The sequence below is a fragment of the Sphaeramia orbicularis genome, chromosome 6, assembly GCF_902148855.1.
Source record: "Sphaeramia orbicularis chromosome 6, fSphaOr1.1, whole genome shotgun sequence".
Taxonomy (NCBI): domain Eukaryota; kingdom Metazoa; phylum Chordata; class Actinopteri; order Kurtiformes; family Apogonidae; genus Sphaeramia; species Sphaeramia orbicularis.
This window is the reverse complement of record NC_043962.1, coordinates 8,497,341-8,625,597: the sequence shown is the minus strand read 5'-3', so window position 1 is coordinate 8,625,597 and position 128,257 is coordinate 8,497,341. Positions and strand designations below refer to the sequence as shown.

The 128,257-nt window shown below is 37.9% G+C and overlaps 9 protein-coding genes and 1 long non-coding RNA gene across 23 annotated transcripts in view; 3 read left to right on the top strand and 7 right to left on the bottom strand.

Annotated features, from left to right (window-relative positions):
• Positions 1 to 14,525: 14,525 nt before the first annotated feature.
• LOC115420940 (uncharacterized) lies at positions 14,526 to 27,428 on the bottom strand. Of its 6 annotated transcripts, none has more exons than XM_030136569.1 (8): positions 27,288 to 27,428; positions 27,027 to 27,186; positions 20,686 to 20,909; positions 19,972 to 20,073; positions 19,690 to 19,791; positions 17,994 to 18,107; positions 17,013 to 17,121; positions 14,526 to 16,880 (listed from the first exon to the last, which is right to left on the bottom strand). In XM_030136569.1, exons 3-8 carry the CDS (start codon positions 20,773 to 20,775, stop codon positions 15,064 to 15,066), a joined length of 2,334 nt encoding a protein of 777 aa, XP_029992429.1. In that variant the 5' UTR covers positions 20,776 to 20,909; positions 27,027 to 27,186; positions 27,288 to 27,428; the 3' UTR covers positions 14,526 to 15,063. The 6 variants fall into 6 exon arrangements, with proteins under 6 accessions (XP_029992429.1, XP_029992431.1, XP_029992433.1 ...); XM_030136571.1 differs by lacking the exons at positions 27,027 to 27,186; positions 27,288 to 27,428 and adding an exon at positions 22,469 to 22,866 and having other exon boundaries at positions 14,526 to 15,764; positions 16,176 to 16,880; XM_030136573.1 differs by lacking the exons at positions 27,027 to 27,186; positions 27,288 to 27,428 and adding an exon at positions 22,469 to 22,866 and having other exon boundaries at positions 14,526 to 16,104; positions 16,516 to 16,880.
• Positions 23,253 to 27,487, top strand: pdf (peptide deformylase, mitochondrial). The gene is made up of 4 exons (XM_030136578.1): positions 23,253 to 23,650; positions 24,666 to 25,320; positions 25,452 to 25,616; positions 27,348 to 27,487. The coding sequence occupies exons 2-3, from the start codon at positions 24,708 to 24,710 to the stop codon at positions 25,607 to 25,609; spliced, it is 771 nt and encodes a 256-aa protein (XP_029992438.1). The 5' UTR covers positions 23,253 to 23,650; positions 24,666 to 24,707; the 3' UTR covers positions 25,610 to 25,616; positions 27,348 to 27,487.
• Positions 27,488 to 27,742: 255 nt separating this feature from the next.
• Positions 27,743 to 33,776, bottom strand: spata2l (spermatogenesis associated 2-like). Of its 2 annotated transcripts, none has more exons than XM_030136575.1 (4): positions 33,670 to 33,776; positions 31,193 to 31,577; positions 30,246 to 30,533; positions 27,743 to 29,215 (listed from the first exon to the last, which is right to left on the bottom strand). In XM_030136575.1, the coding sequence occupies exons 2-4, from the start codon at positions 31,571 to 31,573 to the stop codon at positions 28,364 to 28,366; spliced, it is 1,521 nt and encodes a 506-aa protein (XP_029992435.1). In that variant the 5' UTR covers positions 31,574 to 31,577; positions 33,670 to 33,776; the 3' UTR covers positions 27,743 to 28,363. The 2 variants fall into 2 exon arrangements, with proteins under 2 accessions (XP_029992435.1, XP_029992436.1); XM_030136576.1 differs by lacking the exon at positions 33,670 to 33,776 and adding an exon at positions 31,966 to 32,049.
• Positions 33,777 to 34,973: 1,197 nt separating this feature from the next.
• On the top strand, positions 34,974 to 43,802 carry LOC115420750 (uncharacterized). The gene is made up of 7 exons (XM_030136251.1): positions 34,974 to 35,147; positions 37,642 to 37,749; positions 39,189 to 39,328; positions 40,816 to 40,912; positions 42,004 to 42,128; positions 43,538 to 43,734; positions 43,766 to 43,802. The coding sequence occupies exons 1-6, from the start codon at positions 35,063 to 35,065 to the stop codon at positions 43,712 to 43,714; spliced, it is 732 nt and encodes a 243-aa protein (XP_029992111.1). The 5' UTR covers positions 34,974 to 35,062; the 3' UTR covers positions 43,715 to 43,734; positions 43,766 to 43,802.
• A 2,385-nt stretch (positions 43,803 to 46,187) lies between these two features.
• LOC115420762 (uncharacterized) lies at positions 46,188 to 64,255 on the top strand. The gene is made up of 3 exons (XR_003935593.1): positions 46,188 to 46,433; positions 62,452 to 62,458; positions 64,245 to 64,255. It is a non-coding gene; the product is annotated as an uncharacterized LOC115420762 (long non-coding RNA).
• Positions 52,297 to 80,207, bottom strand: vps9d1 (VPS9 domain containing 1). 2 transcript variants are annotated; one of them, XM_030136219.1, is made up of 17 exons: positions 79,922 to 80,207; positions 78,605 to 78,677; positions 76,821 to 77,048; positions 76,496 to 76,661; positions 75,653 to 75,764; positions 71,892 to 71,954; positions 71,489 to 71,541; positions 69,977 to 70,064; positions 69,721 to 69,806; positions 68,882 to 69,030; positions 67,993 to 68,358; positions 67,385 to 67,514; positions 65,293 to 65,498; positions 64,974 to 65,058; positions 58,244 to 58,348; positions 55,899 to 56,018; positions 52,297 to 53,871 (listed from the first exon to the last, which is right to left on the bottom strand). In XM_030136219.1, the coding sequence occupies exons 1-16, from the start codon at positions 80,012 to 80,014 to the stop codon at positions 55,907 to 55,909; spliced, it is 2,115 nt and encodes a 704-aa protein (XP_029992079.1). In that variant the 5' UTR covers positions 80,015 to 80,207; the 3' UTR covers positions 52,297 to 53,871; positions 55,899 to 55,906. The 2 variants fall into 2 exon arrangements, with proteins under 2 accessions (XP_029992079.1, XP_029992078.1); XM_030136218.1 differs by having other exon boundaries at positions 52,297 to 53,868; positions 55,896 to 56,018; positions 79,922 to 80,206.
• Positions 80,208 to 80,644: 437 nt separating this feature from the next.
• LOC115420745 (putative protein TPRXL) lies at positions 80,645 to 105,987 on the bottom strand. 3 transcript variants are annotated; one of them, XM_030136241.1, is made up of 10 exons: positions 105,882 to 105,986; positions 97,513 to 97,698; positions 96,652 to 96,775; positions 95,710 to 95,788; positions 95,446 to 95,502; positions 88,628 to 89,294; positions 83,882 to 83,941; positions 82,570 to 82,743; positions 81,964 to 82,087; positions 80,645 to 81,088 (listed from the first exon to the last, which is right to left on the bottom strand). In XM_030136241.1, the coding sequence occupies exons 2-9, from the start codon at positions 97,571 to 97,573 to the stop codon at positions 81,996 to 81,998; spliced, it is 1,314 nt and encodes a 437-aa protein (XP_029992101.1). In that variant the 5' UTR covers positions 97,574 to 97,698; positions 105,882 to 105,986; the 3' UTR covers positions 80,645 to 81,088; positions 81,964 to 81,995. The 3 variants fall into 3 exon arrangements, with proteins under 3 accessions (XP_029992101.1, XP_029992100.1, XP_029992103.1); XM_030136240.1 differs by having other exon boundaries at positions 95,446 to 95,505; positions 105,882 to 105,979; XM_030136243.1 differs by lacking the exons at positions 95,446 to 95,502; positions 95,710 to 95,788; positions 96,652 to 96,775; positions 97,513 to 97,698 and having other exon boundaries at positions 80,646 to 81,088; positions 105,882 to 105,987.
• A 684-nt stretch (positions 105,988 to 106,671) lies between these two features.
• LOC115420754 (C-C motif chemokine 4-like) lies at positions 106,672 to 110,987 on the bottom strand. Its single transcript, XM_030136256.1, has 3 exons — positions 110,907 to 110,987; positions 107,948 to 108,071; positions 106,672 to 107,076 (listed from the first exon to the last, which is right to left on the bottom strand). The coding sequence occupies exons 1-3, from the start codon at positions 110,965 to 110,967 to the stop codon at positions 106,935 to 106,937; spliced, it is 327 nt and encodes a 108-aa protein (XP_029992116.1). The 5' UTR covers positions 110,968 to 110,987; the 3' UTR covers positions 106,672 to 106,934.
• A 3,497-nt stretch (positions 110,988 to 114,484) lies between these two features.
• Positions 114,485 to 118,406, bottom strand: tmem170a (transmembrane protein 170A). The gene is made up of 3 exons (XM_030136255.1): positions 118,144 to 118,406; positions 117,226 to 117,396; positions 114,485 to 116,321 (listed from the first exon to the last, which is right to left on the bottom strand). Exons 1-3 carry the CDS (start codon positions 118,253 to 118,255, stop codon positions 116,191 to 116,193), a joined length of 414 nt encoding a protein of 137 aa, XP_029992115.1. The 5' UTR covers positions 118,256 to 118,406; the 3' UTR covers positions 114,485 to 116,190.
• A 7,088-nt stretch (positions 118,407 to 125,494) lies between these two features.
• ppp6r3 (protein phosphatase 6, regulatory subunit 3) overlaps positions 125,495 to 128,257 on the bottom strand; it is a 35,828-nt gene continuing 33,065 nt past the window's right edge. For 3 of the 5 annotated variants that reach the window (XM_030136209.1, XM_030136211.1, XM_030136213.1), the window contains 3 exons: positions 127,869 to 127,976; positions 127,514 to 127,588; positions 125,495 to 125,887 (listed from right to left, as the gene is read on the bottom strand). In XM_030136209.1, the coding sequence (XP_029992069.1) occupies positions 125,836 to 125,887; positions 127,514 to 127,588; positions 127,869 to 127,976 (235 nt within the window). In that variant the 3' untranslated portion in view covers positions 125,495 to 125,835. The remainder of the gene's footprint in view (positions 125,888 to 127,513; positions 127,589 to 127,868; positions 127,977 to 128,257) is intronic. The other 2 variants (XM_030136210.1, XM_030136212.1) reach the window with 1 other exon arrangement.

Below are 128,257 nucleotides of genomic sequence, written 5' to 3'. Positions count from 1 at the left end.
TAGCATATTATTTTATGGTCGTTATCTCGTAATAACAAACTAATTAAGTCATTATCTCAAGATAACAAAGTTCTTTACCTCAAGACAACAAATTAATTAACTCATTATCTCAAGATAACAGTTTGTTATCTTGTGATAACAAATTAATTTATTTCATTATTTCATAATAGAAGATCTACCATTCTTGAATATCACCATTTACATTTGGACTGTATTTTTGAACTATTTTTATCTATCTAGTAAATTTTTGAAATTGTTTCAATCTTTTATCTATTTAGACTTGTTTTCCATATATATGGCATTCTCTCATTGTACAGGGAACATGTTTCCTCACTGTGTATATGACAATTTTAAAAAAAAAAAATAGAATAATAAAGTTCTATTCTATTGTATTCTATTGTATTCTACGATTAGGCTAATGTTAATTTAGCAGGATGTGTTGTGTAACCTTTAATCAAAAGTTCATTTTATTCCCCTAATAGTGCTTTGTGTCCTACGTGTTGTATTTACAGTATGCTTAGTGGTGCAGAATAGTACAGAACCTTTTGTATTTACAGTAAATGAAGGGTCAGCAGTCAAAAGGTGAACAACTTTTTTGTAGCTGCTAACGAGTATGAAAACATTAACTTTTTTTTTTTTCATAATTTTACAGATCACCATGGACCAGTTTGTGTCAGCCTTGAGGAAAAGGGGCGTTCCTTCATTAACTGTAAATACAAAAGGGTTGTCATAGTTCCAATTTATTTAATAGCCACAACTGCTTTTGAGTTGACGATTGTAACACACTATACTGCACCACTAAGCATACCGTAATAGGACACCAGCAGAATCCTCCAGAAGTAAACACTTGTTGACAGCTATGATATAATAATGGCATATAATAAACATTATCACAACTATATGGATCAATGAATAATGATGACAGAGGCAGGAGAGAAGCAGGACTACAGCAGCAGGTCCATTACAATAGTCTGGATGTAAGAAATGCATGGATTCGTTTTTCTACATCATTCTGTTAAAGTATAATATTTCGCTGATGAAAAAAGGCAGTTCTACAAATCAGTTTAATGTGTGGCTTCAATGATAAATCCTGATTGAAAATAATGATTCCTCATGGTGGTTTTGGTCCCCATGGTAACACCATCCATGGTGACCACTTCACTAGACACTGCATGCCTTACATTTTTTGGGCCAAGCAAAACGACTTCAGTTTAGTCTGAGTTTAACAGCAGAAAATTGTTAGTCATCCAATATTTAATGTCTTTAATGCATTCCTGTAGTTTAGTTAGCTGATTGGCTTCATTAGGTTTAAGAGATAAATGTAATTGGGTATCATCGGCGTAACAGTGAAAGTTGATGAAGTGTTTTCTTATTAAGTTACCTAAAGGAAGCATATGTTTATGTTTATGTTTATGTTTACGCATTTGGCAGACGCTTTTTTCCAAAGCGACTTACAGGGGAAAACCAATTAAATCACTCAATCAATCAAATTTTATTTATATAGCGCCAGATCACAAAAAAGTTATCTCTTGACATTTTATATATAGAGTTGGTCAAAACCAGACTCTAAGTCAATTCTACAGAAACCCAACAGAATCCTCCTGGAGCAAACACTTGTGACTGGTGACAGTGGCGAGGAAAAACTTCCCTTTAACAGCAGAAACCTCGAGCAGACCCAGACTCCTGGAGGATGGCCGTCTGCCTTGACCAGTTGGGGTTAAAGAGAGAGAGTAGAGAAGGGGAAAAAGAGAGAGCGATAGAGATAGGGACTGGGGGAGAGGGGGAGAAGGGGAGAAGGGGGGAGTAGGGGGAGACACATGGAGGCGGTTGAGGATAAGTGAGTGGTGATGATGAGGGCAGGGAAGAGGCCGGACCACCGCAGCAGGTCCAGAGATAATCGTGAAAGAATCTGTGGTTGTCCTGGGAAAAACCTTATTAGAATATTTAAAATGGAATGTTTGAAAGTGCTAGGACAGGAGGTGCTCTCAGAAGAGCTGGGTCTTCAGGAGCTTCTTGAAGATAGGCAGGGATGACTCTGTTCTTGTAGCACTTGGTAGAGCGTTCCACCAACGTGGAACGACCCATGAAAAGAGCCTGGATTGTCTTGTACAAGGTCTGGGGACCACCAGACTACGTTCCCCAGACGAGCGGAGTGGTCGTGGGGCGACATAAGCTTTTATTAGTGCACCTAAGTAGACAGGAGCAGACCCACTGAGAATTCTGTAGGCTAGGATTAAAGATTTGAATTTGATGCGGGCAGCTATGGGTAGCCAGTGTAACTCAATGAGTAAGGGGGTGACATGTGCCCTTTTAGGCTGATTGAAGACCAGATGCGCTGCTGCATTCTGGACCATCTGTAGTGGTTTGACAACACAAGCTGGGAGGCCCGTTAGAAGAGCATTGCAGTAGTCAAGACGGGAGATAACCATAGTCTGCACCAGGAGCTGGGTGGCCTGTTCGGTTAGGTATGGCCTGATCTTTCTTAGGTTGAACAGAGTGAAACGGCATGATCGGGTGACAGAGGCAACGTGATCCGTGAAGGTCAACTGATTATCAATCATGACTCCCAAGTTACGTACTACACTGGTAGGAGCCAGAGGTATGGAGTCAATAGTGATGGAGATGTCCAGCTGTATGGTTGGCTTAGCTGGGAAGACCAGCAGTTCAGTTTTGGACAGGTTCAGCTGAAGGTGATGGGCTTTCATCCATACAGATATGTCAGAGAGACAATCTGAGATCCGCACTGAGACTGTGGAGTCATCAGGTGGGAATGACAGATAGAGCTGGGTATCATCAGCATAGCAATGATATGAGAAGCCGTGTGAGTGGATGATCTGACCGAGTGAGGTGGTGTATATGGCAAAAAGGAGGGGGCCCAACACAGAGCCTTGGGGGACCCCCGTGGTGAGGCGGTGAACTGCTGATGTGTGCCCTAGCCAGGACACACTGAAGGACCGACCAGTAAGGTAAGATTGAAACCAGGAGTGTGCGTGGCCTGTGATGCCCATGTTCCAGAGTATGGATAACAGGATATCATGATTGACAGTGTCAAATGCTGCTGATAAGTCCAGTAGAATGAGTACTGAAGACTTGGCTGCTGCTCTAGCCTCTTTCAAGGCTTCTGTCACAGACAACAGAGCCGTTTCAGTGGAGTGGCCGATTTTGAGGCCAGATTGGTTGATGTCAAGGAGGTTATTTTGGGAGAGAAATTCTGTGACCTGTTTGAAAACAGCCCTTTCGATGATCTTAGAAAGGTATGGGAGGAGTGAGACTGGTCGATAATTCTCCACTTGAGTGGGGGTGAGGGAAGGTTTTTTGAGTAGTGGTGTTACCTGCGCTTGTTTAAATACTGTAGGAAATGTTCCTGAAGTCAGTGAAGTCATATATCAGATAAACAGTATTGGTCCAAGAACCAAGCCTTGAGGAACTCCATGGCTAGCTGTGGTGCACTGAGAAGATTCATTATTAACATTAAACTAAAAACAGCCTGTTAAATAGGATTTAAACCACATTAACGCAGATCCTTCAATACCAACTGATTGTTCCAATTGTTGCAAGAGGATGTGATGGTCATCAGTGTTGAAAGTTGGACTAAGGTCAAATAAGACCAGTATAGAAACAAAACCCTTATCTGAAGCAGTGAGAAGGTCATTGGTAACTTTGACCAGTGCCGTTTCTGTGCTGTGATGTTCCCTAAAACCTGACTGGAAATTCTCAAATTGACTGTTGGCCTTAAGGAAGTCACAGAACTGATTGGCTACTATTTTCTCCAGAATCTTAGATATGAATGGAAGATATGATATGGGTCTATAGTTTAAAACTGCAGGGTTAATGCAGGGCTTTTTAAGAGGTTTAATTAGAGCTACTTTAAAGGGCCGTGGTACATACTCTGTGGATAATGACAAGTTAATCGTATCAAGGAGATGGTATTGTTCTTACCATTGCTGGTGTGTGCTGCCCTTTGCCATCAGTGCTGTTGTAGTTTTTTTATTTTATTTCTTACCATTGTTGGTATGTAATTATTGCTGTTCTTTACCACTTGTGGTATTGCAGTTTTTTGTTTTTACCATTGTTGGTATGTAATTATTATCATGTAAGTTGACGGTTAACTGTCACCTGTGGTAACACCACCAGGAATGTACTTTGTTTCTATTTTTTTTTTACACATATTTTGGTTATGCAATGTAAATGCTGTCATTGAGTTCATTCTGATTTGGTATAGGCCTATTTTGTTCATTGTTCTGGCTTGAAGTCAAAGGACAGGAGTGAGTATTTAAAATGTTATTATGTTAAGTTATTTGATAATGAGAATGGGGGTGGGATTAAATAAGTTTTTTCTTCTTCCCACTCCTTTTCGAGTACAGATGAATGATTTTCTTTAGAATTTTGAATTTACATGTATTCTGTAAATGGTCGAAATAAACAAACAAATGAATGAATGACATGAATAAGTAAAGGTAAAGTATCTTTAATGAGCTTTGTTGGAACTGGGTCTAATAGACGGGTAGACAATTTAGATGAAGAGGCTATCCAAATTAACAGATTGACCTCTATGGGACAAAAACAGCCCAAACAACAAAGTGTCCTCCTGTATTTATTTAGGCTGTACTGCCAGTCTGAATGGTGTTCTGTTAGTTTAGTAGAACGCCACTTCCTCTCATGTTTTTGGGTATGCTGCTTTAATTGGCGAGTATGAGAATTAAAACAGGGAGCCCGATTTCTCATAATAAGTCGATACAGAACATTTTCAGATCTCATGTTAGAGCCGTTTCACTGATGACATAACCTGTGTGTTTTTGTGTGTGTTGCACCAATGACTCATAGACTATGGTGTTTTTTCTCTATTTTCGCACATTTTATTCCTTAAAAGTGATCTGATTCAAAGTCCAGTTTGGCCCAAACTCTTTCCCAGTTCACTTGAAAACACGACACCGTACACATCACATGACGAGTGTGTTTCATCAGATTTTATTGGGCGTCCACATGGAGCCAACGTTTGTCTGATGTTACATAATGACTCCTCCCACCACATCGCGACAGTGAACGGTTCCAGGTGCCTTCCAGTCAGTTCCACACTTCCACTGAATACAGGCACAAATTTGACAATAGGACATTTGATCCGACTTTGGCTGGTTAATGACACATGAGGTGGAACTAGTTTAATCTGCAGTAACTTCTGCATAATGACCCACTGGTGTTATGTAATATGTGATGCTGTCGTTGAACGGCTGTTTAGAAAAATCCCTGATGTGTTTGACCAACAAAGAAACAAGATCTACAGTTTATGTGTAGATTTTTATAACTATTTTATATTTTTATATTCTTCTTATTTTATTACTTTAATGTCATCCTGCATTTTAACAGCTGCTGAGACACTGTGGGATCAAGAAGCCTTCTCTTCTCTTCTCTTCTCTTCTCTTCTCTTCTCTTCTCTTCTCTTCTCTTCTCTTCTCTTCTCTTCTCTTAATCTTATTTTCTCTTCTCTTCTTTTCTTTTCTCTTCTCTTTTCTCTTCTCTCTTCATTTTATGTTATCTTAACCTTAATCTTCTCTTCTCTTCTCTTCTCTTCTCTTCTCTTCTCTTCTCTTCTCTTCTCTTCTCTTCTCTTCTCTTCTCTTCATCTGTCGTCTGTATCAACTTTCATTTTGTCCTTGAGAGGGTTGCGGTGCAAACTCCACACAGATAGACCCCGCCCCCCTGGCACCAGGATCAAACTGATATTTTTTTTTAATAGTTTTCTTGATCATTATTAAAACTGAGTTTAAAATACTGTTCCTGCAGAACGTTTTCACACCCCATTAATTTTTCTACCGTTTGCAGAGTCATTCATATGTTTACTTCCATCTTTTTTCCATAAATCAATAAACAATTGTGATTCACATTTTCGTTTTGGCTAAAGTTTTATGTCAGATGTCCTTCCTGACACAATTGTCTGCATTAATCTGGCCCAGGTTAGGGTTAGGGTCACGGCTAGGGTCAGGGTTAGGACCAGGGTTAGGACTGTGCCAGGACCAGGTCATTGATGACACTAGCTTGTGCAGTTAGGGTTAAGGTTAGGATTAGGGTTAAGGTTAGGGTTAGCATTAGAGTTAGGGTTAGGACAGGGCTGGGACCGGGTTAGGGGTTAGGGTTAGTACACTGATGACACTGACACTGGCTTGTGCACTTCGGGTAAGGGTTAAGGTTGGGGTTAGCGTTAGTGTTAGGACCAGGCTGGGACCAGCTCATTGATGACACTAGCTTGTACGGTTAGGGTTAGGGTTAGGGATGGGGTTGGGGTTAGGGTTAGGGCGAGGACCAGCTCATTGATGACACTGGCTTGTGTAGTTAGGGTTAGGTTTAGGGATGGGGATGGGGTTAGGGTTAGGGTTAGGGATGGGGTTGGGATTAGGGTTAGGGCTAGGACCAGCTCATTGATGACACCGGCTTGTGTAGTTAGGGTTAGGGTTGGGGTTGGGGTTGGGGTTGGGGTTAGCGTTAGCGTTAGGGTAAGGGTTAGGACCGGGCTGGGACTGGGTTAGGGATTAGGGGTTAGGGTTAGGGTTAGGACCATCTTATTGATGACACTGGCTTGTGCAGTTTGGGTTTGGGTTAAGGTTGGGGTTAGGGTTAGGGTTAGCGTTAGCGTTAGGACCAGGCTGGGACCAGCTCATTGATGACACTGGCTTGTGCGGTTAGGGTTAGAGTTAGGGTTAGGGATGGTGTTAGGGTTAGGGTTAGGACCAGCTCATTGATGACACTGGCTTGTTTCCCCATAGAGGCTGTTTTTCTGTTTTACTATTGGCTGCAGGTACAAACATACATTAGTCTGTGATGATATTCAGTGGGAAAAACATAAACCAAACCTGTGTAACTGCGTCACTGATAGTGCAACGACCGGTCACCTGACCAAGTCAACGATTCATGACGTACAGTATGTTTGACACATGATGGAGAGTCAACAGAACCTGTTATTGTTTCATGTGTGTGAGCATTTGCGTTGGATCAATGCATGTGCACATGTTGTAGTTCATGTGTGTCAGTTTCCTGTAGATGAGCAGTATTTAGGTCAACAAACACATCCAGATGTATTTAGATGAATACAGTTTACCGGACGGGGCCTCTGTGAGGAGACAAAAAAGCAGGTCAAAAACAGACTTGTGTAAAAGTACCTGTTACGTAAGAGTCAGTCCTTCAAAACAGGAATCATGGGGTGGGGGTTGAATTTACAGTTCCTCTGAGCATCATCATGTCGGTGGGGGTTCTGGAATTCCACTGTGACAGAGAGAAAAAGGTAATAAAATGTTGAAGGTGAAGTGAACAACAGGCGTTAAACCATTCACTTATGATGAAACTGAGTGATTTTACAGTATTTACAGTATGACTGGTTTTCTCATATTCCACTAATAATCAGATCAGCCCTCTGATATCCCACCCACAGACGTCTGTTAATCACCTAAAGCGCATAATCTGCCCAGTGTTGTAGTAATGTCAAAATGTTTTTCTTACAGTTTGTTTTTAACTTTTTTTTGTATTTCATCAACTTGATCCATGAACAAAAATACCAAATACTCAACAGCTGCCATACTTTTAATCCTTTAAATGCTATGTTTGTAATGTGAACAAACCACATCTTTTGGTGCAAAAACACACCTTTTTTTTCTCAAACTGCTGAGGCTCTGATCAACAGGAACATATTATTGTTATCTAATTAACCTATTATATTATTATTATTAACATATTATGCATGAGAGTACTTGTTCGATGGTTTCTCTAACATTAGATGTGCAGTGTTCAGCATCTCAACAGCATCAGGTTAAAGTGTTTTGAAGACCTGGACCATCAGTCCCTCATATGTGGTTCAGTCTTACCTTGGCCTCGGTTCAGGTTCTGGTCTAGTTTCTCTTGGTGGAGATTCAGAGGAATGACCAAACATCAGCTAAAGAAGAAAAAGAAGAGGAAAGTAAGCAGTGCTCACATAACCCACTAGGAATTCCTGAAGATTCAATCCTCACTACAGCCAAGGTCAAAGTCATCATATTAATAGTTAACTCTATCGTATTTCATATTCTAATATTTCATATTTTACCGACCACCACCATTAAAACAGGATGAAGAGATTTATTAATGTTGTTCTTTTAAATCAGTCAATCAAATTTTATTTATATAGCGACTAATCATAACAAAAGTTATTTCATGACACTTTACATATAGAGCTGGTCAAAACCAGCCAATTTACAGAAACCCAACAGAATCCTCCAGGAGTAAACACTTGGTGACAGTGGAAGAAAAACCTACCTTTAAGAGGTAGAAACCTGGAGTAGACCCCGACTCCGGAGGATGGACCACTGACATGAGCAGTTAAAGAGTTAAAGAGAGAGAGAGATAAAGGAAGAGAGAGAGAGAGAGAGAGAGATTGGGGGGGGGGGGACTCATGGATGCACAGCAAACTGAACTAGAACTGTTAAAAACTAGAACAGCTGTTACTAGTATAACTACCAATAACTAGAACAAATGTCCATAACTGTTAATATACTACTACTACAAATACTAGTACTACCAGTGGATATACTACTACAAATACAAGTACTACCGGTGGACATACTACTACAAATACTAGTACTACCAGTGGAAATACTACTACAAATACTAGTACTACCAGTGGATATACTACTACAAATACTAGTACTAACAGTGGATATACTACTACAAATACTAGTACTAACAGTGGATATACTACTACTGCAGCTGTTAGTACCAATAGAAACATCTACCTTCTCTGTAATTATAAAATAAACACTATCATAACTATATGGATAAATGAATAAGGATGATGGAAGCAGAGAAGCAGGACCACAGCAGCAGGTCCAGATATGATCCAATGAAAACCTGTGAGGACCTACAGCACAGAGACTCTGGGGAAGAAGAAGAGCCTTTTGCACCTTTTTTCAGGAAGAACTTAACTTTCAAAACCTGGCCATTAATTATCATTATTATATATAATAAATGCTTAGAACAGTGTGTTGTAGCAAAAATAAATAAATAAATAGATGTGCATTTTTTCACAGTCTGTTTTAGGTCAGAATTCACAAGTTGTTCATTTTTGTATGATTTTTTTAAAATTCCAACCCATCCACTAAAATCATCACATTGTAAACAATGTTAAATTCCTACACTAACACCTTTCTACCGAGTGAATACAAAATGCACTTTGACATATTTTAGTATTTAATATTTGACCTAGAACAAAAAATAATAATGCGTATTAACAAAAGAAGACTTGATTTTTAAAAAAATTATATTTAGTATTATTAAACAACTGTAAATGTGCAGAATGAAACTTTATGAGATAATAGAAATAATAAATTATAAAACAAAAAATATGTAAAAAAAAAAAAAATAAAAAAAATAAATTGAAAATTGAAAATTGAAAATTTTTAGTACAAAATAAAAAAAAATCCACATAAAAGTTATGGAAAAATTCTGGTAAAAAATTTTTTAAAAAGAAATTAATTGGAAAAAAGCAGCAAAGAACTTAAATGATAAATTAGTGAAGTAACTATAGGCCTTTGATGTGTATGTATCATATATGATACAAGGGTCATTGAAGGGTTAACATACACAGATTAGCATACAGTTAATCTTTATATGGGGGGGGGGGGCAATGCTCAGGGGGGCACCTATGCATGGGGGGGCCCCTCAGGCCCATGTGTTAAGACGGCCCTGGTTGAGTTGCCTGTTCTCATCTATTAATAGATTCTTCAGCCTCATTTACGATGTGACCATTAAATCAGCTACAATGACATCATCAGATCCAAAAAATAACAAGACTCTAGTAACTGAAAGAGCCAAGAATTCACCCGTTGTGTGGTTTTTATGTATTTGACTGGTAAACCAGTACAAACAGGTCTGAGATCCAACTGGTATTTTGTAAAGACTGGACCTGAAAAAAAGACACATTGTGCTTTAACAGTCATAGGGGTGTGTGTTCGACTCCATCATGTAAAGTGCAAAGTCATGGTGTGGTTTTCCATCATGAAGGAGGCGCTGAGGGTCTATAAATCAGTCAAGGGTTCAACGATTCACAAAGGAATCTGGAAAACAGAAGCAGACATGGGGGGTTCAACCTCTGAATCTCTTTTACATCATCACAATATTTACCTTTCACTACACAGGTGAGCATATTATGCACACATTACACTTTATGTTATCAAAGATCATATTATTTTATGCAATTTGTTTTAGATCAGAATTCAAAAGTTGTTCATTTTTGTATGACTTTTTTAAATTCTGACCCATCCACTAAAATCATCACATTGCAAACAATGTTAAATTCCTACACTAACACCCTTCTACCAAGTGAGTATGCATGCTGACACATTTTAGCATTTAACATTCGACTTAGAACAAAAAATAGTAAGGCATATTAACCAGTGTCGGTGCCAATCATTGACATATGACAGGATGAAGAAATAAAAAAAAAAAAAACTAATACAATTTTTATGTAAAATACTGGGGAAAAAAGTTTTGGTGTTTTTTTGCATCAAAAAATATGGTTTGTTTACATTACAAAAATAGCATTTAAAGGGTTAAAAATATGACATTATTGAGTATTTGGTATTTTTGTTTATGACTTGTGTTGATGAAACATAAAAAAAAAAGTTAAAAACAAATTGTATGAAAAACATTTTGATACTAGGTCAGCTCTGCACAGATTATACGCTTTTGGTGATTAGCAGGGGGTGGGGCCTCTATGGGTGGATCCCAGAAGGCACTGAAATTGTCAAAAAAAAAAAAAAAAAAAAGTCGGGGAGCCTAAAACAACATGAAGGCAACAGGTGTGTTGTGACACAGTTGTAAAAGGGCAATGTTTTCTTAAATTCATGGTCTATAATAGTACATTTGATCCAGTTCTGCGTCTGTGGAGACCAGGTCCAAAAAAAACCCATTTATGGTCTGATTCCACAGAGGCATCATGGTTTATGAACCATCCACCTCCTCTAGTAGGAGCTGTTTATCCTGTTCATGCATCACTTTGTAAAGTCATCTGTTGATGTTACATAAAGTTTGGTCTTTGTCGTTGTTTTTATGACAGATTTATCTCTGTTATAAAGACAGATTTTGGAGTCATGTGACTTTCTTTTTCAATAAGGGCTTATATAATGAAAAACCCACTAAACCCAGACCTTTGTACTCTGATCAGTACTGTCATCATGACTCTGGTATCTATGAACAAACAAATGTTAATTCAACATACAGCGCATCCGTAGAGTCAGAGCGAGTATAAAATAAAACATGGACAAACGTAAAGGTTCGGTTCAGTTTGGGCAGAAACACATGAGTTCAGTCTTACAGTTGTTTGCCCTTGTTCTTTCTACTGACGACAGAAAAGATTCTTGGTAAAATAAAAAAAAAACCAAGGGTCTGGCATTCATTACCCCACTTCTAACTGTACACCCCCTGACCCACCCCCTCCCACCACCACCACACAACTGAAACCCAAACCCTGCCAACCCAGAGGAAGCAGCACTGAACCAGTTTAAGAGTCGGACTGGTTTGTCCAACATCCATGGACCATGTGGACACAGGACACATTGTAATACAAAAAGACATTAAACACCTGGATCTCAGATTATGTCAATAAAACAAAGGACAGGTCCCAGACTCAGCTGTGGGGGGTGGGGGGGTGAATAAATGTGTGATTAGACGGTGGAATAAGGTCCAAATACAGGTTCGGGATGTTCTGTGACGCAGAGACACTGATGAACAGTTTATTATCTTAATTCACAATGTTTTCAAAAGTATGTGGACATGTTGAATTCAGGTGTTTCTTTTCTAACAGGGGTCTAGGATACAAAACAATAATGACTAATGTCAGAATATAGTTTTATATTGGGATAAATATCATATTGAATATTAATATTGATGTTTCTATGTTAAATGATCATGAACGGGACATCTTACAGCTGTAGACATGATGTGTCCCAATATTTATGTCCATATAGTTTATAAACATCAATATTTCCTTAAAGTTTAACGGGACATTTTTCTTCCTCAGAGAGATGTGAAGAAAGTAGATGGTTAGATGAGGTAGAAAATTATTATTTATAGTCAGTGCATGAAAATATTTTAGAAATTTAGAGGTAGAACATTTAAAATCATAGTCATAGATTTAAAAAAAAAAATCAGTGTTGAGAGAAATTAAGTCAAAACCATTTCTGAGGCATTTTGGAAACAAATATAACAATTTAAACCAAACTAACCAATGCAATGATACTTATCCCAATATAAAACTATATTCTGACATTAGTCATTATTGTTTTGTATCCCAGACCCCTGTTAGAAAAGAAACCCCTGAATTCAACGTGTCCACATACTTTTGTCCATATAATGAACAACTTTTCAATAACAACCAACAACCCACACACATTATCCATTTGTTCAATGTTCAGGTCAAGATCCAGGATCATTTTAAAGGAACATGTTCTGATCAACGTTCAGGCCAAAATCAATGAACGGTGTCCTGACTTTACCTTTGAAAAGAGGTTGGACTCTAAAACACACAACCAATCACACTGAGCACACACATTCAGGGCCTGGGGGCGGGGCCTGGACCCTGTTGACGCCGCTGATGACCCCTGGGATTTTCTGTTGACATATAAACTGGGTATCAGTCCGTTCATGAGGACGCCTCATGTAATGTCACACCATTGGATATCAGACACAACTCAACCCATCTCATTGGTTCATTTAACAGCCGCACAAAAACTGATCAAACATGAGAGGATGCTCCTCCCACTGGGCAGCCAGGGGCATTCAGGGACATCTATGTCCAACATCATCAGGTCATAACCAGGTGGACGATTCAGAGGTTTCACATTAGTCCAATATGATCTGAACCAGACCAGACCAAATATTAACAGAATCACCTGTAAATAATAATATATAACAATATATAAATAATAATAACTAATGTTTTCTTTGTTTTAGTGTAAAAAAAAAAGTTAAATTACATTCAAATTATTACATTTACAATCTGTCCTTCCACAAAAAATGTGAATAAACTGAATGACGATAAATAACCTGAAATTTATAATGAAAAATAAATGAGTTTTACCAATATTCTGCCTCAGTTTATCATTTACACATGTACATTAGAACGCACAGATCACAGTGGATCTACAAATACATTAAACATTTAATAACAGCCACATGGAATTTGAACATGTATTTATATAAATACACCCCGTGGGCTGGACTGGACCCTTTAATGGGTTGGTCTTGGCCTGTGGGCTGTATGTTCGACACTCCTTTTTTCCTCGAATAATTCTGCAAAGTGCAAGAACTAATCTGAAAAAGGTTGGCTTTTTGGATCCCTGTGTAATAAACATGTTGGCGTGATATAACCGAGTTCTACACATGGACCAACATGTGACTTGTCCTTATTTGTTTAGTGAAGGTTCTGTCGTGCCTGGGTTTGCAGATGGATGGTGACATAAGATGATTCAAAATAAACTGAATTAACTGTTGCACCAGAGCAGACGGATTACTCACACACCTGAACACATTCCAATCAATAAACAGTGACTATGATGTAGGAGTTATCAAACAATAAAACACACCCATTTATTCACGAGTGCATCATTAAAAAAATAAAATAAAAAAATAAATAAAAATAATAATACGCTCAGTTAAAGGTTCAGTGTGTGATATTTAGTGACAGTGAAATAGCAGAAAAAAACATCGTTCATGAAAGTCAAATTGTTTCACAATCATGGTATGTGATTGTTTTTTTGTATTAATTTTTTTCCTGCTACTTTTTGTTATTCTTGAACGGAGCAACTGTACCAAAGTATTAGATTAATAAAGTATTCTGATTAACACTGAATGTCATTCTATGTCATATCAATTGAACAGAACTGTTTCAGCTACGCTCAATAGAATCAATCTCCCGTTGAATTTGTGAAGTTGTCAGGTTCTGTCTCTATGGTCTGGATGCAGATCAATCTCCCAATAGAAGTGGGTGGCACTTTCACTGGAGGAGAACTCAACTAATCCAATCAAAGTCCATATATGACTTCTATCAGTGATCAGTAGGAACTATATTGATATCTGTAACCATTTGCATGTTATAAACCATCAAAATATGGACCATTAGAAGGGAAGGAACATTTAGAATATTTTAACAATTAATCAGAAATTAAAAAATCTAAATTTCTCAAAACTGTGAATAAACTTTTTTAAACATTGTCCCAAAGAAAATACGGATAAAATTAGAAATGAATCCGACCGGTTGTTTAGTCAGAGGATGTTTTAAAAAATTAAAAAAGAAGACGAAAACGATGATAATGACAATGACAACGAAGATGACAAAGATGATTAAGACAACAAAGACAATGAAGACGACAAAGACAGCAACAACAAAGACCATGACGACAAAGAAAACGATGACAAAGACAACAAAGACGAAGACAAAGATGATGACAAAGACAACGACATCTTGATTTCCACTGTTCCTTCATTTCTCACCGGGGGCTGCAAAGTTAACAATAACTGGTTCCTAAATTCAATATAAATGATCAGGTTGGAACGGGTGGAACTGAGTCCACTAACAACACTGTCTTTGCAGTTTGGACAAATTCAAACATGTCACAGCCAACAAGTTTGTGGCAGCAGAACTGAAGACCTACCAGATCAAACTTAATACCTTTGAAAGACTTTTTTAAGGTATTAAAAGCAGATGTGTAAATTTAAGATTTTTTAAAACCCTGTGGGAACCCTGACAATACATGTTGTTGAACAATATAAACTCGTCTTCTTCCTACGTCCTTTTGGGACATGAAGTGTTATTGAAGAGACACAATGAAATAGTTGGACACAGGGTGACTTTATTCCATTTCTGGTTTAACTTATTCCCTTCAATATTCTGGAGTGTTCCATGTAAGTCTGTAATGTCTCTTTGCCTTTTGTTCACCTTTACATTTTACTACGACTTATGTTCAAAATAAAGTTTAGCATCATCATCATAATTTAACATTTATTCTGATCCTTCAGTGATCCAACAGTCCAGCCGTGCTCCTCCCTCTACCAGGTGTCGATGTGGAACACGCATTTTGACCTTTTAATGTTAGGTTTGTAGTTGGGATCTGAATCCTCTGAGTCTTCACTGTCGCTTCCTGAAGAATCACTGGAGTAAAGGATGTTGACGTCAAACAGATGAGACGACAACGTGTCACCATCATCACCATCATCACCATCATCATGATCATCACCTTCCACAGTCTCCTCAGGTCTGGTCCAGGTTCTCCCCCCAGTCCTTTGTAGACACTGGTCTACGCTCAGTCTGGTAAGAATCACCTGTGGTTGTAGGAGTTTGGAGTGGACCAGATAGTTCTGACTCTTCAGCGATAACCTGGTCTGAACTCTGCAGACGCCACTGGGTCCAGACCTGAAGACCAGACCAGACCTGGACATGGGGAGGACGGTTAGTAAAGACATTGAATGAGGTTCCACAGAGGTAGGAGACTCCATAAAGAGACCATCCAAAGGTTCAGAAGTCGTCAAAGCACTTGTGTGAACGTTTCCTAAGGTCTCAGCTGAAGGTCTTGGTCTTTGGGACTGGTTTGTGTTGGACATCAGTCTGGACCTTCTGGACAGGTTAGTAGAAGGACATCTGGAAGAAGACGCCGGATTCTGACGTTCAGGGCCTGTCTGGGTTGAGATTATGGGATTTGATTGGCGGCGTGGGGAGGTTATCGCCTTCAGACCGGCAGGAGAAGCTTCATCTGGACTTGCTGGATTAGGGTTTAAAAAGGGGTGGAGCCTTCTGATGGTGGTGATGTCAATCAGTCGGACTACTGGTGACCACAGAGGAGGAAGAAGAAGGTGTCCAGATGAAGAGGACAGAGCCGGTCCACAGTCTGGTTTATCTTGGGCGTTTGTCGGAGGATTATTGGATGTCTGCGGAGATCGCTGCTGTTGATGGGGTGAGAATAGGAGGTCGGACGGTGTCAGATCCTCAGAAGATGACATGGAGTTTGACGACTGGAACAGAAGAGGAGATGTGGACACGACGGACTGGACCAAGAGGTCCTCTGAACATTCATCAGGACACTGTCGCAGGATGTTCCTCGCCCATCGCTTTGATTGGCGGCGTGGGGAGGTTATCGCCTTCAGACCGGCAGGAGAAGTTCCATCTGGACTTGCTGGATTGGGGTTTAAAAGGGGGTGGAGCCTTCTGACGGAGGTGATGTCAATCAGTCGGACGACCGGTGACCACAGAGGAGGAAGAGGAAGGTGTCCAGATGAAGAGGACTGAGCCGGTTCACAGTCCGGTTTATCTTGGGCGTTTGTCGGAGGGTTATTGGATGTCTGCGGAGATCGATGCTGTTGATGGGATGAGAACGGGAGGTCAGACGGCGTCAGATCCTCAGAAGATGACGTGGAGTTTGATGACTGGAACAGAGGAGGAGACGTGGACACGACGGATTGGACCAAGAGCTCCTCTGAACATTCATCAGGACACTGTCGCAGGATGTTCTTCACCCATCGCTGGTGTTTGGAACAGAACTGAGGAGAGTCCACCGGTCCAGGGCTGGTTCCTCCCAGGTCTTCACCTCTGTCTGACTCATGTCCTTCTTCTTCATCATGTTCATTGCCCAGTGTTGGTGGACGTCCTCCATCCTTCTCCGTCTCCAGAACCTCCTGCGTTTGTACGTTTCTCCTGGACTCTGAAATCAGATGCGTCTCTTTGGGTAAAAGCTGAGCTTGTTCTTCTCTAATGACCTGAGGCTGTGATCCAAGGTGGAGTTTATTTTCCACCGGTTGAAGAGAATCTGTGAGTTTAGAAAGGTCTGATTCTGCCTCGTTCGCTGGTTTGTGGGAACAACATGAAGCAGCATCTGAAAAAAAAAACACAGAATGATGAGAGGAAAATATTTACAAAGAAAGAATTAAACAGAAAACACATATTGTACAATCCCGGTTCGATTTAATGCGTTCAAGGCAGTTATTGGTCAGAGGTGGGTTCTTACCACAGTGCAGGAGTCTCTTCAACGTGGTTCCAATGGTGGTGGAGTCGGATCCAATCACATCTAAAAGCAGCTTCTCCTCTTCATTAACAGGATGGTCTTTCTTCAGTATCTTATTAACACATGTAAAAATAATGAGTCAATGAAAACTTCCTATGATGACAGTTAAAAGTCTATAGATTCTCTTTATTGTAATTATGAGTTAAATGCATGACAGTAACACTAAATCACTTTAATACAATCTGTATATGTGGGTGGAAATGGACAGGAGGAGCATTCAGATGATGGAGGAGAAGAGGTGATCTGTACCAGGATATTAAAACAAGTGTTGGTGAAGTGGACTGAGGTTAAACCATCCAGATTAATGATGATGGAAGGAGGAAAACTGTCCTTTCTGATGAAGCTTATGGTTACAACTCAGACTGATCTGAGTTCAGCTGATGTAGGCTTGGACTGGGAGACTCATCGTGATTGTGATTTGGGGTGATTTTTAGGTGTTTTTTGGAGCTGGAACAGATTAATTACACTTAAATTAATCATTGAGAGGCTCATACTGGAGCACATTCCACATGACTTTTTGACACGGTTGGCACATTCTAAGATCGACATATTCAACCACATTTGGAAACCCTTCTTGGACTATACTGAGGGAAATGTATCCTCAGTTCTGTCTCTGGCTTTCATCTGTTCTTAAACGGACTCTGATTATATTATACAGATACAGTATGAATGTGACGGGAATCTGTCTCTATGCTGACTGTAAATCTGTATTTTTGTTTTGACTGTGGTGCTGAGCTGTTTTATTTTTGTTTTGTTTTAAAAAATGAAAATGTAATAAATATATTCTTTAAAACAAATCATCATGGAGTGAATTGAACTGGTTCTGCAATGGGTTCCACTGTCTATAATATCAGTGACTATATAACTGGAAAAAAAGGAAACTGCTGAAAACAGAAGACAAATTTAATTCAACACCGTACACACCTTATCGATGTATGTATCTGTGGGTAAGGCCTTGTCCAGCTCATGCAGATATTCCACCAGCCTGTCCTCCACCTTCTGAGCGTAAGGTTCACCGTACTCTTCCTCCATCTGACTCTGAATCAAAACATTTACACACATTCACTGGAAACCATTACATTACACTCAACTCTTCTATAAAACACCCACACATTCACATGCTTCCACATAGATTAGATCCGAACCAACAGTATAAATGGACTTAAAGGCATGTCTGCAGCGCTCCCTGCTGGACACAAAACACTTCACACCCAAACGACCATGGAGAGTCTATAGGGCTGAAGAATCTAATTATTCTGAATGAATGAAACCTTTATTCAAACATGGACAACACAACAAACAAATACGTACATTCATATCATTTCCATAGCATGTTTAAATGGAGTCATTACAACACAAACTATATCAATCTCTATTAATACTACCTGTATATATGTTTATATCAATCTACCGGTATATCCTCCTGAGACCCAGGAAAGTACATCTTCTGTCTTTTTGACATTATATAATAAAATAATAGTCTTGACTGGAAACAGCATGATGCAACAGTTTTACAGATACATTTTTTATTTTATATGTATAAAATATTTACATCAAAATGACAATTCAATGAAATGGCACAGAGGGCATCATGAACAAAAAAAACAAACACTGTATATACAAAGATAAAATAAATAGGCATAGAAAACTACGCATCAAGCAATAGTTTCAAGTAAATTTTATATATATGATAACTGAACCAAGTTGGTTTTCCACACCTTATTGTGATAACGAACACACGATCAGTATCACTATGCAGTGCCTTTCAGACTCAAAATTTAAAAAAAAAACAGCCTTGAGATTTTTCACTTAACTTCCTGTTCAGTGTGTTCAGTCGACTGTAGGCTGCTAGAAATGAATGTTGGTCAAGATCTCACAATTTTAATACGTTTAATACAAGCAGACGACAACATATGAAACAAATATGTCCACCCTGTTACTGACAAACATGTAAATGTCAGTGACAGGATGGACAGTTTGGGCTAAAGTCAACATTTAATGACCCCATGTTAGACCTTGAGTTGGTACAGTAGGTCATATTTGAACAAGACTGTGGAATGCTCAACAAATATATTTAGAATTTACAAAAAGTTTTATATTAAACCATATTTTGTGGTAACAGGGTGGACATGCTAAGACCACATCGAAGTACAAACACAAAATGATGAAAATGTTAAAATGTAAATGTAAATATTAAATGCTCTCAGAGACTATGTTTCTGCCTCCAATGAAGATAACCAAAATGATGATGTCATCAGTGATGTCATCAACTAGATTATTAAAGGGGTGGTTCCACCAAAGTAACGGGGTGGAAAGCAATTTAAAGAACATGTGTAAAATGTTAAATATAATTATGAAAATAAAATATAAATGATTATAAATGAATTGTTTTATGGAAAAAAAACTTGAGTAAAATGACATTTTAAAAGTATTTTCATTAATTTTTCATTTAAGTGTTTGTCTGTTTATAATAAAACCCAGAGTTTCATTACTTTTCCAGTGTTTTCATGGTAACAGTTTGATTCTGTTGGACCCTTAAAGGACCCTTAGACTCATATTAACCCTTATGTTCATCTCATATTATCTGTTATAAAGACACTGTGGCTTAAATTTGACCAACCTTCATATACTCTTGAAGCTTTTGTTTGTCGATGGTGAGTGTTTGAGCCAAAGCCTTGAAGTCCAGCTGGTTCTTCCTCATAAGAAACATTTCACGTTTGCTCTGTGAGAGAAAAAAAAAAAAACAAAGAAAGTGATTTTGAAAATCATTCTCATATGTATCTGAGCTGTTTGAAATACAACAGAAATGCACATGTGACAAACTTGCATGTATAAAATGAATCTGATAAACTCATGTAGTCTGTTTGTGTTTCATCAGCTGGAGTTTTAAACCTTTACTCACACAATGACCCTCATACTGGGGAAGTTTATTTGGAAAGAACTGAAGGATTTTATGAATGACATCTGTTAACCCTCTGCCTTCTCTGAGCATCCACATGACGACCTGGAAGAGAAAAAAAAGAATATTTAACACAAATGCACAACACAGTAACAAGATGACAACAGATACTGAAACTGACTGAACACTTGATGGATTTTAACAGAACTGAAGAGGTTTAAAGAATATGAATATATGATGATTTTATATCAGAGGATGTAAAAGGAGTCAGTAGTGTTTAATAAACCTGTAAAAGTAACTGATATTAGATTAAATACAGGAAAACAAGAAACAATCTGGAGAAAGTCGTGAAAGTCGTTTTGTTTGGGTAGTTTAGAAATGTAAATACTTTCCTTATTTAATGCTATTTTTTTTACACTAAAACAAAGAGAAAAATTTGTATTTGTCATTATTTACAGGTTATTCTGTTTGTGTCACCACCAGTGTGTGAATGTGAGAGTAAATGAATAATGGATCCATTGTAATATACATATATAGATACAAAATAAATCTAATCTATTATTACTATTATTATTAATTATTACTTTTATTATCAAAATTTTTCCTGCTACTTTAATTTTACTTGAATGGAGCAACTGTAACACACACTAATTTCTCCTGGGATGAATAAAGTATTGTGGTTCTGAGTCTATGTGGGACTAGGTTTTGGTTCCGTACCAGAGTCTTGAGTCCAAACATGATCTTCATGTGTTTGATGGGCGTGACCAGTCGAGGCAGGAGTCTGTGTGTCTCGTCCATGAAAACCATCACGTCCTCGTACCGCCGTGTCGCCCTGTTCTTCAGGATCCAAAACGCTCGTGCAGATGCCACGCGAACCCTCCAGGGGGCGTTGAGGTCCAGGGGCTGAGAGTCCACATCAGGCCAACTGGACGGGTCCACCACTGGGACAGAGACCGCAACACATAAGAGGGTATTACACTAGAACAGAGGGGAACGACCCATGGCTCCGAGGCCAAATATGGCCCTTTAGCCTCCGTCTATGGGTCACTGTGGTTTTGTCAAAAGTCATATCTCTGGTGTTTGTTTCTGTTCAGTCACTGACAATAATGTGCAATAATCCTGTATAATGTGAATCATGTGCAATAAATTTGTGCATAAACCTCTGTTCTTGCAATAACAATGCAATATTTATTCAATACTCATTCAAACATAAATGGAGTGTTTATATATAGAATTGTTTTATTGATAAACATACTGATAATATACACTGTTAATACTGTTAATATTGTGTCTAATCATTTTTTATGTCTATTTTTTATCCTATTCTACTTTTAGTTCTATTCCTATTTTACTCTGTCAAATTTTATATTCTATTATTTTACTTTTAAGTTTTCGTTATTTCTATTTGCTCAGTTCTTATTTTCTCACATATTTTTTTTCATTAATATCGTTTCACTGACTGGAGTACCATTCCTAATTTCACTGAACACACAAGGGTAATAAAGGCTGTTTCTATTCTGAATACTGAATGAACCATTACTTTTTAACATTGTTGTCATCATAAATCTATTCCATCATTGTCCATCTGCAAAAATGTACAGGTTACACAAAGTATGATCATTTTTTCACAGTACATCCATCAACCAAAATGTGTCACAGTGGATTTTTTTTTTTTTTTTTTTTTGCCATTTTCAATACATGATACTCTATTTGTATTTGTAGTTTGTTTAACAGTAAACCTACATACATGAAAGTGAAGCTTTTTCCTCAATTACACAATGTAATTTTGTTTTGGAAGGAGCCCACTCAATTAAAAATCTTACATTTTTTCCTTTATCGTAGTTGCATATTATCATCAAGTAATAAGTTATTACTATTTTATACGGTTTGTCTTTTGTTCTATCTTTACATTGCACATTTTTTCTTGCACTTTATTCTGTTTCTGCCTTGACCAGTGAATTTCCCCTTGGGGATCAATAAAGTCTCATATAATCTAATCATCTAATGTAATCTAATCTAGCATAATCTAATTTAGTCTACTCTAATCTAACAATCTAATCTAACAATCTAATCTAATCTAAGGATAAAAATATATTAGTGGAATAGATGAGAATTAAAATAGTGGTTTGTTGCAGTTGTAAACGTTTAAAAATCAAGACTGAATTGGATGCTGCCTTTACGTGCTACGGGAATTATGGGTAATACCAATTACAAACTCGAAAATTGCACTTGAATGCCCCCTCAAGTCGAATTTTCGTTCTGCTGCTAGCTGATCATTTTTGCACATTTATAGCATACACAATTTGCAAACAACAATCAATTCAGATGAATTAAAACCTCAAAAACGGTTTTACCCAACAAGTAGCAGGTCACAATATATCGTCAGCCATTTTTCATTTCAATTTGTTGAACAAACGCACTTGTAATTTCGAATTCATAAATGGAAAAGTTCATCTTCCCGATAGTACGTGAAAGCATCAAACTAACTGTCAAACCCCACCTTGTTGAACGTCCATCATCCTGTGCGCCCACACGTACTCTATGATCCACAGCGGCAGCCGGGGGAAGCTCCGCAGGTCTCCGAGCTCCATCAGACGAACACACACCAAACACCGGCCCCGCACCAGCCCCGATGCCCCTTACGTACCCCCGCAGATTTTAACGGGCAGGGGACGCGACATGGACCCGCCTGGACATGTACCGACACGTCCTGGCCCGGGTGGATGTCCAGCCTCCCCGGTACACACAACCTTCAGCGGATACAACTGAGGCAACGTGCTTAAGCAACCAAATACAGCATAGGGAGACTCTGTTGATTAACTTTACGCATTTATAAACTTTAAATAACTTTTTTAGAACTCAAGAAAACCACGAACGGGTCCGAAAACACTTCCTGATTCAGCGTCACGTGGTCTTTCCGCCGCCCCGCCCCGTAAGGAAATAACCGTTCGAAGGATGCTAAAAAAAAAAAAAAAAAAAAAAGAGGAAAAATGAAGCAAAAGATAATTATGATAAAAACTATTTTAGGTACTCACTAAAACGTGACATTGGTGTAATATTATTTTATTTAGACAATTTCAATCTACTTTAATCACTTTCTTAATCTTCACCTCGCGCACTTTGGAGACAGAGTTTGTCGTTTTATATAATTGAGAATAGTTCATTTTTACTATCTTTGTAAATGGAAGAGCTTTGGTTCATTGGTCAATGTCAAAAATAAGATTTGATAAGGACCATTATCGTAAATTAACCATACGACCAACACATGTGGGCTTTTATTGTGGAACCAGTGTGACCTTCTCACCCGGAAGTAGTTTTCTTGTCAGAAGACACCTTTCTGTCATCTGTCTTTACCTTTTAGATTTAATTAAGCTCTTTTCACTCATCATGGCAGAATAAAGCTTTGTGTAATGTATCGGAGATAAGTAAGGCGTCTAAATACCTAAACTGAACTACATTTAACGGTGCTTCTTCTATATTGTAATATAAATGTTCCAAGATGCTAACGTTTTAGCTTTGTAGCTTGTGGTCACTGGATGCGGGGAGCGCGTCATTTGTTGAACGTGCGTAGGCCGTTGGCGGGGTTTACTGCAAAGTGTACACATATTTGGCAGATTTTTTGCGTGTTAGCCGCAGCCGACGTTAAAGAAAAGACATTTCTGTGTCAGTGAAATAAACAGAGGTGTGTATGTTTTTCCCTTTTCTCACGTTTGTTTGACAAGCTTGTTAGTGCTGGTTTGTTACAGCTCGGGCGCCTCTTAGTGGTGACACCAGAAACAGCCGCATTAACTCCAAAAGTTTGTTACCTCCGCCAAGGAGGTTATGTTTTTGCCAGGGTTTGTTTGTCTTTGTTTGTTTGTCTGTCCATTAGTGTGCAACATAACTCAAAAAGTTATGGACAGATTTGGATGAAATTTTCAGGGTTTGTTGGAAATGGGATAAGGAAGAAATGATTAAATTTTGGTGGTGATCAGGGGGGGGGGGGGCACTGATCAGCCTTGGCGGAGGTCAGCGCTCTCCGAGTGCTTCTAGTTTTACTCTGAACCCAGTCCAGTTTAACCTAACAGTTCTGTTGTAATTCCACCTTGTTTAGTTATGTAAATTGGTATGTGTTTATCTATTTACAGTGGTTATTATAAAATCAGATACAACTGAGTAGTGAAAAGTACAATTTACTTCCCAGATGAGACAGCACTAGGAAAATGATAATTGTATTTATTTAAATGTAAATGTATATTTTTAAAAAACTTAACAGGTGTAAGTCTTGTATATACATACGTCCATTGAAGTGTTGTTTCACTGCTAAAGTACAATTGTATTTGGAAAATTCTGTAGAATAATTAAAACGGACTAAACTCGTTAAATATTTACTTGTCAAAAATATTTTAACAAAATGGCATTTCATCATTTTTCCATTAGAACATTTTTCTATGTCTTTTTGTGAAATGTTCAGCTGTTTAATTTAACATCAGTTCTGATTCTTACATTGAGTTTGAACACAAACATTCTCTTCATCTTGTCATTTTCATCTTAACTGTAATTATACTCATTTTCTTTAAATAACTGAGTTGACTTTGACAGTCGTAGAACAAGTGATGAAAGTCTGTCGTGTTTGGTCCTTTAGTTCAGTTTGATTCTGCATAAGGTGCTTGGTTTCTATCAAGAGACTTACAGTGTTGTGTTTGTTGTCCTTACAGCTCTGAGCCCCCCCCCCAACCCCATCCTGATACAGCATCATCATGAACAGGGCATCGTGTGTGTCCATGCGTCACCTCAGACTGGCTGTCAGACTCTGTCCCCGTCCTTCCGGTTTTGGGGCATTTGCTTTGACCTCTGGCCCCTCCACCCTCCGTGACCCCACCCCCCCTCCCCCTGGACCCTGTGAGCGCTTTTACTGCAGCAGCGTCAAGATGCGCTCTTATCTTCAGTACGTGAAACGCAAGATCATAGCTCCGCCCACCCCTCCATACTGTCACGTGTGCCAGGTTGGCGACCCGGTGCTGCGTTCACATGCCGCCGCCGTCGACCCCGCGGCCATTAAGGGTCCTGAGGTCCAGAAAGTCATCGACACCATGGTCAAAGTTATGCGGAAGCTGGAATGTGTAGGACTGAGCGCGCCTCAGGTCGGCGTCCCGCTGAGGATCCTGGTCCTGGAGTATCCGGAGAAGATGCTGCAGGAGAGTCCCCCGGCGTGGAGGGAGGCCCGCGGTCTATCCGTCCAGCCCCTCAGGGTCTTCATCAATCCCCAGCTGAGGGTGTTGGATGGACGGACGCTGCTGTTTCAGGAGGCCTGTGAAAGCATCTCTGGCTTCTCTGCTGCTGTGCCCAGATACCTGTCAGTGGAGGTTTCAGGTACAGATCCCAGATGCACCGGGGTTTGATGCTAAATGCACCGGGGTTTGGTCCTTTGATGCTAAATGCACCAGGGTTTGATCCTAAATGCACCAGGGTTTGATCCTCATCCATCTTTGTTTGTCCTCCAGGTCTGAACCAGAACGGCGAGGCGGTTTCGTGGAAGGCCAGTGGTTGGCCGGCTCGGATCGTCCAGCATGAGATGGACCACTTGGACGGGGTTCTTTACATCGACCGAATGGACTCAAAGACCTTCATCAACATCAACTGGCAGAAACAGAATGAGTAAAAACCAAAAAGCCAAGCAGATCCTCAGCACAGACAGAACCTGTCGACCCATGGATCAGTAGAACATCAGTGGATCCAAGACTACGTTTACACAGAAGGTGTAAAACTGACCCAAGTTCCAGCTTTTACAGATATTTGACTCATATGTGATTTATTTTTGATGGTCTGAACAGAACCAGGACTCTATCACATCTGGTCCTGAATCTGGTCCATATTTGACATTTTTAATACTTCAGTCTGATTCGCATTTCATCAGACTTAAATGTGACAGACGTCATAATTCTATTCTGGAGGAGGCGGAACCAGATCCATATTTTGCTTGCTTTTCTTTAAATTTATGATAAATGAGCCAAAAAACGAAAAACAAAATTTTCTTAAAATGTATGAGAATTCTGTTCATTTTTAGCAAAATTTTCTTACTTTTTGATAATTTTGTTCATTTTTGTGAATGTAATTTTATCATTTCATGCGCCTTTTACATCATTGAAATGCAATAGATGTCATAATTGTACAGTGGAGGCAGAACCAGATCCATATTTCCTTCATAAACACTGTGTGATGGATGAGACGTCAACTTCACGATTTCCTTCATTTGGAACATGTGGTGGGTGTTTTGTTGATGAGACTGAAGGTCTAAAAGTATGACAGATGTGTTTGATTGACAGCTTTAGGAGCTTCTGTTTATTGAATAAAACTTCATTTTGTTGTAACGAGGCTTTGGTTTGATATGAACGAGAACCAGAGCTGTTTGGTAAATATTCACCAAAGCAGCATCTGTGGTTTTATACATGTCTGAAAGAAACCATCCAACCATTTCAGGCAATGGAGTCCAACATACAGCCTGTGAGCCAAAACCAGCCGCCAAAGGGTCTGATCCAGTCCATGTGATGAATTGTTAGTTTTAAATAGGTTTATAGAACTATCCTGTCACAAAACAATGTGAATAATCTGAACAAATATGAACCTGAAATGTCTTAATATAAATCAGTGTATTTGTACCAATATTCTGTCTGTTATTAAATGTTCAGTGTATTTGTACATCCACTCTGATCTGTTAGTTATAATGTACATGTGGAAATGATAAACTGAGGCCTATTGGTAAAATTACACTTATTTTTATTAAGAATTTCAGGCTCATGTTTTACCTTTTTTTAAAGGATAGATTATAGATGGAAACATTTTCATGATGTAATTTTACTTTTTTCACTGTAAAACAGAAAACTTTTTATTTGTCATTATTTATTGTTGTGTTTTTTTTTTGTTGTTGTTTTTTTATACTTTAGATCATATCGGTCTGAATGTTGAACCTGAACTGGTTTAAGGTTTCGTTTAAACTGACATTTATTTGTCCTTCAATCACATTTCTCCGTGTTTTAATGGATGAAAAAGTGTGAACCTGTATCGGTGATGGTTCAGACCTGAGGATGCCAAGGATGGCAGCGATGCTTAGGACGGCGCTGAGGACAGGAATGATGCCTAGGATGACGCTGAAGATGGGGATGATGCCTAGGATGACGCCGAGGACGGGAACGACACAGAGGACGATGCCAGGGATGGGGATGCCGCCGAGGATGAGACCTAGAAAACGGAATAGACTGAATACAAAAGGTTCCGTTTACATTCTATTATGTATTTTTAAGATACAAAAGTGAAACGGTTCCATTTTTTGAGATTGTTACCTTGACTTTAAGAACACTTTTTTCACCATTTTCTGACATTTTCATCAAATTCTCCTTAACTGAAGCGACTGTTTCCATTTGAATGATGTGGAGTTCATTTTCTAAACCTTGAACAGCTGGTCTTTGTTCCGTGGTTTGGAGACACTACCGAACTAAAACCAGGAAAATACAGAAATAAATGAACATTTTAGTAGAACTGATGATAAATGAGCCAAAACTGAACCTAATTATGAATCCAGTAAAGTCTGGTCTTAGGTTTAAGTCCACGGTTCTGTCTCCATTTGACTGATTAATGAGTCAATGAGTGGATGCTTCATCTGGAAAACACACATATTTAAAACAAAGCTGTGGATTAGAGTAAATCTGTAAAAATAGGCTGAGGTATGATTATGTCGGTTTAACTGTGAATGTATGGATTCTCCTCATTTTATGAATCAAACACATTCAACTCCATCCACTTTGACCCATTTTTACTTCAGTGTTCACAGACACAACAAATAGTTTGAACTGAATTCATTGTGCTTTTGCACCAAATTTCATTCAAGACACAAACAGTAACAATATCAACAGCTTTAAAAAACAAAACAAAACTGTGGCTATGAAGTGAATAATGAGTAACTGAGTTAAAAAAAAACATGTAATACTGAATTAAAGGCTCTAATGGGGGGGGGGCAGTAGATGACGGTCAGAGTCAGTTCTATCACACTATTTACAGCTGTTTTTAGAATATCTGTTATTTTATGCAAACTACCATTTAACTGGATTGGCCACACCTCCACTGTCTGGTTTATGTGTGTTTGTTTTCATTTTTGTGTTTGTCCATCAGACAAGTGTGTAAATGTACATTTAGATCAAACAGCTCTAGGTGTTAAAACCTTCAGTGATGGTGTTTGATTAAAGCATCTCTGACCGTCATCTAAAACTCCCACAATCCCTTTAACCTTTAACCCTCCACCCTCCTCTGTGGAGGCGGAGTCACAGGTTCTGATTGACTTTGGCTTGTTCTGCGCAGATTTAAGGCATTTTAAGGCGACTTTGTTAAATGATCCTCATTAGTGCAGCACTGGTTGTCAAGATTACACGGAGGACGACTGGTCGAAGGTTCGCCCACAGGTGCAGTTGATGGGGTTCCGGAACCAACAGTCTTTACAGTATTCTTTTCCACAGTATCTGCACAGAACACAAGGTTTTCCCCAACATCGCGTCCCAAAGGAGCAGGTTCCCAGGGTTGTGATGCGGTGGCATTGGCTTTGGCACAGTTTGGCGTCGGTGCAGGACTCAGAGTGGAAGACACGGCAGGAGAAGCACAGATGACCTGGGTCAGGGTGAGCGGGATCGCAGCAGTCGTGGTAGGCCATGGGGATGGACGCTGCACTGCCGCCGACTGTTAATTCTTTCATCTTCTCCGCTGTTTTGTCGACATACACCGCATGGTGGCCGTTGGCACGACAGGGTTCTAACAAGGCACAGGTGAAGTTGTGGAAGGTGTTGCAGTCAGTGCAGTGGTAGAGAATCTCACAAGACTGGAGACAGCTGCAGGCGTGATCCACCTCGGCCCCATCCTTCAAGAACCATGAACCGCTGGTGTATGAACAGCTCGACTCCGCGTCCGCCCTGTTGGACGCCACCTCTCCCAGAGGCCGGCGGCTGAACGTCGTACCAGAGGCGGAGTCAAGCAGTGAGGTCTTTAGCGCAGATCTGTAGATGTGTTCTATGGACGCTGATGGCGAGGACGGCGTCCTGTTGCTGTTAGCTTTGATGGCGGGGGTGTGGCTCTCAGGAGTCCACGTTAAAGAGCGGGGATCCTGGTCTTCAGGAACGCCTGCCTCCTCGTGACCCCCGTTGACCTGGTCGTCGGTGTACAGATCCATGTCACTTTCACCATCAAATGGCACCATCAGAGTCTTCTTAGCATTGTCAAGGGCAACCTGCAGAGACATCGACACAATGAAGTCTGTCATTGTAAAGGTGAACGCAGAGACAAGACTCACAGTATGTGTCCATTAATTATAATTATATGGAATAAATGATTAAAACGTCTTATAATAAAATTAAAAATCACATTTTTATCAATTTATTGTAAAAAAAAAAAAACATCTGTAAATGTTCTTAATGAAACTATATGAGATTATAGAAATAAACTTTCAACTATTTTCCATGTGTTCAAATATTTGACTTTGTCTAGATCATTCTGTGTCCATGTTCGTCTTATTTTTAGTTCTTTCTAGTCATTTTGATCCTGTGTGATAGTCTGTGTTCACTTTCTGTCCAGTTGTAGACAGAGCTGCTCATTTCACTGACAAAAACATCCATCATCCGATTCAAATACAGACACTGCATCTCTTTATGCCCTGGATAGATCTGCATATAGATTTACATATATATAGAAATATACATACACTTATATATTTACAGATAAAATACAACTATCAATGAACCATACAAACCACAAAAATACAGAGAGAAAAAAAGCAAAACCCAACAAAAACACACCAAAACACACTAGTGGAACACTCCAAAACAGCACCATCACTATTATATGCACATATTTACATGAATTTTCCGCTAAAACACTGCTTAAACCCTGCTAAAATTAATGTGTCTCTTTTACCACCTGTTGTCATCTATCCAGCTCCGTCTGCTACTTTCTCCTCCTCCCATTTCCACCCCTCCCCTACAGGAAACACAGGCCTCCAAAGTACAGAGTTATATAGCAGCTCAGAAGCTCAAAACTTCAGCTTTCCGATTTTGTGAATAGTGCAACAGTTCAGGAGTTACGGTCATTTGAATGCTGTAAAGTGCAAAATGTAGCGTCAGAGACATGACCGTTGTAAAAGGGTTACAGCGTCCAAACTGGTTCTGCTTCGGGTTGGAGATCATTAATGTGGGTTTGGACACATGGACAGTCATGATGTCATGTTCGTCATTGTCACGTCCGTCGTCTCACTGTGTTTGTACCTGGACGCTGTGTCCTCTCCGTCTCTCTCTCACCAAACTCAGCTCCCACTGGGCTTCACCACCGTGACTCCCCAGAGCCGCCAGCAGGAGGCGACACTCACAGCGGGCCAGGAAGAAGGCACAGGACCAGCGGAGGAAGTGGTCGGAGGAGGAAGTGGAGGCAGGCTGGAGGCGGAGCTGCTGTGGGTGCGCTGTGCAGGGCTGGTATCCCAGCAGGCTGAACAGGTGGTGGATCTGCTGCACCGAGAACACGGGTCTGATGAGGTGGGTGAACATCCCAGAATACATCTGGAGGACGGAGCAGAGGGAACAGGATTGAATCCAACCGAAGGGGAACAGCAGAGTGTGTTTAAGTCCACTCCACCCACTCAGTCACAGCAGGGTTAATACGCACAATTACAGACACATTAGTTTGACATCTGAGCTCCGTTAATACAACAACATTAGACAAAAGCTGCAGTATAAAGCCTTTAGGTTCATGTATTAGAAATCACTCATTGAATCCATCCTCACCTATAACATCTCAACCTGGTTCAACTTTTTCACCATGAAATACAAAACAAAATTCTACCGAATAATAAATCAGGCCAGTAAGACACCCTCATCACTGAGGACCCCTCCCATCCCCTCCACCCCTCCTTCATGCTGCTGCCATGATGCAGAGGTTACAGAACCCCACTGGCCAGAAAAGACATCAACCAAAAATCTTTCATCCCCTCTGCAACAGCTGCTCTTAACAATACAAAACAGACTGTTGTAGTAATTGTATGTGTTTTATTTGTTTTTATCTGTTATACTGTGTTTTTGATGTTTGGGGTGTTTTTAACGCCCGAGTGTGGTTTTTAAACTTTGTCTTACAGCCGTGACAAGAGGAATTTCTGTTTTTACTCAGAACAGACAATAAAGCTATCTATCTATCTATCTATCTATCTATACCCTCCACTGACCTTCACCACCTTGTACTCCTCCCTCCAGGGGCCCAGGTACAGGTTCAGAGCTGCCAACTCCAGAACCTCGAAGGCTTTGGCCAGTCCCTGCAGACCAGCTCTGGGTTTAACTCGCCGTCCACCACTACCTGCTGCTGTCTCCGCCCCTTTAAGCGACTCCTCCATCACGGCAAGTGGATCCAGACCCAGGCAGTGGGTGTCCTGAGCGTCTCCATCCTCCAGCAGCTCCTCGGCCTGTTTCCACAGCTCCTCATCCCCACAGGGCAGACTGGAGCCTCCAACCAGGATCTGCTGCTCCAGACTGAGGTCGTAGGCACTCAGCAGGTCTCTGGATCTGGACCCGGATCCGGATCTGGACCCAGAGACACTCATCACTTCCATTCAACTGAAAAGGACAGGAATGAAATGGACTGTATTCATGTTCCATATTTCAGCAAATATTCATAAAAGATGAGACCAGCTTGATGTGAGGTTTGCTGCTGCTGATGCCAAGAGGAGGAAATGGAGGAATCATTTACTCTGGAAAACGTATCATATGTTACATCTTCTTGTTTCTTTTAAGTTGTTTTTCCTGCACTGATGGATTCACCTACAGATTGTCTTTTCTGTGTCTTATTGTTCCATCCATTTAGGTTCAAATCAGTCCTTTATAATATGGAAACAACTTTTACAGCCTTTTGCTGCCTCCATCCCAGCTTTATGGAGATGTAATGTTACCACCGAATTCACAACAGCTTTTTTTTTTTTTTAAAGACAAAAATCCAGGCACTCACTTGGGTGGAAAGTGTAGAAAATTTGCCTTCTTCAACACCCTGAAGAAGGCTCATGCTGACACGCGTTGGTGTGGGGTTTTTTTTTTCCTCCAGCCCCTATGAATTGATCTACATACAAAAATGAAAGAAAGGCTTTTTAAATTTTGTATATTTCCCAACCAAGTGAGTGCCTGGATTTTCGACTTTTTCCAATTGTTCATGCGCTCTCCATGAGCACCTCTGGTTTGCTGAATACCAGTAGCTCCCTGTTTAATTGTCTTTTTGGTACCCCCCCCCCTTTTCTCACAGTGGTTCATCATCTCAGTTTAGACATTTGTTTGGATGTTCTATTGGATGTGTGGCTTTTCAAATCAGTGCATTCTGTTTTTTGGGGTTTTTTTTGTATTGTTTTGTTTTACATTACACCAACCATGTGTCCAACCGTTTTTGGAATAGGGTTGTAAAAACACAAATATGTCAAACTGCACTTTGACATATTACTTAAAGAAATGTCACCTACTGCATTTAATCCATTTACAGTAAAATTCCACCGTAGTCTGACCACTGTTTAACTTTTACAGACCTAGAATTATGTTTTATAGTGTCTTTAAAATGAAATCATCAACACTTGTAACCTTTCCGAGGTGAGTTATCATTCGTTATAATATTGTCCACTGAATTTTGCATTTTTAAGGGAAAATTTTCTTATATTTAATTCACATCATGTATATTTTCATAAGAGCTTGGAGTAAATTCAAAGGTTATTATAGACAAAAAGACAAAAACTGATATTTTCAGCAAACTTCTCAATATCATAAACCCAGTGTGTCCATCCACTGTCACTGATCCAACTCCATGAGTTTTACTGGTGAATCAATGTTGTAGAGGATGACAGTGTTTACACGTTCACTACAGAGCTTCTGAACGTCCAAATGGGTCATATCTGATGACCATGAAAAGATGACAAACAAATGACACCAATCACTTACATGTAGTGATAGGATTAATGGATCAACAGGTATTTATTTAACATTTACATCAGTAGGTGGTTTAGGGTTCAGCTGTTCAAAAACCAAACAAGTAGTTTACCGTCTTTCAGATTGATTCCGAAAGTGAAACCTTGAGTAAAGAGAAAAACATGACGTTATCTAATAAAATTATTGTTAGCATTAGCTTCATCTCACTCACAAGCTAGTTTCACTAACTCTTTACCGTCAAATCCGAGTCTTTTTAACTAAATTTCTTATGTGCTCTGATTTAATCTTATTTCATAAACTCAATAGCATGACTTTATAACAAAACACAACTAAATAAACGTTGATAAATGTGGTGGTTGTCTTCCACTGAGAGTGAACAGTGTTTTTAGCGACATACCAACTTGTAGAATGGGGTCGGTCTGTTCAATCTGCCATGTTAAAACTAACATCCAGGAAGTGACAGCACAGCATTTTAACACAAAAGTAGACTATATACTGGAAAATAGTCGCCCTTCTGGTTCAGGAGTTTCCTCTGATGACTGATGAAATGTTTGACTAGAAATGTTAGAAAATAAGTCGAAGACAACTCAACGCTAAAGTGATTTGAGTTCAGACTCTGTTCACAGGAAGACGAGCTAAGCTAACCAATGCTAAGCTAAGCTAACAGACGCAGCCATGGCGGACACAGACTCAGTTTCAGTAAAATTAAGTTTTCTCTAATTCTCTACATTGACACATATTTACTCACTTTCACCCGACACCGACTCAGATCTGGAGTAAAACCGGGTGACACATTTCCGGGCCACACAGTGTCGCCGTGCGGCTGTCGGTCAGCTCACGGTAAAGTAAACATAGTCATGTGGCACTGATGCGTTTGGGTAAAGTACCGAGACACTCCGGGCGGGAGGAGACAAGAGGGGAAATACTGTAGGGTTCTTTAATAATAATAATAATAATAATAATAATAATAATAATAATAATAATAATAATAATAAATTGACAAAATACAACTTCTCGAAATATTCTGACTTATATTCTCATAAAGTGTTTTCTTCACAATATTAAAATTTTATTCTAACAATACTTCACCTTCTTGTCTCAAAAAAGCGTGAGTTTATTCTTGTAACGACTTGTAAAACATTACAACTTTTTTTTTATCTCGAAATATTATATTTAAAAAAATATATATATATATATATATATATATATATATATATATATATATATATATATATATATATATATATATATATAGATTGTGGCTTTGATCCGACTTTCCATTATGTGAATTTCTGTGTATTTTTATTCACTAATTTTGTACAAATATTCAGATGTTATTCAGGTTCCTTAAGAACTTGAACAAATATAATTTATTCTAATGTAATCCTTAAGTATTATCAACACAAAGTCAATTTATGCATGTAATCATATTTTGATGAATTTTGGAATAAATTAAATAAATTGGGACGATAAAGCTTAAAAGTCCTAAAAAAAAAAAATTTAAAAAAAAAATCAAGGAAAATATTGCGGATTTAATGTACATTCTGTTTTTTTTTGTTTTTTTTTTAAATCATTATGTGGAATTAATTGTTTTGTTTCTATTTAGTGCTGTTTAGATCATTTTCGTTTATTTATTTCTTGTTTTGTTCATTTTTATTTAACATTTGTGAAACCCAGGGTCCTTAACGGGGTATCTGAGCTCTAATTATACTTTTTCAATCTGTAGTTTGTTCATTTGATCATTTAGAACAGAAGTCAGTGACTGACCACACAGGTCGAGTATAAATAAATGCACGCACCCCTGACACTAGGTGGCGGTATTTCACCCTCTATGCGTCCACTTTGACAGCATCACCTCCACGTGAAGCCAAAGTTGACCCACCATCACCCCCGCCCCCTTTGGACCCCTCTGACATGATCCAAGCTGAAGTGGTACTGGTCCAGTCCAGGGACATGCGCACACGGTCGTCAACCTGTGGGCGTGGCTTCCAGTGACACCGGTAGAAGGGCGGGTCTGTGGCCCCTGAGTCCGGTTTAAAGGGTTCAGGGTCGCGCGGGATGCTGTGCAGAAGCAGCTCGTGCTCCATCCTCCTCATCCTCCTCCTCTTCCTCCTCCTCCTGCCGGTGCAGCTGAAGCCAACATGTCCAACTCAGAGCGGGTGGTCCTGGTTCTGGGGGGCGCGGGGACCGTGGGCTCCGGAGTGGTCAAAGCTCTGCTGGAAAAAGGTGAGATGCTCCACCTGCTGGGTTAATGTTGGGGAGAGGACACTGAAATATGTGTTACGCACGGAAAATATTATTATTATTATTATTATTATTATTATTATTATTATTATTATTATTACAGTCCTAAAACTTCAATAACTACTGTGTTTATTAGTGTTCATTGTTCTACTTTATATATCTGTTCTACTATTTATGACACTGTATGAACTTGCATCAACCCTCGCACATTTACGCACCCACGCGCATAATTCTGAGCTAAAATCAGTCACTTGTTGTTATTTCCTGGTTTGTTCCAGGTTCCACAGTCCTGTCAAACACATCTCATGTATCCGTCCATGCGTCTGCGTAACGGGCCAAACAAAAGGCGGCACGTAAAGTTACATATCACTATCAAAACACAATGTCTGCAAAAATATGGAGAGATCATATTTATTTGCATTTTAACAGATCATCGTATATTATATATTATCATCATGTGTTTAACTCTTATTGATCTATAGATGTATTTTTATGGCAACTTCCAAGTTAATTTTTCTCCACATTTAACCTTTTCTAATAGATTTATCTCCGTTTATTTTAATATTATCCTCTTTATTTTGTATTTTTCCAGTGTAAATCCTGTATTTTTTATATTTAAGTCACTCATCATGTAGATGTTCATTCAAACTAAATTAAATTGAAAGGTTATTATATGGGGAAAAAAAAAAACTGAAGGAAAAATAACTTTTTCAGTCAAATCTATCATTAACTGTACATAAACCAAATATCTACAACCTTATTTTGTTCACAGAACTTATTGTTTTGCACATTATCATTAGTTTCATCTATTCATTATTCATTCATTTTGTCGCCCATATTATTATTTTTTGTTCATTTTGTTTAGTTTGTGGATTATTTTGTTCATGTTACCTATGATTTATTATTCATATTTGTTCATTTTATTCATCAATTTTGCTTTTTTTTTTCATTTTGTTGCTTATTCTATTCTTTTTTCCCCCATTTCATTTCAGTGCATTTATGCTTATGTTTTCATGTTATTTGTTTTTATTCATTTTATTTATTATTGAACATAAACCCAGTGTGTCAATCCACTGTCATTGATCCAACTCCATGGGTTTTACTGGTGAATCAATATTGTAGAAGATGACAGTGTTTCCACAGTAACTACAGAGCCTCTGAACGTCCAAATGGGTCATATCTGATGACCATGAAAAGATGAATAACTGTATTTTACACTAATTATTTACATGTATTGATAAGATTTGTGGATCAACAGGGATTAAACAGTTTGTTGACGGTGGTTGTTTGGGTCTTTAAGGGTTAACTAACTCAAACTAACTGTAACTAACTCACATATGACAGAAAGTATCTATTCATAAAAACTGAGTCATGATCAGGAACTGTTCATTTTGTCTCAACACAAAAAATAAAAATAAGTAAGAAGTATATTTTTAATAGAAGCAAATGTTCATATAAATATTATGTACGTAAAATGTGTCTGTATTTTCAACAGTGTAATAACAAACTGTGTTTATTAAAGATATTAAATCCCTTCAAAATGACATTTCTTTAAAGATAATGTGTGAAAATAACAGAATAAATTAATAAATGAAGGTCACGATGATTTATACTTTAACCAACTAAAGGTATATGTGAATTATGGATTAAATTAATCCAAATTGCTATAATCTCGTCCCAGTTTCATGCATTTTAAATATTATGACAGAAGGTAGTTGAGCATTATTATGGTTCACAATAAACCAGGGGTGTCAAACATACGGCCCATGGGCCAAAACCAGCCGCCAAAGGTAACAATCCGGTCCATGAGATGAATTAGTGAAATACAAAAATTAACAGTAAATGATATTAAATTCATTTTAGTTCTCTTTCGACATTCAGACCAATATGATCTAAAGTGGATCAGAACCAGTAAATATCATAATAACCTATAAATAATGACAAATACAAATTTACATTATGAGAATGTTTACTTTAACAAACTCTCCTTTAACAATGTATTTTTGGTCCATGGTGATCTGCAAGGTGTGTTATTAATGAGATGTAATACTGAAGAAATTGCTCTAATTTTAGTTCCAAACTCCAGAATTGTATCACCACTGTTCTTATTTTACTGGTTCTGATCCACTTTAGATCACATTGGTCTGAATGTGGAACCTGAACTAATATGATCCCTGCATTGAACCCAGACTCTGTGGGGATGTTCTGATAAAACTCATGATCATCAGTGTCCTCTGGGTTCAGACTGGGTTGGATGTTATTTCAGTGTAGATTGAACTGGTTGAACTGGACTGAATGTTCCCATCAGCTGATCCTTGTCATGACCCTGATAAACAGATTAGGACGACATCGGCCGGGTGGTGAATGTTTGTGTTCATGTGAGAGGGATCAGGGTGGATCTGTGTGGATCTGTGTTTAAGGTGGTGGTTTGTTTGTTTGCCTGTGTCGTAGATTAACGTTCTGTGTTTTTGTGTAGGTTTTAAAGTGGCTGTGATCTCTAGAGACGGAAACCGATTGGACAAACTCAAATCATTTGTGTCTCCAAACACCAGAGATAATCTGACAACTCTAGTAGGAAACGTAGGTGAGTAGACCAGTAGACCAGCCCAGTAGATCTGTTGCATAGGACCTCATGTTTATATCCCTTCTTGCATACTTGAGACACCACCGAGACTGTGGGATGATCCAGTGAGTGAGAGCATCCTCTGTACAGTTGGGCGCCCTTCTCCTTCAGTGTTTCACTGACAGGCCCACTACACCTCCAGAGGGTTCAGCAGTGATTCCAGCATCCCAGGTTCACCCCATAGATGCCATTTACTCACTTGAAGCCCAGCTGGAGTCCTATCTCTTCATCCACAGCCACTGACTCCCCTTCTCAGCAGCTCTGGAGAGGTCCTTGATTTCCTGCCGGTGGGCCTTCCCACACACTCCCATCTCCCAGAGTACCCTGGATGTTTAGGTGGCTGCAAATCGTCTGCAGATTACTTCAGCTGGTCTGACTCAACTTCCAACCTCGCTGTTGTGCATCAGTGGCAAGCTCCATATACCTCATCTTCTTGTGCTCATAGGCCTCCTGTACTGGGCTCTTCCTAGGGCACTGTAATGTAATGATGTAGACGTGCCTGAGTGAAGCTGACCATAGAACCAGGTCTGGTCGCAGGTTGGTGGACGTGATCTCCATTGGAAAGCAGAGCTTTTGGTCCAAGTCTACCAGCAGCTTCCAATCACATGCCTTGCTCAACTGCCCAGCATCTGGTCTTGAGGTGGTGAGCCAGGCTCGCCAACCAGGCGATGTGGGTGGAGGGGCATTGACGCTCATCTGCTACGTTTCCAGCACTGCTGCCAGACACTTTAGCCCCTGGTTGTGCCTCCAGGTGCACCGGCCTCAGGTGAGGCTGGTCTTGCTGCCCACCAGGATGTGTTTGAGTGTAGCTGGAGTTGGATAGAGTGAGCATGTGGGGTCTTCTCCATACCATTGGCTAATATTCTTTGGAGATGTTAGGACATCTTAGGTGACCTTGATGATGAAGCTCGCTCTGAATGCCTTTGTATCCCACAGCTCTTGCCAGGAGATCTTCCTCTTTTCTACTCCTTCCTCCCCACATCATCCACTGCCCCTGTTTTTACCTGTGCAGTGGCTTTTGTGCACCTGTCTGCTTCCTCTTGCCAGCGTACTTCCTGCACCACAAGCTTGTGTCTTTGGGACAGAGTGGCCTTGTTCCACGCTGGTGTGCTGTTCCCAAGACCAAGACCTGATTTATGTGCAGGTATCCTGCCAGCCTGTGAGTGACCATTCTGAAGAAGATTTCTCCTTCAACGTCGAGAAGGCTGATCTAACGGAACTGGCCGATCTCTGATGAACCCTTTTCCATGGGAATAAGGATCCCTCTGGCTCTCTGCCAGGATGTTGGTATCTCTTCTTTTCCCACACAATTCTCAGACCAGTAGACCAATAGACCAGTAAACCAGACCAGTACACCAGTACACCAGACCAGTAGAGTTCTATTTCTATTCTTGTTCCAGGGTCAGAGGAGGGGGCGGAACAGGTGAAGGAGGCCCTGCTGAAGACCACGGGGAAGGTGACTGATGTGGTTTCCTCTCTGGGTTTCAGCTGGTGGCAGGGAGGACCGCCTCACACCCAGACCGTCAAAGACCTCCACTGGGTAAGCTCCCAGTACCACACCAGTTACATTAGTAACACCAGTTACACCAGTAGTCCAGTTGTCCAGTTACACCTGTAGACCAGTGGACCAGTAGTCTAGTGGACCAGTTACACTTGTAGACCAGTTACACCTGTAGACCAGACATCCAGTAGACCAGTTACACCTGTAGACCAATGGACCAGTAGTTCAGTAGACCAGTTACACCAGTAGACCAGTAGACCAGTAGTCCAGTGGACCAGTGATTTATCAGTATTCTCTGTTAATAGACAACAGTACATGTACATAACTGTAAAATAACTATTTTTGTCACATTCATTTTTACAGTTACACCAGTAGACCAGACCCAGACCAGAGCTTCCACATTACACATTTATCATTATATTATTTTTTTGTTTGTTTGTTTGTTTGTTTGTTTTTTTACATCTTTTACATAATTGTGATCACTGGGTGAAACGTAACTTGTGGAACCCCACAACTGTGTTCCACCAGTCAGCATTCAGCACAAGGCCCCGCCCACAAGAATTCTGGGGAATCTGAAAAGTCCCGCTCCCTTCTCCCCCCTAATAATATTCAATAACTAAGACTGTGTAGTAAAATCACAAACATTCTATTAGAGAATCCTCTATCCTCTAAATATTTTCTTCTTAATTTCACAAACGCAAAATCATTACCTCCGCCAAGGAGGTTATGTTTTTGCCAGGGTTTGTTTGTTTGTTTGTTTGTTTGTTTGTTTGTCTGTCTGTTTGTTTGTCTGTCTGTCCGTTAGTGTGCAACATAACTCAAAAAGTTATGGACAGATTTGGATGAAATTTTCAGGGTTTGTTGGAAATGGGATAAGGAAGAAATGATTAAATTTTGGTGGTATTCGGGGGCGGGGGGGCCCACGGGGGGGCCCACTGATCAGCCTTGGCGGAGGTCTGCGCTCTCCGAGTGCTTCTAGTTGATTATGTCGTTAAAAGATATGCGACACAACTTAACACCTTCTATGCACATGATGCTAAGAACATTTTTTCTTGAGACATAATTGTTCACAGTTCCTTTCTTATTCTCTTTAGCTGTGAAAATGGTCTTTCTTCTGAACAATTAGTTTCCATCAGACATTGAAATAATCGTAATATTGCTTCAACATGAGGGAAAACTAAATGAATCTGGTCTTGAAAGATGATTTGATTCTGGAAAGGTGGGAAAAAGGACTTACTTACAGTATATTTTCTGACCAGCTTATGGTCAAAATAAGACAATAAGTCCAGACAAACCATTTTAGGCTCAGGGTTTAAAGGGTTAAACACAATTATATCCACTATAACTCCATGAACTATCCATAGGCTGCTGACACAAGGAACATTCATACCAAATATGACACATCACCTATAATTCAACTATCTAGTCAATGCAATTACAGACGATTCACGTTGTGCTGTTACTTGATGGGACTGTTGGACTTTTCCTCTATTGAACTGATTCCAGTTGTGACCTTTAACCTTTAGGTCATGGAGACGTTACTCTACAGTACATTTGTGTCGTGGAAGGCCTTCTTTCCTCTGGTGAAGGACAACACTGACTACACCTACACCTTCATCACTGGTGAGTCCTCCACCTTTGACTGTTATTGATCATCAGTTATTATCACATTATACAACTCATTAAAATGAATGAATTTTGTATCAATAAAAGAATAAACACAGACGGTGTGTGTCTAAACCACATAATCGACTTCATTATACATACACTCATGGACATCAAGTATTTTGGAGTTTTGTCTGTTTTTTAATCAGCTTTCTTTGTTGATTTGCTGATGATTATGTCTGTGTTAGAGTTTATGTCATCATGAATGCGTCTTTTTGACATGTTCTTAATCTAATAATATTTATTTTTACAGGTTTATTAAACACTAATGATGCTTTTTAAACCCTCTGCTACAAAATCATCACATATCAGTATTTTTTCTGCTTTTTCTGCATAAATTTCTTCGACCACTTCAGCGCTGCTGAAAACATCCAAATGTTCATTTTCAGGATTTTAATCCTTTAAATGCCAGTTTGAATACATGATGCCACTTGTTTTATTAAAAAAACAGCACAAAATATTTCGTCATTTTTATTCAGTTTGTTTATTATTTAATTTGGTTCATTATTTTGTTCATTTTTGTTTGTTTTCTTGATTTTTTGTTGATTATTTAGTTCAATTTGTTCATCTGGTTGATGTTTGTGTTCATTTTGTTGATGTTTGTGTTCTTTTGGTTGATGTCTGTGTTCTTTTTTGATTCATTTTGCTCATGCTCTGGATCACAATTGAAGTAGTTCAGCTCCACTCTGTTAAGACATTTCAGGTTGTTCACATTTATTCAGGTTATTTACATTTCTTGTGAAAGGACAGTTTTTAAATGTAAATTTACACTAAACACTTTGGTCAAACTCACTCAGATCCACACATTGGCCATTTTCCAACACATGACCTTCATGGACCAATAGTCCTGCCTCATTCATCCTATAACCAGATAATAAACCATATTCACTCATTCACAGGTCAGAACGTCATAGCTAATGTGGTTTGAACATGAACAGGTTCTCTTTATGCCATGAAGAGATGCATGATGTTGCCAATGACAACCCCTGGTCCTTGTCCCGCTCTGTGAGCTTGTGTTGATGTGCTGTTGTACCGTGTTCCACCTGCAGGGGGAGCAGGTGAGAAACTGCTGATGCCCGGTACCGGTTTCCTGACAGTGGGCGCTGCCAGTGCTCTGGCCTTCTGCCAGGTGCTACGAGAGGAATACCCCGAGGTGGTCTGCAAAATGAACCAGGTCAGGATGGAACCGGCGTCAGTCTCATCTCATACACCTGGTCCTTCTGGACCAGAACCTCTAGGTCTGGACTCCTGTCCTGCATGTTTTCAATTCAAACATTGAGTTTTACTGGAGAATGACAGATGTAGACAGTTCTACAGGAAACTATCATTCAGTGTCAGTCAGTTACATTCAGATGCTTCCACATCTTTTACTCATTGATAGAATCATGTGGGACAGTCCGTCCATTTGAACTTCATGATGGACTCTCTGTGTTTGGGGGGTCAAAGGTCAAGGCCACTATGATCTCATGGCTCCATTTGACTGAATACATCATCATTCAGTTGTTTCACCTTGAAGAAACATTTCCAGATTTGACACCAATGTTCAGTGGTGGCCAATAGTGGTCAATAATGGCCAAAGGTGGTCAATAATGGTCAGTAGTGGTCAATAGTGGTCAAAGGTGGTCAATAGTAGTCAGTAGTGGTCAAAGGTGGTCAATAATGGTCAGTAGTGGTCAATAGTGGTCAAAGGTGGTCAATAGTGGTCAGTAGTGGTCAAAGGTGGTAAATATTGGTCAATAATGGTCAGTAGTGGTCAATAGTGGTCAGTAGTGGTCAGTAGTGGTCAAAGGTGGTCAACAGTGGTCAGTGGCGGTCAATGGTGGCCAAAGTCCAATGGTCAAGGTCACTAATGAAATAAACTAAACTAGATCGTTTGTCACTAATCAAAGGTTGTAACTGCAAAACGTAGTGGACATAAGGTTTTGTTCCCATCATGCATTTGCGATTTATTCCATTAATAATCACTGTTACGTTATTGAACTGGGCTCAGTATTGGTCCATTAAACCCACGTGATCCTTCTGCACATGCTCAGTTCCATCCAGGTCCAAACTGGATGTTTCAGATAATGAAACACACAAAGGACATGATGAAACTGACGATGATTTAGTTTGGATATTAGTTTCTTGTTAAAGAATACCTTTAGAAACCACCTTTAGAAACACAAAAAAATAGTTTTATAAATATTTCATATTAATATTCGAGGTTGTGCAAAATTTTAAGAGGGTCCCAAAACTGTATGATGTAGAATAGTGGATGAATGTCTTGAAAGTTTAAATTGTTGGTTTTTATGGGCAACGAAGAAAGACATCATATGATTTTAACCTTTTGATGAAAAAAAATGTAAACACTGCCTTAAATAATCTGCACATTGTAAGAACAGGAAGAAGTCAGTGGAAGTTAAGTTAAGGTGCAATAAGATAAGATAAGATAAGATAAGACAAAATAAGATTAGATTAGATTAGATTAGATTAGATTAGATTAGATTAGATCAGATTAGATTAGATTAGATTTGCACAGACCCTGTTGGTTCCTGGTTCTTTTGTTGACCTTTGACCTTTCCTTCTTCCTTCTCCTTGTTGCAGGTAAATATCGACACAGGCGTGGCCACTCCAGACCGAATGGCGCCAGGGTACCTGAACCACTTGGACCTGGGCGAGGCCATCGCCGCCCTGGTGGAGAGACGAAGCACCTCCCACACCGTCTACACTGTCAAGTGCCCAGAAGACTTAAAAACGGTCCTTCTGGACCAGAACCTCTAGGTCTGGACTCTTGTCCTGCAGACATCAAAGGGACACGCCCACATATCAGCAACACACCATGTGCATGGTGTGTTTGTTTTATTCACCTGCTCCTACCAACCCTATTTTTGCACAATCATACATGTGTTATTTTATCTGACTGAGTATATACTTCTCAGTTTCCTCATTGTTGGGTTTTGTTTTCTCTGCATGTGTTTGAGGTATCTGTAAATGAAATGCACACCGGAGTGTCACTGACTCTTCTATCATCACTGTGTTTAAAATTATTCCAATGTGTCTGTTTCATTTTCTATTTGGTCTCTGCTACAACTAGGAACAGGCAAGAAAACAAATATTCACTTATGTGTCCAAAAGTATGTGGACAAGTTGAATTCAGGTGTTTCTTTTCTAATAGGAGTCTGGGATACAAAATAATAATGACAAATGTCATAATATAGTTTTATATTGGGATAAATATCATTATATTGGTTAGTTTGGTTTCAGTTATCTTCACTTCTAAAATGCCTCAGAGATGGTTTTGACTTCATTTCTCTCAACATTGATTTTGTTCAATTTTTTGTGCTCTGACTGTAAATGATAATCTTCTACCACAGCTAACCATCTACTTTCTTCACACCTCCCATTAAACTTTAAGGAAATATTGATGTTTATAAACTATATGGACATAAATATTGGGACACATGTCTACAGCTGTAAGATGTCCTGTTCATGATGATTTGACATAGAAACATGAATATTAATAATCAATATGATGTTTATCCCAATATAAAACTATATTATGACATTTGTCATTCTTGTTTTGTGACCCAGACCCTGTTAGACTTTTTGTCCATATACCGCAGGTGCAGATACAGCTGATTTAGGGAACACCACATTTGACACTTGAACATCTATCAGAAAAGAAAAGGCTGATGTGATCGAATGTGTCTCCAGTCCTGGACTTAAAGGTCATCTGTGGGGTTTTTAACCACTGGTGGTGCTAGTGAGAGGAATTTTGACAACCTGATCCTTGATTTGTCTTGTATTTGTAAGTGCACAAGAAAGAAATGTAAAAGGTGAAGTAATGATATTAAAATTGACTTTCCAAGTGTTGAAAATGATGTGAAATACATTTAACTCTTTCATGTATGAATCATTAATAAACTAGTATTATTTTTGACATAAAACATATCCAATGGGATTTCTTTGGTGTCTTATTTCTTTATTATACCAATAAATATTCAGTGTAGTAGATTCAATGCATCAGCAGTTTGACATGTAATGGTATTAATTATTTATGCATAAACACATCCATAAAGCTCTGTCCACAAAGAAAACACACCACTGATGTAAGTAAACACATTATCTCAGTGTTAAATGTAAGTGTCCACCGTGGTGAATAAATCCATGACAGTCCTGTAAATGTAGACCAGGACCAAGACCACCATTCATCGGTTTAGTCAAAACACAGTCATAACTAAACTAAACTGAACATGTGAATGAATGAGTGATACATTAAAAATAAAACCAGTGTCCCTGTATGTCAGCGTCATGTTCTATCTGAATAAATCCCCAGCTGAATTTGTGAGGTGGTCAGGTTCTGTCTCTGTGTTCCAGTCCTGTGGTCTTGGTGCAGATCAATCCCAGTAGAAGTGGGCGGTACTTTCACTGGAGGAGAACTCAACTAATTCAATCAAAGTCCACATATGCCTTCTATCAGTGATCAATAGGAACTATACTGATATCTGTAACCATTTACATGTTATAAACCATCAAAATATGGATCATTAGAAGGAAAGGAACAGGGAATAGGGAAAAATATTCTTTGATTTAGATTTAGTAATTTATTCCAAACATGCAATGAAATTTAACATATATGCAAAGAAGGAAAACATGCATAATAATACAAATATCGACAATCATAACAATCTTAGACAGAAGAACAGCACAATAGTTACATTTGCATGCCTGCAAATTCAAAAACCAAAATTTGTCAAAACTGTGAACAAACTTTGTAGACATTGTCCCAATGAAGATACAAATAAAATGAGGCTTACGCTGTCGGGGGCCAACAACAAAGGTATATCCCCAAAATCCCCCCAGTCCTCTGCTATATAACAAAGCAAATAAATAACACAATGTACAAAAGATACAAAGTTAATTGTTATTCAGAAAGCAGATTGTGGATAGATTTAATATGAAATGTGACACCATATAGAAATACCCATAACTGTTCATTTGATATTTTCAGAACATTATCAAACATCCCCCAACCATTTGGAAGAAACACACCATTGGTGTCAAAATATGGCATTATGTAAACTCAGCGTAGTGGCATGAAGAAAGAGAAATGTTAGACAATCTGTATGAACTCATTTTGAGCTACATGGACCTGATAGTGGCAGAATAATGGACGGAAAACCAGTTTTTCCCACAAAACTCTACCTAGTGAATGAAAATGACACCATATGAACTCTGGATGGTAGACAGAACATGGACATTTGTAAGACGATCAATTTGAACCAAATTTGATCTCAATCGACCTATTATTGCTTGATTTATGTCCAAAAAAGTGATTTTCAAATAAAGTGACTCCATTTGGATGACTTCTGATACTCATAGAGAAGTTGAAATCCATAGGGTTCTTCCACTAGGGGTCCACTATGTTGGTTATCAAGGAGAAGAAATCCAACCAAATCTGTCCTAGTTATCACGTTCACACCAAGGATATCCAGCAGCGGTGGTCAGAGTAAAACCATTATACCTCCGAAACTCCATTATGGGGACATAATTAGAAATGAATCTGACCAGTTGTTTCAGAGAAGATGTTTAAAGAAACTGCTCATGAAGACAAAGACGATGAAAATGACCCTGAACATGGCGCCATCACAGTCGTTCACGTCCTATTGGCTGACTAGTGCATGAAACAATATATGGAAAGACCAGCAGATACTGTTGAACCATCAACCCTTTCAGAACCTGACCATGAATGGATCGGACTGGTCTGGGTCATAAAGGGTCATACAGGTCTAGACGGTTCTAGGTCTGTTCTATGTCTGTGTGAGTTTGTACAGGAATTTACAACATGTATTCAAAACCCACAGACTAAGTAGGTTGGGGGGGGCCTTAGCGTGACTGACCCCTATAGGCCCCTTTATCCTGTGGTACTATTTAGGGCAGCGCGTCCCTTAGATAAACTAAACAGAGGACGGGGGGGTTCGGACCATCAGTGGGGGCTTTGTCTCCTTTGTATAATGTCCTGTTCATCTGTTAATGCTTTCAACACTACATGAACATGTTGGAGCAATAAATCTATGGAGAAGTAAAAAGGGGTGGAGGTAGGGTAGGGAGGGGTGGGAGGTCACAGTTTTTGTTTACTACTTGTCGGCTCAGAGCTCAATTAGGCCAAATTATAATGAAAGGGCAAAGGGGAGCAAAGGGCAAAGGGGGAAAAGTTGATATCCAGCTTCTGACGACTCATCTCATTCTAATGAGAAAAGAAAACTGTCTTTAATTGGACAAACAAAAAATTAGGAGGAGGAGGTTAGACCGGGGGGGGGTTAAAAGTGGGCAGTTCCTAAAGGTCAGGTGGATCATTGTATGATGGGATTTGATCTTTTTCAAGTCTGTATTCAAGTGTGGTTTGAAGTTTCTGGGCTCTTTGATCGTCCAATCAAATGCTGGTGTTACTGTACAGCTGTTAGATCGCCCCCGCGCAGCCAACATGGAATCTGATTGGTTAAATCAACAGGTTCATTCCATTTGTTTTTTGCTCCAGACGCTGAACTGTTGATTCTGAGCCTCAAGGCAAATTTTGTTTTACCCGGCAACACATGATGGTGAAATCTGATTGGATGAATCCTCCAACATACATTTACATGACTGGAAGCAGAGAAAACAAATATAGAATAAAGACTATAGACTATTGGAATAATGTAATATATCTGTAATTTAGTACATATACTGTGTGTTTTATATATCTATATATATATATATATATATATATACACACACACACACACACACACACACACATATACATATATATACACATATATGTGTGTGTGTATATATATAATACACACACATATACTCACACAAACACGATGACTACTACTGCTAATAATAATAATAATAAATAATAACAATATTAATAGTAATAACAATAACAACAATAATGATAATGATAATAAACAACAATAATAATAATGGATGCGGTTTGATAGTAGAGAATAAACCAGAACCAGGATGTGTTGGACCAGTCGTTCTTGACCCTTACTGAACCTGATCATACAATAAAATATGAAGAAAACAATGAGATGCCACATGGGACAAACAGCAGTAGAATATTTGGGAGGTGGGCGTCGAACTGTTCCTCTGGTTTAGATTAAACCTTGGAGTGGATGAAACACACTGGTGTTGGAAACAGAGCAGTTACTGAAAACACACACAAACAGTCACTGAGAGGAATGTGAGGATAGAGAGGATGATGATCTGAACCTGATCCCTGAGGACAGACCAGCTTCTACAGCAGGGGTGTCAAACATACGGCCCACGGGCCAACACCGGTCGCCAAAGGGTCCAACACTGGCCACCAAAGGGTCCAACAACAACTGCCAAAGGGTCCACATTCAGACCAATATGATCTAAAGTAAAATAATATCAGAATAAACTATAAATAATGACAAATACTAATGTTTGTCTTTTAGTGTAAAACATTTTAATTACATGATAATTTTTATACTTACAAACTATCCTTTCACAAAAAATGTGAATAATGTGAACCTGGAATTTCTTAATAAAAATAAGAATAATTTCACCAGTATTCTGTCTCAGTTTATCATTTCCACATGTACATTATAACTTCTAGATCACAGTATATCTACAAATACACTAAACATTTAATAACAGACAGAATATTGGTACAACTACACTGATTTATATTAAGACATTTCATGCTCATATTTGTTCAGATAATTCACATATTTCGTGAAATGATACTTTCTAAATGTAATTTTTTACATGTAATTTTCTTTTTGTTTCACTTGTAGAAAAATAAACCTTTGTGTTTGTCATTATTTAGGAGTTCTTGTGTTATTATTGTACTGGTTTGAGATTATATTTATCACTAACTATAAAGAGTTTGACATCTATGTTCCAGTCACAGTGTTGAGGAAAGAGTGAAATCACCCCCTAGATACTGGATCAGTTTCACTCCAGTCGTTGCTATGGATACGAGGTCAAACACCGTTGTATCAGCGTCCAAATTCAGGGAAGAGTCAGATTCCAAACTTTCGAGTCACGCGATGTACACCAGGGTGTGTCCTGCACAACAACAGACACACACGCACACTACTGTAAGACACACAAATGTATTTAGGCAATAATTAGGATGGGGGAGGAGTTACTGCCCCAGGGGGAGGAGTTTAAGTATCTCTGGGTCTTAAGGGAAGACTGGATCCAAAGGTGGACGTTCTTAACCCTTTCATTACCAGTGTTCAGTCCAATGTTCATCTGTTCTACAGCTGTTCTCTTGTATATTCATGGGTTTGGTTGTTTTAGTTGCATATCAGCCAACACAGTGGACACTTAGGCATCATCCCACACACTGACACCTACTGGCCAGTCAAGGGAAGTACAGTTTTTACTCATAACCAAGATGGCCAACAGGAAGTCATAAATGCTGAATGTCCAAGGAACATCTAGTAAATCCTTCTATATCAGGACATCCCTGAACATCTAAGGCAGTGATTTTCAACCTTGGGGTCAGGACCCCACATGGGGTCACCTGTAATTCAAATGGGGTCGCCTGAAGTTTAATTTATAATGTTTTAAATGTGTTCCTTTTTCCCTTGTTTTATTTCAATGTCCTGTGTGAAGCACCTTGAATTGCCTTGTTGCTGAAATGGGCTTTACAAATAAACTTGCCTTGCCTTGCCTAATTGATAAAATAATAAATAAATAAATAAATAAATAAATAAATAAATAAATAAATAAATAAATAAAATATCTGTTTTGAATGTCTGGGGTCACCTGAAATTTCTAATAATTTATAAAAAAATAAAATAAAATTAAAACTTAGAAAAAAAACTTACATTATATATTCTAAATGTTGTCTAAAATTAACATTTATTTGCAACCTAGTATAGCAAACTATTACATGATCGAAAACATTAATTTTAAAAATAAAATATCTCTGTTTTGAATGTCTGGGGTCACCTGAAATTTCTAATAATTTATAAAAAAAATAAAATTAAATTAAAACTTAGGAAAAAAAACTTACATTATATATTCTAAATGTTGTCTAAAATTAACATTTATTTGCAACCTAGTATAGCAAACTATTACATGATCGAAAACATTAATTTTAAAAATAAAATATCTCTGTTTTGAATGTCTGGGGTCACCTGAAATTTCTAATAATTTATTTTAAAAAAATAAAATAAAATCTTACAAAAAAAACCCTCTTACATTATATAGTCTAAATGTTGTCTAAAATTAACGTTTATTTGCAACATAGTATAGCAAACTATTACACGATCAAAAATAAATTAATTTTAGCCAAAAAAAAAATGTCTCTGTTTTGAATGTCTGGGGTCACCTGAAACTTGTGATGTTAAACTGGGGTCACGAGACAAAAAAGGTTGGGAACTAACGATCTAAGGATTAATATTATCAGTCAAAATTACACAGATTTATTTAATATTGGAAGAATTTTACATTTAATCCCATGTCGACTAAATCTGACTCCATGCATCAGTGTCTGTATTTATACTGTAATTCATACCATTACTATAACTTCACTGTTCTGGATAAACCTGATCTGCACTAACCGGTTTTAGTGGAAATCAATGGACAATTGGGATTAGAGTGGAAATAACTGTAGTTTAAACATTTTTTTTTTAAAGTTTTGCATTCCACTAATCAGCATTCTTCAATACACAGCCCCGCCCCTAAGAATTCTAGAGAATCTAATAAGTCCCACCCCCTACTAGGAACTTTAATCAAGGAAACACTACGGTCAAGGTAATGTTAGTGGGAACGCATCAAGGTTTTTATTGAATCCGTGGTAAAGTTAAAGTTCCTGAGGTGGAAAAGGGGCTGATCAGACGCCTTAGGTGGGTTAGGTCGTCTGGGTAAAAATACTAAGGCTCCCTGACTATGAATGAGAACAAGCAGAAGGGAGGAGTCTACTGGTGGTATGACTGACCCCAGTGACCCCACAACCCACCCAACCAACTGGCCTCGACCAGTGTGGGGGCGACAAGGTAAGTGAACTGGAAGGACATAAAAGAACAGGCAGCAGGACAAGAACAGAACGTCCACGGAGACACAGCATAAAGGACGACATAGGATGGAAATATGGTGTGTGGGTGGGTGGGTGGGAGGCCCGGCGGTGTCCGGACTGATTCACAGGCATGTTTTCACTGAGTGCACAGGCTGGGGCTGGTATACAGCCATGAGCCAATCACAGTCCCTCTTTTTCAGCCATGAACCAATCACAGCCTCCCTTCATGTCCAGGCACCTACTGATCTGAAAGAGCTCTGAGTTCCATCCAATCCATCTACAGCACCACACATGCAGGCGCACTAGTGGTTCTTAGAGTCTCCAAAAGTAGGATGGGAGCTAGAGCCTTCAGCTATCAAGCTCCTCTACTGTGGAACCACCTCCCTGCTTCAGTCCAGGAGGAGACACCCTCTGTACGTTGAAGAGGAGGAAGAAAACTGTCCTTTATGACTAAGCTTATAGTTAGGATGGAGCAGGCTGATCTGAGTTCAGCTGATACAGACTTAGACTGGGAGACTCATCAGGGTACACTGTCCTCCTCCCTGCTCCTCCTCCTGTCTGTCCTCCTCCTCTCTGCTCCTCTTCCTCCTGTCTGCCCTCCTTTCTGCTCCTCCTCCTGTCTGACCTCCTCCCTGCTCTTCCTCCTATCTTTCCTCCTCTCTGCCCTCCTCCTTTCTGTCCTCCTCTCTGCTCCTCCTCCTGTCTGTCCTCCTCTATAGTACAGTAGTATATCCACTGTTAGTACTTGTATTTGTAGTATTAAAAGTTCTGCTGCTTTTTGCTGATGATTTTACACATTTATAATATAAACTTTTTCTTCATGTTACTTGTTTTGTCCATTTCTTATTCAATTATTTACTATTTAACATCTATAATAAAACATAACATGCTGCACACTAGGGGTGTAACGGTACAGAAAAATTTCGGTTTGGTACATTTTCAGTACATGGTCTTCGGTCCGACAAATTTTCAATACAGTAAAAGAGACCAGTGAAGGGGTGGGGGGTGCACTCTGTAACTACCGAAAACCAAAAGTGAAAGTTAACACACTTCAAATATCTGACCTGGCTTCTGTTATACTCTGTTGTCATAGACCCTGGACATAAACCAAGTGCTTATATTAATTTCACTACAATAAAAGCACTTGAACACAACACACTGGTAATTTGAAATTAAATACTTTTAACTCATCTTCCTGACAGCACCTGAAGGCATCATTAAACCGAGCATGAACACAAGGTAGAATGGTGACTGAAGTGACTGTGAACCAGGTTCCAATTTAATCGAAAGTCACATCATTAAGGCAAATGACAGAGACATTTCCACTCCTTTTATTGACTCTTCTTTCATACATTCACATTCTCAGCTCAAGCCAAACTTTCACAGTAAAATAGTTTAATAACATTCACATTTTAGTTCCCAAAAGCCACAAAATGTATAATACATCTTTTCCATTAGTGTAGTTGCTTCATCTGCTTTTAAACTGTGTCATTATTATTAGATTTTTCAATAAACATTTCTCACACAGGCATAAATGTGTTTTGGTTTTAATATACGCAGCAGATATCAAATCCAAAGCAGGAATCTTTTCACATATTTAGGACCCAAACAGAATAAAACAAACAAAACATTAAATAGTTAATTCATGAGTAAATGACACAAAATAAAAAGGATAAATCATAAAACTTGGTAAATAAACACTTTGTTTTAACTTCTTTACTTGCTACCTCTGAGTAGATTTTTTATTCTTTCACTACATTTCAGGAGCTTTTTGTTTGAATTCAAGCTCATTAAAATAATTCACTGACCACAGTTTATATCATAGTTTACAGACGCACTATTTGTTTTAGTGATAGTGTTTTCAGGTTGAAGCACTTGAATACGTCACAAAGTTGGACTTGAAACCAACGGATGCCTGGATGAGACCAAAAAAAAAAAACACTAAAAACGCAACATGATGTATTTTGCATATTTGTGAAAACACATAAACTTGGCTTCAACTTCAGCTTCTTCAAGCCAGAAACTTGATAAATATCCCTTTAGCATCTTCTAAGCATCAAATCATCAACCATTTCTACAAGAAACAGAGGGTGGAGGAGCCTCTGAACGCAACAAAAGCACAAAAACAGGACGTGCAAATCAGATCACCAAGACTCTGGTTCTTAAGCTTAATAAAGAAAAGGTAGAAGATGAAGCTGCGAACATGAGGCAAAAAATAATAAAGTTGAAGATGTAAACGAGGCTAATATAAATAAACAGGTCCAACAGTGGTTCTGTTTATACTTGGAACTGAGCGGATTTCCTTCCTCAGATAATGGAACATCTGTTGGATTAGTTTGATGTTGAAGGAACTCCACTGTAAATTCTAGATCGGTGCATTTCCATCTTGGATCAGAACCAGATCATTGTGACGTTTCTCCATTCGGTTTAACATTGAAAATGAAAGACCATTTGTTGAGTCTGGTTTCCTCCACATTCAGTGACCATAAACTAATATGTCTGTAAATCACATGTTTTTGTCCGTTTGAAAACAGAACCATCAGAGAAAAACTAGAGTTGAAACTCAGTGGAATGAGTAAAAAAAAAACAAAAAAACAAAAATCAACTGGGTCCATGGGTTAAAAACCCAGTCTGAACAGCAGGAGATGGATCCGAACCACATCAATAGCTACTGTCGCAGTCATCATCATCTGGACATGAACTGGGTTTTGTTCAACTTGGTCAGTTTTATTCAATCTGGTATACCTGAATACCTTTAACGGTTCCAGTCGTTCAACTAAAACTGAGTAAATCCAACCCACAGTCTGAGGCTCCGGTCTGAGCTGGGGTGGATGGATGGATGGATGGACGTCCGTCTGTTCAGGGGTCGGTTCAGTCTGGTTTCAGCCTAAGGAAAAAAAAAACAAAAAAAACAAAAAAACACCATATAATTTGGACCAGAATGACCCGTTCAAACTAATCCAACCAGGGTCAGACGATTGTTCATAATGTGAATATGTACTTCCAAACTGTAGGGGATGCTCCATAGAGAAAAATGATACAAAAAACAGTGAAGAACAACCAAAATGGTCAAATCTGACACAGTTCATCTTTAAAAGATATTTTGTAAATGTACATTTTCATCATGTAATAATATAACAGTTTGGCATTGTCATTATTTATATGTTATTGTGAATTTATTTTATTTAATTGGTTTATTGAACAGGAACATTGCTGTAAATGCACCAAAGTTTCTCTAATGGCTGGTTTTCATCTGCAGTTACTGAATGTAAAATATTCACCACAAAAGGCTGCATAAAGTTATAAAAATGTAATTTAAAAAATATATATATACACATTTAAAAAAAACCTAAAAAGACAAGTTCAAGATGAGTGTTAAAATACAAAAATTTACAATTAATGACCCATCAGACATGTTATTATTTTAGCTCAGATTATGTTAGACTGAATGTCGTTCCTGCTCTAACAGGTCCATAACATCCATAGATGATGAGGTTTTAAAGTCTATGTGCTTCAGTGTGATGGTCCAAATACTTCCACTGATGGGGCAGATATGTGACAGCCCTGTGGACTCAGTGGGCTGTATACTTTAATATTAGGCAGTGGTGGAATCGTTGTGTCAGTGGGACTTTAAGGCCGTCACATGTTATAAAATGCAGTGTCATCACACCCCGTCCTGCTGAGGGTCAGTGTGGGGACATCAGAGACACACTCATGCATCAGCCTCAGACTCTCCTCAGCACCGACTCCAGCTCTGGATCCACCACTGGGATGAGCCTTTTGAGTTCAGTCTGTTCCACAGATCAGGGTCAAACCCAGGATCCACACAGAAAGGAAAAATAGTTCCAATGTCCCTGTATGTCAGCGTCATGTTCTATCTGAATCAATCTCCAGCTGAATCTGTGAGGTTCTGTCTCTATGTTCCAGTCCTGTGGTCTGGATGCAGGAGATCAATCTCCCAGTAGAAGTGGGTGGTACTTTAACTGGCGGAGAACTCAACTAATTCAATCCAAGTCCATATATGACTTCTATCAGTGATCAATAGGAACTATATTGATATCTCCAACCATTTACATGTTATAAACCATTAAAACATGGACCATTAGAAGGAAAGGAAGATTTTAATAGAGAAAAAAATTCAAAGATCTATATTTGCCAAAACGGTAAAAATCTTGTAGACATTGTCCCAATGAAGAGACAGATAAATTTAGAAATGAATGTGACGAGCAGTTTCAGAGAAGATGTTGAGAGAAATGACTAATGAAGACATCGACCCCAGACACGTCGCCTTCATATCAACTCGTGACCAATTTTTTTTAGATCCACTCAACTTTGGAATGAATTGCCTAAAAAGCTGAAGGACTTATCAACTTTATGCGCCTTTAAAAAACAAGCTACGAAATGCCATTTTAACTTAATGTTTTGTAGATGTACAGTCAAATGAATTGTATGACCCTTTTTATACTCCTTAAGTAAAGTTTCTATATGAAATTTAATCTGTAATTGTATGGGGAGAGGGAGGAGGTGTCTGGGGAGAGGGAAGTCTGGGCATCCCTGCTTAGACTGGTACCCCCGCGACCCGGCCCCGGATAAGCGGTGGATAATGAATGAATGAATGAATGGATGGATGGATGGATGTTTTCTGCATTGTATATGTAGTGAATTTGAATTTTAGTCTTTTCATTGTGGACCCCAGGAAGACTAGCAACTGCTACGATGGAAACTGAAGGGGATCCTATTAAACAAAATAAGCCCATGGGGTTAAAAGTCACTTTCAAACCAACATGTCGGTGCCAATGATGAACCATTGTGTGTACAGACTGAACCTATGAACCTTCCACACAAACACTAGGGACGGAGAAGAAGAAAGAACAACAATTATATTTTGGTTGTTGTGTCTCTGGGGGGACTTACCAGGTCCTGGTTCAGATGACCCTGTCGGCGTGGGGGTGGGCTCTTCCTGTGTGAAGTGATTCCACGTAGGCTAAGGCACTCTGCATGGAGGTCAGACAGTATCCCTCCTCTCCTATCAAATATCTGAAAATACAAACAGACGTGTAAACAGTGGTGACAACTGAACCGTTCATCTGAAAGTGCAAGCATCAGACAGACTCGCACTATGTTTGTATAAAATTCAACACAGCAGTGACATCGTCATCAATCACACTTTATGTCCAAATACACATCTGTCATTACAGTTTATTATATATTCCATATTTGAACTGAAAAGGGTTTAGTCTGTAATTTCTGTACTCCTAAATAGTCTTTTTTGCTGTATTTACTCTGAAACTGTACATTTGATAATGATTCCAACACTTCTACATCAATCTCACAGCTGTTATCTGTCTTTTAATCCCAAATTTCATGAAACAAACATTAGGCGTTTCTCAATAACAACTCCAGTCTGTTATTGAACGGTTGGTGTTTGTGAACATTCCTCCCCAGTTCTGCTCTATTTCACCATCCACTCAGCAATGTATTTCCAAAATGTGTCAGTGTGTATTTTGTACTCACTTGGTAGAAGGGTGTTAGTGTAGGAATTTTACATTGTTACCACCGCCAAGGAGGTTATGTTTTTGCTGGCGTTGGTTTGTCTGTCTGTCCGTGTGCAAGATAACTCAAAAAGTTATGGACGGATTTGGATGAAAATTTCAGGAAATGTTGATACTGGCACAAGGAATAAATGATTACATTTTGGCGGTGATCGGGGGTGGGGGGTCACTGATCTGCCTTGGCGGAGGTCTGTGCTCTCCGAGTGCTTTTCTAGTTTACAATGTGATGATTTTAGTGGATGGGTCAGAATTTAAGAAAATCAGGCAAAAATGAACAACTTCTGAATTGTGACCTAAAACAAGCTGTGTACAATAATATGACCTTTAATAACATGAAGTGTAAAGTGTTCATAATATGCTCAACATGGATACTGGAGGGTTAATATTGTATAAATCTGTCTGAATATCTAACCGTCCTAATGCTAACACTGCAGGATGAGTGTACATCCACAACTGTTAAAAATACACTCAGTAACATGTGGTTCAACCCGTGGCTTAACATTCACATCCATCAGAACCTGTGGTCGGGTCGGACCAACCCAGTCAGGCTTTGGCTCCTCCATCCCAGTAGGCCTTCCAACCCACTCCACTGCATAAACACCAACAGGGACTTGAGTTTTTTATAGAGAAGGAAAACCAAATCCCAGATATTCTGGCATTCCTGTGTCCTGCCAATCTAACCAGACGGCTTTTACAACCAGCTGGTTTTAATGTGGACCTTTACGGGTGTTGGTCCATCTCACGCCATTTTAACGACTAACCTGCAGCTCAGACGCCCTTAGAACCGGTAGATGTCATGTATTTAAACTGAGAAGGACTCACCTTCAAACCTTATACAAAATAATCACAAAATATTAATAAAAAATCCTTCCTCTTCCTTCTCTCAAGAACCAATAAATCAGGTTCTCAGTATTATTTTACCTCCTGTTTCTCAAAGCGGGAGGCGAAATTCAACAAACTAAATGAAAGTTAACATGTTTATCTGTTTATTTTATTCTTATCATGTCTGCAGAAAATCTTAACCCTATAAGGACTCTCTTTATAACAGGACTATAAATTATTTCTAATAAAAGTGTCAGAAAATGTCTTTTTTACTAAGCTAATAGCCTTAAAGCTAATAACAGTAAAGTTAATAACCTTAAACCTAATAACAGTAACGTTAATAACAGTAGAGCTAATAACAGTAATGTTAGTAACAGTAAAGCTAACAAAAGTAAAGCTAATAAAAGTAACGTTAATAACAGTAAAGCAAATAACAGTAAAGCTAATAAAAGTAAAGCTAATAACAGTAACATTAATAACAGTAATGTTAATAACATAACCTTAAAGCTATAATAGTAAAGTTAATAACAGTAATTTAATAACAGTAAAGCTAATAACCTTAAAGCTAATAACCTTAAAGCTAATAACAGTAAAGCTAATACCCTTAAAGCTAGTAACAGTAAAGTTAATAACAACCCATGATGTAAATGATTGACTGTATGTCAGGATGTTTCTGTTTGATCTGAGTCTGATGATGATCAGGGCATAAAAGCTTTTCTCTTACATAACTGGAAAATCAAAAATACTGATAACCAAGACGATTCTGGTTTAAAGTGTTTTATCTCCAAATATGAACCACATGGGACACTACGTCTCAGGCAGGTTGTCATGAAAACTAGGAGACAATCATATTTTCCTAGTATGATGACTCAACATGAATGAACTCACCCTTCATGAATGAACTCCTCCAAGGCGGCGCATTCAGACACTAGCTGAGGACACTGACAACGCAGGGCCACGAAGGACAGGATGGGCAACAGGTCATCTGCCCCACTGTGAGACAGTAAGGGACAGGAAAGTTAAATGAGAACAGGACACAGGTAATGATAAGGACTTGTAAGGGATAGAGCTGACGTTCACCACATGCATTTGACATTGATTATATTAACAATCAGTCTGTAGTCACTGAACTGGGCCCAGTGTTGGTCCATTAAACCAATATGGTCCTTCTGTAAATGGTAAATGTTATATAGTGCATTTTCTACACCTTCCTGGTGCCCAAAGCGCTTTACAATTCCTCACATTCACCCATTCACACACACACTCATACACCAGCGGGTGACTGCTGCCATGCAAGGCGCTGCCTGGCCCTACTGGGAGCAATTGAGGGTTAAGTGTCTTGCCCAAGGACACTTCAACATGTGGATAGTCAGAGCCAGGATTCGAACTGCCGACCCTTTGGTCATTGGACGACCCGCTCTACCAACGGAGCCCTCCAGCCACAGCTGCCCTGTATATTATTTAATGTTTATGTACTGTATATATTATCAAGAATTAAGAAACCAGACAGATATAGTATTTGCACAGGATGAAAACAAAAGAAAAATGTGTCAAAAACAACACATACTATATGAATAGAACATGTGTCATTTCTGATTTAAGTGCTTGTTTTGTCTACAATTTGATACAGCAACATGCACAGAAGGCAAGACTACACTAAAGTATACAAAAAATACACTAAAATATGCAAGAACAATATGCTACAATGCACTAAAATAGACCAAAATGCTCACAAATATGCTAACATATAGATAATACACAAAAAATACGCAAGGCTACACAGAAATGCAAAAAAATACACTAAAACATGCAAAAAAAAAAGCTATAATACACTAAAAAACATTAAAATATAAAAAAATAAGCAAGACTACATTGAAATGCACAAAAAATACACTAAAACATGCCAAAAAATGCTAGAATACACTAAAAAACATTAAAATATAAAAAAAGCAAGACTATATTGAAATGCTCGAAAATACATTGAAATACAATAAAATATACAAGAATAAGCAAGTACACTAAAATACATGAAAATACATGAAAATGTGCAAAGAATATGCTAGAATACACAAAAATACACTAAAAATGCCCCAGAAAATGCTAGAATACACTAAAATACATATGAATAACAAACAAAAACTTGAGAAACATTAACAAAATGATGTTAAAATTGCACTTATTTTTCTTAAGACATTTCATGTTCATATTTGTTCATTGTAATGTAACTTTATAATATAGTTTCTTACTTTCGATCACACTGGTCTTAATATTGAACCTGAACTAAAATGATTTTATCACTGATTGTTCTTATGTTTTATGTTCAGTATAGTTTTTTCACTAAAGGGCCGGATTGGACCCTTAGGTGACCAGTTTTGGCCCACGGGCCATATGTTTGACATCCCTGTCTTAATGGGATGCGTGTTTAGGAATAGTATGATGATAAATGATAAAGCCTTTTTTCCCTCTCTGTGAGATCTGCAGGGAGGACAGACGCATGATTGGAGATGATCACAGGCTGATATCATTGTGTTGTGTGCAGACAGTGGACATTTGTTTATCAGGACTCACACGCAGACTCAACGCAGACCAACGCAGACTCAACGCAGACCCAACGGTGAGGGGAGGGTTCGCGTGAGAAAGTGGTTTTTACTGATCCTGGACTGACCCGGACTCGTGCAACTGGATACTGTCCTCCTGCAGGTTCTAGAAGGTGTGGACGGGCTCATGTAACCACACAGAGGTGGACCTCACATACACACACCCGGAGTTATAATCTGCACTAGTGTAAACACACACACACACACACACACTGGAGCCTCTACATTTCAACAACACAATGCATTTTCCCACATTCATGAGCACCGAGCCCAGAGAGGATTAACCTCTATTATGGGTTTACAAAGCATTCTATCCGCAAGAAATCATATAAAAAGACCAAAGGGACAACAGAGACAGCCAAAGGCACAATTAACAATAGACACTGGTCTACAAGTACAAAAACATGTCCAATGTCCGCGTGTCTCAACATCATGTTCTATCAGAATCTAGAAGCGTTACTGGAACATTGATAAATCTACTGGATCTATTGGTGTCACGTATTCAAAAGGTTCAAATCCAAAAAATTATTGAACATTTAGTTGTTTTGTCCACAGCTAAAGTGGTTTAACAGATGGATACATTAAAATATATATGATGAACTTATATCAGAGAGCGTAAACGCTGTCAGTAGTGTTGAATAGACCTGTAAGAAGTAACTGATATATAGCTGTAACAGATATAATAATGATCTGAATATAAAAAAAAAAGAAAAATGACAAAAACCTGCAAAAATAGCTAGAGAGGTCACTAAGGGTTAAATACAGATACATGAAAACTCTACTTAAGTACATATTCACAGTATTTATGGGTCAATATCACTACGTGGTGCCTTTCAGACTCAAAATGTCCAAAAACACCTATTTTTTTCCCACTTCACTTCCTGTTCAATGTGTTCAGTTGACTGTAGGCCGCTAGAAATGCATGTTGGTCAAGATCTCACATTTTTAATACAAGCAGACGACAACATATGAAAGTAGAAAAGCACTTGGAGAGCGCAGACCTCCGCCAAGGCAGATCAGTGCTGCCCCCCCCCCACCAATCACCACCAAAATTTAATCATTTGTTCCTTGTGCCAGTATCAAAATTTCCTGAAATTTTCATCCAAATCCATCCACAGCTTTTTGAGTTCTCTTGCACATGGACAAACAGACAAACCAACACCGGCAAAAACATAACCTCCTTGGCGGAGGTAACAAATATGTCCACCCTGTTACCAACAAGTACATGTAAATATCAGTGACAGGAAGGACAGATTGGGCTAAAGTTAACAGTTAATGACCACATGTTAGACCTTGAGTTGGTACAGTAGGTAATTTTTGAAGATGACTGTGGAATGCTCAACAAATATATTTATAATTTATAAAAGTTTTATATTAAATCATATCTTGTTGTAACAGGGTGGACATGCTAAGACCACATCTAAGTACAAACACAAAATGATGAAAATGTTGAAATGTAAATGTAAATATCAAATGCTCTCATGGACTATGCTTCCACATCCAATGAAGACACTCAAAATGATGATGTCATCAGTGACATCATCAACTAGATTATTAAAGGGGCGTTTCCCCCAAAGTAACAGGGTGGACAGCAATTTAAAGGACTCGTGTAGAATGTTAAATATTATGAAAATAAAATAGAAATAAATGATTAAAATGACTTGTTTTATGGAAAAACTTGCTGAGTATGACAGCATTTAAAAAGTATTTTAACTTTGTTTCATTTAAACACTTATTAAACTCACTAAAGGCAGAAGGGCAGTGTGAGGGACATGCTCTAATCAGGTACATTCACGCAGACAAAACTGGATAAAATAATAAAATCACATTTGTAGAGGTTTAAAATTCTACTGATATGTGTGTAAGTGTTTGCCCGTTTTAAGAAAACCCCAGAGTTTCATGATTTTCCAGTGTTTTCTTGGAAACAGTTTGATTCTGTTGGACCCTTAAAGAACCCTTAGACTCAAATTGATCTTTATCTTGTTCAATATCTGCAGTAAAATACACTCAGTTCTGATTAAAGTCTGGTTAATTTTCAGGACATTTTAATTAGTTTCTCATCTCCTCTTCAGTTCTGACTCAACTGTTTTCTCTGAGTCACAGTAAACATAAAACCAACCTGTATTTAGACGATGGAACTACAGCAGTGGTGTGTATGGGTCTGAGCTGAAACCAGGAGCAAAAATAAACCCTTAAACACTGGCTACAGTTAAAAAGCATCAAACGTCCACTTCTGAACAAACGCTTTATTGAATTAAAGCTGCCAGAGACCACTGGAGAAGTAAAGCCTGTGTAAAAATACAGTGGATCTGCAGAGGACTAAGGGTTAGGCTTAGAAAGGAACTGGGTTCTGTGCGTTTTTGCACAGTTGTTTCCCTTGTGGAGTCAAATGATTACAGATTGCCTGATGTGATTGTGTTCCTTCTACAAACAAGAACAAAAACTGAATTCCTTTGTGGTTCAGTTATGTTTGACTCACACTCTGTTACCTGGAAACAGGATTCAGGTTTACATTTCTATGAAGTTGCATTTTTTAATGTGCTCAGATTACACACACACACACACAGCCTCTCATGTCATAACTTTGTGCAGTAATCCTTTTGAACAGTGCCGTAGCCGGTCAACTCTTCTACACTGACATCCCTGATGTCCTTAGATAAAGTCCAACACAAAGAGACAGATATGGGACAGGAGACACCGCGCCGATCGTCCAACAAAAACACAGCAGCAGACGAGGGACAAACGGGGACCAGAGTGAACCAAGGAGTCATCAGAGGACACTGAAGAGCTTTTATATCAGTACTGGGTGTCTGGGTTTGAAAGACCATCAAGTAGTCTAGGTCAGTCACAGGGGGACGTTCAGAGAAGGACAGAGTCCACCACTGACCACACAGGAGACATCAGACCACAGTATAACCACACAGGGGACATCAGACCACAGTATAACCACACAGGAGACATCAGACCACAGTATAACCACACAGGAGACATCAGACCACAGTATAACCACAAAGGAGACATCAGACCACAGTATAACCACACAGGGGACATCAGACCACAGTATAACCACACAGGAGACATCAGACCACAGTACAACCACACAGGGGACATCAGACCACAGTATAACCACACAGGAGACATCAGACCACAGTATAACCACAAAGGAGACATCAGACCACAGTACAAATACATAATTATAACAACAATATTTGCAAACATATTTATGTGTACATCTTTTATAATCATATTGATAATATATTGTCTAATGACAGAGAGCAGAGGACTAGTAAGCATCAGAGATACTGTCCCGGGGGAAGTAACAAGCCTCCAGGAATATATGGAGAGGATGGCCCCCAGGGAGCAACTGTTAATTGAGTGCCTCAGACAACAAAAACAGAGTAAGGAGGAGGAGCCTGAGGGGCTATCGTGGAAGGACAAGCCCCTGCATGGCATGTACCACCAACAAATTGAGGAAGTGACTGATAGAGAAAACATACCAGCAGCTGGAAAAGGCTGGACTGAAAGACAGCACAGAGGCGCTACTCATGACTGCACAAGAAAAAGCCCTGAACACAAGAGCAACAGAGGCCGGGGTCTACCACATCAGACAAGACCCCAGGTCTAGGCCTATCATACCAGACAAGAGCCCAGGTGCAGGTCTACCACACTAGACTCTCTCTCTCACACAAAATATGATCTGAAGCGGATCAGACCAGTAAAATACTATGACAACTGGTTTTTCTTCCTCTGTTTAAGTGTAAAAAAAGGAAAGTTACATTACTTTTATCCGTATTTAAGACATGTGATGTAACTCTAATGTCTACCCAGTCACATAAACCCCCTCATAAATCCTGGTCTGGTATTTAGTGCAATGCAGCCCCCACCCACATTGAAGAAGTTTTACTGGTTTGTTTACTGGAACCATCTGAGCCACTACAACAGTGATGTCAACATCTGCACCATCCTCCAACTGGAAAATACGTGAATTCAGTTGTTCTACTGATGGATGTGACACAGGGGAAAACAGAAAATATCTACAGACGACAGTTCCCAGTAAATGATCTAAACCATGAATCCACAGCACCGAGGATGGGTCCATACTGAGCCTTTGTCCACAGACCTGGATCTGCCCAGGGTCTGTTCCAAACCCAGACAACACGACCCAATTTGAGACCCGGGCCAGGAAGAGGCTCTACAGGGGGTCCATAGACCTATGAGAGCCCCCGCTGGGCTGGGCCTGACTGTGCACTGATGAGAGCTGACAGGGCAGAAACCAAGGATCAGAGCCTCAGTGGTGTTTGGGTTCTAACACTGGATGGTCCCTCCCATCAGAGTCAACAGGACAATAGAACCAATGTCCCTGTATGTCAGCGTCATATTCTATCTGATTCAATCCCCAGTTAAATTTGTGAAGTTGTCAGGTTCTGTCTCTATGTTAGAGTCCTGTGGTCTTGATGCAAGAGATCAATCTCCCACTAGAAGGGGGTGGTACTTTCACTGGAGAAGAACTCAACTAATTCAAATAAAGTCTATATATGACTTCTATCAGTGATCAACAGGAACTATATTGATATATCTAACCATGTTACAAACCATCAAAATATAGACCATTATAAGGATAGGTACACATATATATATATATATATATATATATATATATATATACTTTAATATTTTGAAAATTGTCAATAATCCAAATATCTAAATTTGTCAAAACTGTGAACAAACTTTGTAGACTTTGTCCTAATGAAGACACATTTAAAATTACTAATGAACCTGACCAGTAGTTTCAGAGAACATGTTTGAAGGACTTGCTAATGTAGACGACAGCTGGTGAGCTAAAAAGGCTCTGATTCTGAACTCACTAAAGGCATCTGTCCAACTCTTTCTGCTGTTGTTACTGTCTAATCATCCAGCTGTGTTGAAATGCTTCACATGACTTGGATCATTCTGTATACTTTTATGTCTAGTTCAGTGATTCCCCATTAAAAACCCAAAATGAGAACCTGATGGATACTCACATGGCGGCAGTTTTGGGAGTAGATTCGGCTTCATGGAGACATCGGTAATCCTCGGCACAGGCACAGATCAGGCGTAACGTCCTCACTATACAGTAGTATGACAGAGCAGAAATAGGAAATGTAAACAGAGTTAACCCTTTAACTCTTGAGACATTATTCCGACCCACTTTACATCATAATGGACTGAATGTGGAACCTGAAGATACATGAGTTGGACAGCCCTCTGTATACAGTATGTCATACTAGAATAAATGTTAGTGAAAGGATAAATGAAAGGAGAATACAGAAGGACCATCAGACTCATTGCGTTTGTCCTCACCGATACAGTCCAACTTCCTCTGTGGGCAGGTGTCTTTGAGCAGAAGCCTGAGCTCCTGGACAGCAGACTGGTAGGGGTAGGAACCCTGCAGGGCATCAGGGTCTGGGGGGAACAGTTTGAGCGGGACACCCACATCTCCAGGTGAAGCATCTCTGTACAGCTTCATACTCAGCTCAAAGGCCTGCTCCTTGTCCCTGTGGACCGTCCTACAAAAGACAAAGACAGCCTAGGATTACCCAGAGGATACATGTCAGTCCCACACTGGTCTGAGTGATGCTAACACACATACTTACAATAAATCAGTCCAAAAACGGACACTTGGATGTACAGTTGTAATAAACACACATAAAAACTGATAAAACAGCAGATCAGCAGGTTTGATGAAAATCTATGACTCTAAGACATTTTTTTCTGTATCTTTGGTCAGATTTGTTTATTCTGCACCTTGTGAGGGAATCAGCTGCAGAAAAACTGGAAACTGAGTTAATTTCTTTGAGCACTTTTAAGTCCAAACTGAGTTCTTGAGGTCAACTCCATAAGTTGTACTTGTTTTTATTCTGCTTGTAAATGTTATTTTTTACTGACTGTTTATTGCCAATTGTGTCAGTTATTCGTGTTTTAACTGTGTTTAGTATTTGCTGCTGCTGATCTTGGCCAGGACTCCTTTGTAAAAGAGGTTATTAACCCTTTGAGGTTACCATTATAACAGGACTAGATTTGTTTATACTTTTGTAATAAAAGTGTTAGAAAGTGTCTTTTTTTTTTTTCAAAAGAATTCTTTAAAACATCTTTTTCAGGAAGAACTAAACTTTCAATATCTGTCCATTAATTATCATTATTATATGTAATAGATGTTTAAAAGTGTGTTATGGTTAAAAAAAAAAAAAAAAAAAAAAAATCAACTGACATTTCTTTTTATCAGAATTATGAAAAATAACTGTAAATGGTCATAATGACACTTTACAAGAATATAGAAATAAAATTTTAACTATCTTCCATGTGTTCAAACATTTGAGTTTGTCTAGACCATTTTGTGTCCATATTCTTCTTATTATTTTTAGTTCTTTCTAGCCATTTTTATCCTGTGAGATAGTCTCTATTCACTTTCTGGCATTGGATAGACGGTCCATTTCCTGTGTAGAGGTCGACTGATAGTGGATTTACAAAGAACATTATTATGGGAATAGTTGATGAACTGTAAGACATTTAATTCACATTCATACAAGCCTGAATAAATACATCTGCATCACTGAACACCACATTCAAAGGTGATTTTGTCCTTCAATTAGTCAACAATTCCAGTGGAGAACCATTTTATTACCCATAATTCACTACTGCAGCCAAGTTCTGCAGGTGTATAACAGTGTATAAATTCTATATATTCTATATTTGTTCATTTTTTTAGTGCTGACTGAGTCCCATCTCCACTACATAACTTTACTTGATATCTTTTTGATTGGGCCAAGATGACAGAGCAGCGCTGCCACCTGCTGGTCAATGAGAGACAACGCAGACATTTACAACCATTATCACTAATACGCAATATGTTTATGTAAAACTACACCATGGTGGAAAATCTGCTTATACAGTTGTCTGTAATACACTTACATTCACTGTTTACTTATTACAAACTAATCTACCAATAGTCATTAGTTTTGCTCCGTGTTGCCGTGCTTTAACTCCACTTTACCACATTATGGTATCAGAATTATTTTAGGGTTTATTGTTATTCTTGAATCTGTGTTGGTCCCTTCATTGTTATGCTCTGTGTTGCCACAAGAGATTTATAAGTTTTCAGAGATCAGACTTCAAATTTTCAGCATTTGGCCTGAGTTATCCCTCTGTTCAGCGCTCCAGGACAAATACGAGCCTCAGTTACATAAAACTGAGTTTGCCCGTAAGAGTTTGACATAAAACACTTGGGTATTATGTCATTTGCAAATATTATATAATATTATTATACGTAGGTATTATTTTATATAGTTTTTCTTTTGCACCATCTTTATGGTGCATCTTTGTTCTGTTGCTGTTTTAACTAGTGAATTGTCCTGTTGTAGGATCAATAAAGTGTATAATGAAGCACAGTAGGTACCTGAACAGAGCCACCAGGGGGCTCCACAGGGGGGTGAAGAAGGCCTCCTCAATGATGGCCAGGCAAAGGTCTTTAGATGTGGATGTGTTCAGACACTCAAAGGACAGCAGACATAGAGACAACAGCTGATCTGAAACACACAAACACACACGCACACATACACAGATTAGCTGGAATACCAAAAATGTGTAATAACCCTTTATAATGTCAATTATGTGCAATAATCCTGTTCCTGCAATAACAACGTAAAATTTATTCAAACATGAATGCACAATTTATATAGACTTATTTGATATTGTTAATATTGTGTCTATTCATATTTTGTGTATTTTTATTTTATTCTACTTTAAGTTCTATTCTTATTTTACTTTTTGTGAAATTTTACATTCTATTTTCTTATCTTATTTTTTAGTTTTTGTAATTTTACATTTGCTTTATTCTTATTTTCTGTTTTTTATTAATATTGTTGCACTGACTGAAGTAGCACAATGATTATAAAGGCTTTTCTATTCTAATGTGTTCTATTCTATTTAATGCAATCATTCCACCTAACACCACCACCTTCCCTCCTGTTCTTCGATGACATCACATCCTGTTCCCGTTCTCACCTATGGCGATGTGAACGTCTTTGACCACACCCTTCAGGTGTTCTTTGAGCGCCCTCATCTCCAGCTCCTGGATCTGGTCCTCACCCAGATCCGGCTCTGGGTCCACCTCCGCGTCTGGGTCGGGGGTCGGCTCTGAACCGAAGCCTGCGTGGAGGGGCGGGGCCCAGTCCAGCTGAGTCAGAAAGTGCTCCAGATCTTCAAAGGAGTTCTCCCGGTCAACGGCGGTGTGCATGTTAGGCTCCACCCCCTCCTCCCCTTCATCGTCGGTGTTGAGGTGGTGAGAGAGTGACGGCGACAGTGACGAGTCAGTGAAGCTCTGACTGCAGACGACACCGCTTCCTGTCCACATGGACGTCCTCTGAGCGTCTGCAAGAACCACATTATAGCACAAGAATCAGCACTAACGATCCTGGTGCAGGGGTGACAAACTTATGGCCCATAGGCTAAAACTGGCCACCAAAGGGTCCAATCCATCAGACATCTGTCAAACTCATGTTAGTTCAGGTTCCATATTCAGACCAAGGTGATCTGAAGTAGATCAGAACCAGTAAAATAAGAACACAATAACCTATAAATAATGACAAATATTAATATTTCTCTTTGTTTTAGTGTAAGAAATTTAAATTATATGAAAATGTTTACATTTATAAACCTTTCACAAAAAATGTGAATAAACTGAACAAATATGAAGATGAAATGTAAAGTGCAATTTTAACATTTAGTTGATGTTTCTCAAATTTTGTTCATTTTTGTGCATGTTTTGTTTTTTTTATTGTTTATTTTGTTAGGATTTTTTTAAATTGGTTAGTATGTTATTTTACTGGTCCACCCTACTTGAGACCATATTGGTCTATGAATAAAAAATATGAACATCAGGTTGTAATGGTACCTGGCTGTAACAGGTCCCGGGTGCTCCGTGACGGTCTCGGTGTTCCTGCAGGGCTGGGGGGGGGGCCTTTACTGACGATGGGGTAGAGCTTGTTGTAAACTCGGTACTGGTGCTTCCTCAGTAGCTTCACCACTGGATGGTCCGACTGGCTGAGGACACAGGGGAGGGGCTTTATTATGCATTATTCAAGGAGACCAGAGCTGTGATGCATGTAATGTAATGTAAGCTGAAATGCTCATTTTTAATACTGTTGGTCATTTTATTCTGGGTTAAGGGTTGTTTTTATAGATTTTATGTATGTTATAATTAGGTTTTAGATCAGTTGTTTTTAATCACAATTTATTTTATATAGTATCAGGACAGACACAATAATAATAATAATAATAATAATAATAATCTTTTTTTATGTATGCTGTAACTGTCTACACATATTGATCTGCACTTTCAGTTAAGTATATTTGATTTGTTGGAGTTGCATAATTATATCGTACATATATTAATGCATTAATTTTTCTCGTTTTTTATTATATTAAGTTTTTTCCTACACATTTTTCTTCAGTGTATTCCTTTCATATTTCCTTCACTATATTTCTTTTTTTAAATGAATAAAATCTATCTATTCAAAACTAAGGAAGACAATGAAAGAATCATTCATTCCTCAAATGTTGAAAAAAGTGACTGCAGCCCAATGTATAGAAGAGTTTCATTAGAATATTGATAATGAACATGCACAAACCCTTCAAACCATGATAAAATGTCATAACTTAACTCGTTTCACCTCCAATGAAACACCCATTTATTACATAAAAGTAACAAAAGTAAAGTCAGCTCCTCGTTACCTGAGCAGGTAGGACACTAGTTCAGACACTAATGTCACATTATCTGGATTCCTCTTCAGGTTGGATTTCCACTGTTTGGGCCAATCCTAAACGAAAAGCAAAAACACAGAAAATTTCATAACAAATGAAAACGAATTCTGTGTAGCTGAAAACAATTAAAAACAAAACAAAACAAAACAAGCATTATCCTATGAATGTGTATTTACTGTTTAACATGTGTTTACTGTTTAACATGTGCGCTTCCTGTCAGACTTACATGGTCCTGCTCATATTCCAGGACGTTTGTGTACAGAATACGCTGTTCCTGGTCCTCGGCTGTCATCGCCCCAGAAGCTGCAAATCTCCTGAAAACGAACCACACATAAATATTTCAGAGGTCAGTTGTTTTATACATGCACACCAACCATAGACGCATGATTGGTGTTGATTTAGACCAGGGGTGTCAAACATACAGCCTGTGGGACAAAACCAACCCACCCAAGGGTCCAATCAACAACAGGTTATTGTTGCACCTTTAATAATATCCATAACCATATCCTCCTGAGACCCAGTAAGTAAAAGGTTTGGCTTTTTTACATTAAATAATTGCTTTGATCCAACAGTTGCCTCAGATACATTTATTTTATTTTTTAATGGAATGTCCTTTGCAGTGGACAAAGCATTTTTGTTTTCTTTTAAGTCGAGTTGTGAAACTCTTGTCCACAACAGAGGATGATATATCTAAGAACCAGCCAATACAGGCATTATTGTATTTTAATACCATTCATTTTAAAACCACAACAGATCCACTATGTGTTCAAAAGTATGTGGACACATTGAATTCAGGTGTTTCTTTTCTAACAGGGGTCTGGGACACAAAACGATAATAATGACAAATGTCATAATATAGTTTTATATTGGGAAAAATATTATTACATTGGTTAGTTTGGTTTAAATTGTTATCTCTGTTTCCAAAATGCCTCAGAGATGGTTTTGACTTCATATCTCTCAACATTGATTTTTTTTATCCATGACTATGATTTTAAATGCTCTACCCCTAAATTCCTAAAATATTTTTCATGCTCTGACAGTAAATAATTTTCTACCACAACTAGTCATCCACTTTCTTCACATCTCACTGACGAAGAAAAATCTCCCATTAAACTTTAAGGAAATATTGATGTTTATAAACTATATGGACATAAATATTGGGACACATCATGTCTACAGCTGTAAGATGTCCTGTTCATGATGATTTGACATAAGAAACATCAATATTTCCTTGAATCCCTGTTAGAAAAAAAAAAACACCTGTTACGTTATTCTTTGTTGTATTACTTAATGAACTGAACAACAAACTATGCGAGACAAAACTAAAGCTTAAATAACATTTGGATCATTGGTTGTGTAACGTGTATTGAACATCTTTACATAACAGACAAAATATGTGCATGTGTGTCGATGCTGTTGAACTTTTCCAATAATTGACCGATAATAACGCTTCACAGAATTCACAACACAGACAACTCTAAGAGCTCCAAAAACAATCACACTGTATGAGAAGAAAGAACCTGAACACAACACTGTAAATAGGACTAATTACATCTGCACCATTCAAGGAAACTGTCATAACAATATTCAACACTGCAATAACGACCAGACACGATAAAAAAAAAGAATAAGAAATATCAACATGTATACTGTATATTGTACAACACTACTGTCTGGAACACATCATCCACAGTGATAGACACCAGTCCAACATGGATCAAATACCAGGGTGTTGTACCTGTTTGCCTCTTCCTGTAGTCGTAATCTTCTCTCTTCCATTTTCCTCTGGAGCTACACCCACATTAAGGAAACATCTCCACATCATCAGCCTCACACTAGTCAGTCAGAAGGTAGGATTAGGACCTAAATCATGTGTCTTAAGATCTTAAAAATAAATAAATAAAATGCTAGTTATTACATGAATGTGAATCTTAAACTGGACGATGATGCCCTCTCTGGACTGTAGTCATTTACGTCCATATCTGCAGTATCTGGACAGGTGTAAACTCCAATCAGTATCCTGACCAAAACTTAAAACCACCAATATGAATAAATACAGTCAAATTTGAGTCTCATGCTCTACTTTAGGGGAAACCTGGATGATGCTACAGTGGAAACATAAGCCGACAGTAGAAGGATACAGCATCCTGCCTGGCTTTGGCGATGATGAGATTCTCCATCATCTGCCGCTGGAGAGACAGAGTCTGCAATGGAAAAAACAAAAAGGTATGATATTTATATGTACATTCAATGACAACAAGAACAGAGATATGTAAACCAAAGTTATTATGCAATAGATGTAATTGTGTTCCTGTGGTAGTGACAGGAAAAACACAGTGGTGAAAATCTGTAACCAGAAACACAACTTCCATCTAAAACGGGTCTAAAATCAAAATGAAGGAAATGACTGAGAATAAGCAACACAGTGAAAGTCTGAGCTGAAACATGTAAAAGGTCCGTTCTCACATACATGGACTGATTTCCGTTAGGAGACTAGAAGATCTAGAAGTATCTGAAAGAGCTTTTAGTTCCATACAATCCATCTAGAGCACTATGCTCTCAACATGCAGGCTTACTGGTGGACCCTAGAATCTCCAAACGTACAATGGAAGCTAGAGTCTTCAGCTATAAAGCTCTACTATCGTGGATCCACCTCCCTGCCTCGGTCCGGGAGGCAGACACCCTGTCTATGTTTAATAGTAGGCTGAAAACTTTCCTTTTTGATTAAGCTTACAGTTAAGGCGGCTCAGGCTGCTCTTAGTTATGCTGCTAAAGGCTTAGACTGCTGGGAGACTCTTCATGATACACTGAGCTCTTCTCTGCTCCTCCTCTTCTCTGACCTCCCCTCTGCTCCTCCTCTTCTCTGACTTCCCCTCTTCTCCTCCTCTTCTCTGTTCTAATATTCTCCTCTATTCACAACCCAGCAAATACATGTTACTGACTTGACTTCTTCCCTGGAGTCTCTGTGCTTTATGTCCTCACAGGTTTTCCCTGGATCATCTCTGGACCTGCTGTGTGGTCCTTCTTTTCTACTGCCTCTCTCTCTCTCTCTCTAACTATCTGATGGTTAAACAGGACTTAAGGATGGTTCAACTAGACTAATGTGTGTAAAACCAAATAAAGAGAGTTTGAAAAAAATAAATGTTGGCAAAAACAATACAAAGGATACTAAAATCAAACTAAGTTAACAGATGGATAAAACAGACTAAAGGATGGTTAAACTAGATTTAAAGATTGTAAGGCCAATTAAAACATAGTTAAAACAGACAAAATGTTGGTAAAATGAGTCTCAAAGATGGTTAAAATCAGAATGAGAAGAGAGGCAGATGAAATAACTACCCATCATGTCTAGTGCCTACAATCCAGTCCTGTGGGGGTAGTGTTATGATATAGTGTGTGTAATATGTTATTATATAGTGTTATCTAGGGTGGATTCAGTTGGTTTAGATCTAGGTTCACAATGTTATGAAGAATGTAGGTTAGTTTGAAGATTTCTTTCTTAAGAGGGCAATAAATAAGAACAGAAACCAAACAAATAAACAGAATAACATCTGTGTCATTGTAAAGATAAGTATCAGCCAAGGATTTTCCAATCTGTGCATCCCTAAACAGACGTTATCAAAAGGTTGTCAATGTTTTCACAGTAAAACACAAACCAGATGGACTGTCACAAGAACAATGGTTGTTGGTTATGTTAGATATACAGATGGGTGACAACTTCAATTATAATGCTAGGTTCAGCAGCAAATATGTGTCATAACCAAAGCTAAATACGGTTCAGAAAAGCAGAAATAAAATTAAATAAAAACTTACAGATATTACAGAATTATACAAGTTTATGTAACAGGAGAAGAGGCTTTAAGGAGGGATTTTTCTTCAAGAATTTACGCTCCAAAAAGCTCACCTCTTCCATATATGGACATTTTTTTACTACTTTTTGACTGTATGACCTTACAACACAACATTCACGATTACTAATATTTTTAAATGTTACAGCATGTTTTTTCGTGTTTTTGGTCAGGCTGTGTAGTATGAAACTATAGTGACATCACTTACAGCTGATTTAAGACCAGTACATTAAATAAAACTCAACTGAAACAACAGCTGGTGAACTTCACCTGTGCGCATGCTCAGAGTTAGCAGTACCCTTCCTCAAATAGGCTTAAAACATAAAGTTAGATAACGTCATTTAGCAGTACTCTTCCTTCCTCAAATATAGCCTTAAAACATAAAGTTACCGTTTAATTTTTACTAAAACAGCAGACTGAATGCTTGTATAACCTTTCTGAATAGTATATGTTAAAAACTAAAAGGTAAACAGTGTGTGTGTAGGTGACGCTCGCGCCAATGCTAACGTTACCTGAAGAGTTTTTACCTTCAGAAATGTCTTAAGTTTTCTCCAATACGCACGGAGCTCCATTCGACTTGACATTTTCCGCATCTGGACGATAAGTGAACATTAAAACACAAATATCCGACTCTAAATATGACGCGCACGAGACTCAATGTCGATGTTAGCATATGTCGCTCACCATGTTTGCGCCAAAAACTTCTTTCACCAAAACTATGAGGAGTCGGACTGTGTTCAGACTTAACACCACTCAGACTCCGGCAGACTGCTCTCCACTGCTCACCATTCATTCATCAACTAAACCAACAGGGGAAAAACTTCACAATAAAAGCACGTGATCTCAGGTCCATTAGCAGGACTTACTTCCGGTCACATGACACAATAGCGCAATAGATCGCATTTTGTTGTGCGGATTTTACGCGTTTTTCGTTCCGCATTTTATATTAATTTTGTTCATACACATGCCGCGAATTTTGGCAAGATTGTGTATTATTATTTTATTGTGTTATTTTCAGTTAATCAAAAATACCCTGTGAACAAAAATATGTTGTTATTCTGTTAAGAATGTGTTATTGAATTATTGAAACCCAATAGTTTAGTTTATTTCTTGCATTCATAAGATAAAAGAAACACGCAAAAAAAGAAAATCTGCTTCTACATGTCAGCAAATTGACCACATTATTGATGAAAAACAGCAGAAAGAAGAACAATCTTATATTTTCTGCCCCACTTTAACAAAATAGTTGTGTGTTTACAGTAATAATTTCAAACAGAACTGTGAAATCAATTAATATATACATAAAAAGTGTATTTTTAGTGCTTAACAGTATGAATGTTAGTGTTTGACACTGCACAAAAAAATAATGTATAGAAATTTGTGAAGTTGATTCAACACAAAAAAATCTACTTTGCATGTAGTAGACTGCTTCTACATGTCAGCAAATTGACCACATTATTGATGAAAAACAGCAGAAAGAAGAACAATCTTATATTTTCTGCCCCACTTTAACAAAATAGTTGTGTGTTTACAGTAATAATTTCAAACAGAATTATGAAATTAATTAATATATACATAAAAAGTGCATTTTTAGTGCTTGACGGTATGAGTGTTAGTGTTTGACACTGCACAAAAAAATAAAGTACAGAAATTTGTGAAGCTGATTCAACACAAAAAAATCTACTTTGCATGTAGTAGGCTATATTAAAAAGAATGGTCTGGGAGGGCTTATCCCTGGAAGGACCCACAGCCCTGTACAGGTTAGATAATGGACCCTGACTGTTATTAAGTAATGAAACCCTTGGACCTATTGTCAGACCCTATGTTGGTGCAGTGGGACCCGAGTTCCCCCATGCTGACCCGTCCTAAACCCAATAGAACCCTTCTGGGACATTATGTTTGTGTCCATCCACCATGTTGGTCCTCAGACTGTCCAGGAGCTCAGTGATGTCCCGATCCGGATCTGGGAGGAAATCCCCCAGGACTTGCTTGACCCAGACCATACCCAGTGCAGCCTCTGGTGTAGAACCTTGTGTTAGGTCCTCTACACTCACCAGAGACGTCTTCTGGTACGCCTGACCAGGGCTGAGCCTCGCCACACGAGCCTCATAACTGGCTTTCAACTTCTGATTCAGACGGGATGCTTCTTCAATGGGTGTCAGCTCCCTACAAAACACACGCACAACACAGACACACACACACACGCCGTGTTAATGGGTGGGTGTAAACAACAGATAAAACCACATATTTACTCTTGTCACCATGTTTTCTGTGTTGGTTTAGTGGAAGACCATAGATATTTGAAGTAAACAAGACTCATTATCTTTAATCCTTATTCCCTCCTCAGGTGTTTTTGTGCATTTTTCTAATTTTTGTTTCATTTGGGCATGAAATTTGGCAGGAATTTTTCTTTTTAGTTCGATTTTTGAAATCCAGTGTCTTTTACATTTACAAGTGTTTTAAACTCCCATGATGAATTTCACTCCCTCTGGTTACCTTCATGGGCAAAAATGTACACACAAAAAAACAGCTATAAATCATCATACATCATATTTTTTAGAGGATATGGGACATTAGTTGTGATTAGAGAAAAAATACTAATATAATCAAATCTTTGACATATTTAAGGCTCTAATCACAACCAAAGTCCCATTCACCTACTATTTATTAAATGGAAAATATTTAATTTGGGGTTTTTTTTTTGTAATAAATCATTCAGAATTCAAATACTAAAACTGGAATTTAATGGCTTAAAATCCTGAAACTTGTTGAATATTTGGTAGTTTTGAGCAGGACTGAAGTTGAATACTGAAGACCCAAGTTTGAAAGCATTGGACCAAACTCTCATCATTAGCTGGAACCACATGGAACGTCTTTGATCAGAACCGGATTCTTACTTTTTGCTCTGGTCATGTGACTCGGCAGTTTGTAGACGTTGGAAGACTTCAGGAGGCACAAAAGGAGAGTGCTCCACCCCCCCACCATCTGACCCACCCCTGCGGTGTCTGTTTGTTGGGCTGGACACATCAGGCCTTGTGTCAACGGGACTAACAGACGGAGAGCCTGGAGAACACAGATCAAACAAAATAAACCAATCAAATAGAATAAACACACTGATTGGTTTAACAGAGTCATCATGTGGTTCCACATTGGCTCCTGTGGATCGGTGACCCTCAGGATGCGGACACAACCACTGTGTCTGATTGGAGGGGATGTACTCACCGGTGTAGGCAGCAGCAGCAGTGGTAGGGGGTGGGACAGTTGGCTCATGCTGGGATTGGCCAGATGAAGAGGCAGGGATGGGACAAGGAGCAGAAGTGGACAATGATGGGTCGGAGGGGGCGGAGCTCTTTCCTATAAATGACTTGGCTCTTTCCAGACACTGTTCAGCCAGTCTCAGCATCCGACCCACCCCCACCTCCACCTCCGGCACCTCCACATCCTTCTCATCTGGGCAAAGAAACATAAAAAAGCACAAAGCATGAGCGCTGCGGGGCGTCTGAGGTCTGATCCAGTCTGGTTCTAACAGTCGACTACTATATTTATTTATTTGAATAATTCAAACCTTGTTGAACAGATTAATGATAGAAGGAGGTGTTTGTGTTCTGATCAGATCTGGAATAGTCACATTCACATTAACCCTTTCAAAGATTCAATGCGTTTTATTGTCATGTGTACAGTAAACAGGTTTTCCCTGTACAATCAAAATCTTACTTTGCCATCCACACTGAGTGCAAAGAGAATTTAAGATGTATAAAAATAGAAAGAGAATAATTTAACTAGGAAGAATTAGCATAAAATATAAAGTATAAACTACTAAACTAAAAAAAAATCAATTGCATATTTTTTTCAGGCCTAAAGAGGAATAAATCTTGACTAAGGCTCTGATAATTCATGCATGAAAGGGTTAAAGCTCTATAATACATTTGGTAACTATGTGTATCAGTTCATATCTATACATATTTATACAGTGAATAATCATACTATTTGTCTAAGTTACTGTGACTTTTGTGTGTGTGAAAGAAGGAATTAAATCCAAAATTGCTGACAGCACGTTATGGTGTTGATCATAATAAAACATATACAGAGTTAAAGCTCCAGGAGAAATCAGGAAAATAAGCCATGATTATCAGTGGACGGTGGGCATAGATCAGCTGTTCAACCAGGTGGAGTCTGTGTCCATCAGAGGGCAGTAGAGGGCTTATATATACTGTTTATGTACATGTATGGGAGGTCAAAATATGAGACTGACCTAAAGAGCCAATAGGATAAAACTACAAATAATCACCAGAGATATTACATGTTCTGGTCTTAAATATTTGACGACAGGTAAAACTGGTAAGAGAAGTCATGTATATAATAATAATTAAAAAATATGATGTATGAGGTCTTAAAGTATGTGAACAGAGAACAGCTGTATCACACCCATATCACACCCTGATTACTCAAATTATCGAATTAACATATAGTAACCCCCCCACCCCTCATATCACACCATGATTATTCACATTACCATATAGTAACTCCCACCCCCCATATCACAGCATGATTACTCACATTATCACATTAACATATAGTAAACACGCCCCCCCCCCCCCCCCCCCCCCCCCCCCCCCCCATATTACACCATGTTTAATCACATGGACATATTTAAAGGATGCTCTTGATCTGGAGTTTGTCCTGGAATAACCTGTCAAATGTCTGCAGTTGTTAGGACATGTCCAGTATGTCCACAGGACTCAATATTTCACTGACAGACAAGAAAATGCAGAATAACTCCTAGACTTTCAGATGTTTCTTTCTTCATTCTGCTCTTATGATGCAAACATGTTTCACTGGAACTATTCCTGACATCATGCTATTGTCAGTTTATTAGTTTTAATTTGACTGTGAACTGACGGACATGTAGTCGTCCCTCTACTTGGACATAAAAACACAGTGTTCCAGTGTCAAACACATACAGGACTGAGTTAGGAGTCATAGATGTAAAATATATCAGGTCCTACTTTGTGATTCAGCTGCTTCCAAAAGTACATGTGATATGAAGCTGATGGTCCGAAGGTATTCACAGTACGCCTCCTGTAAAAAGAACAAGGAAAAGAGTATTATGACCCTTAAGGACCCTAAAGGATTACAATAACAGTTAAAGACATAATGTTTTGAACCTTTACTAGTAACTAAAAAGGAATTGGCAGGACCTGGTGTGGGTTTCACAACATTTTTTCCTCATTTTGTCTTTTATGTTTGTCAGAAACTTATGTTTCAATTGGAAAAGGTCATGTGGTCTGATGAGTCCAGACTGACCCTGGTCCAGAGAGATGATCCATCAGGGTGAGAAGAGAGGTGAATTAGGTGATTACCCATTATACCTACTACCTACAGTCCAGTCCTGTGGGGGCAGTGATTACCCCTAGTGCCTACAGTCCAAGCCTGTGCGGTCAGTGTTAGGATCTGGGGTGGATTCAGTTGGTTTAGGTCTAACTTCACAATGATTAATTTGATGATTTCTTTCTTAAGAGGGGGATAAATAGGAACAGAAACAAGATAGATGGACAGAATAACATCTGTGTGATCATTGAGTCATTGCAAAGATCAATATCAGCCAAGGATTTTCCCTAAAATCCCTAAAGTTATCAAAACGTTCTATCAGTGTTTTCACAGTAAAACATAAACCAGATGGACTGTGATAAGAACAATGGTTATTAGTTATGTTACACATACTGATGGGTGACTTCATTTACAACCCAATAAAAGTTCCCTGACTGAGGGTTAGTTCTACAAGAGAAATAAACACTGAGCAAAGTTCAACACTTTAATACTAGCTATAATACCTGTAAATAATATTATAATATTCAGCCCTAAACGAATAAAGTCCAATTTATCTGTTTGCAACTTTACGTTGTATGACAATTTAACGTCTCTACATAGGTTTAAATGTCTTTATTTATGATAGAAGTCAGTCAAAGCAGTTTATTAAATAACTGAAATGCGAAGAGGCAAAGTCTTATCACATATTTAATACCAAACTGCTGTTTATTTAATAATTAATATGTGTGAGACCAGTCACTAAACGGTAGCTAAAGAGGTTTAATAAAGTTATTTTACTACAAATCTACACACCTTTAATGTCTGACAAATCTGATGGAATTCAGCTTTAGATGTGTCAGTCTCAGTATGTATTTCAGGTTAGTTAAACTAAGCTAAGCTAAGCTAACCCAGTGACAGATCCCGCCCACTTGGTCTGTTTACATTCTCTCCTGTCATTTCCGGGCTTTAAATGGCGGTCGTTGTCACAGCCGAACTGCCTCATCGTCTTTTCTTACCTTATGTTTGTTTCCTGCGTCCAGCTGAATCGCCACTTTGGCCATTTTCATGGCGTTTTGCAGGGGTTTTACCCCGCTGTCAGCCACAGCCATGGCTGTTCCTGTTTCTTCTCTGTGTTCAGAATGTAAACAAACGGTGCCGGTGTTTACTGCCCCCTACTGACCCGGAGCGAACACACGCATTTACACACATGACATTCAGCCGTTTGGTTTGAATTTTATGTTGCAAAAAACGTCATCTTGTTAAAGAAAAAAAATTTAAAACGGCATTCTTCAGAGTTTTTTTTTTTTTTTTACTTAATTTTACTCATATCTGCAATACGATAGATAGATAGATAGATAGATAGATAGATAGATAGATAGATAGATAGATAGATAGATAGATAGATAGATAGATAGATAGATAGATAGATAGATAGATAGATAGATAGATCGATCTACTGTTTTTGTGAATGAAGTGCTGCTCAACAGTCTTTGTGAATGTTCAGATGTTCAGATGTTACCTGGTGACCTTTGATCGCTAACGTTCATGGATCAGTTTATCAGCTCTGTTTTGCATCATATATATCATCACTACTTCTACTACTACTGTTACCACTAGTGCTACTGCTACTACTACTAATACTAATACTATAACTACTACTACTAATACTATCACTACTACTACTACTAATAATAATAATAATAATAATAATAATGATGATAATAATGATAATAACAAAATGTATAATACCATTTTGGGCTGAAACAAACAGATCAGTTTAATTTGCTTACTTGATTTATTTCATTCCAGAGTTCATAAATGCTCCATGAAACTTTTAATGACACAATTTCAGGCAGAAAGTTTTAAGCAGAAAAGCAGAAAACATGAGAGTTCATGTTAAAAATGTATCTGTTTGATCATATTGTCTATGTTTTAATGAAGAATACTCATATATTTATTCATATAAATGAATTTTCCATCTGAGTCATGCTAAACAGTCTTAAATATAAACCATTTGAGAAGGTAAAGTGTGTGTTTGCTTTCAGTTTAATATGTTGTGACTGACTGAAGGAGTAAATGTGAGTTTGCGTGAACTCGTGTCTACGGTTGGACTTGGTTGCTTGAAGACACTGTGAACCCATGTGTCATGGACACAGATTTGAGCTCCTTTAACAGTCGTCACCCTATAGAAAAAAACACAAACAACCCAATAAAGACCAGCAAATATGATCTGAAATCAGACTGAAATTACAAAAACCATGATGATAAGTGCTCATTTCAGCATCTGTTTAACCCTTAAAGACCCAGTCATACTTTTATGGTAGTTCCAAACATCTATAACCTTATTTTGTTTATTGCATTTATAATTTTGTTAATTTTTATTCATTTTGTTCATTTTATTTTTTATTTTATTTGTTATTCTTGATCATTTTGCTCAATTTCTTCTTTACTGTGTGCTACTTTTATTATGATTATGACGACTTCCAAATTAATTTTTCCACAATATTTAATCTTTAAAAAGTGATAAATCAGTATTTATTACAATATTATTCTCTGTATTTGTAGTTTAGTGTTTTTTTTTGTTTGGTTTTTTTTAGCAAAAATCCTGTATTTTCCTATTTCTAATTCACTGATAATGTAGATGTTCATTAAAGCTCAGAGAAAATTCAAAGGTTATTATATCAGAAACAGATAAAAAAGTGCTTTTTTCTCAGTCAAATCTATCATTAACTGAACATAAACCCAGTGTGTCCACCCACTGTCACTGATCCAACTCCATGGGTTTTACTGGTGAATCAATGTTGTAGAAGATGAATGTTTCCACGGTAACTACGGAGCCTCTGAACGTCCAAATGGGTCATATCTGATGACCATGAAAAGACGACAAACTGTATTTTACACCAATTATTTGCATGTATTGATAGAATTAGCGGATCAACAGGTATTAAACAGTTACATCAGTAAATGGTTCTGGTTGTTTGGGTCTTTAAGGGTTAAGGATTGGTCTATTTGCTGCAACAAAGACATAAACATGTGTTTGAGTAAAATGCAGACGTACACAAAGGCCTTGTTGGTACAAGCGCTGTGAGTCTACTCGATGGAGGCGATTTTGGCCGGTGGGATGTTTCCCGTGAAGAACTGAGTGCAGCACGGTACAGGTGTAATATCATTCACTGCATGTGCTGTAAATAATAACAATAATAATTAATTGCATTTTAAGTATTGAACATAAGCTATTGAAATGTAAAATATAGCTGCTACAAAAATATGAACTAAACTGGAAAAGTTTAATAAAGATAACAAAAAAAATGCAGTTAAAAATAACTCAATAAAATTATACAAACGCAATGAATGTTGCGTAAAAAAAAAAGTAAAATTACATAATGAAAATGTTGATAACCTGAACAACCATAAACAACCTCAAATGTCTTTTAAAAATAAGTAAAATTTACTAATATAACAAAATAACTCCATAACAAAAGTGCTATATATATATATATACTATACTACTGTGTGCATATATATATATATATATATACTATACTACTGTGTGCATATATATATATATATATATATATATATATATATATATATATATATGTATATATATATACACACTTCTACCAATATTCTGTCTCATTTCCACATGTACTTTATAACTTACGGATCACAGTGGATCTACGCCGGAGGCTGTGGCACCTTCTGTCACTGGGGTCTGCTCCTTCTCTCTGGTGGGTGGGGGTCCCAGTTGGCCCTCTCCCACTGGTTGGGATGTGGCGCTGTGTCACTGGTGCCTGGTTGCCAGGGTCGGCGGCTGCCCCCTGGTGCGGATGGCTCCCTGAGACAGCGCCTCCTCTTTTACTTTTACATTTTTGTTCTGGTCTACCCATGCTCAGTTAGTCTTTTTAAGTATGTGTGAGCTTGTGGGTTTGCATATATGTGTATGTGTGTGTGTGTGTGTGTGTGTGTGTGTGTGTGTGTGTGTGTGTGTGTGTGTGTGCGCGCGGGTGAGTGGGTGGGTGTGTGGGTGGGGGGCGGTACTGATTTTTAAACTGATATGTAAAGCACTTTGTGCTACAGTCTTAATGTATGAAAAGTGCTATATAAATAAAGATTATTATTATTATTATTACAAATACATTAACCATTAAATAACAGACAGAATATTGGGACAGTTACACTTTCAGGTTGTTCATAGTTTTAGATTATTCATCTTTTTTTGTTTAAGGATAGTTCGAAACTGTAAACTATTGCATCTAATTTAATTTTCACACTAAAACAAATAGAAACATTAGTATTTGTCATTATTTATAGGTTATTCTGTTATTATTCTACTGCTTTCATCCGCTTTTCCGTTATACTGAGCTCTATTTGACCCATTAATTATTAATATCTTCAGTGTAATTTTTTTCATGTCTCTCATTCATCCCATGGACCGGATCGGACCCTTTGGTGGCTGGTTTAGGCCCACGGGTTGTATGTTTGACACCAGGGCCGGACCGAGACTCATTTTCAGCCCTGGAGTTTCATACCTCAGACTGGCATACTTTAGATCACGACCAATTATTATTAAAATCATGCAATTATAACCTTACATGTTACCTTCATCTGTCTCATTTCTGACTAGTGGTTCAGGGTTGTGCTGCTGAGCTGCTCCTCTGTCATCAGTAGACTCTGCTCTCCCTTTCACACTTCCTCTAGTTTCCCTAGACTCGCCTGCACCTGTATCACAATAAAAAATAATATCTACAGACATTTTGACTTACTTAACCAATTAAGATATTTACATTGGCAAAACATGCTGGCTTATTTGATATTACTTTATGCTATTGCCTTTCAATTGTGGGCTTTGTGTATTTACTGTCTCACTTTTAATGATAAAAATTAAAATAGGTCAGGACTATCATTTGGGTCTAGAAAGTGGTTTTACTGGAACTAATGCTTGCTTGTTCACACAGTCTGTTCCAACAGCTCACCTTTTCCTTCCATCCTGACAGGACCAATCCCCTCATCATTACTGGCTCCTGGCTCTGCTTCTGACAATAAAGCACATTTTAAAAATGGTCATAATTCTTAGCACAAATCTTCTATTCTGCAAAGCCTTGGTGTCAGTTTCATTCATGTAGTGCTGAATCATCTAGCATCTCAGAGCACCTTTCATATTGAACAGGCCTACACCATACTCTTCATTGTAGCCTATTTATTCTAATAATCTTCCCTCTATGAGCAGTCCTACCTGCCCGGTCTGGACTTGTGGGCTCATGGCTGATGTCTGGTGCTGGATCTTCTTTCTGACTCTGAGGAGCTACAAGACAAAGTTTCCCAGTTATGTGGCGTCGCATCATACTATTATTTAAATTGCATAACGTTATGTTACACGCCACCAGGGCCGGACTGAGACTCATTTTCAGCCCTGGAGTTTCATACCTCAGACCGGCACACTTTAGATCACGACCGATTATTATTAAAATCATGCAATTATAACCTTACATGTTACCTTCATCTGTCTCATTTCTGACTAGTGGTTCAGGGTTGTGCTGCTGAGCTGCTCCCTCTGTTATCAGTCCCTGAGTAGACTCTGCTCTCCCTTTCATTTTTTTTTAAAAATATTCTTTATTGAATTTTACAAAGGAATACAAGCACAGACATATGTCCCTATACTTAACATACTTGTTTAGCCACCCATAAATACGTCCATTTATAAACTGCACATTATCCATGTTCACAAAAAAAAAAAAAAACATTTGTATACACAATAACACCTAAAAAAAACAAAAAGAAAAAAAAACATACATACATATTCATATTGACAACAAGGCACACATTCTTAAAATATAGATACATATTTGTTTGTTTTTTAATGTGAAGACTGACTTAGAAGTCTATTATGTTCCATGGAAGAGACTGCTGTTCGTCCAGAGTTCTTCTTCTACGTAATTCAGTCAATATTTGTTTGATCACTGTATTACGATCTATGAGATTCTGGTTAATGACCGTTAAACATCTCGTTTTCCAAAGCTTGACTGTCACAATGCAGATGATTAACTGGAAGAGTCTTTGTTTGTTTGTTGGTGTTAATTCCTCTAGAAGTACGTACATGACTGAGCGGTAGTTTATAGGGCAGCTCAGGCCAATGTTTTTAAAGAAAGTCCAAACAGCTTGCGCTCTATAGCAGTCAATAAGTACATGTTCTTGAGTTTCATCGTTTCCACAGTTTATCATCGGACATTTTTTTGTTGTGACATAACAGCTCCAGGAAACCAGAGCTCTGGCTGGAAGTCTACTTACAGAAATAAGCCAGCAGATATCTCTGTAATTCTTCGAAATAGATTTGTCCTTTATGTTTTTAATAACAGTCTTCTTCTTGTTTTCCTTTACATATTTGTAATCCACCAATCCACCATAGCTAAAATCGCTTATGCATTTGTAAATCCCTCTAGAAGTCCCCTTAACCCAGTCGATATTTAAATGTTTATACTTTTTTTTTATGTCACCATATATGATTTTGTAATAAGGACCTTTCCTTGCCCCGCCTTTTTTTTTCTCCCATGTGGACAGGTCATCGATCCATATTGACTTCCGTGACATACTCATTGAGACTTTCTTAATAAAGGCAATATTTAATTTGAGACCGAGATCTAGTGCACCAAGTCCACCGAGTTCTTTACTTTTAAACAATAGTATTCTTTTAGTGACCTCTCTGGTGGTTCCCTAGATCAGATTTACACACTGTTTGTTCAGCCGCATTATCATTTTGTCGGTTGGAGGGAAAATATTAGCTAAAAAGAGGAGTTTGGAGAGGATATGAGTTTTCACAATGTTAATTCTACTTTTATAATTTGTATTCTTGTTCTGCCATCTGTTGACCTCTTCCTTAATCGAGGTGAGTTTTTGGTCCCAATTTCTTTCCCCACAGTTATTATTTCCAAATATGATTCCGAGAATTTTAATTTCATCTTTAGTTTGAATATTTAGGTTGGGTTTATCGATTGCATTTCCGATCCAAACTCCTTCTGTTTTGCTATGGTTTAGGACAGCTCCTGAAGCCTTTTCATATACATTAAGATGTTTAGTTAGAACATCCATCTCCACCTGGTTTTTAATTACAACAGTGATATCATCTGCATAAGCTATTGATTTAACTAAACAGGACTGGCCGAGAGGTATGCCTGTTATTTTTATATCTGAGTTAACAGATTTTATTAATGGACTAATTGCTAAAACATAAAGAGCAGAGCTGAGAGGACAGCCCTGCTTCACCCCTCTCTCCACCTGGAAAGAGTTCGTTAAGAGACCATTAACATTAATCTTTATGGATGACTTCTTATATAAACATTTAACCATGTCGATAAAACTTTTTGGAAGACCATATGCCTCCATTGCAGCCCAAAGATAGTCACGTGAAATATAATCGAATGCCTTTTTTTGGTCTAGAGCGACAATAAAAAAATCCTTTTGACCTGAATATAACAGTTCTCTTAATGTGCCCAAATTATCCCACATGAATCGACCTTTGACTGCGCAGGTCTGTTCCTTTACAATAATTTTTTCTAAAACACTACTTAACCGATTATTGATTATTTTTGCCAGAATCTTATAGTCGGTATTCATTAATGTTAAGTGCCTATAATTATCAATCCATGAGTGGTCACCTTTTTTGTACAGTAAGTTTAAAACTCCTTCATAAAATGAATCTGCCATGATCCCTTTATTTAAACCTTCGTTTAACATAGAGGTGAGAAGATCTAGAACTTCATCTATATTTAGCTGATAAAACTCCGTAGGGAGTCCATCAGGTCCAGGGCTTTTGCCTACATTCAGCTAGTGAATGGCCTGAACCACTTCTTCCCTTTTAATTTCTCCTTTTAGGGAGTCACAATTTATTGGAGTAGAGTCCCGAATGGAGTCTAAAAGAGTTTTCGTACAACTCCTATCTATGTCGTTTTTTTTATACGAGTTCACACAGTGTTCTCTGATAGTTTCTCTAATATCTTTGTCAGTATTTGCTGTTTGACCATCCGGTTTCTTTATTGATTGTATAATTTTACTCTGAATTTGTTTTTGTGCAGAGGTGATGACATATGATATGTTTCCTTTTTCATTTATCTCGGTATCTTTACAAATATTAAATGACATTTCACTATTCAACTTATCTATTAGGGCCTTTAGGTCGCTCATAAGGTCTTCCTCTATGTTAGTTCTGTGTTCTTTCTGTTTTAAGGTAATATATTGTTTGACCATGATGTTATATTCCAAGTTGTTCCTTTTATTTAATTCTCTGCATTTGAATTTAAAGAAGTCCTTAACTCTATGTTTTAATGTTTCCCATAGTTTAGTGTAAGAGTTTGTGATACAATGTAATTGTATCACCTTTTGGATTTCATGTTTTAATTCTATTAGCAGTTCTTTCTTTTTTAAACATTGTGTGTTAAGTTTCCAGTACCCTCTATGGACAGATTCACCAGAAGACAAAGTTGTTTTAACTAATAAGTGATCAGAAAAATCATTCAATATTGTTGAATACTGTATCACTTTGAGGTGAGAAGATACGTAGATCCCATCAATGCGGGTTCTAGATTTGGAATCAAATCTGGTGAATTCCAGCCCAGAGGAACTGATTGATCGGCAGGTGTCTATCAGTTTGGCTTCTTCACTTCTTCAAGTTTTAGATGTTTGCCTTCTGTTGTGAGGCGAAATGGTGCTGTGCTACAACGATCATTTTCTGCTGTGACTGTATTAAAATCTCCACTTAAGATGACTTTATAACCTACCATCAGCAATTCTCTGAGCCTTTTGAATAATTTTGTTTTTTTTCGTGCTTCAGGAGCTGTATAGACATTAATTATTCGATATTTGTCACCTTGGTACAAACAATCAATCATTAAAAGTCTACCAGGTATTATGTCCCTTCTTCTAATAATAACAATATCATGAGTTTTGAAGAAAATCCCAACCCCATCAGCCTTATCTTCCCCGACTGATATTATACATTTACCCTTAGTCCACATGTCACATACTTTATCAACATCATCACTTGTAGTGAGCCTTAGTTCTTGAGTACACACAATGTCTATGTCAGAGTTAAGTAAGTAAGTAAAGTAAGTAAAATTTTATTTATAGAGCACTTTTCACAGACAGAGTCACAAAGTGCTTTATCAATTCAAATCAGAATCAAATTAAGTTTACAGAGACCCAACAGAATCCTTCAGGAGCAAACATTTGTGATTGGTGACAGTGGCGAGGAAAAACTTCCCTTTAGCGGGCAGAAACCTCGAGCAGAGTTCAACAAATATCCAATCTTCTGTATTCTGTTTTCAGTGGATTTGATTCCTCTAATATTCAGAGTGGCCACTTTGAGGAGACTCATTAAGGAGGGGAGAGTTGAAGAGAGGGCTTATCGTTATGCCGTTTCCCCTCCCGTGGAGGTGAGGAACGGGATCGTCTCCTCCTTTTAACTACTTCAAAGGGGATCTCTAACTCACATGAGCTTGGAACGGGAAACTCTGGAGTGGGTGAGAACGAACCGGACCCCGAGTTCCTACGTGGTGACAAGTTCTCCTCATAAGGAGGAGAGATGGGGGTGCTTGTAGCACGCTGACCTGGTGTAATCCTGTCTGTATTAGATTCTGAGCTTTGACTCTCACTTATGCTTTCAAATTGAGTGATGTCATCACCACTTTCTGAAGACGTACTGTTACTATCTGTGCTTAAATTACTCTCACCTGACTGATTAAAGGGGTCGCTGTTGGAGGGGTGAGATGGAGCGTGATGGTCTACCGGTGGCCTGGGGGGTGGGTGCTGATCCGCTGGGATGGGAGTCGGGGTGCACTGATGCTCGTCAGGGCTGGATCCAGACGAAGGCTGCTGGGCCGCTGGCTTTGAACTGGAGGGAGGCTGATGTACCATGGATCTGGAGCTGGACGGACGAGGCTGGATCTCCGGCTTCGACGAACGCTGCTGGTCGGCTGATCTGGTACCGGGCGACGGCTGGTGGATTCCATGCCCGGGGATGAAATGGTGCCGTTGTTCTTTAGGCCTGGTGCTGGACGGACGAGGCTGGATCTCTGGCTTGGTGCCGGACGAACGGGGCTGGATCTCCGGCTTCGACGAACGCTGCTGGTCGGCTGATCTGGTACCGGGCGACGGCTGGTGGATTCCATGCCCGGGGATGAAATGGTGCTGTTGTTCTTTAGGCCTGGTGCTGGACGGACGAGGCTGGATCTCTGGCTTGGTGCCGGACAAACGGGGCTGGATCTCCGGCTTCAACGAACGCTGCTGGTCAGCTGATCTGGTACCCGGCGACGGCTGGTGGATTCCATGCCCGGGGATGAAATGGTGCCGTTGTTCTTTAGGCCTGGTGCTGGACGGACGCTGATGGTCGGAGACACCCTGCACTCAAACAAAACAGAACAATGGATTTAAATAATAAGATAACGTCAACCGGTCCCACAAAACTTTTTTATTTAAATTTTAAAAATACTAGATGACTAAATTTCAGCAAACCGTCTTAATTAAGTGCTACATCACACAGTTAAGTTGAATTTATTAAACATGTTGAATTTACTCAATATTGTTACGTTTAATTTAGTATACATCATTACATTGAATCAATTAAACACACTGAATTTACTATATAACATTTCATTGAATTTAATAAACATGTTGAATTTACTAAATGTCATTATGTTAAATTTACTAAACATCATTATGTTCAATTTATTAAACACACTGAATTAACTGAATATTATTATGTTTAATTTACTAAATACCATTATGTTGAATTTATTAAGAACGCTGGGTTTACTACATGCTGTTACGTTTAATTGCCTGAACATCATTATTGTGGGCATAGGTGGAAGTCTGACGCAAAGGTAGCTCTTTGTCAAATGTGAGCACAAGCTGTGCTTATAATTTTACTGGCAGAAAGAACCAGGTAGAAGTAATCGCAACAGGATAGCCATTGCTCTGCCAGTGGCTCTCACTCAGGGTGCAACTTTACAAATGACAAAAATACAGAAAAAATAAACAAAAAGTCCAATAAGCATTGCCATACACATATTAAGTCAAAACTAGTACTAACACAACAACCCCGCTGAATTCTTGAGCATAAAAATAACACATTTACAACATAGTACCCACTACCCATAATGCACTGCAGCAAACATGCCAAACTTCATTTTTTAAGTGACTGCGTTGACTAAATTGTATTAAACAGTATTGAATATTCCCAAGACTTGTATTATTATTTAAATGTAATGTAACTCTCTTGTTTTTTTCACTAAAAATGAATTTATTAAATATTTTCAACATAAATACATTGCATAAGGATTACTACATGGGTTTTCCATTTCTTTGAGTGTGGGCTCTTGGATCTGTCTGCTGCTGAATGGTCGCGGAGCTGGAAGGTTGACGTTGGAGGGCTGGGTTCTGTTGGGACCGTGTTTTGTTTGCATATGAGTCTGGACAGGTGAAAAAGGTGTGCCCGTCCATACCACACAAACTACACCGGCCCTCTCAGCTGCAGTCTTTAGCTTTGTGTCCCAGGTGCACTGTAACAAATTACTGTAAAAAAAACGGTAAATTTTGTACAGTATCATACTGTTATTTGTAAATACAGTATAATGCTGTAAATAATGAGGTATTTAGGAGGAAATTTAAAACAGTAAGCTACTGTAAAATTTGACAGTATTCTACAGTATTTTCTTCAGTTCCTCCACTGCTGTCCGCCCAGAACTGGAATGAACAAAGTCATCTGGCATCAAGTCCCACCAGCTCCTGTAGAAAAAGATTCAGTCTAACGAATGTTAACTATAGACTGGCTGCATCAAAGGTTAGTGGTTCTTTTACGAAACAGAAGGAAAAAATAAATACAGAATGGACCATCCAGCAGTGGAACAGAGCCCACCTGATGCTTTCATCCTTCTACCTACACTGCCATTGCTCCATCCTGCTCCAGTTGGTCATTTATCAGGTAAATGTGATTTTATCAGTGGAACTGTCACCATGCTGTGGCATTCTGGGTTCATTAAACATTAAATTGCCTCCATAAACCGTGTTCACACCGGATGCAACTTACGCGGTGTAACAGGCAATGTAATACTGCTTCATATTTGGGGTGTTAGCCTTATGTAGCTAACATGCAGCTAATGTAAGTTGAAGCATACTAGCTAGCTGCGAAGTGGACACAGTTAAACTAAACAGTGTCAATTTGCGTGGTTTTTGCTGCCCCAGGGTTACATTTCTAAGACATTAAATCTGTAAAGTGGAATTTACTAACTTGGACATCCATGTTGACTGAGATAATTAACCACTGTTTTAATAAAAGTAAGTGACTAAGGGTAATGTTTCCCTCTCTGTTGGGCAGTTTGTATAGGATGTGTAGCATTATTGAATGTCTGTATGCTTTACAGCTCTATAAACACAGTGTCATTCATAAGTGATCTACCATTGTCCAAATGTCTTCCACTGCAGCTGATACTGAGCTCATCCTGACCCTCCAGCCAGTCCAAGACTAATACTGCTGGAAGTGTCTGTATGTGTGTGTTTATGTGTGTATGTGTGTCAGTCTGTGTCTATCTGTCATTCAGTCTGCCTGTTAGCTGTCTGTCTATATCTGTGTAATAAAATAACTGCTTTTGCCCTTCCATGACAGTGTCTACCACTGTAAGACAAGAATAGCTGTAAGTGGTAGCAGTATAACTTATGATACCAAATTTAAATAAAGCACGAAAAAAGTAACCTCAATTTTTGTCTCCATCAGTTGCAGGTGATGAAGTCACATCTGGAAGTTGGATGATGAGCATTGAAAGCCATGTTGTCTGTGAAGGCCTCCAACCAAGCTTCATCACAATGCTGCTGCTGTTGCAGTGAATTTAATAAAAGCTCAATGTTATAAGGTCATCTCTTGTTTGAGCTTTTTCTAGCAATGTTGATGATTTTGTATTTTAAAATGTAATTTGAAATGTTACAATACTAGCTTTTTGCTGTGTTATACTGTAAATATTACATTAAATATGTTTTACGGTAATATATTGTTTCTTGGAATACGGTAGTTACTGTAAAATGCAGCAACTGTGGCTAACAGTATTTTACTGTAAAAGGAACATTATTTACAGCCCAGTACCGTAATACTTTTTACAGTAAGAAACTGTAATTGTAGATTACAGTAGAGATACTGTAAAATAACAGTAGCATGCTGGCAACTCTAGCTGCCAGTAATTTACTGTTATTTAACGGTAAAATTTGTTACAGTGTGGCCACACCTCCAGCATTTCACTTGAGTGCAGTCTTTCACCTTGTCAAGTTAGGTAGAGGTCAGGGCCCCACGGGTCACACCAGGCACCAGAAGGCTTCACAGAGAAGTGTAACACCCAGCATTTTAACCAATGTTAAAGTACAGCTTAGTATTAAAAAGATGATTTGAACTGATGTATTGCATTAAATTAGATATATGTAATGTGATCAATAAGTATAGCTAAGAAAAGAATGTTTAAATGAATGTTAATTCATTTGTGACTACTGTGTGTAGAGGAGACAAGTTGAGACATGTTAAAGTAGAGAAGGGGCATGTTAAGACAAAATCTAGCAGAAAAGGAGAACTAAAGTAAACAGCACCAAGCCATCTGCAGCTGAAGCTAACTGATAACGTTAAGAAAAGAGAAGTGACATAAACAATAGGCTATTTTCTGCACCCAAAACTGGTCAAGACCGGTAAAAAAGGGAAGTTCTGCTAGAGGCTTTTAGACATTACTCATCTATCAATGAAGTCAACTGTCTAGGCATCAATGAGGTAATGCCTAGAGTTTGGTTAAAAACCAGAACCGCTATTATAGCATTTTCAGAAGTGCAAGACGCTCTAAGAAGTTGCGTGCCCTACGTTGTAAAACGTAGAGAAGATAACTCTGAGCGATGCTCTTTTGAGTCCAGATAGGAGCGTGGCAGATTGGCTTCGGAGTTAATCTTACTTCTCAAATAATGCTGGAGGCTCATCTGACAGAATAACTTTGCATCGACGGATCGAACTTTTAAAAGCAAAGACCTATTTCTTCAGATGACAAAGGACCAAAGACTCTTAAAAGGCAAGAGCTGTATTTTAAGAACTTTTACCACCTTATGGGGAACATTTGCCAACGGACCATCTGTTTAACAGACTTTTGGTATTTTTCTCCACTTTGGCCCGGACTGGAAAGGAAGAAGAATTTTTACATTTCCTTATTTCTTTTCTTTTACCCAGTATTTTAGACAAACTCGGCAGCCCTGATCAAGCTGCTGGAGAATGTCTTTTTAAATTGAATTAATTTTTACCTTTTGACTTTTTACAGTAATTAGATTAAATTTGGTTTTTGATTTTTCTACATTTATTCAATTTCTCTAACTTCTTGACTTTTTCCTATTTAGGTTTTTTGATACTGATTAAGTTTTACTTTTTGATTTTTACTTTTCTAAATACTCCGGTTTTGTAACTTTTTCCGATTAATACTCGGTAAGTGATAATCCTAGTTTTCTAAATTATTCAATTGTCTATTTTTACTAGATTGGATCTTTTTCTAAGTTTTGTTGTAATAACTATTTTTATATTTTCACTTATTGGATTCTTTTTCTAATTTTACAAATTCTTTAGGAATTTAAATCTTTTTCGACAACTTTGTAGTTTAAAGAAGTTTTTCATTTTCATTCTTATTCGTCCGATGTTGTCCGATTAAGTGAATTTTTACGAATTTATCCTATTGGACTCTTTTTATAATTCTTCAATTCTTTATGAATTTGAATCTTTTTCAATAAACTTTTTGAAGACATTAGTCTTTATTTCCATTTATCCGATTTTTCTCGGTTATTGGATTTTCTACGAATTCAGTCTATTCGACTTGTTAATTTAGATTGATTTTTGGATTCTAGTTTTATAGTTTTTACTTTTCTGATTTAATCGGGTTTACAACACTTTCCAATTTTTGATCTTTTTACCAATTTGTAATTTTTCCTTTTTGCAGAAGTTAGAGAAATATTTATTCTTATTTGAGAACTTTTCCAATTTTGACTTTCTTTTGATTGTGGATTGACGAAACAGGATTTAACCTTTTCATTATTATTTTTATTACTTTTATTTTTCCCCCTTGAGAACTACAAGCTATGCAACAACAGAAACAATTTGAAGGACTGATGGACTGAACTAATGGGATATGGGTTAACAACTGGAGCGTGGTACTAGATAGAGTAAGATTAGTTTAGACTCAGAGCTTTAGTTTAAGGTTTTATTTTTGATTGAAATTTAATTCATGCATGTGCTGTGCTTTGCTAAAATTGCCTACAATAAATTTATAAAAAGTAAATTCTAAATTCTCCTTGAGTTATTTCCCTGTGTGGCATAATATGTTGGTGAATGTAAAACGTTAGGATTATTGTGTGCATAACATCAAAGGTCCTGAAAGTGTCTTAGCCTTTATCCACCTACCATTTTTATGTCCTGAAAGCCTATTTTTCCTGGCTTTTAAATTATTACCTGTCATGTAACAAGTACACTAATCCATGTGGAACAGCTACCAAAAACCAACTGGACTGGTATTATTACTGACCACAGAGTGGGTTTCTCCTGGCAGTTCTGGTACCAGGGTTAGCGGGGCAGAGGTTGGAATTAAAGGTAGTTAAAAGACAGGCGAGTGTTCCAAATTAAGTTCAGCTAAAGTAGTAATCTCAACGGCTAGCGCTCTAGGGTAAGACCCTGGCCTAAGTGACGTGAGATCAGGACCCTATTTAAACGGAGAGCTGAACCACGCTAAGGGGGTTCCGAGGATTAACAACCTGGTGGTCAGTTGATTGGCATATGAAGCAGGTGTTTGATTGTCCTGGGTAAATGATTCTGCCATTATACGGGCCCAATGAAATTGAATTTGGGATCTGGATAAGATGTCCATTAGCATTTTTATGGAGCTGTACTTTATATTTCCGGACTCCGTACCAGATCCCAAGCTTATCTACAGGTTTCACTGTGTGTAAAATGTCACAGAATCTTGTTAAATACAAATCAATGTCCTCATCTGGAACTCGTCCTGTCCAGAACTTAACAACCACAGATATAACATCAGTTTGGACAGAGGATTCGACAGACCAGTCTCTCCACTTTGGATCATTACTTTTTGAAGCTTGCACCTCCAAGAAGCGCCTCAGCGGAGCTTCGTGGAAAAAACAAATAAACGTCTTTCACATCAATCCAACATGAGTCAAGTAATAGAACCTCACCGACATAGTCTCTGTTCCCTTTCACACTTCCTCTAGTTTCCCTAGACTCACCTGCACCTGTATCACAATAAAAAATAATATCTACAGACATTTGGACTTACTTAACCAATTAAGATATTTACATTGGCAAAATATGCTGGCTTATTTGATATTACTTTATGCTATTGCCTTTCAATTGTGGGTTTTGTGTATTTACTGTCTCACTTTCAATGATAAAAATTAAAATAGGTCAGGACCATCGTTTGGGTATAGAAAGTGGTTTTACTGGAACTAATGCTTGTTCACACAATCTGTTCCAACAGCTCACCTTTTCCTTCCATCCTGACAGGACCAATCCCCTCATCACTACTGGCTCCTGGCTCTGCTTCTGGCAATAAAGCACATTTTAAAAACGGTCATAATTCTCAGCACAAATCTTCTATTTTGCAAAGCCTTGGTGTCAGTTTCATTCATGTAGTGCTGAATCATCTAGCATCTCAGAGCACCTTTCACATTGAACAGGCCTACACCATACTCTTCATTGTAGCCTATTTATTCTAATAATCTTCACTCTATGAGCAGACCTACCTACCACTTCGTCAGGTTGCTTGAAGACACTGTGAACCCATGCGTCACGGACACAGATTTTAGCTCCTTTAACAGTCGTCACCCTGTAGAAAAAAAAACACAAACAACCCAATAAAGACCAGCAAATATGATCTGAAATCAGACTGAAATTACAAAAACCATGATGATAAGTGCTCATTTCAGCATCTGTTTAACCCTTAAAGACCCAGTCATACTTTTATGGTAGTTCCAAACATCTATAACCTTATTTTGTTTATTGCATTTATAATTTTGTTAATTTTTGTTAATTTTATTTTTTATTTTATTTGTTATTCTTGATCATTTTGCTCAATTTCTTCTTTATTGTGTGCTACTTTTATTATGATTATGACGACTTCCAAATTAATTTTTCCACAATATTTAATCTTTAAAAAGTGATAAATCAGTATTTATTACAATATTATTCTCTGTATTTGTAGTTTAGTGTTTTTTTTTCTTTTTTTAGCAAAAATCCTGTATTTTCCTATTTTTAATTCACTGATAATGTAGATGTTCATTAAAGCTCAGAGAAAATTCAAAGGTTATTATATCAGAAACAGATAAAAAGTGCTTTTTTCTCAGTCAAATCTATCATTAACTGAACATAAACCCAGTGTGTCCACCCACTGTCATTGATCCAACTCCATGGGTTTTACTGGTGAATCAATGTTGTAGAAGATGACAGTGTTTCCACGGTAACTACGGAGCCTCTGAACGTCCAAATGGGTCATATCTGATGACCATGAAAAGATGAAGAACTGTATTTTACACCAATTATTTGCATGTATTGATAGAATTAGCGGATCAACAGGTATTAAACAGTTACATCAGTAAATGGTTCTGGTTGTTTGGGTCTTTAAGGGTTAAGGATTGGTCTATTTGCTGCAACAAAGACATAAACATGTGTTTGAGTAAAGTGCAGACGTACACAAAGGCCTTGTTGGTACAAGTGCTGTCAGTCTTCTTGATGGAGACGATTCTGGCCGGTGGGATGTTTCCCGTGAAGAACTGAACGCAGCACGATACAGGTGCAATATCATTCACTGCACGTGCTGTAAATAATAACAATAATAATTAATTGCATATTAAGTATTGAACATAAGCTATTGAAATGTAAAATATAGCTGCTACAAAAATATGAACTAAACTGGAAAAGTTTAATAAAAATAACAAAAAAAATGCAGTTAAAAATAACTCAATAAAATTACACAAACGCAATGAATGTTGCGTAAAAAAAAAAAGAAAAATTACATAATGAAAATGTTGATATCCTGAACAACCATAAACAACCTCAAATGTCTTTTCCCAATATTCTGTCTCATTTCCACATCATTTCCACATGTACTTTATAACTTACGGATCACAGTGGATCTACAAATACATTAACCATTAAATAACAGATAGAATATTGGGGCAGTTACACTTTCAGGTTGTTCATAGTTTTAGATTATTCATCTTTTTTTGTTAAAGGATAGTTCATAACTAAACTATTGCATCTAATTTAATTTTCACACTAAAACAAATAGAAACATTAGTATTTGTCATTATTTATAGGTTATTCTGTTATTATTCTACTGCTTTCATCCGCTTTTCCAGTATACTGAGCTCTATTTGACCCATTAATTATTAATATCTTCAGTGTAATTTTTTTCATGTCACTCATTCATCCCGTGGACCGGATCGGACCCTTTGGCGGCCGGTTTAGGCCCACGGGTTGTATGTTTGACACCCCTGCCTATACAACCCTGCAGTCTGCCAGTGTTTGATTGTGGTGAAGTGACACACTTACGCATGGCGCTGCAGGCGTCGATACTGATCAGCATCAACATCGTCAACATCAGCGTCCTCATCCTGTTACCGTGACGACGCTCCTCTGTCTCTACAGACGCTAAAAGCCCCCCAGGGTATTCATATCAAAGCTGTCAGGGCCATGATGTCACCAAAGTGGGAGGGACAACGTCAAACACCCACCACCCTGAACAGCATGAGGACACCACATCTAAGTCAGGCTTGAACAGAATACAGACCTGATCAAAATCTTAAGACCAATTGAAAAATAGCTAGAATTTACCTTTTGCACATTTGGATCTTAATGAGGTTTTAAGTAGAGCTACAATATACAAAAGCAAGAAGGGGGAGTGAGACAAAAAGCACTTTGAAAAAGTAATGTATTGAAAACAACAAGTAAACTGAAATAGGCCGTTTATCAGCTGATCAAAAGTTTAAGACCATTGCTCAAAAAATTACAAAAAACTCTCCAAACCAGAACAAAAAATGTTCTCAGTAGGACTCAGTAGTGAGTAGCTCCACCGTTCTTGTTAATCACTTCAAAAATTCGTTTGGGCATGCTTGATGCGAGTGTTTCCAGGAGGCTGGTGGGAACATTGCTCCAAGTGGTGAAGATGGCTTCACGAAGGGCATCAACTGTCCACCCAACCCAAATGAAGGCCCTTACTGGTGCCGACTGCAGCGCAATAACCATCAGACAGCATCTGCGGGAAAAGGGTTTCAAAAACAAAAAACGAATTCAAAGACCTTGTCTCCTACAACGCCACAAAACTGCCCGTTTAGACTTTGCCAGGGAGCATCAAACATGGGACATTGAAAGGTGGAAAAAAGTTTTATTCTCTGATGAGAAAAAATTGAACCTTGACGGTCCAGATGGCTTCCAACGTTACTGGCATGACAAGGAGATCCCACCTGAGATGTTTTCTACCCGGCACAGTGGAGGGGGGTCCATCATGATCTGGGGTGCTTTTTCATTCAGTGGAACACTGGAGCTTCAGGTGGTGCAGGGTCGTCAAACGGCGGCTGGTTACGTGCAGATGTTGCAGCGGGCATCCCTCATGACTGAGGGCCCTCGTCTGTGTGGTAACAGCTGGGTTTAAAAACAGGACAACGCTGCAGTTCACAATGCTCGCTTGACGAAGGATTTCTTCAGGGAGAATAACATCACTCTTTTGGACCATCCCGCATGTTCCCCTGATTTAAATCCCATAGAGAACATTTGGGGATGGATGGCAAGGGAAGTTTATAAAAATGGCCATCAGTTCCAGACAGCTGATGCCCTTCGTGAAGCCATCTTCACCACTTGGAGCAATGTTCCCACCAGCCTCCTGGAAACACTCGCATCAAGCATGCCCAAACGAATTTTTGAAGTGATTAACAAGAACGGTGGAGCTACTCACTACTGAGTCCTACTGAGAACATTTTTACCTCCGCCAAGGAGGTTATGTTTTTGCCAGGGTTTATTTGTTTGTTTGTTTGTCTGTCTGTTTGTTTGTCTGTCCGTTAGTGTGCAACATAACTCAAAAAGTTATGGACAGATTTGGATGAAATTTTCAGGGTTTGTTGGAAATGGGATAAGGAAGAAATGATTAAATTTTGGTGGTATTCGGGGGCGGGGGGGCCCACGGGGGGGCCCACTGATCAGCCTTGGCGGAGGTCTGCGCTCTCCGAGTGCTTCTAGTTTGTTCTGGTTTGGAGAGATTTTTGTAATTTTTTGAGCGATGGTCTTAAACTTTTGATCAGCTGATAAACAGCCTATTTCAGTTTACTTGTTGTTTTCAATAAATTACTTTTTCAAAGTGCTTTTTGTCTCACTCTCCCCTCTTGCTTTTGTATATTGTAGCTCTACTTAAAACCTCATTAAGATCCAAATGTGCAAAAGGTAAATTCTAGCTATTTTTCAACTGGTCTTAAGATTTTGATCAAGTCTGTATTATAAACTATGTGTCCAAAAGTATGTGGACACGTTGCATTCAGGTGTTTCTGTTCTAACAGGGGTCTGGGATACAAAACAATACTGACTAATGTCATAATATAGTTTAATATTGGGATAAATATCATTGCATTGGTTAGTTTGGTTTAAATTGTTATATTTGTTTCTAAAATGCCTCAGAGATAGTTTTGACTTCATTTCTCTCAACATTTATTTTTTTTTATCCATGACCATGATTAGTAATGCTCTGCCCCTAAAATCCTAAAATACTCTTCATGCTCTGACTGTAAATAATTTTCTACGACAACTAACCATCTACATTCTTCACATCTCACTGAGGAAGAAAAATCTCCCATTAAACTTTAAGGAAATATTGATGTTTATAAAATATATGGACAAAAATATTGGGATACATCATGTCTACAGCTGTAAGATGCCCTGTTCATGATGATCTAACATAGAAACATCAATACTATTACTATATAAAACCACAGTCATGGATAAAATAAAAAGTAAATTCAATGTTGAGATAAATTAAGTCAAAACCATCTCTGAGTCATTTTGTGCAGATCTGATCAGCATCGACCAAAACACACTTAACCTCCTAAACTCTAGCAATGGGTTTTCTGTCTACATTTGTGGACAAGAGTTTCACAACTTTATACAAAAAAAAAAAAAGAAAACTGTCCACCACAAAGGACATTCCATAAAAATTTTAAAAACTGCATCTGAAAAAACTGTTGCATCATGATGTTTCCAATATAGGTACTTATTTATAAAAAACAAAAAAGCTTGTACTTTGCTGACATTTCCTGGGTATAAGGAGGTTAAGGTCATCACTGCGAAACAAGGTCAGGGTGTAGAGCAAAAACTGACTGGTATGTGAAGGCTTTATTTGTAACGGATGGATGGATGGATGGATGGATGATTGGATGGATGGATGATGGATAATATGTTTCAGTCGTCTGTATTTGTTGTTTTTCTACATGTACATTTGATGCTTTAATGAATCCTATAAAACCATCAGTGTTATTCAACTAAATAAATACGTTTGAACTAAATAAACCTGTTGTATCTGTGATAATTCAATGTCTTTTCGAGGCAGACAGTGGAAAACATGAGGTTTTCTACATCACTTCTGAGACTCCAAGGTAACGTGCAGATGTTAGATCTTATCGTGGTTGTTGTTGTTTGTGGTTGAACAGATAAAATCAGTGGATACCAGTTCGGCTCCGTTTCGTCATCATATGAAAGTAGTTGGTCTGATCCAACAAGCCTGATCCATTTCACACTCTTGACATTTCCTCTGACAGACAAATCAGTCATTTTTCAACTCTTTATGTTGAATTTCCATCCTGTGTTGGTAAATCCCCCCCGAGTCCCCGCAATTCATTTTTGTCCAGTTTGAGTTTCAGTTTTACTTAAAATGAAATAAAATGCATCCACTACAAAGGGTATTCCATAAAAGAAATAAAATATTAAATATGAATCTGAAACACTGTTGTTTCCAATCAAGGCAATTATCTATCTTTGACTTTCCGGGGTCTCAGGGAGATATTCTGATTATATTGGTTCTATTTGTAAAGTTCCGGTGAGTTTGTTCCATTTGATGTGAATTTACACAAACACACAGATGTTATCGCTGTTGTTTTCAGACATAAACTCAGCTCTGACCTATTTAAACGCCTGCATTTGCGAACGCATCGGTTTCCACATGATCATTATCAGTAAACTGAACAGAACCAACGCACGTGTTCTCATATATTAAAGATTATATTTTAACAATACTACGTTAAACATGAACATAAAATATAGAAGAGACAAAAAAAGCAAAGAAATTGTTAAAAAAAAAATTTATATATATATATATATACATTTATATAAAAATGTGTACGTATATTTATTATATATCTACACATTATATAAATAAAGAATATCTATTTTGTGTGAAAATGTATTCTTAGTGTTCTTGGTTAAATAAAGGATCAATAAAACTTCATAAAATAACCCTTTTCTAGAACATAGAACTAATTCCATTAATTTAATCTTTTTTTTGTCAACTGTTAAATCTTTCCATTAATTTTGTGTTTAAACTTTTGATTTTCATTAAAGGTTTTGGTTCATAAACTCGAATCACAGAATAAAAAGATGACAGGATGCAAAGAAAAGATTCATTTGATAAAGGACAAAGAAAAACACTGGAAACTGACCAGGAATCAGAACAAAACACACAGTTGTAGGGAAAAAAAAACACAGAAAAGAGCAAAAAGAGCAAAAAGAAAGAAAGAAAGAAAGAAAGAAAGAAAGAAAGAAAGAAAGAAAGAAAGAAAGAAAGAAAGAAAGAAAGAGCAAAACAAATTTTAAAAAAAATATAGAAATGTAAAACAAAGCACAGAAAAAAGTAAAAAATAAATAAATAAACAAAACAAACAAAAAACACTTTTCTGTATTTTTTAAACTTTTATTCATTGGCTCTTTTCTACGGAAGTGTATTGCATTCACAAAAAAAAAATAATTTCGGCTCTGTTTTTCTGAATTAATGAGATAATTATCTCATAATTACGAGAAAAAATAAGTTAAAAAAAAAAATCGGCGCTGTTTTTCTGAGTTTATGTACGGAGCCCGGGAGGGGACATGCAAAAAATAAAAATTATTGCGTTATAACGCAAAAGTATTGCGTTATAACGCAAAAACTATTGCGTTATAACGCAAAAACTAGTAACCCTGCGTTTGATGACCTCAGTGTTCTAGTTTGTACATAATTGATCAGTGAGTTTGCAATGTAACTTGGTCCGGTTCCATTTAGAGCTTTATACGTGAGGAGTAGTATCTTAAAATCAATTCTGTAGGTTACCGGTAGCCAGTGCAGGGAAACCAACACTGGAGTAATGTGCTCTCTCTTCTTGGTTTTGGTTAATAACCTAGCTGCAGAGTTCTGAATCAGCTGAAGTCTGTCTGTGGTGCTTTTTGGGAGACCTGTAAGGAGTACATTACAGTAGTCCAGTCTGCTGGAGATAAAAGCATGGACCAGTTTTTCAGCATCCTTTCAATTTATAACCGGCATTACTTTGGCTATGTTTCTGAGGTGGAAGAATGACGTTTTAGTGACTTTCTTTATGTGGGACTTAAAGTTTAAGTCTGAGTCTATAATGACTCCCAGACTTGTCACTTCTGGTTTGATCCAGGAAGTGAGTTTGCCCATCCTATTCATCAGCATTTCCCCTTTTGGGCCAACAAGCAGGATTTCAGTTTTTTCCTCATTCAATTTCAGAAAGTTCCTGCACATCCATTGATTCATTGTTATGATCTCGGGTGGGTTCAGTTGGTTTAGGTATAACTTCACAATGATTAATTTGATGATTTCTTTCTTAAGAGGGGGATAAATAGGAACAGAAACAAGATAGATGGACAGAATAACATCTGTGTGATCATTGAGTCATTGCAAAGATCAATATCAGCCAAGGATTTTCCCTAAAATCCCTAAAGTTATCAAAACGTTCTATCAGTGTTTTCACAGTAAAACATAAACCAGATGGGCTGTGATAAGAACAATGGTTATTGGTTATGTTACACATACTGATGGGTGACTTCATTTACAACCAAATAAAAGTTCCCTGACTGAGGGTTAGTTCTACAAGAGAAATAAACACTGAGTAAAGTCCAACACTTTAATACTAGCTATAATACCTGTAAATAATATTATAATATTCAGCCCTAAAAGAATAAAGTCCAATTTATTTGTTTGCAACTTTACGTTATATAACAATTTAACATCTCTACATAGGTTTAAATGTCTTTATTTATGATAGAAGTCAGTCAAAGCAGTTTATTAAATAACTGAAATGTGAAGAGGCAAAGTCTTATCACATATTTAATACCAAACTGCTGTTTATTTAATAATTAATATGTGTGAGACCAGTCACTAAACGGTAGCTAAAGAGGTTTAATAAAGTTATTTTACTACAAATCTACACATCTTTAATGTCTGACAAATCTGATGGAATTCAGCCAAACCCGGATTAACCATATGGGCAACTAGGCAATTGCCCAGGGGCCCGCGATGTCTGAAGGGCCCTGGGTAGCTCGGGCATACCGAAAATATCTGGTTATCTTTTGCTTATAAATGAAACTGTCCGCTGTCCGGAGCTATTGCACTGCGCAGAAACCCTGCTCCTGCTGTCTGTGACCGTGAGCTGAGACCCTCTCCTCATTGGTCAGTCCAAAAAGCAAATCAGCTGTGACGCAAATCAACGTGCGTGCACTGAGCGGGATGTGAGACGTCAAGAACTATGCGACATACGTACGCGAATCAAAACGATGTTTACATTGCACTTACTTTAACTCTCTTGTTGAATTCTGAGGTGACAAATGGATTTCTGTTTAACTCTTTCTTCGCCAATGACGAGATTTTCCGTCAATCCGTGTTTTCACTGTTATGCTATAGTTGGAGGTGTTGCGGATCATGTGAAATACTTTCCTTAGTCCAAAAACAAACAATTAAGCAGCTTTTTCGGAAAAATGAAGGACCGGGTTTAACGTTCTCGCACTGGAGTCTCCGTATCCCATGGCAACGCATCCAGCGGCAGTCACTGAATGAGGAAGTGCAGACTGTGCAGGAACCGCGCGCAGTTTCAAAAGCCTTAAAGATGATTATGGAGACAGAGTCTGACAATTCAATATATGATGGAACTACAGAAGAACCATTTAGAGACAGGAGCGGAGAAATAGAAGGTGAGGGAGACGGAACACGGGAAACACGGAGCGGCTCAGGTCCGACACGGAGATGGGGGGGGGGGGGGGGGGGGGGGGTGTCACGGAGCGACACAGAAAAAATGACAGACAGACAGGAGGAAGAGAAAAGAGACATTTCTAGGGGACATTCAAGGAGAAGACAGACAACCAGACGTGGGACAAGATAAAGGACAGCTAGTGTTCATCTGTTAGAGTGAGTTCAGATTCAGACTGAGGACACAGATGTGGTTCAGCTCCATAATGTCAGCAGGGACAGAGGTAAGACACTGTTTGACTTAGCTTTTGTATGAAATAAATAAATAAATACATATATTCATGCAAAGATAAATAACTAGATGTCCATATAATTATTTACAGATCAAACACAGCAGGTGGTCCAACAGGAGGATGTGGTGCAGCCAAGCAAAGGCCAGAAATCTACAGTATTTAGTGAATTTGTTTCTTTTTTTCTTGAAAATGAGGAATATTGAAGTGTTTATATCAAAAAGCTAAACTAATATGTTGTTACTTATAACTGATGTATGTCAAAGTGTAAAGTTTAGAAGGAACCTGGTGCTTTAGAAGATGTTTGGTCTAAAGTTTGGTGTGGATTCCACTAACATTTTGTGGAATGATGGGACATCTTAGAGCTGTTTGTTGTTATTATTGTTGTTATAATTATTTTATTTTGTGATTTTGAACACAGTGTTACTGTTGGTAAAGAAGAAAGAGTCAAAAATGTAAATAGGAAATCAGTTTTATCTTGAAAATCAATGTCTTCGAAAAAATTAAATTTTCTCAGTTTTTTTGCTCTAAATTCATTTTTTTCCTGAAAATGACCAATATTCAAATATTCATATCTCACAAACGAATGAAGATAGAATAAAATCGTTTCTTATGTTTAAAAGTTGAAGTTCTGTTCTTTCTTTTGATGTATTCAGTGTTCACATACTCCTAACACAACATTTTCAGTGAGCCTCCAAAGATTAGTGAAAATGACCAAAAAGGCTGGCGCTGGCTACCAACTCACTGGAAAATGCTCTGGCGGGGAAAGAGTTAAAATTCATATCTGAGTCTATCAGATTATGTTTGTGTTTTGTCTGTGGGCTTTTTCTGACGATTCAATACATTTGTGTTGGCAAAAAGTGTTCTTAAATAAATACTGGATGCTTTGGAAATGGTTTCTTATTTATTTTTTGTGAAAATGGAGGACACTTCCCTCTCTTTCTAATGTAGTGGATCAATTTTAGATTATACTGATGCTAATGTGTTTTGTTTTCATATCATCATATGCAAGTGATTGGCCTTGACGAGGCTATAGTGGTGCACTTGTAGTTCTACGAGCATTTACACATTTGTACATCAAAATGCATTTGATGATAGTTAGATATTGAAGTATGGGGGATATTTACATATATTCCTGGAATTTATTCTGTATTTTGCCAGATTATAAGGGATCCTGGGGTTGTGATGATGGGGCCCTTGAATATTGTTGCCCAGGGTACAATGAAGTGTTAATCTGGCCCTGAATTCAGCTTTAGATGTGTCAGTCTCAGTATGTATTTCAGGTTAGCTGAACTAAGCTAAGCTAAGCTAACCCAGTGACAGATCCCGCCCACTTGGTCTGTTTACATTCTCTCCTGTCATTTCCGGGCTTTAAATGGCGGTCGTTGTCACAGCCGAACTGCCTCATCGTCTTTTCTTACCTTATGTTTGTTTCCTGCGTCCAGCTGAATCGCCACTTTGGCCATTTTCATGGTGTTTAGCAGGGGTTTTACCCCGCTGTCAGCCACAGCCATGGCTGTTCCTCTTTCTTCTCTGTGTTCAGAATGTAAACAAACGGTGCCGGTGTTTACTGCCCCCTACTGACCCGGAGTGAACACACACATTTACACACATGACATTCAGCCGTTTGGTTTGAATTTTATGTTGCAAAAAACGTCATCTTGTAAAAGAAAAAAAAAATTTAAAACAGCATTCTTCAGAGTTTTTTTTTTTTTGTACTTAATTTTACTCATATCTGCAATACTACAGATAGATAGATAGATAGATAGATAGATAGATAGATAGATAGATAGATAGATAGATAGATAGATAGATAGATAGATAGATAGATAGATAGATAGATAGATAGATAGATAGATAGATAGATAGATCTACTGTTTTTGTGAATGAAGTGCTGCTCAACAGTCTTTGTGAATGTTCAAATGTTCAGATGTTACCTGGTGACCTTTGATCGCTAACGTTCATGGATCAGTTTATCAGCTCTGTTTTGCATCATATATATCATCACTACTTCTACTACTACTGTTACCACTAGTGCTACCGCTACTACTACTAATACTAATACTATAACTACTACTACTACTACTACCACGACTACTACTACTACTACTACAAATAATAATAATAATAATAATAATAATAATAATAATAATAATAATAATAATAACAAAATGTATAATACCATTTTGGACTGAAACAAAAGGATCAGTTTAATTTGCTTACTTGATTTATTTCACTCCAGAGTTCATAAATGCTCCATGAAACTTTTAATGACACAATTTCAGGCAGAAAGTTTTAAGCGGAAAAGCAGAAAACATGAGAGTTCATGGTAAACATGTATCTGTTTGATCATATTGTCTATGTTTTAATGAAGAATACTAATATATTTATTCATATAAATGAATTTTCCATCTGAGTCATGCTAAACAGTCTTGAATATAAACCATTTGAGAAGGTAAAGTGTGTGTTTGCTTTCAGTTTGATATGTTGTGACTGACTGAAGGAGTAAATGTGAGTTTGCGTGAACTCGTGTCTACGGTTGGACTTGGTTGCTTGAAGACACTGTGAACCCATGTGTCATGGACACAGATTTGAGCTCCTTTAACAGTCGTCACCCTATAGAAAAAAAACACAAACAACCCAATAAAGACCAGCAAATATGATCTGAAATCAGACTGAAATTACAAAAACCATGATGATAAGTGTTCATTTCAGCATCTGTTTAACCCTTAAAGACCCAGTCATACTTTTATGGTAGTTCCAAACATCTATAACCTTATTTTGTTTATTGCATTTATAATTTTGTTAATTTTTATTCATTTTGTTCATTTTATTTTTTATTTTATTTGTTATTCTTGATCATTTTGCTCAATTTCTTCTTTATTGTGTGCTACTTTTATTATGATTATGACGACTTCCAAATTAATTTTTCCACAATATTTAATCTTTAAAAAGTGATAAATCAGTATTTATTACAATATTATTCTCTGTATTTTTAGTTTAGTGTTTTGTTTTGTTTTTTTAGCAAAAATCCTGTATTTTCCTATTTTTAATTCACTGATAATGTAGATGTTCATTAAAGCTCAGAGAAAATTCAAAGGCTATTATATCAGAAACAGATAAAAAGTGCTTTTATCTCAGTCAAATCTATCATTAACTGAACATAAACCCAGTGTGTCCACCCACTGTCATTGATCCAACTCCATGGGTTTTACTGGTGAATCAATGTTGTAGAAGATGACAGTGTTGCTACGGTAACTACGGAGCCTCTGAACGTCCAAATGGGTCATATCTGATGACCATGTAAAGATGAAGAACTGTATTTTACACCAATTATTTGCATGTATTGATAGAATTAGTGGATCAACAGGTATTAAACAGTTACATCAGTAAATGGTTCTGGTTGTTTGGGTCTTTAAGGGTTAAGGATTGGTCTATTTGCTGCAACAAAGACATAAACATGTGTTTGAGTAAAGTGCAGACGTACACAAAGGCCTTGTTGGTACAAGTGCTGTCAGTCTTCTTGATGGAGACAATTCTGGCCGGTGGGATGTTTCCCGTGAAGAACTGAACGCAGCACGATACAGGTGCAATATCATTCACTGCACGTGCTGTAAATAATAACAATAATAATTAATTGCATATTAAGTATTGAACATAAGCTATTGAAATGTAAACTATAGCTGCTACAAAAATATGAACTAAACTGGAAAAGTTTAATAAAGATAACAAAAAAAATGCAGTTAAAAATAACTCAATAAAATTATACAAATGCAATGAATGTTGTGTAAAAAAAAAAGTAAAATTACATAATGAAAATGTTGATAACCTGAACAACCATAAACAACCTCAAATGTCTTTTAAAAATAAGTAAAATTTACTAATATAACAAAATAACTCCATAACAAAAGTGCAATTAATATATATATATATATATATATATATATATATATATATATATACAGTACAGGCCAAAAGTTTGGACACACCTTCTCATTCTTTGCATTTTCTTTATTTTCATGACTATTTACATTGTAGATTCTCACTGAAGGCATCAAAACTATGAATGAACACATGTGGAATTATGTACTTAACAAAAAAGTGTGAAATAACTGAAAACATCTCTTATATTCTAGTTTCTTCAAAGTAGCCACCCTTAGCTCTGATGACTGCCTTGCACACTCTTGACATTCTCTTGATGAGCATCAAGAGGTAGTCACCTGAAATGGTTTTCACTTCATAGCTGTGCCTTGTCAGGGTTACTTAGTGGAATTTCTTGCCTTATTGATGGGATTGGGACCATCAGTTGTGTTGTGCAGAAGTCAGGTTGATGCACAGCTGACAGCCCTATTGGACAACTGTTAGAATGCATATTATGGTGAGAACCAATCAGCTAAGTAAAGACAAACGAGTGGCCATCATTACTTTAAGAAATGAAGGTCAGTCAGTCTAGAAAATTTCAAAAACTTTGAATGTGTCCCCAAGTGCAGTCGCAAAAACCATCAAGCGCTCCAACGAAACTGGCTCACATGAGGACCACCCCAGGAAAGGAAGACCAAGAGTCACCTCTGATGCTGAAGATAAGTTCATCTGAGTCACCAGCCTCAGAAATCGCAAATTAACAGCAGCTCAGATTAGAGACCAGATGAATACCACACAGAGCTCTAGCAGCAGACACATCTCTACAACAACTGTTAAGAGGAAACTGTGTGAATCAGGCCTTCATGGTCAAATAGCTGCGAGGAAACCACTGCTCAGGAGAGGCAACAAACACAAGAGATTTATTTGGGCCAAGAAACCCAAGGAATGGACATTAGACCAGTGGAAATCTGTGCTTTGGTCTGATGAGTCCAAATTTGAGATCTTTGGATCCAACCGCCGTGTCTTTGTGCGACGCAGAAAAGGTGAACGGATGGATGCTACATGCCTGGTTCCCACCGTGAAGCATGGAGGGGGAGGTGTGATGGTGTGGGGGTGCTTTGCTGGTGACGCCTTTGGGGATTTATTCAAGATTGAAGGCAACCTGAATCAGCATGGCTACCACAGCATCCTGAAGTGACATGCCATTCCATCCGGTTTGCGTTTAGTTGGACCATCATTTATGTTTCAACAGGACAATGACCCCAAACACACCTCCAGGCTGTGTGAGGGATATTTGACCAAGAAGGAGAGTGATGGAGTGCTGCGCCAGATGACCTGGCCTCCACAGTCACCGGACCTGAACCCAATCGAGATGGTTTGGGGTGAGCTGGACCGCAGAGTGAAGGCAAAAGGGCCAACAAGTGCTAAGCATCTCTGGGAACTTCTTCAAGACTGTTAGGAAACCATTTCAGGTGACTACCTCTGGAAGCTCATCAAGAGAATGCCAAGAGTGTGCAAGGCAGTCATCAGAGCTAAGGGTGGCTACTTTGAAGAAACTAGAATATAAGAGATGTTTTCAGTTATTTCACACTTTTTTTGTTAAGTACATAATTCCACATGTGTTCATTCATAGTTTTGATGCCTTCAGTGAGAATCTACAATGTAAATAGTCATGAAAATAAAGAAAATGCAAAGAATGAGAAGGTGTGTCCAAACTTTTGGCCTGTACTGTATGTATGTATGTATATATATATATATATATATATATATGTAAGATAAGATAAGATAAGATAAGATATTCCTTTATTGATCTCACAATGGGGAAATTCACAGTGTTAACAGCAGCATAGAAACATACACATAAACATACACATTCACGTAAAACAAACAGTCATATAAATTTGAATAAAAGAAAAAAGTGTTTAAAAAGGAGAGTGCAAATATGCTTTGGTATGTAGTGCAATGGTTATAAATATAGAAAAATAGAAATATATAAGTATATATACATACATACATATATATATATATATATATATATATATATATATATATATATATATATATATATATATATATATATATATACACACACACTTTTACCAATATTCTGTCTCCTTTCCATATCATTTCCACATGTACTTTATAACTTACGGATCACAGTGGATCTACAAATACATTAACCATTAAATAACAGACAGAATATTGGGGCAGTTACACTTTCAGGTTGTTCATAGTTTTAGATTATTCAACTTTTTTTGTTAAAGGATCGCTTGTAACTGTAAACTATTGCATGTAATTTAATTTTCACACCAAAACAAATAGAAACATTAGTATTTGTCATTATTTATAGGTTATTCTGTTATTATTCTACTGCTTTCATTCGCTTTTCCGTTATACTGAGCTCTATTTGACCCATTAATTATTAATATCTTCAGTGTAATTTTTTTCATGTCACTCATTCATCCCGTGGACCTGATCGGACCCTTTGGCGGCCGGTTCAGGCTCACGGGTTGTATGTTTGACACCCCTGCCTACACAACCCTGCAGTCTGCCAGTGTTTGATTGTGGTGAAGTGACACACTTACGCATGGCGCTGCAGGCGTCGATACTGATCAGCATCAACATCATCAACATCAGCGTCCTCATCCTGTTACCGTGACGACGCTCCTCTGTCTCTGCAGATGCTCAAAGCCCCCCAGGGTATTCATATCAAAGCTGTCAGGGCCATGATGTCACCAAAGTGGGAGGGACAACGTCAAACACCCACCACCCTGAACAGCATGAGGACACCACATCTAAGTCAGGCTTGAACAGAATATTATAAACTATGTGTCCAAAAGTATGTGGACACGTTGCATTCAGGTGTTTCTGTTCTAACAGGGGTCTGGGATACAAAACAATACTGACTAATGTCATAATATAGTTTAATATTGGGATAAATATCATTGCATTGGTTAGTTTGGTTTAAATTGTTATATTTGTTTCTAAAATGCCTCAGAGATAGTTTTGACTTCATTTCTCTCAACATTTATTTTTTTTTATCCATGACCACGATTAGTAATGCTCTACCCCTAAATTCCTAAAATATTCTTCGTGCTCTGACTGCAAATAATAATTTTCTACGACAACTAACCATCTACATTCTTCACATCTCACTGAGGAAGAAAAATCTCCCGTTAAACTTTAAGGAAATGTTGATGTTTATAATATATGGACAAAAATATTGGGACACATCATGTCTACAGCTGTAAGATGCCCTGTTCATGATGATCTAACATAGAAACATCAATACTATTACTATATAAAACCACAGTCATGGATAAAATAAAAAGTAAATTCAATGTTGAGATAAATTAAGTCAAAACCATCTCTGAGTCATTTTGTGCAGATCTGATCAGCATCGACCAAAACACACTTAACCTCTTAAACCCCAACAGTGGGTTTTCTGTCTACATTTGTGGACAAGAGTTTCACAACTTCATACAAAAAAAGAAAAAAAAGAAAAAAGAAAACTGTCCACCACAAAGGACATTCCATAAAAATTTTAAAAACTGCATCTGAAAAAACTGTTGCATCATGATGTTTCCAATATAGGTACTTATTTATAAAAAACAAAAAAGCTTGTACTTTGCTGACATTTCCTGGGTATAAGGAGGTTAAGGTCATCACTGCGAAACAAGGTCAGGGTGTAGAGCAAAAACTGACTGGTATGTGAAGGCTTTATTTGTAACGGATGGATGGATGATGGACAGATGGATGATTGGATGGACTGATGATGGATAATATGTTTCATTCGTCTGTATATGTTGTTTTTCTACATGTACATTTGATGCTTTAATGAATCCTATAAAACCATCAGTGTTATTCAACTAAATAACTACGTTTGAACAAAATAAACCTGTTGTATGTGTGATAATTCGACGTCTTTTCGAGGCAGACAGTGGAAAACATGAGGTTTTCTACATCACTTCTGAGACTCCAAGGTAACGTGCAGATGTTAGATCTTATCGTGGTTGTTGTTGTTTGTGGTCGAAAAGATAAAATCAGTGGATACCAGTTCGGCTCCATCTCGTCATCATATGAAAGTAGTTGGTGGTGTTGGAGGTGAAGCCTGAGCTCAGATTGGATCCATTTCACACTCTTGACATTTCCTCTGACAGACAAATCAGTCATTTTTCAACTCTTTAAGTTGAATTTCCATCCTGTGTTGGTAAATCCCCCCCGAGTCCCCACAATTCATTTTTGTCCAGTTTGAGTTTCAGTTTTACTTAAAATAAAATAAAATGCATCCACTACAAAGGGTATTCCATAAAAGAAATAAAATATTAAATATGAATCTGAAACACTGTTGTTTCCAATCAAGGCAATTATCTATCTTTGACTTTCCGGAGTCTCAGGGAGATATTCTGATTATATTGGTTCTATTTGTAAAGTTCCGGTGAGTTTGTTCCATTTGATGTGAATCTACACAAACACACAGATGTTATCGCTGTTGTTTTCAGACATAAACTCAGCTCTGACCTATTTAAACGCCTGCATTTGCAAATGCATCAGTTTCCACATGATCATTATCAGTAAACCAACTGAACAGAACCAACGCATGTGTTCTCATATATTAAAGATTATATATTAACAATACTACGTTAAACATGAACATAAAATATAGAAGAGACAAAAAAAGCAAAGAAATTGTTAAAAAAAAATTATATATATACATTTATATAAAAATGTGTGGGTATATTTATTATATATCTACACATTATATAAATAAAGAATATCTATTTTGTGTGAAAATGCATTCTTAGTGTTCTTGGTTAAAGGATAAATAAAACTTCCCAAAATAACCATTTTCTAGAACATAGAACTAATTCCATTAATGTAATCAGTTTGTTTGTCAACTGTTAAATCTTTCCATTAATTTTGTGTTTAAACTTTTGATTTTCATTAAAAGTTTTGGTTCATAAACTCGAATCACAGAATAAAAAGATGACAGGATGCAAAGAAAAGATTCATTTGATAAAGGACAAAGAAAAACACTGGAAACTGACCAGGAATCAGAACAAAACACACAGTTGTAGGAAAAAAAAAAACACAGAAAAGAGCAAAAAGAGCAAAAAGAAAGAAAGAAAGAAAGAAAGAAAGAAAGACAGAAAGAAAGAAAGACAGAAAGACAGAAAGAAAGAAAGAAAGAAAGAAAGAAAGAAAGAAATTTTAAAAAAATATTGAAATGTAAAACAAAGCACAGAAAAAAAGTTAAAAAATAAATAAATAAATAAACAAAACAAAAACACTTTTCTGTATGTTTTTTTTTTGTTTTTTTTTTTTTTTTTTATTCATTGGCTCTTTTCTGTATTTTTTTGGTGGGAAAAAAAGAAGAGGACCAAACAACAAAAACAGAAAACAGTCAAAAAATTACAAAAAAAAAAAGACCAAAAAACAAAAAAGTAAAACAAGACTAAAAAAAAAAATTAAGAAAAAAGTGCAGAAACCAGTTAAAATAATGAGAACAGAAATAGAATAAAGCGGCAGCACTGTTGTGCAAAAACCCAGGTTTTTTCCATATTTGTTTCTATAAATAAAGTCAAATAAATTCACTTTCAGACACAAACTCCATCTTAGAAAAATAACCTCCACCTTAAGCCTGATGCAGAAAAATAAATGTTAATTTGATCATAAAGATTGAAAGCTATAAAGACATGGAAATAATTTAGAATGTGTACAAAATAAAAACCAGCAAAGAATAAAAACCAAGTACAACTTTAATTTATGAACAAAAGGAAGGATACGGTCCGAAGAACGCCTTATCAGCCCAGTGTATACATCCAACATTATGATAGGTCCACGGCTGCTCCAGGCCACGCCCACTTTCCTTCCACATATGAAGGGACTGATGCGTCGGGGAAGGACACGTAGCATCTGATTGGAGTGATAAGGCAGGGAATGTAGGCGTGTCTGGTGGAGATGGACTTAACGGTCGATTCCAGAGATAAAATAAACCCTCTGATAAAAACAGGAAATAAAACTAAAACCTCTGAAATAGGAAAACTGAAATCAAACAGGAAAAAAAACAAAAGGTCCAGTTTTACAGGTTTTTCCATTTTCCACATTTATTTGTCTGAATCACGGATCTATTTTTTCTTCAATGTTCTTCTTCTACATGTCATTTTTTACATGGCTTTGGTGAAATCAAGAAATTGATTTATTTTTTTACCAAATACAGACGTGGAAAAAAGGTTTAGTCCCATCATGCATTTGTGATTTATTCCATTAATATAATAATAATCTCTGTTCAGTCATTAAACTGGTCCAGTATTGGTCATATGATCCTTCTGCTCATGCTCAGTTCCATCCAGGTCCAAACCGGACGTTTCAGATCATGAAACACATGAAGGACACGATGAAACTGATGATGATTTAGTTTGAATATTTGTAATTACTTGTATCAATAATAAACTCATAAATCATTGTTTTTTTGTGTCTGATGCAGACAAACCCTTAAAAACACAAAAAAAGTTAAAGTACAAACAGCCCATGATAATATCTGAGGTTGTGTTAAGTTTTACAGGTGTCTAAATACTTTTTTCCACTCCTGTTTATTATTGACATGTAGAATTAACTGTATTCATCTGTAATCATTCCTTTAGGAAGTTTGATTTTTGAGCTTTTTTTTTTTTATTAGTCGTTTCCAATGTTTTTGTTTCACAGATTTGGTCAAAATAACAGTTGGAGAAACAGGTTGAATTCCATAAGTTTTAGTTTTTATTTGTCTTGTTCATAATAAACTCATTATCACTGGTTTGTTTCTGATGCAGAAACAGGTTTAGGTTTTGATGTCAGTATTGGATTTTAATCTGTGGAACATTTGGACCCGTTTCCTGTAGACGATCATTGTTCATAAAGACATGACCGGTCCATCAGAACCGCATCAGAACCGGAGTCCACAACACGAGGATCAGCTGCAGCGAAGCGTGTATATCTAAGACAAAAATCTGTTGACAGAAAAAAAAAAAAAACAACGCTTTGGAGTCTGAACGTAGAAATTAAGGCCTCGAGGAAATAAATCAGATGTTGCATAAACGTCTGCATCATTGTTCTGTCGACGACGACGGTCCAACGTCCACGACAACGACAGGACACACACACGGCCCTGAGAGGAGAGAGTCCATTGGCCCACAGCTAGGCCACGCCCACAGTCACAGCCAGGCTACGCCCATGGCCACTGCCACACCCACCACTGGCTGCGTTCACATCCTACACATGTTCTTCCTGAAGCTTCTAGAATCTGTAACGCAGGGGTGTCAAACATGTGGCCCGTGGACCAAAACCGGACCAAACAAAGGGTCCGGTTCAGACTCAGGATGAATTTGTACAAATGACCCAACGTTAACAGTCCAACGGTTTGGATCATAAAGTTACATACTGGATGTGCCCGTTATTGTTCTAATGAACATGTGTAAATGATAAACTGAGGTCAAATATTGGTCAAATTACATGGATTTTTCTTAATAAATTTCAGGTTATTTGTGAATGTTCAGGTTTTTCCAGATTATTTGTTTAAGTTTGAACATTTAAACATTTTCATACTGTAATTTGACCCTTTTTTTGCATTAAACCAGGTTTGTGTTGGTCATTATTTAAGGGTTATTGTGGTATTTTTTTCCTGGTTCTGATCCAGTTTCGGTCCTGTTTGTGTGAATGAAGCTGAACTGCTCTGACTTTGACACCCCCACTGTCACATGTCCATCCATCAGTGTTTTGTGTCTCAGCTCAGTCGTCCTGGGGGTCATAGTCGTGATGTGACGTCCCAGTCCCTGACGGCGTGTTTTGGGGGTCACAGCGACCAGTGGGATCCTGGTCCGCTCGGAACCGCTAAAGGGTGGCCAGAATCCTGAGGAAGGAGATGACCAGGATGCAGAAGGACTGACCCACGCCGAAGACAAACGCCTCCAGGGAGAACATGGTCTTCCCTGCCGCCTTGTACACGCCTGCTATGGCCGCACCTAAAAACACCAACAACAAAACAACATCAACAAAAACAACAACAACAACAACAACACAATAATCATCAGTGACATCATCATTAACACTAATGCTAAATATCAGGTTATGGATTGTGTTTGTTCTGAATAAAATGGACTTTTATGATTTTGCTGCTGCAACATTTGTTGAATATAGAGTTAAATACTGGTTTAACAAATTAACAGACATTCTAATTCTAATGGTTGTGAATTAAATGTTCTTGTTAAAGGAAATAAAATGTATTTTATTGCTGCAATAAATATAAATGAGAAGCAATGGTTTAGTCTTTTTTTTTTGGTTCATACTCTGGTCGATTATTCAAATAGACATTAGTTTCAGTTCTAGTTTCTGTGACATAACACACACACACATTCAGGTCTCTATAAAAATAAGGGTGATATATTTTATACTGAAGAAGGGTTAGGGTTAACCCTACTTCTCTAAAATTCTAAGTTCTCCAATAATAATAATAATAAATTCCTCGCAGCTCTGTGTTGTACATAGTTCTATTGTTACCACAGAACTCTTCAAATAACACCTTCTGGACAAGAAATCCTCAGATGCACTTTTATAATTATGTAATCTGGAAAATCATTTAGTGTTTTCTCTACTATATATTAGCTTTAATGAAACAGGTCAAACCTACTGTGACATTTCCTGAGATCTGCCTCATTTCTTGTTTTTCTTTCCTTTCTTTTGTATGAATCCCTCTTCAATATGTCCATTTGATCTGACTGACTAGGAGTTCATTAGGTTAGGGTTTTTCTCTGTATGCACCTTTTGTAAATTACCAATAAAATCCTGTCTTTAGTAGTTGAAGCTCATGATCAGGATGGTTCAACCTCCACTAAATAACCCCAACACAGACAAACCCAGTGGACTTACTAGTGAGGACACCCCCACACACTGGTCCCACGATGCCCATGAGGAGGATGGCGATGGGCATGAACCGGGCAGTCTTATGCTGGCGTAATGTGGCGAGAGACAAGAGGGCTGCAGGAAGATGGAAGACCAGGGAGGAGACGGCGGCCCACAGGAACACACCATACCACATCTCTGCACAAGAACATACACAAACACATCACAGTCCTTCAGTGGGGTTATGCCTGAAGAAATTGCTACATTTCAGACACAGTTAGTTTGTTTGTAAAAGTAAAACTGTTTTCCTGCAGCTTTAAAGGGATTAGTTTTACAATAGAACCTCTGTTGAGTCTGTTACATAAATCAGACACAATACTAATCACCTCCACAGACACAAACACTCATTCTTTTTCATTTGGAGTAAAGTTTTTAAAGGGAGATGGAAAATATATATATTGATGAAAATCTTGAGGTCACTTTAATTTCATTTTCCAGGTAAAATTAGATACCACAGACTACCAAACCTCAGCTAGCTAACAGGATGCTAGTTAGGAGTTAGTATTTAGCTGTTAATGACGTTACATAAACCGCCTTATCCACGCCTGTTACTGCTGGTATTTATTACTCCAGTATTCTTTAAAATAAAATAATGACATATATATATATATTTTGTTTACTTAAAACAACCATAACATTGAACCCAACACAACTATATTCAAACAGGAAGTTAGCTAAGTAAAGTTAGCAAACCAAAGTGCTAACTAATAAGACTAAACTAAGTCTTTTCCCAAAACTGCAAAAATACAAAATCTTTTACCTTCAGCGTTTTAAGGAAAAGCACATAAACACAAATATGCGTGATATTCATCAGTAAGTTGGTGGGGTTTTTTCAGTTATTTCAGTAAACAGACGATCTTTAGCGGCTACCAAACATTAGCCTACCTGAGAAGTCGCTGAGAGATGTGTCGTTGCGGTTGGTTCCATTTTTTCTCGGTACTAAATTCAATCCGAGTATTTGCTGGACAAACCCTATGTCCCTGTACCTGTCCTGCATGTCTCACACGGAGGCTGGACGCTGCATAAGGGAAACAGATGCGGAAAAGTGCGAAGAAGCTCGAGAACTTGGTGAACATTTGATCCTGGCGCAGTTCGAGCTGTTAGCATCAGGCTAACTGTTAGCTGTCAACACAACTTGTTCTGACGTCAAAGCTGCAGCCTTAACTGTGGGTTAAGGACTAACCGTCACAGGCAACAGTGGGTCTACGCTTTAACCGAAAAGTGGTGGAAACTCAACAATCAACAAACTACAAATCATCGAGGACATGAGAGAAAAAGACTGACCCCTTTTCAGTTCTCATAATGTACACCTTTAAGACTGCGTTGTACTGTTTTTTTTTTGTTTTTTTTTTAAATCCCACATGATGCCTGAGAGACAAAGACCAGGGTTTAAACACACCAGAAGATGCATGAAGGCAAACGGGGGCAGGAACAGGTCAGTCTACTGTCGACGGTTATTATTTTATTCTAACAATAATAGTACATTTCACTTATAAAACACTTTTCATTTACAAAACCTAAAAGTCCAACAGAAAAATAAAAACAGGAAACCGATAAGATTATGCAATGACGGACAATAAAATCTAAGTGTAGGAGCTATTTGTTCAGTTTTTTGTTCAAAGTTAATTTATATTTTTTGTTTACTTAGTATTTTTTGCTAATTGTTTATTTATTTATTTTTAATATTTTGAATATATTTTTTTATTTTCATGGTTATTGCTTTCATTCTTTAGTATTTAGCACTTTTGTGTTTTCTTATTGGTTTAGACCGTGGGCACCTGAGTATAAATAAGCAGCACCAAGTTAGACCAGCATGCACCTGGGTGGGCCTATGTTTTTTGTTTTTTTTTCAACCAGACAACCAGATAACCAGTCATTCACAGACAGACAGACAGACAGACAGACAGACAGGATGAGCAGGAAACACAGCACAAAAGGCCTTGGTTGTCGTTTGCCTGCAAAATCCTAAAAATAAACCACTTGAAATACATCAATGGTATGGACATTGTATTTTTGACTGCGTAAACCACAAACCTATGGTGCATCTAGTGGTTATTTGAGTTATGTTTAAGTCTGAAGTTCAGTCACATTTAAGTTGATTTAATTTTGATAACAAATAGCTGCTACACTAAGATTAAAATCTTAGAATAAAATAGTGAAATATGATCAACTGTTAAACTATTACTCATCTATTTAAGCCTTTATAAGTATGTATTGATTTGTTATATATATTTACATGTTTATGTTTATATTTAAGTTGGGGGTGAGGACTTGCGCTACGAAGGACAGCAAAAATGTACACATTGTGTGATGTATCCATGTTATGCTGTCGAAAATCCATAAATAAAATTATTTTAAAAAAAAAACAAAACAAAACAAGAGGAACAAAATTTTTTTTTAAAAATTAGTAATTTTTTTAATTAAAAAAAAAGTCTGGAAAAAAATAAATAAATAAAATAAATGAAAGTAAGCATTCTGTGGAGTTTACTTTCAACATCACCACTAATATTTGGAGAACCATACAAATAAAAAGCATTTCTCCATCATCACCTGTCTCATCCATGTGTTTTATCAATTTAACTTCAACCTTTAATGGAAAAAAAACACCACATTTGGATGAAGAAGGGGTCAAGGATGAGTTAATGTTATATATATAGTTTAGTTGGTCAAAACTACAACAGAGATATCTGTCAGGAATAAAATATGCATAATTCAACAAAACAGATGAACAAGTGCTCATTAAAAGCCTTGTATTCCATCTAGTACGTGTGTGTGTGTGTGTGTGGGGGGGGGGGGGGGGGGTTCTAACATACGGTCCCTGGATCAAAACATATCACCAATGGGCCCAATCTGGCCCCTGGAATGAATCTGTGAAATGCAAAAATTACACTGAAGATATTAACAATCAATGGTGTGAAAATTATTCTAGTTCAGGTTCCACATTCAGACCAATATGATCTAAAGTGGATCAGAACCAGTAAAATAATAATAGAATAACCTGTAAATAATGACAAATGCTAATGTTTCTATTTGTTTACATGAACATGTTGAACTATTCTTTCACACGAAATGTGAATATGAGCAAATATAAACATGACATGTCTTATGTGTAATTATACCAATATTCTGTCCATTAACTAAATTTTGTATTTGTAGATCCACTGTGTTCTGTAAGTTATAATGTACATGTGGAAATGATAGAATGTTGTTAAAATTACACTTATTTTCTTAAGAAATTCCAGGTTGCTCATGTTATTCGCACTTTTTAGGGATAGTTATAGATATAAACATTTTCATCATGTAATTCTATTTTTTCAACCTAAAACATAGAGAAAAGTTGTGATTTGTCCTCATTTCTAGGTTATTCTGTTATTATTTTCCTGGTTTAGATCCTTATTCATGGATCACCAGGATACAGAAGGTGGTAAGAGACCGGAATGACTCCTGCAGAACTGACCCACTTTGTTCTTCTAAAGATAACTTTAATGTAAGTCAGTTGGAGTTGGATGTTTTTGGAGATAGCCCCTAGTGGACATCAGTGGCATTACATACTTAAAGACACTTCCATCCATGACTCCACCTTCTCATGTTTAACTGAGTGCCTCTAACAGAAGTGGCACGCAATCACCAAAAAAAACCCATTTATCACCTTTTAACAGCCCGTGTTTTGTCAACCTTCGTATACCTGAGGTAAAACCCAGAGCAGCGGCTTTAAGATGAGAAGACTTTACCTACATCTCATATCCCCTGCTCCTCACTTCACTGCCAGGTTTTCAAATGACACCAGAAGTCCTGAATCCAAACCTGTAGTTTGCCCCAGTGAATACTTGTTACTGACTTGACTTTTTCCCCAGAGTCTCTGTGCTTTATCGTCTCACAGGTTCTCCCAGGATCATCACAGGTTTTCCCTGGATCATCACAGGTTTTCCCAGGATCATCTCTGCACCTGCTGCTGTGGTCCTGCCTCTCTCCTGCCTTCATCGTCATCACTCACTTATCCATATAGTTATGATAGTGTTTATTATATAGTTCCATAGATGGTAGATGTTTCTATTTGTACTAACTGCTGTAATAGTAGTACATCCACTGTTAGTACTTGTATTTATAAGAGTAGTATTAACAGTCATGGACCTTTGTTCTGGTTTTTAGTAATTTTACTAACACCAGCTGATCTACTTTTGACAGTTGTAGTTCAGTTATCTGTGCATCACCTGCATCCATGTGTCTCCCCCTACTTCCCCCCTTCTCCCCAGTCTCTTCCTATCTCTCTCTCACTCTTTTTCTCCTCCTTTACCCTCTATCTCTAACCCCAACTGGTCCTGTCAGACGTTCATCCTCCAGGAGTCTGGGTCTGCTCCAGGGTTCTTCCTGTTAAAGGGAAGTTTCTCCTCCCACTGTCCCCAGTCACTAGTGTTTGCTCCTGGAGGATTCTGTTGGGTTTCTGTAAACTGGCTTAGAGTCTGGTTTGGACCAACTCAATATGTGAAGTCTCATGAGATAATTTTTGTTATGATATGGCACTATATAAATAAAATTTGATGATTTGATGATGATGGCTGAAACGGCAGAGCTGCTTCTTCATTCAGGATGTTTGAGCTCAGAAACTGTCAAATAATGGAATAAATCTGACCAGACTGTGATGGTGCATTCACCTGGAATATGTGGACTCATCTGGTTCAAAGACAGAAACCTGTGACAGACCAACAGGCCTCACACAAACCCAAAGAAAAAACACATCTGCAAAGACTAAGCTGAAAACCACAGATGGAAGGGAATTCTTCATCTGATTAACCCTCTTGTATCCACCCACACAGGTCCTTCAATCATCTACAGCCCGTAATATGCAGTGTCGTATTGATGTCAAAATGTTTTTATAGTTTTTTTTTTTGTAACTTTTCTTGGTAATTCATCAACTTGAGCCATAAACAAAAATACCAAATACTCAATAACTGTCATATTTTTAACCCTTTAAATCCCACGTTTGTAATGTAAACGAACCACTTTTTTTTTCAATATTCTACATAAAAATTGTATTAGTTATTTCTTTTTAAAAAATTTTATCCTAGCGTATGTCGATGATTAATAGACATTATTTTTTGTGCTAGGTCAAGTGTTCAATGCTAAAATGTATCTGTGTGCATTTTGTACTCACTTGGTAGAAGAGTGTCAGGGTAGGAATTTAACAGTTTACAAAGTGATGATTTTAGTGGATGGGTCAGAATTTAAAAAATCATGAAAAAAAAAAAAAAAAAAAAAGGGAAAAAATATGAACTTTTTTAACTAAGTGTAAAGTGTGCATGATATGCTCAACTGGATTCTAACAGGTTAAGGCAACGGTGTCAAACTCATTTTAGTTCAGGGGGTCACATTCAGCTAAATTTGATCTGCAGTGGGCCGAACCAGTAAAACAACATAATAATAAATAATTAATGTCAACTCCAAACTTTTCTCTATGTTTTACAGTGAAAAAAGAAAAATTACATTATAAAAATATTTACATTTACAAACTAACCCTTCAAACAATGTGAATAACATGAACAAATTGAAAAACAAAATTGTAATTTTAACACTGTTATGCTTTAGTTTATCATTTCTACATGTACATTATAACATACAGTTCACAGTGGATCTACAAATACACAAAATATTTAGTAACAGGTGGAATATTATTAAAATTGCACTTCCCTTAAGACATTTCAGGCTGTTCACATTTGTTCAGGTTATTCAGATTTTTTGCGAAATTATACTTTGTTTTAGTGTAAATACATGAAAACATTTACATTTACAAAGAGAAAAATTTGGAGTTGTGAGTATTTATAGGTTATTATGAGATTGAATTGGTCTGATTGTGGAACCTGAACTAAAATGATTGTCAACATCTTCAGTGTAATTTTTGCATTTCACAAATTCATCCCAGGGGCCGGATTTGGCCCCCAGACCACATGTTTGACATCTGTGGGTTAAGGTATTACAGTGCCAACCCCGTTCCTTCACTTTAGTTCTGAATCTTAATAGTCTGATAAAGTTCATACCGTCTACTAGAACTTACAGATTTCTTTTTCTAATTTTTTATAATGCCAAGGTTTATTTAATTATCTCTTTTTCCATCTGTCTGACAAGTAAGAAAAATAAATCTTTATAGTTCTGAATCTTAAATTTTTTCAAAAAGTTCTGTTTCTGTTAAGTCGTGGTGAAATTAAACAGCCTTTTATAACATGAAATGCAAAGTGTGCACAGTATGCTCACCTGGATACCAGAGGGTTACTATTGTCTGGAAGAGCTTATTCCCCTTGCTACGTTGGTAGAGATGGAGTTACAAACCCAGAAGGATGAAGACCTCTGGTACTGGACAGGTTTGTTTCTTCAGATGTTCCCTCTGAGCTCCTGTGTCACTGCAGGTGGAGGTGTTTTCCACTTAACCCTAATCCACATTATGTTGATTTAAGTTTGATGTTTGTTGCTTCTTCATTCAAACAGCTGCTAAATGTTGCAGATGTTTCCTTCCATTATTCTCAGCTTCATGTTCTGGTAAAAGTCGGACGACGCTGCAAAAACATGTAAGATCATCTGTGGGAAGAGCTGAAATTCAGAGGGAAAATGCACATGGACGTTTTAGTCAAAGCCTCCTTCACAGAGCAGGACTTCACTCTTGGCGTTGCTTCAAACTCAAATATTCAACTGAAACTGGACGGGTTGAAACAGCGCCACCACTGGGCTACTACAGGCAGGACTGGGTACCAAACTGTAACCCAATTCCATATGTATTAATATAAAACACCCTTTCCAATTCAACACCTAGAGAGTTCATCTTAAAATCAGCTCCAGTTCAGTTTGAATGTGTATAAATGAACAATCAACTGCAAACCAGGTAAAGAGGTGTACCATAATGTTTATTGGAACTTTAAGTTAAAATGGGAAATTGGGATAAAAAAAAAAAAAGTGACGAAAAATATCTGAATGATACTCAGTCCTTGTTACAGTTAAAGGTGAAATGACCAAAGTGTTCAGAGCCCAGTTTCAGTCACAGATCCATGAGTTTGAAGGTTTATCGCCCACTGAAGCCCGGTGTGGTGGGTCCATGTGATCCACCAGTGGGTCGTACTCCCCCCACAGCGCTGTGGATCTAAACATGTTAATGTGGATGTGGGCGGGGCATTACAGCTACCCACCTCCACAGGACACCATCCACTTCCTGTCCTATTAAATGTCCCCTCCCCCTGCAGGACGCCTCTGCATCATCTGTCCAAAAGTATGTGGACACATTGAATTCAGGTGTTTCTTTTCTAATGGGGGTCTGGGATACAAAACAATAATAATTAATGTTATAATATTGTTTTATATTGGCATAAATACCACTGCATTGGTTAGTTTGGTTTAAATTGTTAACTTTGCTACCAAAATGCCTCAGAAATGGGTTTTACTTCATTTCACTCAACACTGATTTTTTTGTTTCTATCCATGACTATGATTTTAAATGTTCTACCTCTAAATTCCTCAAATATTTTTCATGCTCTGACTGTAAATAATTTTCTACCACAACTAACCATTCTTAATGTTCTTCACATCTGACTAAGGAAGAAAAATCTCCCATTAAACGTAAAGAGATATTGATGTTTATAAACTATATGGACATAAATACTGGGACACGTCTACAGCAGTAAGATGTACATAGAAACATCAATATTAATAATCAATATGATATTTACCCCAATATAAAACTATATTATGAAATTTGTCTTTAATGTTTTGTATCCCAGACCCGTTAGAACAGAAACACCTGAATACAACGTGTCCACTTTTGGACCGATGGTGTTTGATGACATTATGGGCGTGTAAATGTGGTGGATAGGACTGAAATACCAGCTCATAGTTCACCTGTGTCGAGGTATTTGGGGGCTTTAGCAGCTCTGGCCTCAGATCTACAGTTTCTCCGATGCCTGGCGTTTGTAGCTGCGACGTACAAACGGCTACAGGGGGGACGAGACATGTCGGTCACTTCGCAAACCGCCGTCCTCCATAATAAATAAGAAGAATTTTTACCAAAAACAAGGCCTGTCAAACTGCTGTGGATGCAGAGACGACATGTATAAAAGCGCCCTGTGAAATGGGAGGAGGTGGAGTTGTATCAGTGATTGTACAGCGGTGAGGATGTGGAATATGTGATGTTTAACAGGACTGATGCACAGGCTCCGCCCACTGCTCCTCCTTCAGCCAGAACTCAGCTTATGTTTCCATATACATTTTTCTTTTTATAAAATATTTTATTCATACAATCATTTCTTTAACTATAGCAACATTACTATTTAATTTTGAGTGGCAAGATATCAGTCGCACGTCACCTCATTAGAACAAAAGTATATAAACAAATGCAGAAAAGTATCCTGTTTCCATGTGAGTGTGTCTCCTGCGTTCATCCTGTGTCTGTACACCTGTCTGTGTCTGTGTCAGCCCATGGAAGTATTGCTGGTCCTGGTGGGGGGCTTGTGATTAGTACAGCTCTGAGCAGCGCCCTCTGCTGGCTGGACAGGAGGCGGCTGCGGGGCAGAACAGGCCGGCCGTTGGCTGGCGCCGGGTCCATCATGCCGGCCCGTTCACAGCTGGTTCTGAGGAAACGGCGCTCTGGTCCGACCTGGAACCAACGCAGTGAAGGAAAGGGCGACAGCAAAGGTTTAATCGAGTTCAGACGTAGAACCACAGTCACAGCTCAGTAGAACATGATGGTGATGTGGATTCACAAATAACCCTGGATTCCACTGAGGTCTGGTTAAAACAGCACTGTGGACATACTCCACACCAGATACATGAACCACAAAGAGTCCGATCCACCCCAGAGGAACCGGAACCACACCAAACATATGAACAAAAAGCTCCACATTCACACCAATATGATGTAGAACAGGTCAGACCAGGAAAATAAGAACACAGTATCATATCAATAATGACAACTACTAATGATTCTCTGTTTAAGACTGAAAAAAAGTCAAAAATACATGATCAAAAAGTTTACAGCTACAAACTGTCCTTTAAATAAATGTGAATAACATGTATGAAATTTCTTGAAAAAAACTGCAATTTTAACAATATCCTTCCTCAGTTTATCAACTTACAGATCACAGTGGATCTACAAATACACAAAACATTTAATAACAGGCAGAATATTGGTCCAATTACACTGATTTATATGATGACGTTTCAGCTTGTTCATATTTGTTCAGGTAATTCACATTTTTTTAAAGGACAGTTTGGAAAATTAAACATTTTCATGTGATTTTACCTTTTTATGCTGAAACAAAGAGAACAATTTGTATTTGTCATCATTAAAGGTTATTATGTTAATATTTTACTGGTTCTGATCCACTTTAGATCATATTGGTGTGAATGTGGAAACTGAACATGATTTTAACATCTTTTATCATTAATATCTTCAGTGTAATTTTTGTATTTCACATTCATCCCATGGGAGGAATTGGACGGTAGATTATTCACTGAACCTGTTTGTGGAAACATGTACAGGGGTTGGACAAAATAATGGAAACACCTTCACCTCAAGATGATAATGCCCCAATCCATACAGCTAGAATTGTTAAAGAATGGCATGAGGAACATTCTAATGAAGTTGAGCATCTCGTATGGCCGGCACAGTCCCCAGACCTCAACATTATTGAGCATTTATGGTCAGTTTTAGAGATTCAAGTAAGACGTCGATTTCCACCGCCATCGTCTCTAAAAGAGTTGGAGGGTATTCTAACTGAAGAATGGCTTAAAATTCCTTTGGAAACAATTCACAAGTTGTATGAATCAATACCTCGGAGAATTGAGGCTGTAATTGCCACAAAAGGCGGACCTACACCATATTAAATTATATTTTGTTGATTTTTTAAGGTGTTTCCATTATTTTGTCCAACCCCTGTATAATTCACATTATTTTTTTTTTTTCTTCAAATTCACTTGATATTTTACAGAATCACAGCTACTGCTCTATTTTCCATGATTATTGGGTCAATTGTGACTGGTGAGAGGATCATGAGACACAAAACCAGGATCTGACCATTTGGCAGTTTAGAGAATATTTCTCAACACAAAACTGCAAAGAATTAAGGACTTGAACCGCCTATAGTCGTAAACATTATGAGGAGCCTGGTTAAACTGGGGAGTTGAACTAAGACAGACGAAGGTTGTCCCAGTGTGGTATGAAAAACATGCATCTGGTCCCAGTGAAACCCAGGGATTAAACTGATCTGGGACAGGGACTCACTTGGCCTCTTCTACAGGGGACATGTCCTCTAGGGGACCATTGGGAAGCTCCACACTGGACCGGCACTTCTCACTGCTGAGAGAAGACAAACAGGACACATGAGAAGACCAGTGAACGGCCAAAAGCACAACACTTACATCTAGTATGAAATGAAGATCTGTGTCCATACAAGACAAAGACACGTGTATGTGACATGGACTGGGATCAGGATGGGACCAGGTTCTATGAACATGTGTCAGGCAAATGGGTCACAAATCTCCTTAGTCCATTTACTACAGAGTTGTCTGCAGCACTCTGAGCACTCTCCAGTGTCCCCAACGTTCCCAGTGTCCCCAGGTGCTGTGTCGTGTCTAACCCTGTTTTAGGACAGCAGGCTGCGGCTGAGCTGTTGACTCCCGTTCTTTCCGAATTCCCACATTCCACTACTGAGTATTTCTCTGCAGAACCACTCTTCTCTTCATCACTGGAACACACACATAGACAAACACACACAAATATACATTAATAAATCTGCATGAAATGAATCAGAAACAACCATTTGCTCACAAAAACACACACGACACACTAAGATGTGAACAGTGACGCATGCTGAAATGACAGAGCACGCAGTAAAACAAAGGATGGAGGTGTTGGAATGGGAAACAGTATGGTAACAGGAATGCAGGGGAAAGCATCAAAATGTACAGCAAATGGAGAAAGTCAACTGGTTGGTTTGTTTAGCTATCGCACCGTTCACTTTAGTGT

Excerpts from the sequence above, each read along its gene's own strand:
- LOC115420940 (XM_030136568.1), bottom strand. The coding sequence starts at position 22,559 with ATGGAGCTCGGAGACCTGCGGAGCTTCCCCCGGCTGCCGCTGTGGATC. Across the intron at positions 20,910-22,468 it reads GATGATGGACGTTCAACAAG|TGGTGGACCCGTCCAGTTGG; the intron begins GTGGGGTTTGAC and ends TCTCTGTCCCAG. Across the intron at positions 17,122-17,993 it reads CAGATACATACATCGATAAG|ATACTGAAGAAAGACCATCC; the intron begins GTGTGTACGGTG and ends TGTGTTAATAAG.
- pdf (XM_030136578.1), top strand. The coding sequence starts at position 24,708 with ATGAACAGGGCATCGTGTGTGTCCATGCGTCACCTCAGACTGGCTGTC. Across the intron at positions 25,321-25,451 it reads CCTGTCAGTGGAGGTTTCAG|GTCTGAACCAGAACGGCGAG; the intron begins GTACAGATCCCA and ends TTTGTCCTCCAG.
- spata2l (XM_030136575.1), bottom strand. The coding sequence starts at position 31,573 with ATGGAAGTGATGAGTGTCTCTGGGTCCAGATCCGGATCCGGGTCCAGA. Across the intron at positions 30,534-31,192 it reads AGGAGTACAAGGTGGTGAAG|ATGTATTCTGGGATGTTCAC; the intron begins GTCAGTGGAGGG and ends TCCGTCCTCCAG. Across the intron at positions 29,216-30,245 it reads GGAGAGGACACAGCGTCCAG|GTTGCCCTTGACAATGCTAA; the intron begins GTACAAACACAG and ends ATGTCTCTGCAG.
- LOC115420750 (XM_030136251.1), top strand. The coding sequence starts at position 35,063 with ATGTCCAACTCAGAGCGGGTGGTCCTGGTTCTGGGGGGCGCGGGGACC. Across the intron at positions 37,750-39,188 it reads AACTCTAGTAGGAAACGTAG|GGTCAGAGGAGGGGGCGGAA; the intron begins GTGAGTAGACCA and ends TTCTTGTTCCAG. Across the intron at positions 39,329-40,815 it reads CCGTCAAAGACCTCCACTGG|GTCATGGAGACGTTACTCTA; the intron begins GTAAGCTCCCAG and ends TTTAACCTTTAG.
- vps9d1 (XM_030136219.1), bottom strand. The coding sequence starts at position 80,014 with ATGGCTGTGGCTGACAGCGGGGTAAAACCCCTGCAAAACGCCATGAAA. Across the intron at positions 65,059-65,292 it reads GAGGAAGTTGGACTGTATCG|TGAGGACGTTACGCCTGATC; the intron begins GTGAGGACAAAC and ends ACTACTGTATAG. Across the intron at positions 58,349-64,973 it reads ACTCCCAAAACTGCCGCCAT|TGGGGCAGATGACCTGTTGC; the intron begins GTGAGTATCCAT and ends ACTGTCTCACAG.
- LOC115420745 (XM_030136240.1), bottom strand. The coding sequence starts at position 97,573 with ATGAGGACGCTGATGTTGACGATGTTGATGCTGATCAGTATCGACGCC. Across the intron at positions 96,776-97,512 it reads CGACGCCTGCAGCGCCATGC|CACGTGCAGTGAATGATATT; the intron begins GTAAGTGTGTCA and ends TATTATTTACAG. Across the intron at positions 95,506-95,709 it reads TCAAGCAACCTGACGAAGTG|AAGCAGAGCCAGGAGCCAGT; the intron begins GTAGGTAGGTCT and ends CTTTATTGCCAG.
- LOC115420754 (XM_030136256.1), bottom strand. The coding sequence starts at position 110,967 with ATGAGGACGCTGATGTTGATGATGTTGATGCTGATCAGTATCGACGCC. Across the intron at positions 108,072-110,906 it reads CGACGCCTGCAGCGCCATGC|CACGTGCAGTGAATGATATT; the intron begins GTAAGTGTGTCA and ends TATTATTTACAG. Across the intron at positions 107,077-107,947 it reads TGTACCAACAAGGCCTTTGT|GGTGACGACTGTTAAAGGAG; the intron begins GTACGTCTGCAC and ends TTTTTTCTATAG.
- tmem170a (XM_030136255.1), bottom strand. The coding sequence starts at position 118,255 with ATGCAGGACAGGTACAGGGACATAGGGTTTGTCCAGCAAATACTCGGA. Across the intron at positions 117,397-118,143 it reads ATCTCTCAGCGACTTCTCAG|AGATGTGGTATGGTGTGTTC; the intron begins GTAGGCTAATGT and ends GTTCTTGTGCAG. Across the intron at positions 116,322-117,225 it reads GTGTGGGGGTGTCCTCACTA|GTGCGGCCATAGCAGGCGTG; the intron begins GTAAGTCCACTG and ends TGGTGTTTTTAG.